The sequence below is a fragment of the Lathamus discolor genome, chromosome 3, assembly GCF_037157495.1.
Source record: "Lathamus discolor isolate bLatDis1 chromosome 3, bLatDis1.hap1, whole genome shotgun sequence".
In the NCBI taxonomy this organism is placed as follows: domain Eukaryota; kingdom Metazoa; phylum Chordata; class Aves; order Psittaciformes; family Psittacidae; genus Lathamus; species Lathamus discolor.
The window spans coordinates 78,052,438-78,196,616 of NC_088886.1; the positions used below are offsets into that span (position 1 = coordinate 78,052,438).

The following is a 144,179-nucleotide window of genomic DNA, read 5'->3' on the forward strand; positions in this document are numbered from 1 at the left end:
GATACCCTTCCCACAGTCTCTTGTCCTAAATAAATGGAGTATTATTACTATTATTACTGAGGAACTCCTAAAAATACTTAAAAAAAAAACCCCAACAACATATGCTTAAATCTGTAAAACATGTATATTGCACACTCCTGGTATCTTTATTTTTCATGAATGTTATATATCTTGTTAGTTATTCCTTTCTTTGAGTTAATTAGGTGACTAAATCTCTCCCTGCTTTGGTCGGACGATATAAAATAGTAAAGAACTGGAGCTACACAAAGGGAACTGGATTAATCACTAATGCAACCTTCCTAACTGCAATATAGATGAATTTTGGCCTTGCACATAAAAAAACAGAGAGAAGAAAACTTCAGCGATGGAAGTTTGCGATGAATATGTATTTTTTTCTTTCTTTTGACCACTTCTTGATTATTCTGTAAAAAATACTAAATATAATAAAGAAACAATGATCATTTATCATTTGATTTATTCACCAAGATTTAGCTTCTCTGTAACAGTAATTAAACAGTAAATAACGAGAAGAAAATTTTCTGATCACACTCCATCTAAGTCCAAGTTTCTCTGCATTCTGAGTGTGGTGTATAGCTCTGCACAGCAGGGAAACCTGGATCATAAGGAAGAACCCAAACCACAAATAGTATTAGACAATTTGCAGGAATTCAGTGAAGATACTGAATTTCCCAAAGTTTCAAAAGAGCATTTCAGAAAAAAGCACAAAACTTGTTACAGTTGTTGGCTATGCTACTTCCTTTGAATAATCTGAGATATCTGAGGTATTTCAATCCTCAGTGTTGTGGGTTGTTTTGTTTTCTAGTTACAGGGTAGACATCACGAAGAGAAAATCACAATGTACTGTGCCAGTTAATACTTCAATTTCAGTCACTATCGGAAACTTCAGAAAGTGTTTTCATGGTTTTCCACCATAAAACCCCATTGTAAGGGCTCCCAGGTCCCCCCCCCTGCTTTTAAAAAACCCTTGAGTGAAATCCTGGCAAATCTGCTATTGACTGCAACGTAAACACAATTCTACACCTTGGTTTATGGTGTCAATTTTATCTTTTCTTTTTCATCCATAGCTTGACAGAAAAATGTCAATATCCCCCAGTTCTGACGGCTTCTTACCGACACTTCTACTGAATATAAATCTTTGTGCATCCAAGTGCCTAAACTGCCCAATGGAGACAAAATAGGAAAAAAGCTTTTATCCAATTGGAGAAAATAGTTGGTTTTGATCAATAGCTTAAGACTACCATAGGTCAGAGCATTCTTCTTTGTTCTGCTTTATCTCATTTTACAATAATATGGTTTCAGATAAAACATATAGATTGCTTTGCCAGATGTGAAAAGAAAGTAAAGATATCAACTTTGAAGACAATAAGCTCATTGTATTATTTCAATAGAAATAAGAGAAGTACATCTTACCTAAGACTGAGAACTAGAACTGATACATTCTAAAGCTTATATGAAAGACTTCGGGACATATAAGTTCTCAGACTTAAAAGACCAATGGTGTAGTAATAAAGATAAAATTGAATCGGTACTAATCTTAACATTTCATCCAAGTTCACTCATACCAGTTGAACCTGTGGGTCTCTTTTGCTCTCTCATAAATCTCTCAGAAATAGGTGTTGAGTGTGACGTGTTTAGAACACATCCATCTGGAATGTTAAGCTGACATAGTATGGTCATATGGAAAAATAAATGGCGGGTGAAAAAGAATGATTTAACTTGACCAACTGACAACCTACCTTCCCAGAAAACACTCTTGGTGTTAAAGATCAGAGTCCGAGGGGAAGACCCCTGCTTCTTTTCAGCATTAGGGTAGGAGTGGGTTATCTTTGTTAAAATATGTCTTCTCATTACATTTGTGGAAAACGGGAGAACAAGAAAAGAGGTATTTCAGAAATAAGGTTGTTGACCTTGGACTTTCTCATTATTTATTAAGAGCTCAAGAAATATCTGAGACTTGAGGCTGACATCTTCATTTATTCTTCCTTCAGCAGAGACAGATAAAAGCGTGCACATTTATAAGTACTTGGAGAAGAGAATTTTATTTGTAACTTAGCTGCAGTTCTGTAAGAAGGCAAACATGTTGATTCCCTTCCTGTTCAAAACAGCTTAGACTGGCATGCAATTTTCAATAGTATAATTGGGTTTACAAAGTGGTCTTCCTGTGAAATAAAAAATCAGGGTGAGGCATTTCAGTTCATAAACAACTCGGCAATGACAGGCCTTCTTCCAGAGGAAGAAGTATGGAAAAGCCCTTTACTGGAAGAAGCAGAATTTATCAGCATTTGCAAGACAGTATGCAAGCTTCCATAATTCAAACTGCGTGAAAAAGACTACCATTTATGACGATGACAGTTTATTTTACAGGAATAGTAAAATGTGATCTGGTACCCAAACATATCAAATGTCAGCCATTTGTTTTAATTTCCAACAGCCAAGAAAGAAAATTCATCTTTCTCAAAGTGAAGCCATGAAAGATGATTAGACATAAAACTAAGAACCATTGTCTCAGAACCTGGATCAGCTTAGTCACTCTACTTCTATTTTTAGCCAGGAAAAAGAGAGGGTTTGGGTTTTAAAAAAAAATAAATCAATCCTGCCTAGAAATTCGTGGCCTAATAATAATACTACTTGATATTTTATACTAACAATTAACAGAGAGACGGAGATTAAACAATGTTTCTTCCAGGAACTAAATAAAAGATAGATCTGAGGATTTCATGACATATTTTCTCATGCACATCTCTGATACCCCCAATTTTCCTAAAAATCCTACTTTGTGAAATACCTTCTCAGAGAATGCCTATCCTTAGATAGTTCGCGTACTTAGATGACCTGCTCAAAATCAGAAGCAGAATGCAAGTGAGTCACAGACAGAGGTGATTTTGGAAGGGAGGAAAAGTTAATTATTGGAATAAAAAAAGAGAGTTGGGGGGCGAAGCGGGAATGAAGCATTGCGAACAGTATTACTGAAGGCAGGACACTGCTGATGTGGAGGCTCTTACATAAATTCCTTTCTTTTCTTGCTTGCACATGTGTATAACCCACATGGCTTCTCTGTCTGAATCTCCAAAATTAATGAAAAAAAATCCCTGCTTTTGTTCATGTTAACATTCTTACTTGTAGAAAAAGGTGGGTATTCAGCTGGTTTACACCCTGAAGCAGAAATGCTTTAAATTTTTCTGCCTTCCAGCACAGAGGATTTTAATTTAAATGTGTTGGTTTTGTGGTTTATTATTATTTTGTTTTTGTTGTTTCATTCAAGCAAATATATAACACAGTCTGTTAGTTTGGCAACTTTTCTATTATTTGATGTGAGTCCGGAAGGAACAAGCATGTTTGAGCTCACAAAAAAGTAGAGACTAGTAGGAATTGGAGTAGGAACTCTAATTCTTGTTAGCTTCACCTTGCTAGGACCGAGGATCTGAAAATGTGGTACAATGTCGCAACATGTGAGAAAAATGTTAAACCCTGAATCTAAAGCCAAATCCCATTTCCTGCAGCAGTTTGAACTGAAATTCCAATAAACGGCAACTGCTACAGGTGCTGACAATAACCATAGCTGCAGCAAGCTGGTTGTTAAAGATCCAGACTCAAATAAACAAACCCCATTGGGCTTCATGAAAATCACTGTCTCATCCCTCTATTTGTTCATTAGGCTCACACTGAACTCTTCCCATTACTATGCAAGATATCACTTCTTTCCATGATAGTGCAAAAGTGGTTGATCCTACTTCTGTACCAAACACGCTGCTTGTCTTCAAAGCAGATCTGGGAACTTGGAAAAACACGCTGAGAAGGGTGTGTTTGTCTAAATTCTTCATGTTCCCTCAGCTGGACCTGGTATTCCTGCAGAACAATCACTTCTGAGTGCAAGGACAGTGATTACCATTTACCTCTCCTTTGCTGATTCTTTTTGGCAAGGCTCACTGCAACAGCAAAATGATAGAAGTTCTGCCTCAAAGATAAGGTAACAGTACACGAAGCAAAATGTGAAGTGAGGCACTTTCCCCGTTTATTACTGAGGACATGAAATAACTGAAAGCAGTAATAAGTTTCCTTGATTTGCATGGCAGGAATGCTGCAAAATTTGGGCCCAAATTTCCTCTGCCTCTGCAAGGAAATGTGTTTGTGAGTATGTTGAAATTTGGACTGAGACCAATTCAACGAGCTTGATACAGAGCACGCCGAAATCAGTAGAAATTGAAACAATAATCCTGTTGGACTCACTAAACCTGGATTTTATGATCCGTAGTCTCTCTTCTCTGCTGTTCCTCCCCCTGCAAGACCAAAATGACTCTTGTTCGAGGACATACTTCATACCCCATTAAAGTCTGCAGATTTAACTTGATTGAACAATTCTGAGAGCATAAAAGCATCTGCCTTTGCCTGAACCATGCTCCTAACGTAGGTACCACATTTACTACCTCACAAAGCTCTTTGCAGAGCCACAACAGCTCTGATAATCCAGAAGGCCTGTACATCATTGAGATAAAACTGGTAGATAGCACATAAGTATTCATGTAGTCATTTATATGCTTGATGGATATCTCAATTTAGCTGTCAGATATGATAATTTAAGCTACAGTTCTAGGCAAAAGACTGTGTCCGTTCTTGTTTTCATTATTAAACCAGAGATATAGACACATATATAAATGAATATTGTAGTAGATAAACCCTATGGATACAGAAGTACTACTCCAGAAAGTAAACTCTTTCTATAGCTTGTATGATGAGTATTTGTAACCAACAAATGACTCCATATACTCTGTACTTACTATACTTTAAAAGTACAATTCATTTGCAGTAATGTGTTTAATTTGATGCACATGTTCATCGATCTGTTACTGAATGGTAAGTGAATAAAAAACAAATCAAGGCTTTTATTCTGTCAGCGTTCTCAGATACATTTCAATATGCTTTGCTATGACCTTCATGTGCTTAACAGATTTCATTTTATGATTGGACTTGATGATCTTAAATGTCTTTTCCAATCTAGTTAATTCTGTGATTCTATGATTCATATATGGGTGTTTACTTACATATAAAATCTAATTTAGAATTTTAAAATCGACTTTATCTTGCATATTAACATATCTATAAATAGATAATAAATAAATAAATAAATAAATAAGAGTCATGGATTATTTGTTCTACTTGTACTTTTAAGCCTGCATTGTCACTTCGTAAGGAATTTCATGGCTGTATTTATGCCTATGCACATGTAATCATACTTGTAGAGATATGTAGGCAAGCAGACATGGGAATTCACATCTCCCAGATGAGAAAAATAACAACAGTTTATTAACACCAAGCCCTATACCTACCATCTATCACCATGCAGATTTCTCTGCAGTCTTTAGGTGCAGCTACAGCAATCCAAAGATCCTGTCAGTTTGTGCTGACATTTTAGTGTTCGATATTAGCCAAGACTAATTACATTTTCATCTTTGTCTAGTCAGATTTTTTCTATTCCTTCCAGCCCAAACCATTCTATGATTCCTGTTTTGATGTCTAAACTTTTCTCTTTACTCCCCCACATACATTTCTGCTCACAAAGTTTGTTCTTACTTGAGCCTTTTGCAGGTAAATGAGTTACAAATGCATAGAATGTTTTGCATTGAAGAAAAAGGAGAGAAAAGAAACACCCCAGTGTTTTGTTCTTGCAAGCCACCTTAACAGATTTACTGAGAAGGGCAAGGCAGTCCATCTTTGAGGCTATAATGCTATTTCACTTTGACATCTGTTCTAAGGTAATGGTATCTATCATTAACAATGTCATTAGTGACCACTTTCAGTCCATTGTTCTCAGTGTCTAAGCCGGCTATAAAGATCTCATTTTAGACACTTAGCTCTGTGTGTATGCCCTTTCATGACATGGTACTCTGGGAAAAAATGCTTTATGACTGGTCATACTATAATCATTCATTTTCATTTAAAAATACAGCATGTGGGATTTCAAATGAGATGGCAAACTAAAAAATGATCAGGTTTTTGACCATTTGTTATTATAATACTCAGCATCTTCAGTAGCTATAGTACCAAATGTGAGATGAACAAAACATGAAATCAAAGGTAATGGCTGAAAAAGTGTAAGCTACTTTAAGTGAAACTGTATTTATCTTTCTGTGTTAACTGTTTTTAAAAACGTGGAAGTCATATTCACAAAAAAAAAAAAAAAAATAAAACAACAAAAAAAAGGCAACCCTTGGTTAAGCACAAAAATAGACCAAATGTGCAAAATCAGGGCTAAACTTTCACCCTGATTTTGCAGATGTCACCTTGTGTGAGATCATGAGCTTTACATTACTTAATAACCTACTTCTGTCACATTATCTATGAGAATATATCTAAATCAGCTCTCCCCAGTATTAGCAAAGCCACCTGCTCTCACAGAGATTTTAGCCAGAATTATGAAAGACAATGCTGCTCAGCATTTCACCTCCACCTGGAAACTTTTAGACTACTGTAATTGAAAATTCTGGATTTACATCAATCATAGAATAGTTAGGGTTAGAAAGGACATTAAGATCATCTAGTTCCAACCCCCTGCCATGGGCAGGGACACCTCACACTAAACCATGTCACCCAAAGCTGTCTCCAACCTGGCCTTGAACACTGCCAGGGATGGAGCATTCACAGCTTCCCTGGACAACCCATTCCAGTGCCTCACCATTCTTACAGTAAAGAGCTTCCTCCTTATATCCAATCTAAACTTCCCCTGTTTAAGTTTTAACCTGTTACCCCTTGTCCTATCACTACAGTCCCTAAGGAAGAGTCCCTCCCCAGCATCCTTATAGGCCTCCTTCAGATATTGGAAGTCTGCTATGAGGTCTCCACGCAGCCTTCTCTTCTCCAGGCTGAACAGCCCCAACTTTCTCAGCCTGTCTTCTTCTGGGAGCTGTTCCAGTCCCCTGATCATCCCCGTGGGCCTCTTCTGGACTTGTTCCAACAGTTTCATGTCTTTTTTTATGTTGAGGACACCAGAACTGCACACAATACTTCAAGTGAGGTCTCACAAGAGCAGAGTAGAGGGGAAGGATCACCTTCTTCGAGCTGCTGGTCATGCTCCTTTTCATGTAGCCCAGGATACCTCTTGATTCTTAGTGCTATGGTTACCCCTAGTCCCATACTTTCTCTCCTTAACACAGCAGAGCCAAATCCTACTATGTGTCTTCCCTTTGCATCCCCCTGAATGCAAGTAAAGTCTCCCTGTGCAGGAAGCCTTATGCTCGGGTGGCATTACTGAAGAGGTGTCTTTAGTTCACTGATTTCACCCAGATCATTCAAGCAGCAACCCAAATTCCACAGTTGCCAGAGGAAATTGTGCCCATCTTCTGGGTGCTGATGCTTTTGCGAGTATAACCCCCACCCTTCCCAGTCATTTCAGTTATTTTTTATCTCTCTTCTGCTGAAAGACTCTAAGGCGATCAGCTAAATTTGAAAGAGTAGGTGAACAAGACAGATGATATGAGATCACTACAAACGAATGAGGTATCCATCAGAACAGCTTACACTAAGATAACTGCAGATAACATAGAGCCAAAATGAACATAAATATACAAAATATTTATAATTTGACAGTGAAAGTTTGGAAGGACAGCAAAAGCTAATTGAAAAAATAAAAAGAATGGCATGTCAGCTTATTTTCCAGAGAGAGATAGAAATTTTGGAGCATACTTATTCAAGACAGGAACGGAACTATATATCTTTAAACTAATAAAAAAATGACAGCAAGTGTGATGATATTTGTATGCCTGCATAGAATAACATCCCTGATATTCTAGACTCAAGGTATTTCATTAAAACATAAAAGCTACGAGGATGAACTCCAGGCTACACCAGTATGAGTTTTCCTTGTAGATTCAATGGGAGTTGATTTTAGTCTGGCAATATGAATTTAAAATGATAAAACTACACAATTACTGAGACAAATCCATACATTTATGAAGGTAGTTACTTGGCCTATTAGACGTTGGTAGGCCAGTAAGGTTGTAATTTTGCTGTGTCTTTGGGCTCATAAGTATGTCCATTTTGCTATGGGCCTGAACTGGGGGTTATTAAAGCTTAATGGGATCTCTGCATTGGCTTCATTGCACTTTAGACAAGACACATTAAATAAGAAATCTGAATCAGCAACAGAATTTAAATAAAGATCAAAACACTTTTCACTGGAGATAAAAATTCTGCTAAACACTGCCTGTGTGCAGTCAAAACAGTTGGGCTGATCTTCAAGCAGTTAACCTCTCGTATCTTCAATTTCTGATGCCTGATGGCTGAAACTAGTTGTGTGTTTGTACATGAAAAAGGGGATCTTTTGTTTCCTTGCATTAATGTTATTGCCAAAATTTAAAGCACATAATTGATGGAAAAGGAAGCATTTCAGAAATTATCACTTAAAAATAATACAAACCATCCAACATTCTTTTTGCTATTTTTGTCATACTTTCTTCCAAATTTTAATTCATTCTGTACCATCAATTTGTTAATATTAGTTGCTCATATAGCAGCAGAGAAAAATCCTGCAGATAGGAGGCAAAGGAAGTGAAGAGGTAAAATTCATTATCTTCTGCAGTTTGCAGGTGCTCAGCTTATAACCACTGCTGAGTTAATTTTGATAAATAAATGGGCCAGACATCATTGACCAGATGGCTACCCAGAGGTTTTGGGTGCACCTACTGTACCTTTTCTTTACAGTAAACAGAGCAAAAATATAATAGGGACTTTAAGTTCTAAGTCAGTGCTTTACCAAAGCATAAATTACTATACAGAATTTTTAAACAGAGAAAACTAGAGTGAGATAAATAGAGATATAAGCCTGTGTTGAATAAATCTCTTTCTTCTGATGTGGCTTACAGGGCATGTCCTTGATATTTAATTTTTACTTGAGTATCTTATATTGACTTCCTGGCTTGCAACAAGCTCTACAAAATCCCCTCTGTGTTCGTAAGAGAGATTTCCTTTTTTCTGCCACCTCTGAGGCCTGTGCCTTGTTTTTCCCAATGGTCTCCACACCACTTTTCACCATCCTTTAGGCTCTCTCATCTTTCCTGGTTTTTTTCCTGCAAGTTTCATAGGCACCTGGAGAGGTACCTGGCACCATGAGCAAATGAGAGACGTACCCAACATCAAAGACTTCCAGGTGTTAATACGACTGTTTCAGTGTGCAACTCTATGCAAAGACTAAACTCTTAAAATTTTGAAATTGGAGGCTATCACATGTTTAATTCAACAGCAGTAGAATTGGAGAGGGAAAGATAAAAATTTCCATTGGACTGGAGTGGTTGTTCTTTGTTAACTCAAACTCACAGTAAATATAAAGGACTGGTAAAATTGGAAAGACAGAATGTATAGCTTGTCATTCCAGATCTTCTTTGGTCCCCAGCCTCATTTGGGCAGGACGTCTTCAAGAAGCAGGTACTACAACAGGCTCTGTGGCAGGCCTTTCATAAATGGTGGGTCATGGCAATTAAGATAATAAAGTTTATTCCATTCCATTTACCAACCTTGTAAATAGCTTATTTTTAAGAATTTCAGCAGAGAATATCCTGATCTTCTTCTGCACACTCACCGATTAATTAATTTCTGACAGCTGATGATTCATTAATTAGAAATTTAGGGCCTACATACCTGAAGAACCACAAAATAAGACTCACATTAATGAGCAAAGTCATGTACATGCGTGAGCTCTGTGCCCTCATACAGACACATCAGCCTAAACCTGATTGTATTTTTCTTGCTCTAGTTTTGGTCCATTTGGAAGTAAGAAATATCCAAAAAAAAAAAAAAGAATAAGAAATTTCCATTTCATGCTGAATAGTTTCAAAGTCTGGACAGACTAGATAATATTGTTGATATGTTCAGCTGCTTATTCAAACTTTTTGTTGGTTATCCAAGTTTTCCCTCTGAACCAGGGCTGATTGCATACTTCAAAATGGTGTTTGCAAACATTTTTCTGCATTCTGAGCAGCTGCTCCATTCATTCACGGGTTTGCTGCTATTTTATTTGCTATTCATGAACATCTGGACTATTAAGATTCTGTTCGCATAAATGGTTGAAGAACTACTGCTCCCTATCTTAATACCTGTATAGCCCTCATGAAGAATTAAGCATTCAAAATAAATTGTTATGCATTTGGTAGTGAGTTTTTCCCCCTGAATATTTTACTTGTCCAACTGTGAAGTAAAAATAACAACATCACATTATTTGAATGGTAAAACACACCTTATAAAAGGAAATAATTAATGGCTCATGGATGTCATATAGGCTAAAATTCATTAGCATAGATTTTCATCAAAGATTATCAACAAATTAGCCATTCTAAAAAGCAGCAGAAAAACAGTTAAATCTTTGGATTTTTTATTCACAGAAAATACATTTCATATTTCCATAATGATAAACTTTTGAGGTCTGCCTATTGCTAGCTAACTGTGAACCTACTTTGGTGTCTTTGAAGTATTGCTAACTTCAGTTTGGGATTTGTGTTTGTTGCCAGGGTTCATATCCTGATGGGTGCCAGATGACAGACTCCTCCGCATTTCGGTAGGTACTTTGAGAATAAGATGTCTTTCACTACTTCCTTTTCTACCCAACTCATCATTTTCCACCCTGACTCTAAGCAGCTGTCACATGTTCTTCCCAGCTTTGTAAGCAGTACAGATGAATGTGGGTGTTACAAGATTTGCACACTCACAACTTTCAGGTTCTTCTACCTAATGTCTTCTATTTTCGTGGGATTTTAAAATTGTCTTTCTGTACTTTTACTTCCATTTTTCCCTAGATCTTCTATATTTTTTTTTGACATTTGAGACAACTGAAGTGAGACTATGCTTAATCTATGGAGGAAACACCTGTTATAATTAGGCATGTCTTGCCTATGTCATGAAAAAAGGTGAATAATAAAACTGTTTAAGCATAACCTGGCCATAAATGCCAGAATTTAGCCACAGCTTGCTCCAGCTGAAGCAGCTATCAGTATCACTGAGCTACAGTCAATGTTGTTTTTTTTGATAAAATAGTATTAAAATCTTTAATATTACTATTTTAAAAAATATCATTAAAAAATCTTCTCCAGAATATTTAACTGAAAGACACAGAGAAACAAGGAGTGTCAGCTGCTTGCTAGAATACCAGACAAATTACTAGAATTGTAGTTAAGGCACTCTCAGAAATGTGATTGCCAGACTGAGGTTTGAGTCCTTAAACTGCATTCGTCAGAACCAGCATACTCATTTCTAATGTAATGAGACACCCTGGTAAGCATGATCCAGTAACTGGAAAGGACAGGAAATGTATTTTTTGGGATCCATGGCAAAATGTCTGCTCATACTAGCCATCAATGTTTACATACAGTTCATGTGAATCCATGGAAAATGAGGGTCATGATGTCTCTGTTGAGCTTTTCTTAAGTTAAATATTTAATAGTTATTCTGAGAGTACTTTCCAGCATAATGCTGAGCTGAGTTTTGTTGTGCTGCCCAGAGGCATGGTAACCAGGCACTTTCATGTGCAGCAGAACTTGCATATGAAATTAGACATATAAGCTTTTCTTGCATTATTGTGTGCAGTTTTTTGGCATCAAACGTTTCCATTACTCTTGGGAGGGTCACAGTGTCTGTCATAATAGGCCCTCTAGCACAGTTCTGTTTGGGAATTGAAGTTAAAATAATACGAAATTTGCAATTACTAAATTTACATTGTATGCAAAAATACATAGCTCTATCTAAACATGGCAGGGGGGGTTGGAACTAGATGATCTTAAGGTCCTTTCCAACCCTAACTATTCTATGATTCTATGCTGTTTATTTAGCTCCAGTTTGTTCAGCAATATGCAGCATAATTAAAAATAATTATTTTCTAACACTTTGAAACACATAATTGACATAGAAGCATGAAGCATCCAAGTCTTGTAGATAACAATAACAGTAATAACAAAACTATTAAGGAAATGCTTTGCATGTGAATATTTTTATACATTAATTTCAGTTTGGTAAACTGTAGGATTTTTATTTAGCAAACATTCAGATTCTCAAGATCTTTTAAAATCTTTATTTGACATTTCCTCTGATGGCACACTTCAACACATTTTATGCTAGGTTATTCTTCTAATATATTTGGTTATTGTATTTTAGAACCTACAGTGCCTTAATACATACAGTTAGAGCTACTGTAGACAAACTGCATTCACAAATTAAGATAAGCTTAAGTCCAAATGTCCTACACTTGTTATTTAGTTTTGGAAAAGAATGTGACTTAAAATGAGGTAAATACCACAAAAAAAAAAAAAAAAAAAAAAGTGGCTGGAAGTAGGTAAAAGTTTCTAATTCTTGCTTCACATTGACGGTGCTAACTAAAGACATCCTAATGTCAAAAAGTGAGCAATCTGGTGTTGAATAATAACTTGCATATCTTTCTATATGATTTCTCACATCATATTCACTATTTGATGGATGCATTGCACTTGATGCCCAGATGTGATGAAGACTACAAAAAATATGTTTTTTTTTAATGCTACTGGTAAAGCACTCACTTAAGATGACAAGGCTTTCTCATATTTTACTTGTAGCTTCCTTGCACTTACATATAGGAATTTTGAAATCAAACCAACTTTTTCAAATGCTTTCAGCAAGGCATTTTGTCTTGTTATCTTATTAATTTGTTACTATAAAATGTGAAATAGGCCAAAGAAATGGGAACAACAATACTTTTATTTTCAATTAATAAGCATTAGCTTTTTTTCTAATTATGATTTCTAAATGTTATTTTTAACTATCATACCTTGGGAGATAAATGTTGACATTTAGCTATCCTGCTGTAAACTCAAATCTAATGAAATTGCTAATCAAAGCTGCTTCTAAATATGCATCATTAATATTTATAATGCCAATGAATTTAGGGAGGAACTACTGTTTGGAAAAATCAGAATGCCTCTAATGGGCTATCATAACACAAGCAAGAGTAATAGACTTTGTGGTTCAGGGTATTATTTAGAAAGAAAAAAAAGAATCTGCTGTGTGCATTGAATGTGCTTAGTGTATTGCTACCTCCAATATGAGTCAATGATTTCATTACTCAGTGTTGTGGGGAAACAGAGCAATTTTGGAAAAGGAAGAGGTGCACAGAGAAGCCTCTGAGGACCAGGGGCTGCAGAGGGTGTGCAGTGGTTGAGTGAAGCAGCTTTGAACTGCCTGTGCAGAGTAAAAGTTGCACTGTACACAGCACTGAAGATTGTATAGAGTGGAATCAACCAGCTTCAACCAGCTGTGGTTGAAGCCAATGGCCAAACTCCTCTTGACCTGAACAGGAGAAGGAAAAAGTTCCTCAGTCTTTCTCTCTCATAAAGATGTTCCTCATCAAAGGGCTACATTCCTGGTCTTGTATTCTGGTTCTGTTCAGTCTGTACTCAGGCAAATGCCTATTGGGGCCAGTAAGGTCAGATGTCTGCAGATACATCTAGCTTCTATTTAGCTTAATTTCTGAAGCAGTGGTAAAAGGATGCTGCAGATATACCTAAGTGATTTATTTGGTCACTTGCACCTTTGCAACTACATTGCATTCAGTGTGAGTTTTTGCAGTACGGACTGCTGGGAAAAATTGTCTCTGAGATTTTCTTCATAAGTGTTTCATTTTAGTCCTTATTTTTTTATGATGTCTCATCTAAGCTAAACAATGACAATAAAACAATAACCAGTCTTATTTTAAGCCTGTTTTAACTATAACTGTATTTTTTTTCTCTTAAGACCTCTTAATTGCTTGATAATTAGTTTCTGGCAACTCATCGCTTTTTGTGTTCATGCAAAGTAAGCACAGAATTACAGACAGTAGAGATAAGGATAAATGCTAAATTGATCTAATCCAAACCTTCTCATTATTTAATGCACAATTATTTCTTGAATTTAAGTTTCTAAGTACTATTTTTATTAGAAATATACCAATAAGAGATTAAAATGTCTGTCTTCCATTAAGTCCTTTGGAGTATTTTTCCATGACCAAATAATTTACTGTCAGATTTATTTTTTTTCTGAAATAAGTCTAAATTATTAATTTCTTGATTCCATTCTATCATTCTTTACTTTTCAAATATGTGAATCTCGAAATAATTATTTTTTCTTTCTGAGACTTAAATGGTACTTTTCAAATATTGTAAAAAATTAACTTCAGTAAAAATGAAAACTGAAGAACATGTTAATTCTGAACATCTTTAAGAGAAAAATGTCATAATCTGCATCAATCTCTTTTCAGGCAATATTTTTTTGCAAAATCAAAAGTAGTTTTGCTGCTTGCTATTACCTGCAGGGTTATTAGAGTTGAGAATTCACATACGGGTGACCTGGGGATTCACATTACTTCTTTTATGAGGTGTAGGCAAGAAAACTGTGCTTAATAGAGTACATGTGAATAATGATGGTGGAAAAATGCGGTATTTTACTTGAATATCAACTATTGTATCCTCAAGCTTATTCATATTTTTAACATACGCAAAGATGAATGTACAGTATGAACGGGACACAGGAAGAAGAATATAAAGTTTGCAAATAATTATTCTTATGGGAAATTACGAAGTATTTTCTCACTGGGATTTCATTATATGAAGTTCAGCATACACCCGACATTCTTGTCTACCCTACAACAAATGCTTTTTCTTTAATAAAACATGACTTTGGCAAGGATCAGTTGGCTAATTTGTTCTTCAGCATCCCTGGCTTGAAATCAGAAGAAGACTAATGATGCAGTCAGTAGATACTTCTCAGTTTGTACAGGTTTACCCTAGGCATTGGACATCTGTTTATGAGAGATCATGCTGAGAAAATGCCTACATAAGTGTCATCTTTCATCTTAACAAGTAGTGGAAATAACAATTAGCATCCTTGATTTATGGCATTTTTTCTCACATTTTTGTGCAATTTGTCAGCTATTATTTTCTTAATTATCCAGAATGGATATTGTTCACTATTAATCATCTTTATTCTTGTGCTCTGAATTTGTATCTAACTCTGACTGGTATGACAGTGGTGTAATGCAACTAACATGACACATGGAGAGGCCTTGCAAGAGCTGAATGTAAATGTAACGAATGAATACACAGTTCTGCTAAAAAATAATTTGGAAAAAAAACCCTGTAAAATTTAATGCTCAAAATTGTTTTGTGAAACTGCCTTAAAAAATCCTTAGGTCAAAGCTTGTGTGGTTTTTTGGTTTGTACATTTGATATTTCTTTAACAAATGGAGTTGGCAGAGAACTGAGAAAGCAAAACACTGTAGAAAAACACATGGCTGGCTGTTGGAACAAGTCCAGAGGAGGGCCACGAGGATGATCAGGGGACTGGAGCAAATCCTGTGTGAAGACAGGCTGAGGAAGTTGGGGCTGTTCAGCCTGGAGAAGAGAAGGCTGCATGGGGACCTAATAGCAGCCTTCCAGTATCTGAAGGGGGCCTATAAGGATGCTGGGGAGGGACTCTTCGTCAGGGACTGTAGTGACAGGACAAGGGGTAACGGGTTAAAACTTAAACAGGGGAAGTATAGACTGGATATAAGCAGGAAGTTCTTTACCGTAAGGGTGGTGAGCCACTGGAATGGGTTGCCCAAGAAAGGTGTGAATGCTCCATTCCTGGCAGCTTTCAAGGCCAGGCTGGAGGGAGCCTTGGGTGACATGGTTTAGTGTAAGGTGTCCCTGCCCATGGCAGGGGGTTGGAACTAGATGATCTTGGGGTCCTTTCCAACCCTAACTATTCTATGACTCTATAAAATGCAGTTAAATAGGAAATGAGAGCTTTTACTACCCTTTCCTTTCAGCTCCTGAGAGTTTCTAAACCAACTTATTGTCTGTAAAATATATCTATATCCATGACAGTAATCATCTTTACTCTGATAATGATGAGTAGTATTGTATGCATTTATGAAGTATTAATTTTTTTCGGGAAGGGATGCTTCAGCCCATTTTCTGCAAAAATCCCTATGAATAATCACTTCCAGTGGTTTGTAAGAGTGGACATCAACACACTGTTATGGCTGTTGTTCATAATAATAATTTCTTTGGAAACTACCCATATCTTATGTAAATGTTGTTTTAATCACAAACCAAACTGTTTGTGATAATTAATCTATAGCTACAATCTGAATTCAGTTATGATCACTGATACAAAAAAACATTTGAGACTGAATCACCATGGCAGTAGATGTAAGAGTAAAGGGTTATTTTTTAAAAGCTTTCAAAATAAATCTCTATTTCTTCACTGTTATAAGATTATCCTAACCCTAAACCTAGATTTCTTGTGTCATCTGCCCTTCTTCATTTTTATTAGGTCTAAGAAAATCTTAACACTGCTTAAATGAGTCGTGGGAAAGAAAAGTACATATACTGTTATCCCCCAAATCTACCTGACCCATCATAGCGATCCCAGATAGACAAAATCCTAGCCGTAAAAACTTTACTGGGCATTGGAAGGAGAATTGACTTTTCAGTAAAATCTGAAAAGGCATAATTTGTTTTGATGAGCTTTAATAACATGAGCAGAAGTTTGTAGTGAAAGATGCTTTGTATGCAACAGTATATGCTAAGGATTAGAGTTTGTAGAAGTGATTCAGTTTAATGATTTCCACAGAAAACCCTCTAAGAAACTGTCAGTGCCATATATTAAATTTCAAGAGCTAATATTTATTATTATTGATCTTTGGTGTTCGGAAAAGAACGACTTTCTATTTTCTCTCAGGTATCTTTCTTTATTACCCTGTGGAGTTCCACAAAAAAAAAAAAAAAAAAAAAAATTGATATTGCAAACTGAAAACCTTGCATGCTTGCATGTGGAGGAGACTTCTTGGATTAGGTCTGTAAGTCCATGGTGAAAGTATGTTGGGAGAAAAAGTGGCCACACCAGAACAAAAACTCACACTGCTTGTACAAGGCCAGAATTTCCTGCTAAATTTTCCTATTTTCCTGTCACAAGTTACCTTTTTCATTTACCATTTTTTATATCAGGAGAATGGGGTAACTTAAAAACTCTTGTTAGAAGAAGAAGAAATATCCAAAGTGCAGTCCATCTTTGCATCCTACTTTCATTGATACAGATTTTACATTTCCCTCAGGAAAACACACCTTGGGTCTTTTTGGCTGATATGTATCATGATTTGCACATGGTTCTGATGTTTTATTCTTTTGAAATCCATGATTTTAAAATATCTCACAGTCCATCTGAACATATTTTTTTGTCGGTTGCTGGGTATTAAAACATGTATTAATGACAGTCTGGTAGATTACAAAAATTATTATACTTTGTTAAGCAATAATACTGATTATTTCACTGAAAGTAACAGGATATAATAGAATATGTTTAAAAATATTTTACTGAAAATTATGAGGAAGAATAATAAAATGACTGACTTTATATTCATGTAGATGAATTTTTATGATGTATTTCAAAGTAAAAAGAAATATAGATAGGTTATATTTAGTATTTAAATAATTAAGAAATGTTCTTTTTTGGTATTACATATATACATGCGTATGCACTCTATACGGGTATATATCCCTGTGTCTGTATGCATATATGATTGTATTTATGCACGTGTGTATAATTCTGTTGGTCATCACTTGCGGGGTGGGAGAGCTGGGCATGCTACTTATGAAGTTACATCCAGGATGGAGCAGAGCCCCATCTCAGCCGTGCCCTCCCAGCGAGTATCCTCACATTGCTCCCTCCCCAGCCAAGGGATTTCTGCAGGAGGCTGACAACTTCTCAGTACCAGTTAATTTACACAAAACCCCTCCAAGATTCTCTTGCTGCTACAAGCACATGTGTACTTCAGTGCTTGAGAATTATATAAACTCCTACGTCAATACTCCTTTTGCCTTTTCTCCTTGTGAAATAAATGCTGTTTGTCCTATGGCTTGACAGGTTAGGTTATGCTGTATTGATGCCTGCTTTGGAGAAGAACTGCGCATGTTAAGAGTTGTAGTGGGCTTGCCTGTGCTTCTTTCCTTTTATATGTAGTCTGACATGAAGTGGCTTCCTTCAGCTTCTAGGGCATCAGCGGGAGACTGTAACAGAACAAAACTCCCAAATCCTACTTCTCTAGGAAGCAGAAGTTACACAGGAAAAAAACAGATGATGTTTTGAGTTTTGCTTATGAAATTACAAAAGTCAAGTAGTGTATTCTTTTACTGCAGGTGATGCTATTTCCCTGAACTCTCTCTTCCCTGCTCAAAATTGTATATATTTCCTGTTTTCCTTAGTGGCGAAAAAGAATAAAGGAAACAAAAAGCTTTTTAAATACTTCAGTCACAAACACTTTGTACCTATCGAGGAACTCCTCTGCTTTCTACTTTCTCCCGTACAAAGCAATACATACAGCATGAAACTGAAGACCTGAATTTTGTGAGTGAACATGCAAACATAATAACAGGCTGCAGCCTATAACTCTGTTAGTCCTTACTTTCGTTATCTATACATAAATATTCCAGCAGTAGTGTCAACATCTTAGCTTTTCCTCCCTCCTAAAGAACATTAACCAAACTGTTCTAAATATGTTAAAACCAAAGATGATGGATTGTGAGTCATATAAAACATAGCACAGCACAAACGTCTCATTTTTCATGAGTTTTTGTTCTCATTGCACAGCTTACCTGTTTTACCTACAGAGCGTGCTGCATCAAACTAGTTCTTAGGTCTTGGAAACAGACCCCGTTGAATGTTTTTCTTTTACTTTTCCATAAGTTTAAAATTTAAACCCAATTGACTTCACCATGAATAACACTGGGTGTACTTGTTTGTTGGTTTTTCTGGAAAACTTTGTAAAAGACTAGATTTGTAAATGCAGGCTTCAATACAAAAATTGCTATTTATGACTCAATGCACACAGATATTACCAGTGATTTTATATTCATGCATGTATATTTGCAGAAGCAATAGGTGTTGTATAATAGGATAAATAAAATGGAGGAAACATTAAAGGTAAGGATGAAAAATAATGTATGTCATGGTTTAAGCCCAGTTGACAACCCAGAAAAAAACACGCAGCCCACTCTCTCACCCTCCTCCCTTTCCTCCCTCCCACTCCTGGAGGGATGGGGAAGAGAATCGAAGGAATGTAACTCCCATGGGTTGAGATAAGAACAGTCCAGTAACTAAGGTATAACACAAACCACTACTGCTACACCAATAATAATGATAAGGGAAATAACAAGGAAAGAGAATACAACCTCTCACCACCCACTGACCGATACCCAGCCCAACTGAGCAGTGATCTGGCCCTTCTGGGTAATTGACCCCAGTTTATATACTGGGCATGACGTGCTGTGGTATGGAATACCTCTTTGATTAGTTTGGGTCAGGTGTCCTGTCCCTGCTTCCTCCTGGCTTCCCCTCCTCCCTGTCAGAGCATGAGACTCAGAAAGCCCTTGGTCAGACTAAACATTACCGAGTAACAACTAAAAACACCAGTGTTATCCGTGCTGTTCCCAGGCAGAAAGTCAAAACCACAGCACTGCATCAGCTACTAAGAAGGAGAAAAATGACTGCTGCTGCTGAACCCAGGACAATGTATTAATATTTCAGCACCATAGCATTAAATAAAAAAAAAAAATACACAAATTCACCAGATGTTTTCTTTTTGTAACTGTATTCCCTGCATTCTAAGACAAAGTTACATTATGCAATGATAGGGATGGCAAATGGATTGTTTGCCAGTATCAGAAAAAAGATGACCTTATCTCTGAGAAACCAGATGATACAAAAATCCCACCAGTATCACAAGAATCTTACAGATTTAAATGGTGCTTTACCAAAAATTGTAAACTATCTGCAAAACATTAGATTAGCAAGCCTTTCAAGTATAAATCTTGCATACAAGTCAATGAAAGGGAGCACAAGATCTTGTTTCAGCAACCATGACTTTGAAAGTCACCCAAAGCTACTCAGACGAGGTAGCTGTAGCCTGGAATTGTGAAATGCCTCCAGTGAGTACATTATTACATATTTATTTGGGGATTTTAATTTCTCATTAAATGATAGGTTTTCACAAGTCTTTTAATGTCTTAGAAAAGAAAATAATCTCTGATTGCAAATCATGTTATTAGCTAGAATAATTTCTTAACCATGACTATATAGACTTCATTGATTTATATACTCGTTACATTTATGTGAAAGTGCTACTTTGGACTATTACTGCTGTCACTGGGATTTGGAAAGATTTAACCTTTCTGAGACTGGTTGTAGAATCAATGGGTCATTGATCATGAATGCAAAGGTTTTTCCATTCTCATTTAACCCCAAATGTTTCTTTTTCTTTTATTGTCTCTTTAGATCCCCTGACATTTTCCTTACAGTCTGTCTCATATTCAGACATAAGAGTTTTATGTTTTAGTACTAGGAGTCCCAGTTTTAGTATTAAACATTTACTATTTGCGGAAGCTGTTAAAATGACTTTTTCAGTGTCCTGTTCAATTTACAAGATTCCTCGACTTCACCAAATTTTGGCTGTAGAGGAATGTCACACTCAAGGGGTTCATGTTTCCTTTCTGCCCTCATATGTCCACAGACAGAATGGTTGCATTTTCAGACATGACCATAATGTGTGTAATATGTTCCCACTTCCTTTCCTACAGCCCCAGCAAGTCTTTTAATTGTCTGTTTCATGTTTCTTCACTTTGGCCAGTGTAGAACAAGCTCTAAAATGATCTTCTGATGTTAATATTTCAATCTTCAATCTTGCTTTGCTTTCTCTCTTATTTTTGTGCCTCTTTCAGTCAATATGATGTTCCTACAAGTTAATCCCCTGTTACAGCCCTCTTCAGATTGACATTATGCTGTAAGGTACCGAACGTTCCCTGGGACTTAAGTTAGAACATGACTGCAATTGACTTAAACTTGCTGAATAGAAGTCAATAGCATAGTACGGCATACACTTGCGCTAGAGATGCTGACTTTGTTTCTGTTAGAGCGCATGCAAGATCTAACAGCTAGAAGTCAGAAAAATAACTGTATTTACCCTGCCATGAGGAGCTCACAGGAAAGGGCATTTGGGGGTGGATCAATGACATGTAGCAAGATCTTGCTTGCTACAGTGATGGCTTTGACTTCCCTGTCTCCCCCGTTGACCCGTACAGGAGAGAAATAATTGATGACAGCCTGTTACTAAAGAGCAGGTTATAGTACTCCTGTTGTCCATCCACACAGGCAACCTAATTTTCTCTTGTGCCTAGAAACCAGCTCATATTAAGCACCTGCATTCACATATCAGCTTTACAAGTGAACTGTTTGGACATAGTGTTGTTCAAGATTCCTAATATGTCAATGTCAAGAATAAAGAGTATGGTTATTATTATTATTGCTATTATAGTATTGACTGTACAGATTTGGCAGTGCAGGAAGATTATGTTAATAGTCCCCATTCTGTAGTTTATTTCTAAGCAATTTCCCAATGATGTTGTAACTCTAATCCAGATACAAGCTTGGGATATGAACAATATATTAGCTTTTTTTCATATCATTATTCATGACTGAGAACCAGTTATACATTAACCAGCTGTTTTATGATTTAATTGGACCTTTTTTTCCCTCCATTTCTTTTAGGGATGCTAATATAATTATTGCTGCTTTTTAAAAATCTGTTCTATAGTTTTATTTCTTTCTCTCCCATTTTTCTTCTATTTAATTCACACGATCTTGCCACCTTCTTGAAGTTTCTCCTCGCAATTAATTTACTCTCCTGATGACTCATCATAATACTATCACATGTCTAGGGCTGGCTGAAGTATAGGTTGTAAAGAACTTGGCTTGAAAAATGAGTTTATATTTGAATGTTTGCTTGGTTTTGGCTAATCTGTCCAAAACACTCAGAAGGCATTCATTACTGTGAAATGTTTACAAAACAGATTAGCTCAATATATTTCTGTCTACAGCCTGCTTGAATTTCTTAAGATTTTACCAAAGGAAGAGGTCTTTGTTGAGGAAGAATTTTATAGAACATAGAAAGAAAGTTAGGAACTGATTCAGCTGAATTTGGAGATTTACGAGACAACAGTTTCACCATCTCTACAGCATCAATAAAAGCCTGCAAAATGCATTAATTCCATATTGTCTCAGCATGGCAAGGAGATGAACTAGTTAACAGAGGCTGACCTACACTACCTCGTTCATTTATCAAAACAGTTCACTAAATTGTGAAGTGCACTTTGCATAAGCCTGTGTAAATGTGAATGTGGCATTGAAAGCAGCTTAAAGACCAAAAAATAATAGCTAAGAAGAACTGAATGAATATCACCAGATGAAAGAATTCATTTGATAAATCTATTATAATCCAAGAATTATGCATTTTACTTAAGATAAATGTATACATGTTTATATTACAACATATATTTTATATTACAGCTTTACTGGAAAATTTCTGTCTCTTCTATTTGTCTCAGTTTCTCATTGGAACTAGAAACTACTCTTGATTCTCCTTTAGCAATGTAGTGTTTATATTAACTGTGAACTTTTCACTCATATAGAGACAGGGAAGAGAGGTTTTACATAAAATGCATTAAATAAGACAGTAACTAAACTAATAAACTAACACAATAGGATTACTAGTCGCAGGACCCTGTGTCTTTGTGCATTCATATTTAAATGTTAGAAAGTTCAAGAAGCAAATCTAAATTAAATCCTGGCTAGGAACAGAATATGGATTGGCTGTCTATTTATTTGCATGATAGACTTTTTTGTCCCCTCACAAGATCTTGATCTATTGGGGAGCTGGGGAAGGAGGGGTGGAAGAAGAGTCCATAGAGAAAAAGAGGTTTTACAATGAATTCCACTGTTTTAGAGAGCTAAACTATATAAACCCCAATTGCATGTATAACATTTTCTAAACATTTCCAGGTGCTGTCTGGAAATAGTTAGATCAGGCTGAATATATTTAGATAAGTGCAACAGCTTAATTTATTTGGATACATGGCAACTCCTAGCCATATCACCTTTGACAAACCAGACCATCCCTGTGCATTTAAAGCACATACACAAGCAAAGGGGACAGAGTAAAATATCCATCACTGATGCCTCCATCCAGCTCGCCTATAAGCTGACAGAAATACTGGGATAATTCTGGTATCATATGGACCTTTAGACAAAGCCTAGCAGATGTTTGTCTCAGGTTGCTGCCTTGAGCGTAACACACAGCACTTTCTATTCACATGCCCATGCAACTGAGAAAGACTACACAGAACCAGTCCATTGAAATGCAAGCAGGCGCATTTATGTTCTCCTTTTTTGGGTGCATTCACCCATCCAAAAGCCTTCAGAAAAGGATGAATGACAATAAGAAAAACTAACTGAACATGCTGACTAAAGGTTTCAGAGACTTATAGGAAACCCTAGCTTTGTTATTAATGGTAGTGTCAAGAAATCAATGAAGAATGCATGTTTCTCCTGATAATATCCCAGACAACATCCCTCACTGGCAGCTTTCATGTTACTTAACACAATTGGTGTGTACTTGGGTATCATGCCAGCGAAGAATAGTGAAACTCTGCAACACTACAGAAAGCATATTAACATATGCATTATGCCCTGCGTAGACTGTAGGGGTTCAAAAAGCAGTATTCGTCTTTATGTGGCTGCTCGCCAGCTCCCACATACACACATTGGCATGCCCCCAGGAAGCAATCCAAGCCTTCTTTTATTTTTTAATAGGCAGATGAGCTGCCAATATATTGGCAGGAAGGACTGAATTGGAGGAAGACAGTCTGACTTTCTCATTTTCACCCCACATGCACTTGCTACTTTAGATCTAAAAAGGAAACAAGAAATAACAAGATGTTTATCCACTGGATTTATGTAATTAATACAGAGAATTTCCCAGACAATGTAATTGCTATAGTGACAAATATCAGAAGTGAATTACATGTTGACACTGGTTCTTGAGTTCAGCAGTTTGTGATACTATTGCCCACCAACAAAACATCTGACATAAATGGCTAGCTTATAAACTCACCCTTGGAGGAAAGTGTCTTACAGTTCCCATCCTACTTGTCATGAGGCATTTGCAAGTCTCACAATGCATTTAATGAATTCTCTAGTTCTTGCACATTCAATTTCCATCCTTTCTTTTTAATCTTTAGTGATTTTAGCAGCAATGTCCTGGGAGCCATTTTGGTACAAAAACTCTAATAAGGAAAAAAGCAGGGTGACATTTAATTAACAAAATTAATTAGTACTAAATAGTGAAAGAGCATTCTCTAGCCATTTATGAGACAACAGCTGAAAACGGAAGAATGCTGAGGATGACAGCTGGAAACTGTGCTCAATTAAAAGTTAAAACACATTGTAAGAATATGAGGAAAAAAAATAGTTTCTACACTTAATTTTTTCATTACCTTAAACTTTTGTTATCAATGCGGATTTTTAACTTTTCTTGAGGTGTCACCCTGACAATTCTCCACTAGAGATATGATAGCCTATATAGAGAATTTAAGATTGTTAATAATAACCTTGATATTCTTCTGTGGCCCTTTAGAAAGTATCTGCAGGGCCTCCCCTCCCCCAAGGACTTTGTGGAACAGAGCTTGATATTCTCGTCATGTAATTGAATATGAAGTTTAATGAAAGTAAGAGCCGAAAAGAATCAGTTACATCCACCATTCCCACTAATTAGATATTGCATAGTTCTTGGATGGCTTTAGTTTTATGAAACAACCAAAATGATGTTCTTAAATGGTAAAAAAGCAGCAAGTGTGTTTTATGGTAGAGATTTCTTTATTATTATTTTTAACTCACTTCTGTTTACTGCTTTTAAATCTCTACAGCATAAAATTAGGGAATAAATCCTGCAGTTTAATCTTAGCCTATGGTTATTTTTTATCATTTCTTCTATTTCTGGTGTTTTGTACTAAACAATCTAAAGTCAACATATTGTAAATTAAGATAAAACCACAGTCAAACAATGACATGTCTCTATGAAGTAATGATAAATGATCGTAACACATACTGAGCTGTTCAAAGACAAAGAGCTATGTAGTCTCTACTCATGTCAAAGTGCTCATGTGTTCTAGAAACTAGGCAAAGCAGGTTACCCAATTGTCCTTGAGCATTTATACAGTCTTATCTCTTTCAAGAAGAACTCTCATTTTCTCTGTAAGTTTTTTCCTGTCAGGCCAGGTCTGTATCACTCTGACAGAGAGGTCTCCCAGGCCATTGTCCTGGTGAGATACAGCTGCACACCAGCCTGTACATACTCCTCATATAACCTATTAATGGCTCTGTAACTTAAACTCCAATATTTATCAGTTTGTTTTGCCCACTTCTGTTCACTACAATCCATGACAACACTGAGCTTCTTTTACTTAAAATATGCCTGGATCCAAAATTGCTGTGCAAATTCTCTTTCCTGAGCTTTGCCTTTTTTTTTTTTCTATAATCAAGATGGATTTTATTTTTTTTTCCCAAGATAATCTAATTATTTGCAATTTTCTGAAGCTCTGTTGTATAAATGGTGTTTTTAAAAAGTATTGATTTTAGTTGAAGGAAGAGTTGAAGCCAAAAAGAATATTGAAAATATTCTCTGTAGAAAGGACAGACAGTAGGTTGTCTAAACAAAAATCCAGTGTCTCAGTAGTATGCAACAACATTTACAGAAGGATTACCGAATTTATAAAACAAGGAAAAAACACAGTGAGCTTGGGCGTTGGGGATTTTAGATAGCCACATGAAATATACATGCAATATTCCCCTAGGGTGAGCTCTCACATGTTGAGAACATGCCTTCCACAAGACAAAAATAAAATCAGTTGAGAAGTACTCAAGTAAGTGGAGAATAACATTCAAAAAGGAAAAAATATATATCTTTTAATCCAGCTCCCATGGAAAAGTTATTTTCCAGAGTAAAAGAAAGGTAATCTGAAGAATCTGATCCAGACAGTTTAAATCGCATCATGCTTGCTGCCTTAAAATTTAGGTTAGTATTTTTTTTTCTCTTTTTTAATCTTTAATGAGAAGATAGAAGTGTCTTCAGGACTTACATTTATTTGTTGACTAAAAATTTGACCTTCTACACAGTTATGAACCTGTGAAACTTCATATTTTTAGTACAGTTAAATAGACAGAAGTAAGAATAATTTTACTGTTTCCAGGATAGGCTCTACATCTACATTTAGATACTTATGTAGCTAAAGGTTCCTATAACTTTCATTGTCTTCAGTGGGAAGTACTCTAAAATGTGAAAATATTGACACATCTTAAAAAAATTTAAAAGTTAATAAAATTATATTGTACATGTAGATATGCTTTATATTTATATTGTTTTTAGAGTTCTGAGTTGTTCAAATCTTCAAAGTGGACATAAAGTCAAAATCTAATGATTACTGAAATCAGCGGGGTTCTTTCCACTGCCCTCAGGAACAGTACTTCTCATTTGTCTACAAATCAATAACCTATTTTAATGTTAATACTATGCCACTTGGATTCCTTCAGAGAAGCTCTCACTTTTCAAATACATTCTGTTCTGATACTGAGGAATGATACAAAACGATTTTTCCCAGCATAAAGATGATAATATTGGTAGATACATTATTACTTTCTGAATCACAGTGCTATTCTTACATTTTCTCTTATGAACACTTTTTCAAAAAACAGAAGTGAAATTTTCTTAGTAAATGCCCATTTTTTATTAAATGCACACTGGAAGATTCATTAGTGAATATTGGAGAAATGTTAATAATTTATTTTCCATACCTCTTTTATCCTGAAAGAAGTGTTTCCTAATTAAGTTCAGTGAGCCACCATATATATCCTCCCAAGTGCTATCATAATAGTTTTCGTAATAATTTAAGTTTTACTGTGTTTTTCAAAGGACTAACAGTACTGTTTCTAGAAAAACAAAGGTAAGAAAACATAACCCAAGTAGCTCTCCATTAAGTCAAACATTGGGGTGATCAGACATGGGGAGATGAAGAGTTCGTTTGCACACTGAGACCTGTGTTAAGGCTAATATCATGACTGCCATGAACACTGTGCTACAGGGATGCATCTGTCAACCATCCAACAGCTATTTAGAAGTACAACTCAGGAGCCCCTCACTTAAGGGCCCATGAAATCACACAGGAAATGGAGCATTCCTGAGAATGCAGCAGCAGCAGGGTAAAAAAGATATCCATTCACCGAATTGCAGACCTCGTTACTACATGTTTAAGGCTGATGAGGAAGCTTATTATCAAACATATGATAATTAGCTTATGAAAATTCCTACTAATGAAATTACACATGGACAATGGGTATAAAGTTTAAACATTTGTGTTTAAATTTATAAATAACAGCTAATTTTCCATTTAATAAACTACTTTCATATAAAGGATAGAAATAAATAAATCCTTTCCCAACTTAAGACAAAAAATGTAAGCTCATAAAAATCATAATGGTTTTTGACTGAAAAATAATAAAATTTTAAGTTACGAAAATAATATGCAAGCTGCAGTCTTTGTCTGCCAGATGGTAAATCACTGTCCTGTCAAACGATGATTTAAAGTGACTTGTAATTCAGCTTGGTTTCCCTGCTTCCCACCAGTGACCTGAGATGGAAAAATGTGACCATTTTCCTGTTAATCTGACCAGTAGAGTATGGTCAGTTTTTATTTCTCCTGTTCCAGCAAGGAAACTAAGAAAAATCATTTATTGGCTTGCACCTCCCAAAGTTTCTCATGTTGGTGGTTGTATAACACATCTCAATGAAATCAAGGAGCTGAATGAAGCCCTAGATTTTCTGTGGCTTGGTTAGCAAGTCCAAAAGAAACCTGGAAATCCTCAGACGTCCACCTTAGAGGCCCATATCCTGGCTTAGCTGGCTGAGAGATTTGGAAGGCTATCCGATCAGTTTTTGTGAAGATGCTCCTCATAGCCCACTAGAATATTCTGAAATCGAACTAAGTCTCTCCAACAATGAGAGTTTCACAAACACAAAAATGGCTGGACAGACCTAGAATATAGAGAATATACTCCATGACAAAACTGGTTGATTTAATAGTGGCGTTCAAAAAAATTCTATTTATATCATGTTGCTCAAATTAATTAAATTATTGCTTACATTATTTTAAATTTATTGATATTTTAGAACTGTTTCAACAAAATGTCAACTGAAGCCTATTTTTCTTTTGTCCTGACTTACAGTCTAAAAATGGAGCAATGACTTTGATCATTATAAAACCAATTCAATCAAATCCCTCAGTAAATCATTCAAAATTAATCAAGTAACTCAAGGTTTTGCGTTTCATTTGCTTTGTGTTTTTTTTAAACATAAGAAACAGATGACTTTGTGGGATAACCTTTTTGAGTGTAAGATCCTGACACAGTTTTAGACTGGCACTTAATGGTAACAATGAATTGGTGACCATTGCTGGAAAGAAACCTGCACTGAGACCCGAATGTACCTTTTCTTCCCCTCCACAGGAACCAAAGTGCTCTAAAGTCTGACTCCAGCAGATTACTTTTTTAATGAATCCTAAGTCAGACACCTCTAATTTGGAGTTTTTAGAGCTGGAAGTATTAACCCAATTCTTCTGGATTACTGATCGGTAAGTAACTCAATATGCATTTAAAAAACTGTGTCTCTCAACACCCATCAAAGGGTTCAAAATCACTTTGATGGTGTCATCTCTGTAGCCCACACCTTATCAGACAGGTTTTCAGTGGGCATAGAGTCTGCCACCGAAAAGTAATAGCCCACTGCTACTTTCTTAACCAGTTAATTACATTGGCTTAAGGCTACCTCTGGGTTCTTTTGTCAAAGCTAAATTTAGCAAAATTTGGGACGTGAATATATTTTACTTTAGTTCTGTTTATCTGACTGACTGCTCCCTTAGAGACTTATCTGAGAAGCTTTCCATCCTTCTCTTTGCCTTTGATCAAAGGCTGTCAGAGTTTGCTTCATTTACATTTCAGACCCACTGATTAAAACCATGTCCTTTGGGTTATGAAGTATTGTTGGATGACAGAACTAAGACAAACTGTTCGAACTTCCTCACTGCGTTGTATTCCTTTAAGATTTTTATCACCCAGCTATTATGCCCTTCCTGTGTCTGCATGCCTGTTTGGGAGAGGAGCTTTCTTGCTGCAGAAGTACAGTCAGTCTCTGGGTTTTAGGACAATAAATGACTCTTGGTCCTAGGGATATCATTATTGTTAAAAGCATTCTTAGTGTAAAGGTAACCTGCTAACTGCTGGAAGCATAATACTTTTTCAAATATTCTTCTACATACACAGTAACACCTCTTTTTGTGGAAGCCTATGAACAGCACACAACAACTGTGGCACTTTAATTTAGAAGGGCTCAGCTCCTTGCAACAGATAGTTACAAAGCCATTCAGTCAAAGTAAAATCTGTAATGAGAATAGTTCTTTGGTTAGTCCTACAGCATGTTCTTTGCTTTATGTTGTTAGCAACAAACAAGGTTCATGACATGACATTTCATCAACTAAATCTGTGTCCCTTGATAACCTCTCAAAATCCTGGGCTTTCACCAGAATTCTCTTTCCCTGAGAAAGGTCCAGTTAAGCTCCTGTTAAACTCATATGATGTCACAGACCACTGACAGAATAAATCTCTGAAGCCTGATTTGGCTTTGTTCTTTGCCTTCCTCCATTTCCTGGAGCGTTTTCCATTAAGAGCCTTACACTTTTGCTGGCTTTGACAACTTATACCTTGGGTATAACAAGCACAAAGATGGGAAAAAGACATAAGTACAGTCTCTTCTACAGCATTGGCAGATGAATTGGACAGGCAAGCATTTGACTAAAAAAAGTATGAGATTTTGCTGCCATTACCTCCAGGACTATGCACTGTAACTTGAATTTTTAAGAATTACTTTTTCAGAGGTCACTTAGGCACTCGATTAGTTCTACCTCTGCATCAAATGTAATGTTACTGTAGCCAGAAATATTACATGATTCTTTAGTACGTATTGTGAAAATCTGCTCAAGGAGAAAAATTTACTACCAGGAATAAGACTAAGATCTCTCCGAATCTATTAAATTCTAAATATTCCGTTTTTTTTTTTAAATCATCATTATTTTTATTTTAACCCTTCAAGAATTTTTTATCTTCCTACAAGTAATCCTTCTTGATAGATATGATGAAATTTCAAATTGACTTACTTCAGGTATGGAGAGTGAATACTGAAAATGTCTTCTGCATTACAAAAATAATAGTCTTTTCACTCGCATGTCAGGAGACAGGGTGACTGCTTGCCAAATACCTGTTTTTAAGACTTTTAAATACTTTTACATATTAACCGACATCTATAAAATTTGTTGAAGTCCTCCATAGCCTACACTGCAGATGCAAGGAACTGAATATGAGTTTTGACTTTGCTTTTCTTGCTTCTTACATAAAAGAGAAAATGTTTCTACTGATACATTTTATTACCTCTTTTTTTAAGAGTTCCCTACTTTGGAGCCATTCAAGGACTACCTCCTTTCATTCCTTCTTTACTCTGATTTTTTGTTTCTATATTACAGACAAAATAACCATGTAAATAAAGAAATAATAATCATAATAACTACAGATAAACCATTACAGTGAAGAATTTTCATAATGTAAGAATTTACAAGAAGAACGATATATTCATATTGCAATATGTTGTTAAAGTGCATTTGCAATGCAGCATGCACAGTAATATACCTAACTGGTTACATCCTTGGCATCATCTTGTATTTAAAAAGACAGGGGTTTTGCTAGCAGTGAATGCAAATGAGAAATGTATAATTTTACACTACAGGTTCTAAACACATTAGTCTGCTCTAAATTTATTGAGAAGTAAAGAAAAATGCACTATTCTTGAATGTGTTCTAGCCATGTGATACTAACAATATGCGTGTATATATTTCAGCATTTTATAGCAAAAATAATTGTTCAGCTTTCAAAGATGAGGAAAAGCTGTCTCCCAAATCCAGAGACAAAGACTATGGCTCTACTTGGAGATTACCATATGTACCCTTTGGACTCTAAAACGCTATGGGCCTTTTTATTTGGGGGCATATTTTATATCTCATGCTCCTTTTGTTTCCCTCAAATACCTGGAGTATTTTACTCTCTTGCACAGAAATATTTATTTTATTCTAGTAACTGTAAGAAATGGAAAAAAGAGGACTGTTCATGAAACCGTAAGTACATGTATATGAATACTATTGATACCAATTCATTCTCTCTTCTCAGAGAAGGGAACAATGTGAAAAAATACCCAAGAATAAGCTATAACTGCTATTCACAAAATGGATATAACCTCATTTAACCAATACTAAGAACAGTTTAACCAGCAATATGTGCTGTCATACAATCTACCAGACTACAACACTTAAAAAGTGTCACATAAATGCATGCAGAGTGTAGATGGTCCTGTCAGGAGTGGTTCTGATCTGGTGAGAAAGTCTTGCTGCACCTATTTTCTTTTGAATGGGTCAGGTCTCTGTGTCAAGTATGAGCAAAAGTATACATAGATATATGATTCCCCATTTTTGATTATAGGCAGTCAGCTATTATTAATTTTTTCCATAATTTTAATCTAGTTTCACTAGAAAAATTACAAATGGAGTATGTTCGCAGTAAAAAACAGTATACAGAAGTTGACAATAACAGAGGGTTGAAAAGATACATTCAGTCTAATTTATAGGTTAGACTATTAATTGAAATAAATATTTACCAAATATAAACTTGCATTCTGTCTCAGTTTATGCAAGTATAAAGTAAAAGGATGCCATTACTGGAAGACAGCCAGCTAATTTCATTCAACATAATCTTGCAATTTCATTGACCAATCAAAATGAAAATTATGCTTAATAGCCAACAATGCATGGTGTCATTAACATGTAAAACTATGATTCTCGCTTTCACTTCAAACCCTTTTTCGTGTTTCTCACTATCATACTGAAAAGGAATTTAGTTAAAATTAAATCCTTGTAAAAGAAAAATGCTCTCAGGCTTATCAGGTGAAAAGGGTATGGGTCCTTTATGAGTAACTAAAGAAATTGCACTTCTTGCCTACTTCCCCCATCCTGAGAATAAATTCTTATTGTTTTTAAATATTACAGGTTTTGTTTGCCTTAATGTAGCTGTTCTAAGCAGATAATGTGTGCCAGTTCAAGAAGCAGCATGTGAACCAAAAATCCCTAGGCAGCACAGACATTCAAGAACCTGAGTAATAAGCTTCAGTCACATGAGCTTTGACAAACAGAAGGAAAGATTTCCTGAGCTTAAAGACACTTTCCAAAAAATATTTTTTGTTTCTATTTTTCATAAACTCATAATTTTTTAATATTGTAATTAAAAATGTAATTTCTTTTACATCGTTAAACTGTGCTTAAGTATCATTACAACTAAAGCAGATACTACAGCATTTGAAAGAGTTTCCAAGACTTCCAAGTGTCCCTTTTATGATTTTCTTCTAGTAAGTCATAATCTACAACATATAGCAGAGATAATTCAAGGAACGAACATCATTCCTGCTGTGCTGCAGAATCTCTATTGACCTGCATCTCTCTTGTATTTACTGAGCTCTTGATTAGACCGAGGCCTTTTGGAATCCCCAACAATAAATTGCGTGGCAAGAGTCTTGTACCCACACATGCAACACAATGTATGCCTCAGAAACTACATAGGAAAACAAAGTTGTAGCTTGCAAACCTGTCCCTGTTTCATGCATTGTTGGAATGAAATAAATTACTTCTCTTGGGGTTTCCTTAATATGCTATAAACTCCTTTCTGCAAAGAAGTTCACAAAATATTTTTAATGGCAACTTCAGAAAATTACTTTTAATGGCAACATTTGTAAAAGTAGGCCATCTTTTACTCTGCAAAATATAATCATGTACCCCAAGTGCAAGTATGCTTGGTTGCACGATTCATTTCCTAGCAATATTTTCTTCAGTCTGATTTGTTAAAGAAGAAACACCCTACTTACAATTGAGCTGTAATAATGAAGGGATGTGCCAACATAACTATACCTTCTGATGTACAAACAAATTACAAACATAACATTCCAATTGCAAGCAGGTAACAATAAGAATGAAAGCAACTGGCTTTGAATATTAAGAGCAAATAAAAATAATCCATAGAGTGTAGATACAAGAACCAGAAAGAATCATATTTGCCTGTGGTTATGTTATAGACTACTCTTTTTTCATAATGTTTAAAAAATGGTCTCCATTAAATCACTCAGTTATGGAATTTTCTTAGATTTACGTTTTGTTTCTAATGCACACGAGACGGGATGCTTGGTTTTTCCTTTCCACAGGAAGGAATCTGGAACATTGCCTTGGCTCTCAGTAAAATTTGCTCTAAGAATGAAATGGAGGACAATTCCATTTGCTAGCAAGCATTTGTGTGTACTGATTTTGGTCTGTGAGGTTTGAATTGAAATCAAAGAAAACTTGAAAGAATTGTTTTGTTCAGTCTTGAAAGGAAAAGATGAAGACAAAAGAGTACTGGTCACACACATAAAAGGTTGCTCTGACAAAGCTGGTAATAAATTGCTTTCCATATCCATTGCGAATAAGGTGAAAGAAGCAATGTGTATAAAATGCAGCAATGGAGGTTTATCTAGATGTTATGGAAAAAATCATCATTGAGATGGTAAAGGAATTACGTTGGCTAACAAAGTGGAGGAATCCAGATTTTCGAGAGCTGGTTAGGCTAGCATCAGCCAAGAATCCCTCACCTATAACTGCTTCTGTCCTGAGGCAAACTAATACACTAGGAGACAAGGTAAGGTCCTGTTTAGCTTAATTTTTGGTTTTACATTCTTCCTGAAATAAAAATTATTTTTATTTGCACATTTATAGGGTTCAACGTGTTAGAAAAATATGAAATATTAATTTTTTTTTTTAAATAGATTTCAAAATAATCAGTTAGATAATCACATAAAAGAACCCCAATCAAGGTTTCACTAAAGGTTTTTGGTGTGGATGAGCCCTCATTTTTCACACAAATAGTTTTGCTTAGCTAGTTCTGAAACCAAGTTAACTGCTCATTAATTCTTTCCCAGACAGTTTCTAAAATCTGTATCACAAGTTTCCTTGGTAACAACAGCCAGAATAATATTCTATGATACCTAGCCATTAAACTGCACAAAAGCATGAATCCTGAACCTCTATGTCCATCTAGGAGAACAAGGAGAGGCTAAAGGCAAGTGTATTCCCCCACATATAGATGATCCTGCACCAAGCACATGTCAAGTGAAGCTGATGCGGAAGGTGACTTCATCCTATGACACACTGGATACATGGATAGATTCAGCTAGGATTTATCACTGCCATTTCAGCTGTGAGAGTTGAAACTCCAGGCAAACACAGCTGCAACTTTTGAAGTAAACTGTTTGCCCCAACTGGCAAGGCTTTTGCTGCCCTGCATACACTTAATCCAGCCAATATTTATCAGAGAAAAAGAAAAATGCTTTCATTTTTTATTTTTATACTTTATAATCTCATCATTATTATCTTTTATTAAGGAACAGCCCAAAGATTTCAGTCATTTTGAGCTGTTTATGCTGAATAAATACCTGAAAAAGAGACAATCTAACCCTACTAACTTAAATCACAGATCTGGTTCTTTATTTATTTCAGTCACTCACAATGATAATTGACCTAGTTGCAGGTCAACTAAACCATTGTAACAGGTGGTTCATGACCTGATAATAGAGACAGCACCTTCAAGATGATGGAAATCTCTTTTCTGAAAGTAAAGGAGGTCAGTATCTATCATGCCAGGAATCTGAGAAAGACTATGCTGAATCAGAAAACCCATGCAATGGAAGATGGCTCTTAGCTACAGCGCAAGGGAAATGTCCCCATCCATTTTAGGTAAGAATATACAAAGTGACCAACCACATCTTGTACAAAGGAAGCTGAACTTCTCTTAACAATAAGAAATGGAGAGGGCAGTGTTTATTATTGATAAACAACTACATCAGCTAAGAGAATCAACCAGCTGTGTAACTGTTTTTCCTGAGTTAATCAAAGAAATGCAAATATATGTCTTCCTGAAAGAGCTAGACCAGTCTGGGGAAGTATATGTGGTTCAGCCCAGCATTATGAGTAAGAAAACTGAAAAAGGAACAAATAAATATATCTTGTACTATGCATTAAACCTTCAGTGTAGCTTATGTCTAATAGAACATGATCAGAGGGAACTGGATTCAGGACAGGAAAGGTTATTGTACCATGAAAGCAAGGTGATCTGAATAAATACATTCAGTTTGTTTTTCCTATCCTGCTTTTGGAGCTGTGGAAGTATTCAGTATGGGATATCAACTCCTCTACCATGCATTTCAAAAAGTCCATATTAAACATGGTGTAAAACTGAAGTTTTTTTCTACAGCAATGTCAAATCTCAGACAAATTTGCTTCTCCAAGAAAACAGCACATCCTGGGATATGAAGAGTGGTGACTCCTTAGTTTGATTCTTTCTGTGCTGTTGTTTTCAACAGAAATATGCATGCCATTCCACTGCTGAAACAGTGCACTTAGCAAAGAAGTTAAGAAAGATTAAATGGAATCTTCCAGATCTCCAATTAAATACATTTAAATGTACACTTGACGCAGTGTATTGACAGGCAAAAACCTGGAATTGTCAACAGCTGAGAAAACCGATCATCAAAAAAATACACTCCCAGTTTCTTTTATTCATTTTCCATGGATGCAATCAGACTTCAAAGAGCAAATACGAACTGATGCTGGATTTTGTCTTTTTTTTTTTTCCTCAGATATTGCTTCCTTCATATTCAAGTTTGCACAATGAATAGCAATTTTGACTCATTACTGTCTCAGTTGCTGTGGCCTATATTATTCTTTAACTTCAAAATTATGTTACCTTCTTTTCAATGCCATTCCTAACCATGGATACAGAATATGTCAAACTGATTTATGCCTGGACGTTTGCCTCATGACTAAGTTATTTTCCCGAGCATGTATGGCAGCATAACATGTAATCTCTTAAAATGTTGAAGAAAAAATGAAATTAATTCGATTTAATTTTTTTCTAGGATGTAAGTAACATTAAACTTCTTGTCTACATATATACCCTAAGCAGGTGATACTTCACCAATTTCATAGAAGACGAAAACGTACCAAAGAAATGCAGAAGATCATAGTCACTTTTTTTTGAGCATATACTGATCACATCTCAGTAAATTGCATCAGTTATTCAAACTTATAATTCATTCAAACTCTGCTAACAGAGAGAAAAACATTGCTCAAATTGCTGCAGTAATCCTGTATAAAAATGGGTTTGCTTAGTGTGCTTAACTGACATGAGGCACATAGAGAGGAGCTATTGATCAGAATGAACCCAACAATCTTAGGAGAATTAAGAAAAACTAGAGACAAAATATGTTCCCTGAAAAGGGAAATTAGGAGCAGACATAGCGAAATACAGGGACCTTTTCCTGAAAATACCTTCTGCATCACATCTTGGGGAGGTGGTGGTGGGAGAGTGTGTGTGATGTGCTAAGGTTGAAGGCAGAGAAGGATTATTGTGCTTTGATAAAATAGGGAAGCAAACTATACTTCAAATTTCTTGGTCAGCAGGAGCAGGTGGTTGGCTCCAAGAAGATACCAGACTCTGCTTTCTCTACTTCTCCTGGAATAAACCAGCTCTTCAGTCACACAAATCAGCCCTCTTGCCCTTGCTTTACATCTTCCAAGCTTCACCACTGGCTGACCAGAAAACAACAGGAAACTGAGTTGACGCAGGATATTCCACAATGTTTATTGCACTAGTCTTGCCAAGCTTATGGAGTTAAGACCTGAAAGGAACAGTAGCACAAATGCCACCCCTGGGGCAAGTGATATTTTTGGGTACTGCCTATCAGCTTCATTACCAACCTAACATTTTCTAAGATGCAAAATGTCTTTATGCTATCACTCTCATAAATAATTCCTGATAAAAGCAGTTTTAAAACGATGGTGAATAATAGGTGAGAGACTCAGGCAAGGTGGTGGTGGCTGTCAGATCTGACAGGGCAAAGAAGGTCTTCGGTTATATTTGCAGGTGTGGAAAATATGTACTTCAGTTTAAACAACCATTTCTGGTAGCCCTTTTGATGAGTTCTAAATTAATGAACTTGTACTGCAGCTGGCAGGAGACAGCTCCACACATATTCCGAAAATGGCAGATGTGCAGTTTTCAGAAGCAGCAATATCCTTGACAATGAAATACTTTGAAGTTGTTCAAACTGTGAGAAGGCCTAGGAGGAATGAAGAGAAAGCTCAGGTAGCTGACAAAACAGGCTAAATTTTTTTTTTTCTCATTGTCAAGAATCTCAAGGTGGCAACTGTTTAATCACATTGGGTTTATTTTTTAATTCAAAAGCAAAATGGTACTAACTTATCTACACCTTAAGCAAAGATTAATGTCCCATAGTGTCAAGGAGATCTTACACAAGAAGTGGAATTTATTGTCTGCTTATGTTCATCTCATCGTAAGGGTCCTAAAGAAGTCTATGAATGACAGAAAATGTGTACCTTTCTGGTTACAGATATATCGACTAATGTCTAGATTTGGTTTTGACAAACATTGAAAGAGATAGGTAACTAATTGAACAGGTAAATAAAGCACAGACTAAATGCTGTGGTCATAATTTTATGGAAGCAGCTTATATGATCTTCTGTGCTTAATGACTGGAAGTATGCAATGACTGGATGAAGCTGATGTGCAAAAAACCCCCGGAAAGTATACTTGTATAACTGTGAGAATTGCAACTCACTATGATATCGAGGGTTGGTAAATTCTGATCAGAAACAGCCTTACTTTGTTTTGAAATACTTAGGAGAGCACATGAAAGGGAACCCTTGAACCAGCTGGAAAAGGTGGGACTGAGGAGATTGGGAAGTACACGGCAGCATCATTCACTATGGAAGGAAGTTCCTGTTTTCCCAGTGCAGCTTGACAGAGCTTTTCAGGAAAGATGAAAAATGTTTTTTTCCAACACAATAATATCAGTTAAGGAACCATAAAGAATGAATTGGAAAGAAATTATGCAAGAAACTGATGGAATTTGTGGCACTGTAAGAAAGCCAGGTTCAGTACTATGTCCAACACAGGTAAAATGGTCTTGTATAAATTAATGGAATTATGGTGTTTATACAAGTTAGTAATTATTTTAGGGGAGATCTATAATTTAATCTATATAACATTTTATCTATTTAATATTTATGGGAAACAGGTAGGTATGCAACTCCATTATTCTGCCTTTATAAAACTGCCACTTACAGCTTAAGCTACATTTTAGTGTCTCTTAGGCTTATCTTTGTGCCTTGAAAATATGAGTGGACAGAGAACAGGGAGATTGGTAACATGTGTGTGAGTTTTTATGAATCTGAATATGTTAAGGTTGATGATATCCACACTTCTATCATTAGTAGCTGTGTTTTCTAGAGCTGAAATATGTTCCCAGCTATGCTGTTATCATAACTGTGTGACAACATACCTTTTCATATGATTTGTTCCCATCTGCTAATTCATTTTCCCTGGAACTTCCTAGAATCCCAAAGCTCAAATATTGTTCAGGTGGATTCTTCCCTCCTCTGGCTGGTAGTGTCGCTGTTACAGTTTATATTAAGTAAGCTGAGTAGATAAAGGTTCTGACCTGATATTTTCTTCTTCTTTTTATTCACATTTGCTGTCCCACTTACTTACTGTAGCAAATAAAATTGCAATGCTCTTGACCACTGAATTTCCAGCATGTTTAAACCAACTCCTCTTTCCCCCAATTAAGAACCTTCTAAATAAAAATCTATCCTTTGTAAGTTTTGTGTTTCTCATCTTCCTGGGGGCACAAATAAGTAATATCTGAACTAAATATTTTTATTAAAACCAGTAAACATGTCCCTGAAATCTCTTTTATGTTGTACTCTTCCAACCTGCATATAGTGAGAGGCAACTATAGACAATTTTGTACTAAGTGACTACAGACATAGTAGTTAATGACTGATATTCTTATTTATTACAGATATACCAGATGACTATTACCCTTCCTTTCACTCTGTTATTAATGGCCTGATTAGGAATGCAAATCAATGTCTACTATGTAAAATGGAAAACACAAAAATCAATGCATGTCTTGTTATGTGTGGTTTAGATACAGATTTTTTTTCAAAGTGTTTCAGGTTCAAACCAACCTTGAATACTAAATTAATTTTAGTTGTTTGATTTACTTACAATTTATAGGTCTTCTATAGATTTTTTTTTAGTTTAAATTTTAAAAACACAGACAAAAAGTAGTTTTGTAAAGTATGCTCATAAATACAATTTATAAATACAAAGTAAACCATCCAAAATTAAAGCCAAAGTAAATCAAGGGTCTGGCTGAAAAAAAATCCGATTATGACCCTGGTTTTAAATCTATTGCTTCAGTCAAACAAAACAAAAAAAAAAAAACAAAAAAAAAAAGAAAGAAAGTAAAAAAAAAAAAAAAGATAAGAAGTTAGAGCCCAGGTCCAAAAATTCTAAAGCTAAAATGTTTTCTCCATTTATACATCAGCATCAAAGCCAGTGTTCTGTCCAGGGATGTGTTTTTAGCCATTGAACAAGTATGCTTGTATTTCTCACACATGATCCGAGACCTTTGCAGCTCTAAAAGGTACAATGTATGTCCTTTTAATTTTCTGTGGTTCATTTTTTAGCACTAGAAGACACCTGGGATTTCACTCCTTTTTAAATGATCCACAATCAAAGGTGTAGTGATGTTAAAATATAATCTTTCAGGTCCTCAACTGAACTGATGGTCAAGTTACAGAGCTCAAATCCTTCTCCAGAATGCTTCAGATTATTTAGTCGTTGAAATGCAGCCTACCTCAAATCTTGTTCTAGTAGTTCTATCCCATTTAACAAGTAAAATGCTGAGGAATCATTTAAAACAATAGCTGATTTGAATATTTACGAAATAAAATACTTTAATTTCCAGCAAGTTTTGCATATTTTCCTTTTCATGTTCTGTGATTCTTGGTCACGGCTGGGACTAGGGAAAGAGATGCCAAAATACTGCACATTTTCTTATAAGGTCCACTTAAAATATGAAGAAGACAAAGCATTTCAGTATTCTTCTTATCAAGTACTAATTTGCCTGGAGAAGGGAAGGCTGCATGGAGACCTCATAGCAGCCTTCCAGTACCTGAAGGGGGCCTATAGGGATGCTGGGGAGGGACTCTTCGTCAGGGACTGTAGTGACAGGACAAGGGGTAACGGCTTAAAACTTAAATAGGGGAAGTTTAGATTGGGTATAAGGAGGAAATGCTTTCCTGTTAGGGTGGTGAGGCACTGGAATGGGTTGCCCAGGGAGGTTGTGAGTGCTCCATCCCTGGCAGTGTTCAAGGCCAGGTTGGATGAAGCTTTGGGTGACATGGTTTAGTGTGAGGTGTCCCTGCCCATGGCAGGGGGGTTGGAACTAGATGATCTTGAGGTCCTTTCCAACCCTAACTATTCTATGATTCTGCTAGAAGGATTGAGGTTCTTACATGAGAGCGATGAACACCCACAAAATGCAACAAATCAGAACTATCTAATTAGTTACTGTAAATCTTTTAAAAGGAATCCTGGAACAGATATTTCTCTATTGGGTGAGAACTTTCTCTAAGAATAACTTCTGGACTTCAACAGAAAAATGTATTTCATTTTCTCAGCACTGTAAGAGAGTTACACTTTTCATATTTTATCAGCTTTACGTTTCTTCCTTTTTTTCAAGTAAAAGTCCTTGGGTTTTTATATAACCACAAATGCTTAGCTGAAAATTGAATGCTATATAAATTACATATAAATCTATGAATACATGGAAATACAAGCACGTATTTTCCACGTATGTGTGTATTTTTCCTTTTAGCACTCTACAGAACTCTTAAGACTAAATAATGCCTAATCTGTGAATAAAACTTGTTGGCAACTGGAATAGGAAGTATAAGCATCATGTCATTGACCTTTTAATTTCATTTTCCTACTGCTAATGTGGAGGGAATGAAAGAGAGAAGAGAAACAAGGAACAGACCAAAAGAGAAAAAGGGAGGAAATTATGAAATCTCTGTGATTTACCCTAGGATACTATGCAATCATTTATGGCAGTAAAATCACAGAGGAAGTCTAAGCCAGAGCTATGTAATATATCCTATTTATCCAACACATCCATTGTTTTATCCATAGCAATATCATTTAATAACATAAAATATGGGGTTTCTGAATATAAATATTTCATTCTCTCTTTCACTTTGTTAGTAAAATCATCAGTATTACCAATCAAAAGAGCTAACTCACTGGTAGATCTTGGTGGATATTTTATGACAATCTGAATAAAGGATCAATCACCAAATCCAGTAGGAAAGAAATGTTTTAACTACTCTTTACTGAATAGTTAGACAGAAGTAGGCCTAATATTTAAACGCGACTAGGATAGAATGATAGCAGTCTTCACATGAACCTGTGAACAGTTTTCTCACACTTGAGAACTGACAGCAGCTCTTCCTTTGGAGATGACAGTTGGATTGAGTTTTCCTCCTTTCTTCATTCTTTCCTTCACATACCATTTTTCATTTCCCTTTTGCTTACTTTTCAGATAGCTGTGTATTGATACAATCGCTACATCATATATTAGTTTTTGAATTGTGGAAAAAGTGTTGTACATTACTGTTTATTTTGCTTGAATAGTCTCTGTCTAGATTTCTCATAGTCAACAAAATTGTATGAAGATATACCTATTTCCTTCTTAATTCCATGGAGATTTAAGGAAATTCCATTGGGAGCCATACTATATTTAGGAGCCAACAGAAGTTTGAAAGGCTTTTTATTAGCCTAGCTCCATTCACCTCAGTAGAGTCATTCCTGACTCCCAAATGCAAGAAGAAAATGATGCCACTTTATCTAAAATTTCAGTTCCTAAAAATTAGCATTCAGGTTATATATATAAGCTGCTGAACGTACTGCAACACAACCCCTTTATTTCATGGACTATAAAGCTTGAGAAATACAGACATCCACAAGCTATGAAGCAAAGGCTCATAAAAATGCCATGGAAAGTGTAATTATCCACTAGGATGAGTCTTCAGACTATGCCTGGAATGAACTGAACTGGGGGATTTAGTTGAAAAGTTAAAGCCTTCGCAGATCGCACTGACAGTAGACAAAAATAAAAAGATACATGAAATAACAGAATCAGCAGGGCTTTCTGAATTTAATAAAGTAACTAAACACACTCAAATAATTCCATGCAACTGCCTATGAGAAAAGTAGTTATCTTGAAACTTTCCACTAGCTGAGTGCCAATGACTCCATAAACAATGTATTTAATTAAGGAAAATTACCCCTACCAAACATCTGATAATGGATACTTGTCACTTCTAGCACTCTTCCCTAAAGCTAACCAGAAATATTGCTTGGAGGATGTGAATGTATTATACAATGAACTGTAAGATGATTTTCTTTTGTGTCAGAAAGTAAATTTATTATCATAGTGTTTTCAAAGAGTAGAAGTTACTCACTAAACTTTAATATTTTCATACCACTAAGGCATCTATTTTTAGTATTTTTTTATTACTATTCAATTATACATTTGACAAAACTAGTGAAATGTTCTTTTAATGATTTCAACCCCCTAAAACAGTTTCTGTCTCTCACATCTCCGTAACTTAAATGTTCTCCCTCTGTCCCGTTAACTGAATAGATCTCAAAGACATGATTGTCTATAAATTCATCTTTCTTTATCTATTCTTTATAGACTTGCTTTCCAGAATCTGTCTTCACACTATTACCCATTTCTAAATTTCTCTTGAAAATAAGGACTAGACAAACTTCTCTGACATTGCATTATTCTGCTGACATTTCCTTTTACATCTCACACCTAGAAAGACTTTGGTTCAACTAGAAGAAGAGTATTAATGCCTCATAGAATTTTTTACATAAACTTTTCATGTCCTCTTCATAGTTTCAAAGCTGTTCCTGAAGGTTCATCTAATTAGAGGCATATAAAGTACAATTGATAAAAGATCTATAATACAATTCTGATTGCATCCAGCTGATAAAAATGAACAGACTTTTCAGCCTTTAACAAATGATGAGATTTCTACAGCTGAGTAGCAGGTATCAGGTTTCTTTTATTATATCTGAGTAACTCAGGACACCTGTATAAAGCATGTAGTTCAGAGTTACTTTTGAGTGTAACATAATGAAATATACTCTAGGAAACACTAGTTGGCTAGATGTGGTAAACTTTACTCCTTCACTAAGGACTTACATGAGTTGTCACATCAAAAAATTTAATTCTACTAAAAGCAATGGTCCAAAGAGTGTACAGTCCAGTGTAAAATGACAGTTTTTCTATGCACATCTATATTTGAGCAATATAAGATGCCTTATAAATAGGCACAGAATTCTGTACCCTTCTAAGTCCTTGTACAGCTTGATCTCTAATTCATAAGATTCTCTATGTGCATAAATTAATTTTAATTGGACTATTCTTCTTATAAATATTCCTACCTGAATATTGTACTAGAGAGCCTCACAACTACAGAAATTATGTACCAATGTAACTGTTTAATGCAGCCAAGTGCCACACTTGTTGCCTTGCCTCCATATTTTTACCTTATTACCAGCAAGCAGTGCCAGCTGTTGAAGAAACACGATTTTGATAGTACAGAAGATAATAGGGAGAAAGGGACTGATCTAAAATCCACTCAAATCAGAAAACAAAAATTTACAGTTGTAATTGGTCTAAACCAGGTAAAACAGGAACTCCAAAGCAGAGCCAACAGTGCATTTAACTCACGCTACCAATGCCTGACATTGAATTTGATTCAATGAGACAGATAAAATTTGAACAGTACTGCTCTGGGGGGAGCACACACACATTGACCACATACATGCAGTCTCAGTTCAAGTACCTTCCTTCAAAAGAAAGTGCATGAACCTCCCAGATTAAAGGCAATCACAGATGCAAAATAAAATAACCCAGCACATCATGTCACTCCAATTCCTCTCCAATGGAGCATAATCTAATTTGCAGTATTTTAAACTACATCCTGATTGGATTACTAATGAAGGCTGGCAATTCTGAGGAGTTTACCAACTGCTGACAGTTTCTGCAAAGCAGCTGGGCAACTACTTTTAAATTGAGAAAGACTGTAAGATATATTTACAGCTTTCTACAAAGATGGGCCAGATGGACCCATAGAAATCAGAAAATTAAGGAAGTATTAATGAATCACCCAAGAAACCAGAAGTCTTTTAGTGGGTGGTTCAGTCCATTAAAAAGAAAAATCACTCCAAACCCAACACTACCCAACTCTTCATAAAGTGTTGTTTTGCTTACTGTAAGTGCACTTGTACGCATATTGTATTTCTAAATAATCTCAGTGAAGCATAATTGTGCAATACATGAAGTTTGCTTTTGTCATGTTAATAGCATATTCCATTACCGGATGAGATTTAAACTTGATTTTTTTTAAAGTATATTACAGAAAGTCTGAAGTAGAACCTCTTTAGGTTTAGTGCATGCATAGGAATCCTTAGTGACAACAGGGGAGTCTGAAAGGGACAGACATTCTCCAGGAGAGAAACATTTCTACAAAGAATTCTGGACTTCATGCAAAAAAGCACTTTCTGATGATAACACTTCTGAGTTGCCACTGGAATAAAAGCAAAAAAAAGACTCAAAAGTTCTTATAAGTTGAATCTCAGAGGGCGAAGACTCTCCCAGTTTCCTAGCCCATACAGCTCAATAACACATGCTTGCTTTCTCAAAGGGTCTTATTCTCCAGGACAGTTTTCAGGCACTAATCCTTCCAGTGGCAAAGTGAAATCCTTGTAACACTTCATTATTGCACAACTAATTGCAGCTTGTTATTAATTTCACCATTCCTAAATATTTTCCAACTTTTTGTTTTTTCTTTCTCTTGTGGGAAAAATGTATTTCTTCTGTCAATCTATTAAACTATTAATAAATTAGATTGAAAAAAGCAGTATCACTATTCTATTGAATAAGAATTGCACAAATTTGAGAAGAAGCTAAAGAAATGAGCAGTTAGCCTTGATAACACACTTACTATTACTGAAGCTCTTGATGTCTTCTGAGTTACGTGCTAATAATCAAGCTCTATGCTGTTATTTTATTTGGTAAAAATTAAACACAAACAATTTCTATACTTGCAGGCTACCGTACTAAATATTATCAGTTACAGAGGCATAATTGGAGCTTCTGTGTTATTTAAATGCTATCGTTTTTCATGCCTGTTTGAGACAGACTTGAACTTAAGCTATTTAAGGCACATTGATCTATTGCTCCATATGTAACGGAAAAGACGTTGGAGGGTTTTTATTTGTTTATTTTTTTCATTTCTGGGTTTTGATTATATGTCAAATGAGCTTTTGGGCTGAATTTAACGTTCAGGTAGCTGACTCTTTCCTGACGTACTGGTATGGCATCTTCTGGTGAAAATTGCTGCAACTGAGACAAGGATTACTTATCCCTGTTTAGCTCTGGTTATAGGACTTGTACCATTTTGAGCTGCAACTGCCATCTCCAGCAGTCTGGAAAACGCGTACTTTTTTCTAACTCTTATGACCCATCTAAAACCAAAAGAATTCAATTTTCATTTTATATAACCACGAACTCACTGTTTGGCAATGTTCCTTCCACCAGCAGCTGCGTGCTGCCAAATGGAAATACTCTTTTTTAAATGTGTGTTACATCAACCAGTTAATTGTAAGAACAAGTAAGATCTGAATACCACATTATCTTCATTATTTTTATTCTGATTATAGATATACATTTTGGAATGTGTACTGCATATTCTTAATAGAAGATACTTGTTTCACTCTTTAGGGTATTTATGTTTTGATATATAATTTTATATTTTCTTGCAGAGTCCACTATGGCCTTTTAATTTTATTCTCAATATAATGCTATTATTTATTTAATGATTTTTTTTCTTCAATAGTGTATACGAAACTGATATTAATCTCTCAAAAAAAAACTTATATAAATGAAGAAATGGAAAAAACACAGTAACTAAGATTCTTTAGGAACTGAGCTTATGAGAAACAGTTTTCAGACTCCGTTAGAGTGCAAAATGGAACCTTGTTAATGATGGAAATATTTTTTTCAGAATAAGCAGGAACCATATGATGGATCCCTCAGAAGGTGATTGCAAAAGTTTGGCTTCGTCGATAAGGTGAGCTTAATCTGTAGTCAATATTCTGCTTGCATTAATTCCATCTCTATTACGGAAAACCAACATTCACACTCCATATTTTGAACTAATTTCTGAATTGGTCTTGGAATATTTTCAAGATTATTTTTGTTATATTCTTTTTTTTTCCCTCCAAGTTGTTTGTGTTTTTCTTTCTTTTGAGTTGCCAGCCATCATCTCAAGAGTCTAGATTTGCTACTTGAAATATGCAGCATATGAAATGTGAAAACAGTATATGTCATACTGCATCCTAATTAGAACTGGTGACTACTGGAGAAAAACAACATGAGGCCTGATTTTGAAATTTGAATTTTTAAATTAACTTAGACTAGTTGTACCCTTTGTGCTCCTTTTCTATTAATATTCCAGAAAATAAATTTACAAGCAGGTATAAGTGCTTAAACAGCTAAGTTTAAGAGAACATTGCTGAGGCTTATGTAAGCAAAATTGAAACTTAAGATGACTGCCTCTGAATTCTTTTCCCTGTCATAGGTCTGGAGCATCATGGCACAGCCTTTCCGTCTGCAGGTGACATCTGAATTGCCAGTAAGTGAGATCTCACCCAAAGATCAGTCTAAGCATCTGCTAGGGCTGGGGCGGCAAAATTCATTTTGGTGTCTTTTGGGCTGTAATTCCTGTTGCCTCAAGGAACATTAGAAGGTACAAAACAGCTTTGCCTCAGTGTTCTAACTCAGGAAGCAAACTTTATCAGACTATAAATGGTGTCCTTGAAGCCGAACTAGGGACTCCCTCCTGTAGCCATTAAATGAGCTTATGTTTGTGCCAGGCAGGCAAAGGCAGCTTCCATCATACCAGGTTATCTGGGAGAAAGCCTGAAACCCAGCCCGCCACAGAGGCCAAACTTTTTCTGAGTTAGTGCTGCCCTGGGTTAGCATTTGTTTTTTATTTCCCTGCTTTCTCCCTGCCTTTTTAACTAGTACTTAATTTCTAGTGCTGTATATTCTGTTTTGCAAAAGCCTTAAGGAAGACAGACTATTTCTGCATTAAAATGTAGAATGAACATAGTTTCCATTTAGGTCTGGAGGAGCTTTACCTCCGTGACTTCAGGAAAATTGGGTTTGAATAAATTCTTACTTGGGTTCGGTTGGGATTTTTAGTTAATTAGGAATGGAACAAATATATAATTATTTTATACATATCAAGGTATATAATTCAAATAAGCATACCACACTTCTGAGAACTAATGACAACTGTAGTCATTCAGACTTCAATAAAAATATATTACCTGTAATTAGTCTATTTCATCATTGTTGGATGCTTTAAAAATGTCCTTTATTTTAAAGCAAGTTATTATTCATTAAAATTCAAAGGGAAGTGAGCAGCAAGCAGTATATAGTGTGATTTGTCTCATAATTAATACACTTACTCATTGTGAAATAAAGCTATATTACCCATTATTTTTAACTAAAGCATAATACACTGAATTTTAAAGGCATTGGGCTATAACACAGAACAAAGTATTTCTAGCAGATAGGAGCGACATTCAGCTTTGGCAGTATAAGCACATGCCCTGGGTAAAAAAAAAAAAAACAATTTTTGAACAAAATTGAACATTTATTTGAGAGCAGAAAATCATAAATACACTTCATACCCGACAAGCCCCAAAGTATTCTTACTGCACTTAGATAGAGCATATGGATGCATAAAGAAAATTTATCTCCACAAGATGCTTTCAGGCACAGTGAAATCTTGCCTCTTGCCCTCCTTCCCTGGTGGAAATTTTGTTTTGTACTACCAGTGCAAAACACTTCTGAGCTTATGCTTTATGTTGTTATTGCTTTGCTTCTAGTTTGCTTGCCCTCCTTTTCTTTTTCTCCCACCCCCCCTTTTTATTTTGTCTTTGCTTTTCTTTCCTGTTTCTGCTCCATATGTTTTTTTAGATCACATTCCCCTTTCTCTTTCCCTTCCAGTCAACTCTTCCTTAATTTTCAATTTACTTCCTATGCAGGACTTACTATCAGCTCTGCTTTCTACTCACAGTCTCTGTGCCAACACCTCATTTAGCACAGTGGCATGGGGATAGGGTCTGAGCAGCCAGGCAGTGACCGGCTCACAGGCACTGCCGGTGCCACCAGCATCACTGGTACTACTGCAAGCCCCTTTGCTCTTCTACCATTGCCTTTTCCTACCTGCAATTTCTTTGCCATTAATACCTTTGCTTCTCCCCAGTTGCTGTGCACCTCAGAACATTAGAGAAGGCTGAAATCCTGCAGGCAGGTACAGCCTGGCAGTGCTGGAGCTGGAGCTGTTACTGCCATGGGCTTGACTTTAGGAGACTACAGGCTCTCCAGGTTGGGAACTGGCCCCTGCAGATCCTTCTGTCTAGCACAATTATACCTGTGAGAAACAATTTGCCTGGGGAATATTCTGCAAGGAATCGGCTGTACAGAGAAGTACCTTTTCTTTCTTTTTTCTTCTTCTTCTTTTTTTTTTTTTTAACTGTAGTATCTTTCCCAGGGTTTTACATATCTAAAAAGTCTAGCAGCTTACACTCTCTGGCACAACAAATTCCTGTTACCCTTTTGCTTTTGTCTATGCACACAGGGTAATGTCATTTCAAGAACAGAACTCATCAGTAACTTTAGCTTGAAAACATGCATTTCAAAAGCATTTAGAATAAAGTAGGATACCATTCCCTATCACATTTTAAAGGTTGAGGAAGTGAAAATGTTGGACTAGGATTAAATTCTGCTGAATGCTGCGAGCTGCATTTAGCAGTGTTTCACAGAGACATTTGTGCTTTCCTTTACTCTGAATCACAGAGCAACCATGTCTTCTCTCTCTCACACACACTTGATCCTAAAGTTTTTTAAAAAATGACTAAAAAAAAAATAAATCAGGCTACAAAACTTGCACATAGCCTAAGCAGCAGTATATATATTGGTATTGCCAGTTACAACATCTACAAAAACAATAGTCTTGCATCCAGCACTGTAATGAGGTTTTCGAACTGGTTAAAAATGAATGTGTTTCTCATGTATTCTCTGGTCACTACAACTTTGTTCAAATAATTGACCTTACCTGACTTTGAGCTCAGATATAAGATGTAGGTCTCCAAGCAACTGAGTTTCTCAGCATCTATAAATGAAAAAAAAAAATAAAAATAATATTAAAATCATCAGGGCCAGGCAGTTTCCTGAATAAACAATGTTACATTAGGGCATTTGCGTTTACATAAGGCTGTAATTCCTATTTATGTAATTCACATTTATCCCAGGTCCATGGGACTGGAGCTTCTTGCAATTTGTTGGTGACTTATCAACCAAGGTGATGTCAGGGCAGTTCTCAACAGAGAGGTGACCCTAAAAATGACCTCTGACAGCACAACTCATCCCAGCATAAGAAGGTGAGGCTCTGTTGCACTGCCTTGTCACCTACGGATACAGATGAACTACAGAGGAAAGTTACTGCTGCCGACTGTACTGCAGCAGTGCTAAAAAGAGAGGACTGGAGATGTCAAAGTATTGATTCAGCTCTGTCAAGGAGGAAAATCTGCAAAATACATCTATAGGTCTGGGTGATTTTTTTGCTAAAATGAATAATAGAGTGCCAGCCACCTTCACCTGCGCATTACTACCTTGGCAAAGTAGCTCAGCCTGGCAAAACACTTCACCCCTCCAGACTGGCAGCAAACAACCATACTACTTTGCTCTACCCCCTGCCAACACAGGTGTTTTTAATCTGCATTTTATTTCTGTCTGTCAAAGGTGAAAAGCATTAAGCAATTAATTATTTGAAGTGATTTAAGAGACAGACGGAAGCCAGGGAGACTTCAAAAAGTAGCCGATTATTATTAATTCATGTGGTATTCGTTAGTGTGTCACTAATGATGCTGCTTTCATTTGATATTTGATGCAGAATGCAGTACTATTGGAATTTCTCTGTAGTTTAACAACTGCTTAAGAATATTGACTGAAGTCTGAGACTAGTACAGATGATTTTAAGCTAACATTTAACACTTTATGTGATACCAGGCATATTCTGAAAGAGAGTACTCTTCCTCAGTACACATAGACAAATCCCATCTGCCTCCATGACCTGATAAATTGTCTCCCTCTCCAGTCCAACAGGCCTATCAAATGCTACATCACTAAGCAAAGACTTAGCCTATACTTAGATCAGGAAACACCATTCTGTTACAGTCCATAAAACTTGCGGATGCTGACATCTAGCATGTCAACAAATCCCCTGCACCAAATTCCTTGGTGATCCCAAGAGCGTTCTTCAGCTCCAGATGTCTACAGTAAAGGTACTATTAGCTTACTGCAATATACACTGTCAGCATTAACTTTGCTTTTGTGAGATTTTTATGCATCCTTAACATGTTGGAGCTATTTTCACAATTTACTTCTTCACAGTCCCACAGGCATATGCTTATTGTATAAACTACATTCCCCTTCCCACCAATATATTCTGTTTAATAAAGTTAAAGTTCATATACTCACTAATGGAAACCAGATTTTTGAATCTAGAGAGAATATACAGTACGGTTCCTGGTAGAGTCTTAAAGATTAAAAGAAATACCTCTCTATTATAAAATTAAAGAGCTCCTGCTGTCAGGTCTGATGCTGTAAAATGCACCATACCCAAACACAAGTACCAACTCAGCTGCTCTCAGCACCCCTGGTATCAGGTTTTTATTAATTTGTCTAAACAAATAACTCTGCAAGTAACACCCAAGTGATGTGCATGGAGAGTAGCTGCTGTCCATAAAGCTTGCCTGCCCACCGGGCTTCTCAGACCACTGGACTCTCCAGCTGACCTTTTAGACATTTCTGTCTTTACACAAAAGCTCTGCGGCTGGGCTACACCAGGCATGCCTTTTTAAATGCTCGGTTGCTCAGCTTAGCTACATAGGAGAGTATTAGTCACTGATAAACATGCTGTTGTGGTTCCCCTGTCATTTACTAGGCTCAGCAGTACCCCTAAAGATAGGGTATAAGGCCAAAAGACGGATAAAGATCTCCTAGGTGACGAAAGGACACATTGTTACACATCACATGTGTAGTTCACAAACTGAAATACACACGTACTTTATTTTCCCTGGGAAGGTGATAAAAATTGAGTAAACCCTACCATTCAAGAGGCAAATGTTGCATTATGGCAGAGGAAGAACACTGGAAAATAATGAGATTTTAATTTTCCAGGACTCCAAATAAGCTCCCAAATGCTCCCGTAATGTAACTTGAACCTATCCTTGCCAAAGAAATCTCAAAGATACCTGCATATGTGTCATGGTTTAAGTCCAGTCAGTAATTCAGAACCACGTAGCCACTCTCTCACTCTCCCCACCTTCCTCCCTCCCACTCCCGGAGGGGTAGGGAGGAGAACTGAAAGAACATAACTCCCATGGGTTGAGATAAGAACAGTCCAGTAAATAAGGTATAGCACAAATCACTACTGCTACCACCAACGATAATAATGATAAAGGAAATAACAAGGGAAGAGAATACAACCGCTCACCACCCACTGATCGATACCCAGCCCAACTGAGCAGTGATCTGGCCCTTCTGGTGACTGCCCCCAGTTCTACATCCTGGGCATGACGTGCTGTGGTATGGAATACCTCTTTGATTAGTTTGGGTCAGGTGTCCTGTCCCTGCTTCCTCCCAGCTTCCCCTCCTCTCTGGCAGAGCATGAGACTCAGAAAGTCCTTGGCCAGACTAGACATTACCGAGCAGCAACTAAAAACATCGGTGTTATCAGCGCTGTTCCCAGGCTGAAAGTCAAAACCACAGCACTGCACCAGCTACTAAGAAGGAGAAAAATGACTGCTACTGCTGAACCCAGGGCAATATGTCTCCCAGATGTCCATGCTGAAGTGGAAAAGAATCTTTCCACATTTTCCAATAAATCATGGAGAATTATCCAAGTTCAGAGAGAGAACCCATTCCTTGTTGTATTTCTAGCTTATAAAATACTGAATTTCCTGGTAATTGCACAAGTCCATTACCTGCCAATTTAAAATATTTAGGCAAACCTAAAAGCTTCCATTAAATATCTGCCTTTAACTCATCCTCATACTGAAGATGAGCTGGGTTACTACTAAGACACACCATTCTGAAGAGCACCATATTTTTTCTGGAATACAGTAATACTGTCAGCAGTTGATCTGTGTGAATAGTTTCAGATATCTTTGTGGGTTTTGCTGATTAGTGAAATGACAAGATCAACAAAAGCTTTGACAAAAAACACTTCAGGTCTGAAGCAGAGTTATTAGAAGGAGACTTACCAAGCAGACACGTAAGTCTGTGCACTTGGGTAAAGCTCATATTCAGATCAGGATGAGCAAAAATGATTTATGGAACTAAAATAAGCCATCTCTTTTTTAAATCTGTTGTATCTTTCAGGAACAACTGTCTCCCAGATGAAAACCTGCTGGATGAACTTGAAAATCTGAAGATCAAACATTTTACTTCTACATGTTCCAAGCAGATTTAGAAAGAAAATATTTTTTCCAATCGTTAAGTGAAATATTTAACAGGAATATGCTATATGTACAAAATCATCAGTACTTTTCTTATTCAAACTTATTTCGACTGCCTTTCTCACAGATCACAGAATTGTATCAATGGAGGACCTGATACTTCCCCCACAGGTCTTGCTATTGAATTTTAATAAGGACACAACTAAGCAGTGGGGAAAAAAAAGAAGTGAAATGGGAGCAGAAATAGAAGATAGGCAGCAGCTGTAATAGAGATAAGAATAGATGGTCATAGGCTAACATTGTGCATAATTTAATGGCTTTCTTGAAATGCTGAATTCCTTTCGGGGTAGATCAAGTATCTGCATAATAACTTTCTGTGATGTTGGAAGCGACAAGCACCTTAAAATATGTGTGGAATATTAGAAAAATGAAGAAAAACTGCAAAAAATTCAAGCCTGCTTACTATGCCCCAGTAGTCTTTTCTTTTATTTCAAGCAGACTGTATCTGACTGAATTCTTACTGTCTGAAGGCAAAAGGAATGGTCCCACCTTGACCACATTTCACTTTTAGTATCACTAGATCTAGGTATCTTAAATCTTAAGGCTTCACAAACATTTCAGATTGCACATAGTACCTGTGGTACAGTTCATAAAGCACAGAAATCACTGGCAGTGTAATAAAGTATTTCAAATTTTTGCCATGACACAAGTATGTTGCACTACTTAATCAAGATTAAGGAGCATGTAGTTGAGTATTCACTCATCAGGCTTGCTTTTCCAAATGTTTGCCCTACTTACATAGCTTTTTTTTCCTTGAAATGGTGAACATTTGATAGCTTCCTCCTATGAATAAATCACTAGACTGTAGATATAAAGCAACACAATACAAAATGTAATGCTCAAAGCAGATGAGCACCTACAATATTCTGCCCAGCAGATTATAAGGCTTTGCAAGATAAGGCATCAGTCAAATCTGGATCAGCCTTTCAAACATAGTTCAAGTCATGTCTGTTCCCCTTATACTCCCTCTTAAATTGCACCGCATGGACTGCACAACACAAGGGCAAGTGTTTAAAAAAATGGCATGGTGCGTGCTCTGGGAACAGGCAAAGGAAATATTTTAGTGTTTAGCCAAAATTGTAAAGTGAGACTTCAGTCTAATGAAAAACCCAAGAGCATGTCTAGATGAAGTTTTATATTTGTTTTTTTGGATAAGAGGGAGTCACATGCTTCAAAATAGGCACATGCTTCATCACTGCAGAATATAGGCCTCCAATAGTTTCCTTTTTGTTCTCTTTCCATACAAATGGGCACCGCTTTTGAATTTACCTCTTACTCCTCTGTATTGCACACTACCATGCAGGGTCATGGTTTGGTCTTTCATCCTCATTACTATTCTTATTTTCTCTGAGATACCTTTTTGAGATCCTTATATAGCCCCAAAGTATATTAATGTGGCATAAAGCTGCCTGTAATATCTACAGACCACCTAGCCACTCTTTTCATTTCCAGCATGGTAAAACGGAAAGAAACCCAACTTGTACCACAGGTTAACAGATTGGAAATTAAGAGAAAATAAAATGCTTGTATAGTTTTATCCGCTAGAAGTATCTTTACAGCAGTACTTTTTTCACTTTAAGTACTCTAATCTCATTATTAGCTAGTGTTTTATCACAAATTAGCATAGGGAAGGGGGTGCTGAACAGGTACCTGCACAGAGAGATGCTTAGGATTTCCTATCATTAAATGAAGTCTACTTAACAGGAATTAAAATATGACCTCATGTACCATACTGAGTACTAAAATAGTCTTTACTGCTATTGTATCTGTGGTGAGCTGACCCTGGCTGGATGCTTGATGGCCACCAAAGCTCCTTTATCTCTCCCTCTCCTCAACTGGTTGTGGGAGAGAAAACAGAATGAAGGGGTCATGGGCTGGGATAAGGACAAGGAGAGATCACTCACCAGTTACCATCATGGACAAGACAGACCTGACCTTGGGAAATGAGTGTATTTTATCACCAATCAAATCAGAGCTGGATAATGAGAAATAAAACCGAATCTTAAAAACACCTTCCCTCCACCCCTTCCTTCTTCCTGGCATCAGCTCCACTCCCTAACTGCCTGCCTTCTCCCCCCAGATAGCACAGCTGGACAGGAAATGGGGGTTGTGGTCAGTTCATAACGTTGTCTCTGCTGCTCCTTCCTCCTCAGGGAAGGACTTCTCTCACTCTTTTCCTGCCCCAGTATGAGGTCCCTCCTACAGGAAACAGTCCTCCATGAACTTCTCCAACATGTGTCCCTCCCATGGGCTGAAGTTCATCAGGAACTGCTGCACTATGTGTGCCTTCCACGGGTCCTGCAACAAACCTATTCCATGGGGGCTCTTCTCTCCATGGGGTCACAGGTCCTGCCAGAAGCCTGCTCCAGTGTGGGCTTCCCACGAGGTCACAGCCTCCTTCAGGCATTGCCTTGCTCCAGCATGGGGTCCTCCATGGGCTACAGGTGGAGATCGCTGCTCCACATGGACCTCCATGGGCTGCAGGGTACAGCTTGCCTAACCATGGTCTGCTTAACAGACTATAAGAAAATCTCTGCTCCAGCACCCTGAGCACCTTCTCCCACCTTCACTGATTTTGCTGTCTGCAGGGCTGTTTCTTTCAAATATTCTTCCTTCTCTTTTCTGCTGCAGTTGAGCAGGTTTCCCACTCTCCCTTGCCTCTTCTTTAACACACTCAGCCAGCAGTGGGTCCATCTTGGCACTGGTTGGCACTGGCTCTATCAGATACAGGGGCAGCTTCTACCAGGTTCCTAAAGAAGTCACCCCTGTAGCCCCACTTCTACAAAAACCTTGTCAAGCAAACACGATACAACATCTGGCTACCTTCAGTTTTAACACTGCATTAACAAGACATGCTGTGATCTAAAGTCCAATTAGATACCAAGTTATTCAACTCATTAAGTCTAAATGAAGTAGCACACAGTTCTCCTACAAAGCGACTGCAGCAGAGTTCTTATAAAGTTGGTGAATAGCTCTTCAGTGTTGGCAGAAATGCCTAAAAATTCAAAATCATAACTTAAAGCTTTTGAAAACATCTGAAGGATCAAAATAAGCAGAAGTGTGCTGCGCAAGTAAGTAAGCAAATTCCACCTAAAGCTTTTCTGCTTTCCAAGTATGTGAAATGCCTAACAGGAGAAACAATTAAGAGACAAATCTTTCCCTTACCCTCAGAAGTGGATTCTCTCTTCTGCAACCTGGTAAGTAATACTTTAATATGAAAACACATTGGGGATTATTTTGTGAACTGCATGCACTAAGTGTTCTTTCTCTTTAACCCCCACAGTGCCCCTGCTTTCCCCTTATGGTGAAATATATTTGTTTGTTCAAATTCAGGATTAAGAATGTGATTTCACACCAGTAAAATAACAAATAAGTCCATAGGATCAGTGGACTTACACTGGAGTGTAGAGGTAGTACCAAAATCCGTGCTCTTTTTTGAGCTCATATAATATTAGCCTTTATCCTGTCTTTGCATAGAGCAATCAGGTTGTCAACGGGTACATTACTGTAGAGCAGATGGGTAATAAAATCGCTCACAATATCTCTCTGACAACTTCATATTTGCTTTTGGGAAAGGAAATTCTTTTAACGTGCCACTTCAAGCCTGGAAAGAAAGCTCTTTCTCAGTTTCAAGTTTACAGGATCATATTTACCACCTGGTTTTTTTTCAGTTCCCAGTGTTCCCAGAGAATTATGGGTAAGGTGAATGCTAGCAGTGGAGTTTCATCTAGAAAAAAATGGACCTTACTGTGTTGATGGATGAAATTTAAACTTTCCACTTTCAGTTCTGGTTTTATATTGCTTAAGAGGGAACACTGTTCTGGACATAATACAAATCTTCCTGCCCTTAGTCTTTTAGGATCACATCATTCATGCAGACAGTCCTCCTGCATGCTGTAGCATTTCAGCTGTATGGAAGAAAACTAAAGGAAAATGCTCTCCCCTCTTTTTTCATTATTTTAACAAAGATCTTAATATGTTAAAAAAAAACCAAACCATCATGTACCAAGAGATAGGTAAAGAGGAAATGGCTTCAAGTTGCATCAAGAGAGGTTTAGACCGGGTATTATGAAAAACTTTTACACCAAAAGGATTGTCAAGGATTAGAACAGGCTGCCCAGGGCAGTGGTTGAGTTGTTACTCCTGGAGGTATTTAAAAGATGTGGAGTAGATGTGGTGGCGTTTAGGGACAGGGCTTAGAGGTGGCATCAAAATTTACCAAGACCTGCCTTTTTTTTCTCTGATATCACACCCCTCTCCATCCCAGCCCCTCCCAGCACCTCCCCCCCCCCCCCCCCCCCGCACATTATTGAGACTCTGTTCTGTTTTGCAAAGCAGGCTTCAAACTTCTTGCCTCAGCTTGTGGGCAACAGTGAGGCCAGGAGCTGAGTAAGTAAGTGCTAAGGAGAGGGTGGCGTTAGCCTTCAGGTATAGGAAAGGGAACAACTCTCTGGACCTAGCAAACCAAACACCCACAGTTAGAAAGGGCTCTTGACAAAATCATCTACGCTCTTAAGGAGAGAAATATCTGTTCACTTTTGAGCTTGGGAGAGAAAAAAGGAAACACATCTAGAGAGACACTAAAGAGCAAATGGCCCTGGGGAGCTGCTCAGCCCATAAGGAAGATGATAATAGCATCAAAATGACTGTTTGCTGTTGCATTTATAAAGTCTCATGAAAAATGTCACTGGACTGCTGACTTTGCTCTAATGCCCTTGGCTGCCTGGTCTCACAGTCTGAATGTTTTGAGGTTTATTACAAGACACATATTTATTAAGCAAGCAGGAAAACTGATGTGTGTTTTCCATCATTAAAATTTCTAGGAATTTCATGAAAATATTTCTGCTTTAGTGTATGCCTAATGTTTAACAGTTTGTACAACACTAAAAATATATACTCAAAATAGGCCTGCAGAGCATAGGAGAAATTTCACAAGTTCTGGAACATCCTTTCAGCACTTTCTGAAATTGTGTATTTTCAGTATATTTTCTATATGTTCTAAAAAAAAAAAAATAAATATCCACTGCTTATCTGAATAGTATCCAGTGTTTAATATATTCTGTTCAAATCTTTAGCTGTTACAACTGACACATTCTCATCCACAAAAATGGACTAATGATCATTTAGAACCGCTTCAGATGTGACAATGAATTTTAGGTCTGTGCCTAAATTTTAGGTGTAGATAGTATTAGTAGTTTTACGCTAGATTTTGAATACCTTCTCTATCTAGGACTCTCAAAAATATAGGAAGCTTTCAAATGGGAGGGACAATTAAAGAACAGTTTTCTTTGAGACTGACTGATTGAGAAACTGGTAGTTATTTGCCTGGCTATTTATATAGAACTTGAAGGAGAAGTGAGTTTGCTTTTGTAGAGCTGAAATATCTCTGGAAATACTTCCCCTTAAAAGGACTGGTTTAATTCTGAAACAAAAGTAATTTCACCTTTTTCATTACCCACACCTCTATACATGGGTTAGGGGTCCTCATTCAGTAATAAGTCACCATTCTGACCTTCCCTAGACAAGGAATATTAGAAAAGATTGGTGTCACCCACTTGAACAGATGTTTGCAGTAACTCGCTGTCATGTGAGCCTTGAGATGAAGACAGACCTGATCTACTTGGAGATTTTGTAAGGAAGTCAGTCACTGCTGTTACTTTGAGATCTCTGCAGTTCTTCCATAATCTAAGCTGCTTCAGCAATCATTCTTCATAAAATCAAGTAATTCCTTGTTTTCAAAGCCCTCCTTGCTAACTTGGAGTAAACTTTTCCAATTTTAACCCTGTTCTTTGCTATCAGATGCAGCTTATTTGCTGAAAGCATGCTTCAGACAGCTGGCAGGCCTGCTGGCTAGGATTCTTGGGAATATGATAATTTTCATTGACTTGTACCAAGAATTCACAAGTTCAAAAAGGCAATATAATTTCCTCTGCTAACACTGTATCTGCATATACTAATGGGATATTTTATAGGACACAAACAGATGAACAGGTCAGGCAGGTTTAGGCTGATAAAAAACAAATTGTTCTTGTAAGTGACCTATCTTTGCCTGAAGGGCTTATTTCTCTGATAATCAATTCATATTTTCAATGTTTCTCATAATTTTGTGCAAGAGATTTTTTTGTCTTTTATAATAAATTTGTCTCTTTTTTTTTTTTAAGTTTGATTACTTTGCTCAAAAGTTAATCCTTTACTAACTACTGTCTGGAAAAATTGAATATTTCTTAAATGCATCTCTGCTTATCTCAAGTCTGTCAGTATGAAAACTATTTCGTTTCCCTTTAACACTTTTAAAGGCAGAAAACCTCATAAGCCCAGACAATCCGTCATTGACAAACAGCAAATGTTAAATAAATACTTACATGGTTGCCTTATCACAGTAATTCTTTAATAGTGATGATATGTCATTTTGCTTTAGTGGATCATCTAATTGTTTAATTACATGTGATTTATCCCTAATTCATTATCCGTTATTTATGTATTAAAAACTTTGTAGTACTCTAGAAAATGCTTTCACTGAAAACTGATGGGACTGTCTGGGACAGAAACGACCTAAAGATATAATTTCCTGATTTCCAGGACAGTTAAATACAGCTGATGAAGTGGCTGGGGGATAAAGCTAAGAGAAAGCAGCAATACCCTTTGCAACAGGAAAACCTGGAGAAGGCTAAAGGTGAAGAACTAGATGAAGCAAATGAAGATGAGCTCAAAAGCACAAAACTAAGGTGTTTGAATGGCAGAAATATCGCTTGAAGAGGGGTCGGTAGTGGGGGTAGATGGCTTATGGTAATGAGAGAAAGGCCTGAGGCACAAATTAGAGGGGATAAGAGGTTTTACACCCATAAGGGTGGGAGATGGGAAAGATAGACCTGCCTGTGGGACTGATAACAGAGCAAAGCCATCAGTGGGCAAACAATCTAAAGAAAGTATTCTGTGGTAAAAGAGAGCGTGACCCTTGGGACAAATGATTAGACCAAATATAGCTATGAAAACTTAGCATTACCCTTCTGTTCTCCTGTCTGTTCCTTTCTCTCTAATTTAAAAAAAGGCCAAGAAGCACTGGAGTTGCCAAGAATTGGATGAAAATAAAAATTACTTTTTTTCCAACTAATTAGTTGTTTGGTTTGTGTGGATTTCTTTATATATTATTAATAATTAACTTCTTTGAGATAAAGCTATTTAAAACATAAGAAGTCAAGCAACCTCCAAGGGTTCAGAATTACACAAGAAAGGGAATACTTTTTTTTTTTTTTTTTTTTCAGATTGTGGAAAAGCCTGAAAAAGGTATTTCATATAGCTTGAAAGACGATGCGAAACAGATACATGGATACAGAAGTCACACAATTCAGGGGAATTTTGCTTCTTTCTGTCAACAGTGGTAAAAGGAGGGTTTCCAGTCCTGACAGGTGTGTTTTAAAATGGATTTCCATGAGGGGGGAGAGAGGAAGAGTTCCCTGGAGCTTATTGAGCAGACAAACTTCAAATGATGTGCGTATGTCTGAGCCTTAGAGTCACTGTAAACAGTTCGCATCCTTTGACTTTTCACAGCCTTAAATCCTTACTTTTAGCCTGCTGCCTGAGGGCTCTCCAGGTACACAGGTACACAGCTCCCAGACCTGGAAATCTGCGAGGGAACTGTAATCTGGTTGCACTATCCCTTTATGTCTTTTGTGGTCAGATATGACTATAAATTCAGAACACAAGGATCATGTGTGTCGTGAGGATTTCTCTATATTCAAACACAGTAAATCCTATTCCTGGTACCAGGCAAAGTATGTATAACAATAGAACAGAAACATCCAATATGGTTTCAACTTCCTGACTTCAAGTAGAAAAAAAACCCCATTTTTTCCCAAGTCTTTTTTATTCTCAGTTTATAGTAATTTGAAGCTTAGTTATTCATTATTTACATTTTCCCAAGAGTTTCTATTTCATTTTTCTAATATCTCATCTGAAATAATTAGAAAATAGGGAGGAAAACTGTAAAAACAGTATTTAAAATTAAATGTATTGAATTTATGCCTTGTTCTGTAATAGCATGTATTACTGTAATGTTCAATTATACTGGGGGAAAAAAAATCTAAACTCCCCCCAGGTTACAGAATGATTCCATAGTTGTTTTGTAAGCTATTGCTCTGCTTCCTGGGGTATCTCTCAGGCTCCATTCAGCACGGAGTCCATTATATACTACACACTCGGATAGATGACAGGTATTATAGCAAGCTTTATAATGATTTATAATTATTCCTTTTATGATGTTGAAGTTAGCTGGGCATATGCCTACCAACTCATTTCCTTTTGTTACTGAAGGTGTTGCTTTTTAACAGCAGTTGTTCTAGACATATCTCAAATGGAGGATTTAAATGAGAGCTGTGAACACACTGTTGCCAGTTACAGCTCTCATCTAGAGCTTTTCTTATGTGATTTATAGTCTGTAGTATCCTATTTATTGCCTGAGTTAGAGCAAAATCATCAACACAAAGAGTTGGTCACGAGTCGCTTTTGCTTACAGCATGTGATCTCTGTTCTTTACTGGGGAAGTCAAATTGGAACACAGCACAAAATAAAGGAAAGAAATGTAGAAGTGAGGGACGTTTAGAAGGAAACTACAAAGATGTAGCCATAAAAATTACACACTATCTGCATTTATTTTTAACACTCCTGAATCTCTTCACTGCTTCAGAGACAGATCCTCAGCAGAGGGAAGCAGCATAGCTTTTTATTATCCAAACATCACCTGGTTGATAGAAATAAAAGGTAAATGAGCACAAACAGATAAACAGATACAGGCAGAACTTTTCTGAGCATTATCAAAGACAAAGACTCTAGGCAAAGAATCCTCCCTGATCTTCGTTTCTCCTTATTTCACTTCTTCCCCACCTTCTGTGAACTACAGTCAGATACTCTAAATACTCTAAAGTATTTTAATCTCTCTATTGTCAGCAGAAACTTCTGCAATTGTCAAGAGCCTAGTTACTCCTCTCTCCCTTCTGTTCTTGTTGGTGTTCTTCAAAGTGTATATACATGTGTCTGATTTTTGCTGGATGTAAGCACTTTTTGGTCCCTGCAGCAGAAATATTTTGCCACACTACATATGACTTGGCTTTATTAAGAAATAAACTTTTCTCTCACTTTTCTCTCTTTCACTAACAAAACTGAGTAAAGAAAAATCAACAGAACAGTTATAGATGGGCAAGATTATATTTCCAGAAAAATGCTGATATGATTACATTGATATGTGTCACATATGAACAACTATTGAAAGCACCAACTTTGTGCAATTTTCTAGTACTACTACGAATACCAACCAAGCCAAAATTATTTATTTGGTGAATAAAGGTCACAAATTGACCAAGGAAAACCAGAGTTTGCCTGTAAAATCAGGATCACTAGTTCTTCTTCTGGAATCCTGGCTTCAGACTCAGTTCAGTTGTTTCTTATTGTTAAACCCTTTTAAAGATGAGAAGTTATCTAAAAATCCCACAGATCCCCTCATGAGAGGCAGAACTCCAAAAATTTGTTGAGATTTCAAGGTATTTGAGGACATACTCCACATTGTGGCATGAATGGAAAAACATAGCAATGAAAAGATAGGAAGAATATTCCGAAAAAAGCCTTTCATTCAAGGATTTCATAATATTCTATGCAACAGGAAAGCACCATTGCTTTATATATTTAATAAACAAGGCAAGAGAGGTGAGCAACACTCTCTCTTTATATGACCCAATCTTGCAAAAGGACTTTACAGTGTGAAAGGCAGAGCATGCTGCTGGAGCAATGACTGCATTTACATGCTGAAAGGAGCAAAGCCTCTGTAAGGCAATACAGGTGATAGAGTGTGAGAAGTAAAAACCCTGGTGACTTTGATTGTATGTGACTGCTCTTCTGTGTGCTCTGTTAAAATGCTAGTTGTTTGTTTTGACTGCGCTTTCTTATTTCAAACAAATGATATCAACAGCTTTAGATTCCAATGCTTTTGCCTTGGTCTGTGAACAAATAAATTGTACTACATTTAGCACATTGAAAATTCATAGAATTTGTGGAGGCACAGGCTTAAGGCATGCTTCCCATTACTCACTGCATATTTATACAAGCTCTGTCATCCTGGTCACAGCCATTGGCTGCACTCAGGTCAACAGCATCACATAATAATGTCGAACTGTATTAACTGCATAAATAGGAGATTTTAAGAGTGGACTCCATTTGAAGAATGGGTCAGCAGCGTCAAGCTAAGGGCAAAATTATCTTCAGATCTTCACACTACACCTACATTTCTATACTCCAACTTCCTAATATACTCAGAAAAAACAGAAGTGCTATGCTGGTATGAAGACAACTAGCAAACTACTCTGCCTTGAAAATAGGTTATCATCTTTTTCCTTCCCAAAGAAAGCATCAATGGTGTTTCTATTTTTTGTTGAAAAACTGAATTTCAACTCAAGTTTTTAGCTTTAAATCCATTTTTCTGTGCTGATAGTATTGTATTCACTATAGTGATATAACTATAATTATTAACATAGTATTATTAATTGTGAGTGAGGTACTCCAGGCAGCCTGGAATGACACAAAATCACAGCTGTGAAGCTGTAACTGAATTCTAGCTGTTCTAAGATAAATGTCCATCTATTTTTATTCATCAGTTCGTGCTGATTTGGAAGTGAGACCCTTTTAAAACCCTTGAGGGGCCTTTATGCGAGACCCTTTAAACCCACCTTTTTCACTACTGAGAAAACTCCAAAGCAGACCGTGGCACATTTGTTTTATTCATTGCTCACTGGCTTCAAGGAAGAAATCATAATTGATAATATTACCTCAAATTCTGTGTGCACAGTAAGTCTGAGAATTTCTATCCAAATATTTCATAATATAAAACACTATGGAGAGGGTGGAAAAGAAGTATTGCTCTTACAATCAAATACTGCAATTAACTGCATGGTCCTGACTGTGGTGAAATAAATTGACTCAATTCACTTTACCTCACAGCCTTCTTCAAAAGACAAGTTTTTTTTCTGCTTGGTGAAAAAATCTGTGGCACAACTAGAAATCTGAAGAGCTTTTTCAATTCAACGCTGACTTTAATTACAACTAGCACCTTGATTACAAAACCAAAAACTTCTTACTCTAAGGTAATCACAAGAATTGTAAGCAATACATTCATGATCCATATCCTGCTCATCCACCACTGTTTTAACATTAAAAGTAAGTTGGTTGTATATAAAATACAGGAAAAACAGCCCCAGTCCTCTCTCTCTCATTCTTCTTTTCAATGTTTAGCCTCCCTGAAACCAAATTTAGTGTGTCAGTGAACTGCATAGCAGAGATCCTTCCCTTGATTTTACTCTCTGGAGACTGAGCAACATGTTCCTACTTTTTTCCCAAAATACTTCTTTAACAGACAAACATGGGCTTAGAAATCACTCAGCTGACAGAGGCTGACTCACACGTCCCAGGAGATACCTCAGAAGAAATGAGAAAGACAGGTATGTTCCATCTTCAGTGACTTACAAAGTGTTAGCTTAACACTCTCCCATTCACAGGCTGCAAACTGCAGCCCTTCTGTACTTCATTGTGTTCTGGGTTGGAATTTCAGCAGGCAGATCTAGCAGCCTGTTAGTCTGCCTTCCTGTACTTCAGCTATTTGACCTGCCTCCACCCTGCAGCCACAAGCTTTCAGCTGTGCCAGATTCTTCGTGAGGGATGAACTGGGTGAGTAAGAAATATGCTGGGCTTTGCCAAAGCCACACACATCAGTTGCAGCTGTAAGACATGAAGTGGATATGAAGTTTCATTTAGTAATGTTTCTGAAACTGAGAAGTTGCAAGATCTTTTACTCTTGTGTTAAGGGATTGTGTGGAAAAAATGTACAAAGTATGCAAATAATTCCCTTTCCTTAGGGGGTGAACATCATTAACAGCTATTTATGAATTTGTAATAAAACTGTTTAAAGTTTACCCCTGGTTAGAACCGTTCTGGAGCTGTCCTCAAGTCCTTCATCATTAGACATAATCCAATGCTTTAATGAACAAGGATGCTGTCACACCTAAGAAGGTAAGTATCATGGGCAAGGAGGAGATTGATATAGTTCGTACCAAATTGAGTTAAAGGAGACCCCTGAAAACATATTTGTATCTTTATGGGTGGGTGCAATATGGTGAACCAAGGGATAGCCTTTTAACACATACTAATGCATTTATCTGCTATTAAAATAACAACTAACATTCAGAAATCATGACCTCTTCCTTATGTTAGAATCCATATCTGCTGAAGATATAAAACATGTTTAACAATGGGATGTAAAGGGCGTTTGATTTTCAAAGTGTATAAGCAGGACTCAAAATGGCTTGCGCTTTCACAAGCATAATTTTGTACTTGAATTGATAGCAGGTTAAAATGGCATTATTTAGCCACCTACTTCTCTAATTCACTCTCACAGACAAATACATAGCTAAATCTTCTAAATGTTACAGTGGTTAACATTAAATCTCAGCCCTTTGAAAAATCCTGTCCAAAACCACATTTTACTAACAGTAATTTAGTAGTTCACAGAGCTACACATGTTCTACCCACTAACTCATTTAACAGATCAAGCATAAATAACATCATTGCTTTGTCTTGAGCAGGACTTTCCATCTGAGACTTAAGACACACTTTAAAAGGTCAGAATATAACTCTCATGTTATGTGCTGGTCCTGTTTAAGAGGGAAGAATACTTCCCTTCTTCCCAAGTGAAAAGGTCCTTACAAGAAATGCAAAACATTTTTTTTTCTGTCCTGAAACCAGTGTTGTAGCACTATTTCCCACTGAAAAATGCATCTTCTTAGGATGCATCCCAGGTAGTTATTCAGTGACCAAGAAGTAGTTTACATAGACATTTATTTATATAGGGTTTCAGGAAGGTAGAGAATAAGGTGAACCCAAAGGAAAAAACAATACGTTTGTGCCCCACTGGTCATCATTTCCTTGAAGATGAGATACTGGGTAAAAGAAGACAGCTGAACATGTGGCAGCTGTTGAAAGGAGAAACAAAAGGAAAAACTTTGCAATCCTTTGCTGCACCTTGCTATGGCATTGTTTGACCTTGCAGGAATTCTATTTCTGTGAGTGCTAGAGGTAAGAAGACTAGGAAAAGTTTGCTAACAAAATACTTTAGGACTGAATTCTGTAAATACTTCCACATCTATGAATGATTTTTTAATTTTTTTTTGTTTTTACAATTAAAACAATACCCTCAAATTCAGATTTTTGTAGGTACTTTTGCAGAATTCACAGGATTAGTTGCCAAAGTAAATAGTGAATACAGAAAAAACTAATTTTGTTTACAGTTTCTTGAGAAGTCTAGACACATCAAGTTTTTTCAGGTCATAGCAGTTTATTTATAAAGCTGAACCATATTATGAAGCTTAACCAGGTTTTGTTATTGCATTATGGGCTTAGCTAGTAACTACTGTAAAGTTCCTCAATTCTGGAGAAGGAGAGAAAAACCCAGGCTGAGACTTCTATGTACACAACTCAGAATTACAGCTCACATTAACCAAAATAAGAAAAGTGTGTATGAAACAGCACACAAAATTCAGGCAGACTACTCAGAGGAAAATTAGAGAACAGTGAAATATACATTTGTATGTATCTGAAAAGGATAATAGAGACTTACAATGAAAGGGAAATAAGAAAATAATTTAGACAAGGTTTAACTAAAAGTGTGATTATCTACAAACAATCTTAAATTATCTTTTAATGTTTTTTATGTAGCGCATCTATGAGATTACTCAAATGCATGAGGGTTTTCAGATTTGGACCTTGATTTAGACTTAGAGGCAGCCAAGAGACATAGGAAAGTCTGCATGAAGGAAATAAATACGAATCTTCTCTGGAAGATGAAAAATTTCTGACTGCACTGAGCTTTGAAAACTGCTTTAGTTTCATGCAGTCTCTATTCCCTGCCAGTACCCCTTTGACAACTCCTCAAACATCCCACAAGAAATGAAACATGCAACAAAAGAATAACTGCTGAAGCCGCTATTTCCAGGGCTGGACTTGCGCTACTTGGGGATGCTGACACTATTTAGTAGTGACAGTTTTGGCCTGGAACATGGGTTTTGGACCTCCAATTTGCCTGACAGACATTGGTTTCTTGAGCTCAGCAAACTCTGAATCAAGCCGAGTTCCAGCTATGGCAATTTTAAAAATTGCCTCTTAATTACTGTAGCTGTGCTAAGAATAGAGAAGAGCAGCAAAACATCACTGCTAATGAGAAGTCATTGAACTAGCAAGACAGATAGATGTGTTTAATTCAACGACTTGAGATGCCAGAAGATTCTCTGATATAGGCATGTGGGAATTAAAATCTTCCCAAGCATAATTAAAATGTTTGTCTGCCCTAACCTATAAAAGGTTTATCCACAATACCAGTTATAATCTAATGAGAAAGGATATCTGCCAAAGAGAACACTAGTCTATTTTTCTCTTGTATCTTTGCAAAGATGATCATCGCAAGTACTTGGAACAAATACAAATAATCAACCTCCTATTATTATAATTGTTTGTATAATAGGGTTGCAGTTTAAGACTTGTGATATAAATCAAGTCTATTTATGCTGTTAGTTATTAGGTATACAATTACGCACATTTATTCCCTTGAGTAATTGACCTTAGCCTTAAGTGGATGCCCTCTCCATCATGTTTACTTTGCTATTCTTTCTCATCCTCTAAACAAAATAACATATCTATAAATCAGCAACATTAAAATAGCTTCCAAAAGATGCCAAGCTCTTTTTCAGCCTTCCTGCTCTTGAGGCTGCCCAGCTAGTGGGCTGCAGGGGCCATTTATTTTGTCATTGCTCTGTCACCCTCTTTAATTGTCAAGGATGGGTACTTTTCAGAATTACCTGGCCAAGCCCCGGACACAGTTTCTACAACAGGAGGTGTAACAGGCCTACTGTGCTTATTTAAACCATTAGAACCTCATGATAAACAGACGGGTTAGCTTTAATACAGCTGAGGTGGCAGGATACGCTTAAATATGACACTATGCAGATACATCAACGGTCATGTAGGTACACGGAGAAAGTAGGCAGGACTGACAAGGCTTATAGGTACCCAACGGCAGACAGATCAATCACAATTTTATATAGCAGTTAAGAGGTAGCATACCACGTAAAATTTAAGATAGCAGAACTTCTCCCTCAATTAAAAAAAAAAAAAAAAAGAAAAAGAAAATCCTTTGCAAAGTTTCATTATTCTAATACTTAGGCCAGTGACATATTTAGGACAACTTTTCACTCATTCAGGACAATCTTTCATTCGTGCAGCCTGACAGCTGATTTTGAACACAGCTATAGCTATTGGTTTGCCAGAATCAAGTTCTCAAAGTGCTAGATAACCACAATGAAAAACAAAACCTTCTGACATTTTCAGACAGAAGATACACTGTACTGAAGAAGATGTAGCCTCAAGAGGAAGGTTTTAGTTCTTTGCATTCTCAAAAGCTCCCTTTCTTCCTGAGTTTCAAGGAAGATCTCATTATGGGCAACAAACTGCAAGTTATTTTACCACTTATTTAAATGTGAAAGGAGCTTGAGCAAGTAGGAAAGAATTTAAACTGTTTCTTTAACGTAACTTTCATGTAAGAAATTGAAACTAGACATCTATTTGAACAACTTTATTTTTTTTCTTTTGTATAATATTTATATAAACCCTTATTTATTATGTCAAATTAGGAATCTTTTATCCTGGTATTCTATACCTACCTGCTAGTTTATTTTGCAAACTCCCTCTTTCTACCAGTGGCAAAACACAAATGTTTTTAAATCTGTTGAATGACTCTCTTCAGAAAAGCCATATAAGTAAGAATAAAGCAGAAGTATGCAGCATATTCAGAGATGAGCCTATCCAGGTTGCAAGGATTCACTTCAAAGCCTTTAACAAGATAAACCAAACCAAAACAAAAAATCCCCTGCCTATAAGCTGGTGAAACCTGACCTCAGAAAGCTGATCTGAGCTTAGGAAACATTAAAGAAGGGAAGGAGAGAAAAAGGAAGTCTATCAAAAGATACCCTTCACAAATCAAAGACTTATTTCGTGTTCTGAGTGGTTCTTCCTAAACACCTACACTACAAGAGCCAACTTAAATTCTACAGCTCACTTTCTTGGACATGGCTCTTTCAGCCTGTATAGCAATTAGGTACAACTCAGGCCGTCACTTGATTCATTCTCAGCTGGGGCTCACAATCCTATCTATCACGACTAGCCACCTGCACTTGAAAAGGAACCAGCCCTCACTTCGGCAGTGGCCTGGGTGTTCCTCGTCTTTCTATACTGTAACCAGGCAAAATGGCAATATCAGAAGAGCTGTCAAAAGCTTGTTTATAATAAATTCAATGTTATGTCCTTCCCACAGACAGTCCATATGCTTTTGATCTGCATGAGACCAAACAGCTCTGCGCTTTTCTTGCTGTTATTTTGCTGCTTTGATAATACTATGATTCTAAGAGCATCTATCAAATGAAGCCATGATGTAGGATTTTGTGTTGTGGGTAATTGTCTTCACAAATATGTTACAACTGTTACATATTGAAATTCAGTTCTAAAAACACAACCAAAGAAACAAAAACCCAAACAAACCTAACACAAAATCAAACACAACATTTGGGAGTCAAGTACAAAATTGTAAGTGTCCTGCTCGGCTGACTCTGAACGGAACCACACCTTGTCTTCAGTTTTCAGTATTAAAAATGGCTATCTGCATATTATTCTGCACTTGAGGAGCACCTCAGTCCTTAAAGGCTATTGAGAAGCTCAGCTCCAGCTCAGGTGTCACCCTGGCTAATTTGAAGATGCTTGTCTTCAAGGTTAAACCTTCCTACGGGTCAGAGCTCAGGGAGTATTCTTATATCAAGTTCCTGTGTGGAATTTTACCAAGCTTATCTTACAGAAAACAAACTTGCTTGGTTTTGATGTTTTTGCAGAGACAACTAGAAATTGCTGCTCTCATTTTATTCTGGTAGAGAATCTAGTAAGGTGCTTGTGGGATGTACGTGTAATTTTATGGCATCAAACCATGCAGGTTGTCTTTTAGTTGCCTTGCAAATCCTTCTGAATGTCTATTTTAATATGATAGCTTGTAGATATTATATCTGTCATTATTCATGTTCTATTCTTATTTTCTTTTTTATTAACCCATATAAAGATATGATAAGCAAGTAATTCATCAATAACTATAGTTACTTTACCTAGTACCTAATTTGCTGGCTGCTGACTCCAGAGCTGCCACATCTATCTTCCCATTAAATACTCAGGCTTAGCCTTAATTTCTATGTAATTTTCTTAGGATGAAGAAATTTTGTTAACTCCTTCATACAATTCTTCTAACTGTTTGATCTCAAGTCACTCTCTTTGGTTTGCATCACTTCTTAATTTAGTACATTCAAATGCTTTGATTATTATAAAAGTTTTGTCCTTCAGAAAGTCAGACGTGTTTGGTAATGTTTGTTGCACAAAGTATTGCCAAATCCCAAGGGTTAAAACTTGTCTTGTTCAGGGGACAAGGTAATGATGTTGAAAATGATTCTATTGTGCCAGCTAAGTATTACCCTTATTAATCAATCCTCAAAGCATGTTAGGAATGTTAAAATCTGCTAATACTTATTCTTTAATTAACATTACTGAATTCATACACTGCCTTCAAACTAAAATAAATGTACAGCTTCTCTAACACTGTGGAATTTTTGCTGCTTGCAAAGTCAGCTAAAAGTCGTATTTGCAAAATCATATCTTGCATCATCAATATAATATTATTAACATCTTTAAAACATCAGAGTTATACTCATTGCTGTATATACCCTGCTTGATCTAAGCAACTCCACTGACATCTGTGGGCACTAGTCAAGTCTCTAGCACAATTACTATGCTTCAAAGAGGAGAGAGTAATGTTGCCTAAACAAGGCAAAAGTTTAGCTGATGGCACAGGCTGAGCGTCCTTCCTCTCCTAGCAGTGCTGGCCCCAGCATCTCAGCAGAAACTCCTCTATGTGAAAATGCTGTACTTAATATCACCTCCCGCAGGGTCCTTCACCAATGGAGCACTTTGGGCTAACTTCCCATTTTCCTAAACTCACCGGTTCTGTAAGCCGGGAGCCCTGGCATGATAAAATATCAGATTTTTTGAGAAAAATTGAGTATGTGACTAAAAGCAGCATCTGACAAAAGAAACACCTAGAAAATGTAAATTGCTCCTATCCATTAAAGATTTTAAATTTACCAGCCAATCACTGCATTTTCATGACATCAAAAGTAAAGACCTTTTTGACCTCATTGTCAGAAATGAATAAACCATTTCAACTGAACTAAAAAATACAACAAAAAGTGTTCTCAAATAGACATCTGGAATATAAAATTCCAGTACAAGTGATTAATATTTGGCAAAATAATTAGCAAGTGAGTCATTGTCTTATCATTAGGTGTGTCAGGCAGCCTTAACAGTAACTTGTCAAAACAACGTTAGAAAATAAGTGAAAAATTAGATCATATTTAAGTTGTTCAAAGAAGGATACATTACAGTTATCCTAGAAGCAGGTGACAGCAACTCAGGGATTTCAGTATTCAGTTAAAGAATTACATATAGAAGAAATCATTCCCTGTGTTTAAGCTGATTAGTTTAAAATAACATTTTAAGCTAAATCTTAAAATTTCTCTCCACACTTTCAGTATCATACCTAGATAAACCTAATACTGAATTTTATTCATGCACCCCTCATCATTTCTGCTCTCTCCTGAGGCTTTAGAGTGACTGTTAATGCCTTGCAACACCAAGTAAACAACATAACAACATCCTGGTTACCAGGCTGGAAAGTTCACTAAAACTCCTGCTTCTGCAGATAATTCAGGGACCTGCAGAATCACAGGCTTAAATGTTTCCTGAAAAATCCTTTAGTCCTACAAATGCAATAATGCCGTTAAATCAAAGTTCATCACAGGTAATTTTTTTTTTTTGGTAGAATTTGGCTCTAGTAGAGGCAAGTTCAATATTGGAATAAAAGTGGAAGGCATTTTTTTAAAAAGGTTGGCCTGGAACTAACACTCTTCCTTCTGTACATGTGCACAGCTGTAATTAAGTTTACTTTACAATGTAGTTATATAATTGCACCCACATATAAGAGATCTCATCGTCTGAGAGATAATAATTGCACCCATAGGTATATGCAGCTGTAATTTTACAGTCAAATTGTGGCCTGCCTAAACTTCAGCCCTGGTGAAAATGCATCAGGAAGCTGCCTTCCCTGCTGTGCTATTATTCCTCACCAAAAATACTGTGTAAGAAAAGGAATTATTGTGATGTAAGAATTACAAAAATCTGGAGAGGCCATAAGACAGGGTGCTGTATTTGAAGTGATTCCTATGTAGATATGTTATCTATTATAACCAATAAGAAACCTGCCATCAGTCATACCAGCAGTGTACTCACTTCCATGGCTAATGGTTAATGGCTTTAAAGTATAGCAGCTTCTACAGATCCAGGGAGATTACTCTATACTGTATTGATACACTTCAAAAGGGACTAGTTTCTCTGAAAGACAGGTATATTGAACACAGCTCTGTGGTTTTATATATTTAGAGGCCTGGAAAACACAAAAGCCAGCTATGTGCTAATTCAAGCCCTTTGCAAACAAACTCTATTACCATGTTTCTTAAAAGGACAATTCTGCTAGCCAAAATAAATTATAAAAAAAAATACAATGCATATTTGGATATATGAATATACATTAATACCCAAAATATAAAACTGAAGTAGATTCAATGAGTTTCTGACTTTTTTTTTAACACTTACACACTGTTTTAAGCTGATTATCAAAAATATATATCTATGCACAGGGATGTTTATTGTCATTTCCAGGTCTTTCACCTCTTTGACAGGTGGATTTTCCAGGGAGAGCATAAAGTTTGTTAAGTCTGTACTGCCATTAAGGGCTTAATGATTTGAATGCAAAAACCCTTTTGATTCAAGACTGAGAATGATGTTACTTTTCTGTCTCAGGGTTTCTAAAATATAACTTTTATGAGAAGAAAGTCAGCCCACAGTGAAATATGGTATATAATCACTGATTTCGAAAACAGCCACTTGAAATGACTCTGCTGCTACCCACTGGTTGAGTCATTTGAGGTGGGCGATTCAGTGTAATTGTGAAAACATCTATTATGTTGCAGGCTTGCCATGAACATTTTTCATTTTCCCGATTTTATGGAATTAGGGCACAGTTCAGGGACAAGATGTGTCACCTAGAATGGGAATGAGGACAGCAAATGAGAGAAATCCATGAATCTTGTAAGAAAAATTTGTAACAAGCAGCAATTGGTACTTTCAAAAGAAAGTATCCTTTTAGAAAATAACATAATGATGGTTAATATAAGCCTATACAGATGAAGCAGTATTTCCTGAAACAAAAGGATGAGACATAATTCCATACCCATGCCCATACTGAGTAAAAAGAAACTATAAAACCTGATTGCAAAAGATATGGGAAAACTAGTAGCAGTACCTGTTCATTTACCTAATTCTGATGCAGTTTTTAAAAGGAATTTGAATGGAAGATATATCTGAGTGCTTATATGCTTATGCACTTTTAAAAGAGATAACCAGCATGTTTCAGTTTTGAAAGCAAAAGGAAAACTCTGACTGAAAGTGATTAATTGATACTGTTTTCAGTATAAAACTACTGAATTGAAAAAGCATCCAATTTCTGCAGGTAAGACAAAAATAAAAGTAATTTTGGCTGAATTTCTAATTTAGGTGATTATACTAAATTAATTTTTATCTTTATTCCAAAATTCTGCAGAGTTTTCTATTGATGTGGTTTGGGTAGCACTTCTTTTAGCCCCAAACCACATCAATAGATCAAACATCAACTATACAAGCACATATCAATGGTAATGTAAAACATTTTTGGACATATTCTTATTTCCTTTCTCTACACAGCTGATAACTTTGGTCAGAACATTGCCTCTGTGTTACCATTTCCTGTGTGCATTAAGTTTTAGAGGACAAACCCCTGCCTTGTCTTTTTGGTGCAGGAATTTTGGGTGAAATCCAGATGTAAGTCAGCAAATTTATATTACACTTTCAGAGCAGGGTGGTCAGGCACTGGAACAAGCTTCCTATACAGGTGGTTGATGTCCCAAGCCTGTCAGTGTGTAAGAGGTATTTGGACAGCACTCTTAATAACATGCTTTAACTTGGTTAGCCCTAAATTGGTCAAGCAGTTGGAATAGATGATCATTGCAGGTCCCTTCCAACTGAAGCATTCCTATCCTACCCTACCCTATCCTATCCTATCCTATCCTATCCTATCCTGTCCTGTCCTGTCCTGTCCTGTCCTGTCCTGTCCTGTCCTGTCCTGTCCTGTCTGATGCAAAACCAGCAGCAGCAACAATGACAGAAACTATGGAAAAACAAAAGAACAGGAACAATAATCATTCTTTCTTACATAAGACAAAATTTCTATTAGGAAGAAAATGATGATGGAGATTTCTAGAGCCCAAGTAGAACCAAGACACTCATTTTGGATTACTCAGCTAGACTGAGTACTCAGCAAAACCAGAGCACCAACTTGGCTGAGGTACTCAGTTACGTCTTTATAGATGGGACTACATTCCTTCCTTTTAGAAATGGTTGCAAAATAAATATAAAAAGTGCTATTTATTAGATTGAGCCTAACTTGTAGTATCATACATGAAATCTGAATTGAACTACATCAGATGAAAAATTTCTTCAAACTGGCTCTATTGTAGTTCTATTCGATTTGCCTTCCTCCAGCCTGCATTTGTGAAGCATATGTACCTAGCAGGTGATGATTTACCCAAGCTTCTGAAGAAATTAAGAAACAAATTTTGTTTCAGCAAAAATCTTTGATACACATGTAATGATGGAATTGATTCTTTACAGATTTAATTTTTCTCCTTGGCATTATGATCAGGTTAATTTAGCCCAGCCAAATGTAGGGAAAACCAAATTTATGACCCTTTAGTGAGATGCTGAGATAATTAGTCATACGATAGTATTTCATTCTTGTGAGACTTAAGATGCACCTCAATCTTTATGAATAGTAGATGCTAAAAATTCAGCCTCCTCCTCCTTTATTCTTAATAAATTATAGGATATATCACTTGCTTCTGAAAAAAATAATAATAAAAATATCTGAAAATTAAAACACTGCCTGAGATAGATGTTAGGTAGTATCCAAGGAGACTATATCAAGCTCTTTCTGTGAGTAAGGGAAAAAGAGTCATGCAGTAAAGGTCTTGTTTCTTTCATCATTCAGAACTATTACCCATATAACAGCAGATACGCATACAAGCACCTAGCTCACTGTAAAAAGACAATACAAATATGTTTCCCAAGCTTTTAAAATGGAGCTGGGAAAAATCAAACATAATGGTCATTAGTAGACGCAACAACTATGCAAAAAATACTGAGATGTTGCTTGTTACTTAGATTGTGCATTTCAGAGCAGGTTTATCAAGCATTTCAGAAAATAAAAATACTGAATTTTTCTACTACACTCTTTACAATTTGAGAATTTAAGGCAAGAGATCAAACAAATCACAGATATGTGAAAGGTGGGGGCTCTGACCATACAGACATTGGATGGTATAAATGTAGAAAAGATGTTTGTTTAAATTGAAGGGTGTTGTGGGGAATTTTTTAATGTGTTACGTTTGAGGCAGCCACATAACACCTGAGAAAATCATCTAAAGTTCTGAAGTCCAGCAGTTTTATACTAGTGCTGTATTTTATCACATTGCCAATATGCAAGTATATTGTAATTGTCAAAATCACATTGTTGAACCTGCTAGAACCTTGGCCTTTGCATATGCTGTTGTCAGTTTAGGAGTGAGGCAATTGAATTCATCTGGCTTTTATAAACTTCCTTAGTCCCCACAATTTACTGTTACTCAGCAGTCAGTCCTGTAGGAAGTAATATTCCGGTGACTGAACCCATTTATTTATAAACTTTCCCTTGACAGACCTCATAATTTATATCCATAAGATGTCCTTCAAACTGGATAAAGATTGATGGTTGAACAAGAACGATACTTTGATAGCCATTGCATTACAGGCTTTCTCTTTAGGCAAATCCAAGCCCTGATTTCAATTAGGCAAAGTGTATCTAAAACTCTCTTAGCACAAACACTGTATGGATGCATGAGCTGGTATAGTGAATCATGACTGCAGACTGACACCGGAGGCTGAAAGCAGACCATATACTGCATATCCTTATGTACAACCAAACAACACAGAGGCTGTTTTGTGGAATGATTCTTTGTTTTCTTGAATTTCTGTCTTGCTCAGGACTTTAAAACATGGGTTTAAAAACACTGACTTAACTTCGGTGAATGGCAAAATCTGTGCACTTTTTTCAGATGAGTGTAATTTGGAGCAAACATGCTCTTATGCCAATAGATGTTCAGAGTAGACTGTTTTAGAGGAGTTTATTTTCTATCATTAATTTTTAATTAAGGCTGTTTCCTGGTAGTTCAGAAACAGTAAGTGTGAACTGAATTTTCCTTTGGCTTCCCAAAAATTCTTTGCTATGTTTACAAACAGCATGTAAACCAACACATGCCCTCTAGCTAGATCTCCAAAATTATCAACAAGTAATCATTCTCAAGTCCTGAAAGACGTATCATAATTTACACTACAGGGCATTTCTGCGTAGTATCTAGTTGTTTCCAGGGCCTGAATCATTGAAATACTTCAACCTCCATTAATTTAGTCTGAAAATTCAACATACAGAGTGTGTTTCAGAGTGAATTGTTTGTAAAACAATTGATAGCCAGAGCAGCTGCTTTGTGCCTTGCTGTGATTAATGAGACAAATGATTATTTTACTAGCCGGGTGTTTCTCCCCAGTGAGAGATCAACTGCTCTACTGATCAGTGGGGTCTGGGAGACTAAAGTCTGCCCTCAGGGGTTGATTACCAAAAGGGTGGTCAGGCATTGGAACAGGCTTCCCAGGGAAGTGGTGGAATCACTGTCCTTGGAAGTGTTCACAAACCATGAAGACAAAGCCCTTAGTGACATGATTTAGTGGTGGCCTTAGCAGTGCTGGGGAATAGTTGGACTAGATGATCTTAAAGATCTTTTACAACCTAGTTGATTCTACAATTTTATGATAAAAAGACATTCTCTCCATTAAACACATGGGAAGGCTGTGGAGCTTCCTTTTTTATTTTGTAGCCTTGCAAGTTAAGGATTGCAGGTAATTATTATTTCCAATTTGCCAATAGGACAATGAACCATAAAGATGGAACAATTTGCTTAGTCACACAAAGACTGTATAACAGAATAATTAATTGATATGTGCATGAGGATGCTCCTTCTCCAAAGCCCTTATCTTTACCTTCAGTGGGAATATACGTCATGCTCAGAAACATCGGTAAAATGGATTGTCAAAGACCTGCCTCATAAACAGCTTGAAGTGGCTGGCAGCCCTAGTATGATTGTCAGGCCTTATGGTAGAGAAGATGACTGTCAGCTCTTGATTCCTCAGTATAAAAGCTTTGCTGCTCATCGAGATCTTGAGTTTGCAATGGTCCAGAGTGACTCAAGCCTCATTTTCTTTATGGGGTGCCTTCAAATGAATAAAAAGTACCATTAAGCAGGATTCACTGAAGCTGCTGTCTGTATGTACCCTCTGGTATTCTGGTACTGTAGCACTCCACCAGATAAGCAATTAAAAATAACCTAAAAATGTAATTTTATGTAGGCGCCCAAGAGGGCATTGAAAAAAAATCTACAGTGCATAATATCTTTTCTTTCTATTTGCTTCATCAGCTGACATTTGAACAGGTCTGGAAAAGTGAAAAATTGATGGCTTTACTGGTTTCAGGATGGAGTGTCCCACCTGAAGCACACCTTAACTGAGATGCACTCACTTTCATGGTCATCTGCAGGGAAGCAAATTGAAAGTTAATGCAACTGATTATAGTGTATGCTTCACTTAAAAAATGAGGACAGGTCTCAGTTGGGAGAATTTAATTAAAGCAGTCTTCCAGCAAGATAATTATATACCTTTTTTTTCCACTGGACCTTTCTAGTCCTTAAATTTCTGTTAATAATAGCACAATAATAAAATATTTCTACATTTTTCGTCAACTAGTAACATGGTGAACCTGAACAGTATCTGAAAGTATGGTTTTCCTGACTAATGATGCTCTCAAAACCTGAGATGAAGTTGACTGTTAAATTCATGCCTCATCTTCTTGAAAATGAGCTCTACTCTCAGTTTTTTTTTTTTTGGACAAAACATGTAAGTATCATTGCTGTGGATTACTGATAGAAAAACAATCACATGGAAGTAAAGGAACAAGGGAGACTGGCCTTTTATAGGGGCAGAAGGGGCAAATATGTTCGGTTTCTTCTATTCTCATTCAGTATCCCAGGCTATATATTACTTACCCATGCATTTTGGAACTGTAAACTTGAAAAGGTCTGACATAACAGTGGGACTTAAGGCTTGTGTGGTTTATTTACATGTGAAATATTAGGGTTGCTTACTTTCTTACTTAGTAAAGGATGACATTACCCACCTACTAAAATAGGTGTGCAATACTCCACTTATATTAAATTTCATTAGATTTTTTTCAACTAGAAAAAGAGAGGAAAATTATGTCTATATGTACATTAATACAATAATAAATAGCACTCTTTTATATGCATCAGATACCTTATGGAATCAATTCCTAATTCATGAAGATGGTTTTGGGAAGGCACAACTATTCCAGTTTCCACAGAGAAATATCTAATCTAATTTCACAGATGCGAAATCAGAAATATGTCTTAAGAGAATAAATTTCATAATGCCCTTGAGCACAAGACAGTTATTGTCAGAATTATCTTCTATGCCAGGGGAAGAGCAGTAACAACAGAGTGGTTTAAGACTTCCCTTTATCACACATGAAGATATACAAGTAGGATGGGCTGTATCTCTAATAAATAAACTTTTGCTAGAGGCGATCAACTTTCAATCATCCATGCCATCATAAGCACTTCATTTAAACTAAAAAACACCATCTAAGCTCCTCAGGGAAGAGATTCCTTTTCTCTATGACTGGGCTGTGGACTGTAATGATACTACAGATAAAAACTGCCTTTTTTTAGCATAGTCATTAATTACAATTTAAGGGGGAAAACCCCAAGGATGCATCAGTCCACTCATCTCTCCAGATTTCCTGGATTCCCATTTTTCTGTCACTTTCTTTTAATAGCATTCTCATCAACAACAACCATTGCCAATCTCACCCTGTGGAACTACAGCCTCCTTCAACTTTTTAGGATGTCAGTGGTCATAAATGACATTTGGGGAAAAGCAAGGGCCACTGCACATTCGAGAAGAGAAATAAAAAAAGACAGGTTTGATTACTTCACTAACATGAAACTGTTTGCAGAAGCACAGAAGTAACAGTAGGATGTGGACTCAACTTTGTGCAGCCTACATTCAACAGCCTGTCTTCGTTTTTTCAGTCAGATGTCATGTCTGTATCAGGAAATGGTGTTGAAATAATGTTCAGCTATTTTATGTGTCGCAATGCAATGTTTCTTTTGAAACACTCAATTTCCTCATCAAAAAGACTAAAAATCCTTACTACTTTCATGAAAGTATATTATAAAATCTATTTGGCATGCATTGTTCTATAAGCTAGCAATGACTGCTGTATAAATTACCTAAAATAATATCAAAAAGAAGCGTGCAATACCTGTTAGCCTTACATAAATAGTAGTTCTGTTCTTAGTGACACTTGAAGGCAATAAAGGAAAAAAAGTATATTTATTTTCTAGACATTCTCAGTTTTCTTTTCTTGCTGCCGTAATGAACCGCAGCACATAGTTTTACTAATACCTCGCACTAGGTGTTTCTTTACAAAGCTGTTAAGTTTAGAACCCATTATCCCTCTTTTTCTATGGTGTCACTGTTCAGGGAATATGCAGCAGAAGTGGCAACAAAGTTTAGCATGTTTCAAGTCACCCCAGGAGGCTCTGCAGGTTCTCTTACCACATATCATGGCAGGTGGAAGTATGGGAAATTGCTTTTTTTTTTTAATCTACATTTAAAACATATGTTTTCTTTTACAGTTATATGTTTTTCGTTTTTTATTATATATGTAAATGCCACATTCACATTATGGGATTCAGGACTTTTCAAGCACTAGGATGAGGCACGAGCAGATTCACTGCTACTTTGAACCATATCTTTTAACAATCTACACTGTCATCTGCAATTTAATGTCATAACCACTTAGGAAGGCAAAGGATAAATTTACATGTGTAACTCTGAGATTTGCAGGTAGATTTCTAAATTCTGTGCTTTGCATCTTTCACTGATTAAGTAAAATTTTCTTCCCCGTTAATTGTACCTCCAAATTATATGCAAAAATCAGAGATGAGTGTGACCTTGAAACAGGAGAATTCAATAGGGCTGTGTGTATTCTAAGTGGAACCTATTAGCAATTTTGTAGGGGCAAACAATCATAATCAGCATTTTGTCAGTGGATTGACAATAGATATGCTATTAACATTAAAACAGAAAAATGGTAAGGATATTGTAAAAACTATGTGGAGAAAATCTAAGCAGTACTCACAGATATATGCACCTCCTATAAAACTAGATCAATAATGAAAAGGAAAAAAAATAAGACAATTTTATAAACTATGCAGTAACAGTTAAAATAGCGTTTGCAAAATTAATTTTTACTGATGGTCAGCAAACCATAGCTGTCCATCAGGCAAATAACTTCTTCCATCCTTTATTCTGCAAAGAATATATTATTCCTGAAAAAATTTTCCTTTCAGGTCAAAATCAGAGGAATGAGAGTTTGGGATTCACTATTTTGGAATAGAGGCTCCAGAGCAGAGAGAGTTCCATGAAAAGCAAAAGAAATATTAAAATAATATAAAAGTATATTAGATTTGGATAACAAAATATCTTAAGAGTTGGTTAGGGCCATGAAGCTGCTGGAAGCTTGTAAAAACACTTTTTTCTTGTAAATGAAACAAGTGTATGTATATTCTTATTCCTTTGATATAATTACCACCAGTGTTTTTTACTGTGGTAATTTTTCCTACTCATTATTTGGAAAAATTACAAACTAAAGTAATTCTTTTTTTTTAACTTTAAATTTAAGTTTTTGGGTTTTTTTAAATAAATCCAACATTATTTGGCAAATGTAAGATCTCAGTACCTCATAAACACAAATGTATTTATCTTTACAGCATTAGTTGTACTGTAAATAATTTATTTAAACAATAAGCTACACTTTGATTAAGTGTGATGTGTTTGTACATTGTCCATGAGTCAGCCATTTTGATTTAGACGATTTTCCCAATGCTTTCATAGCTATCTCAGTTTTTTCTGCCTGGACATGCACTGCCCACAGCAATCTTACTTTCCAAGCTTGACAACAACTCAGCATATTTCTGCAACTTGTTCACACCTTCTTCACTCCAAAGAAAGTTGTTCCACGTTGTACCATCCTATCACAATCCAGCTAAAGAATTTAATAAAGCAACTCTCCTTCTGTATGTTTTGAAGCCTAAGCGACCACCAAATACTGTGAGGAATCACAGAATAATTTAGGTGGGAAGAGACCCCTACAGGACACCCAGCTCAGCCTAAATAGATCAAGATAAGTAGATAGCCAGATAGATCAGCCACTGCACCAAGGGCAGAAAAAGAACAAACAAAAATAACCCTGCTGGACATAAAAGGCAAGTTTGAAGCTATACAGAAAAGTCATATACTTCCTGAACTATTATGTATCAAATTAAATGTAAGTGTCCATGTATTGCTCTTTACCCCAAGAAATATGAAAGGAGATGCAATGATTTTTTTTTTTTTTTGCCCTTGCAATATGTTTTCTCTCTTAACAGAAGTTATTAGCTCAGTTTCTTACTATGCTATCTGCAGCCTCATGGCTTCTGGTCCCAGAGTGCCAGAGATACTATTCCTATTCCTTATTCTTTGCCCTAAACACTTTATGGAAGAAAAGCAGATGCAAAATGCAGTTAAAGATGTTTAACAGATGGTAACAAAGTATATCTTGACTCTCCCAAAGGCAAAGGGCTATTCTCATATCTTGAGTGATCTCTTACCATCCCACATTGGGAAAAGTCTCACAGAAATGCATCCGTGCAACACTTTGCAATTCCCATCTGAAATACAGCCTTGCTGCTCATGGGATTGTCTTGACATGGGCTAGCCTCCCTTTCCCTTGGAACGCACTCACTGTAGCCATCCCTCCCCCCTTGGATCTCCACAGCCTTCTTAAAAATCAGTCCGACTGTTTTTAAGTGTGTCCTAATAATAATAACTACAACAATAATTAGTAATTTAGAAACGAAATCCCCAATCCACAACATTTTGAAGGCTTTTCCTTAAAAAAAACTCCAACCTTTAGAGGTGACTAATACACTGTCTTCACTACCCACAGAGAAACTTGGCTTGAAAATTACGGCTGAATTAAGAATGTTCATTTAAGATGCAGTTAAAAAAACCTAAAATCAGAAATCACATCAGAAGTGCCTCATGTGCTGTATGTTGCAAGCTTTTTCTCCTCACAGAGTAGATTAGACTGAGACAACACCTACATAACTAGTAGTTTTTTTCCACCTTCCTGTTCCCTGCTTTTCCCTCTAAAATGCCCCTTGGGCACCATCAAGGCACTACCACTCTACACCATACAACTGCCCCTGATGTTCCTAGAAGTATCTTTAGCCCAGCTCTCCTCAGTCATCTGCTGACTGTTCCCTGTAACCTTCACCTTCACATGCCCACAGATGTGCTCACTCCATCATTTTCACAGGGAACAAAGGGAGACGGTCTGCTCTGTAATTTCCCAGATCGTCTTTCTGACCGTTTCTGAAGGTGAGTGCTGTAATTGCCTTCCTTCAGTCAACCCTGACCTAACCCTTGCCCACTGCTGCTCATCTCTTCCTTGAAGGCAGGCTGTAAGCCCAGCGGCCTCCCTGCTCCTTCCACAGGGTCAGTGAACATCATAACTGTGCCTACTGAGCTCAGCCTTCTCCACACTGCCTTCTAAACTCTACCAATAAGTAGGTATTTTTTTCTTAAGGCCTATCCTGTTATTGTTGCTTAAGAAAACAGAGAACAGATAATGGGATCCTTCAAATGAAAAATCATGTATTACTTAGGACTACCTGGATTTACCAGAGGTTTTGCCCTAACCCTACTTTTTTTTGCTACATCCTCCAACATTAAAACCCCTTTAAATTTTTTCTTATTATTACAATTATGGTAAGGTATTTCTTAGAGAAGCATAGGCTTTATTGTATTACTGCCATAAAAGTAGTAAGAACATTCATGTATTACCTGATCTTGACAACCACAACTGATATAAAATTGGCATTATTAGTTACATTATGAGGTAAATTATTTCCTTTTCCTTATTTGCTGATTTTCCCTTTTATGAATTACGTGTTATCTACAGGTTCAAGAGGTTTAAGAATGATAAATTCCTTGTAACCTACCAATAAAATAATCTCCAATGTAATCTATTTTAATTAAAAACTCTGTATAAAATCTAGACAGGGTGACAATCTGCTTGAATCCAGATAAGTTAGCATTACCTAAATCCTTTATTCAGATTTCTTATATTTCAAGAGTGAGAAGAAAATCTCTGTAATAGCAGAATGAGTTAAGCAGGCAGTCAGGAGAAAGCATTATTCTGTTTTCGTTGTTGACTTCAGTAGTTTATATTAAAGTTACAATTCTATTTCAAGATAGTATTTGCCTGTGTGAAAGAAAAAACCAAAACACAACCCACCTTTCTTTATTTCTGAAATACTATTTATCAAGAAATAGAGCTAGTCTCTTGGGAAAACAAAACTCTGTCCATTATACCTGAGCATTACTGCTGAACATTTGTCAATTCACTAAGTAACTGGATCTATCTGTATGTAAAGATTTTTATCTTATATATTTATGACTAGACTTACTTGCTAAATTATAAACATTGCAAATGTAATAAGAATATGAATGTACAATATTATTAAAAGCAGTACAAAGAAATACAATTTGATTATTACATTATTTATACTTATATCTAAGCATACCCTTCCCAATCTTAATCTAAAAGGTTATCTTCCAATCGAACACACTTTAAAGTAAAATGGGGGGAGAACCTCAGAAATTTGAAAATGCCATGTATAATATCCTCTAATTAAATCAATACAAATATATTATGAATGCCATGCAATATTTGTGACTTGGTTTTAGGATTGCATGACTAAAAGCAATAGTCAAAGCCAGTTCAGCAACTAATTATAGGGTCATATATATCATATTTGACCTTTCCATAATTCTAAATATGTTTTTTTTTCCTTTTTGCAGACCTCCTCTTGCAATCACCCTGCACTTCAAATTCCTGTTGAAGCCACAGGGATTTTTCTTGGAGCTGAAGCCACTGTAAGATGCTTAAGGTTTGTTTGCCATCTCCTTCCCTCCTGCTAATGGCTGCAATTGTGTTAAAAGTCTGGTCAACAGAGCTCTGCAAATGCCTCCATATTGCACAGGAGCCTGGGTATCCTAAACCAAGCATCTCCTGATCCCTGCAGTGGGCAGGTCACCATCCTGGTGCAGCTCAAAATAAAAGACAAGCCAAACCCTTACCTACTACACAGCAAAGAAACATGGTGTGGGAGGAAACAGGTCCTTCCTTGAAGCCATGTCTGTATACTGTAAAGTTAAAGCAGATAAACTAAACCTATTTTTGTGTTTCAATAAGTAACATTCCTGAAGTGTTGAGGATTGAGGGATTTCATTATAGGAGCACCTCAGTTTCTCTCTGAATTATCTGAGTATTAGCTGCTCTGGTACTGCCACATTTTTAACCCTTTTCCATGCACTGGAAGGGACAGCAGAGGTGATCTGTGGTGCTATTAAGGCCATATTATCATGGTTATCTAAATTTAGCTCCCATCCAAAAAAAAAAAAAAACAACAAAAAAAAAAACCTCATAAAAGGATTTTTAATTAAGCTGTAAATGTATCAGAAATTCCAAGTAAAGGCCTGATTAGACATTGTGTTCCTTTGTTTTTATTACTCACACAGACTACCTATATCCAATATTCTGTCCAGAGCACTTTACTCCCAAGAGAAATGTTCCCACAGCTCTTGCTTGTATCAGCACAGGACACATATTGGAAAGGTATTGCTGAGGATAAAATTAAATACTAGGGTTGTAAAAAGGTTTTAGCTCTTGCTAATGAGTACATTTATTTTTTTTTTTTTGCAATGACAGCAAATTAAGACTAGTGTGTTTAAATAACATTAAAACATCCATAATTTTTATAGACTTTGAATAGCAAAGGCATCAGCAGGCACAACAAAGTGACCATTTCAGAGAATGACTTGCAGGCAGTTCTTTTACAAGTCATCTGTCACAGGCTGTTTTCAAGGTTGTGCCATCAATCAAAACTTACAAGACTTGTTTGAATTAGTTATGGGCTACAGGTAGGTACAGGAATCTTGTGCCTCTATCCTGTTACAGGTGAACAGGAGCCTGTTGTTGACTTTGTAGAGCTGAGATTAAATTCTAATGTGCCTGTTAACAGTTATCTCAAACTTCCTTAATTCTTCATGAACATTTGCACCTGTTTCGAATATGTTATACCATAGTTACTGGGCTGTTCTTATCTCAACCCATGGGAGTTACATTTTCTCTATTCTCCTCCCCATCCCTGCGGGAGTGGGGAGGGTTGGGGCGGGGGGAGGGTGTGAGTAGACGAGCTGGATCGGTTTAAACCACGACACATCATCAGCACACAAACATTTTCCTAACAAACTGTTTCCTTTCTTTTCCACTCAGACACACCAAGTTCAAGAAAACTGATTTCTGAGGGAATGCAAGTACAGGAAATACAAATAAACGTTTTTTGTTTAAATCTCTGTGAGCAGATATATTTATTCTGAATACTTTATGTTGTAAGTATTCTCCCTTAACCACTGCATATACTTGCAGAAACCAAAGTGAATTACATGGAAAAAAACCTTGCTGTTTTGGAATCATGAAGAACTGAGGTATTTTCAAAGCCCAAAGTGAAATTTTTAATAGAACAAAACTTTCCATTTGCTAACAGTCCCACTAATGGGCCCAGTATATCTGAAAATAATTATTTTATTAGGGAGGGGGTAGATGTTGGGATTGGATGTACCTGAGATGCTGCTGCTAATGAGGTGAAAGGATTGAATTCTTAAATCAAGACTGCATAATACAAAGAAGTAAAAGCCTGGAAGCTGGTACTCTGATTTTTCCTGAGTCTGCCCTAAGGAATGAATTAAATTATTATCTCTTGCAAGAATAATGAGAAAAGATTAGAATCTCTGTTCTGAGAGTCCTCAAAGAAGATTTTTCCTTCACACAGGACATCTTCATAAATGAACAAAGCACACAGAGATGTGGATAAAGACAGCATGATACTCTCTTCTTCTCTACTTCTATCGGTCAGCAAAACTAATGAAGTTATAAACTATATTTCCAAGTGCTTTTTCTTCTCCTTTGTCCTTTTTCAGATGGGTATCTCCATTGATGGATCTACAAGGACTGCTCTTAGCTAAGAAACTCTTGATCGTTTGGGCCAAAGACAAGGTGTATGAGATAATAACAGTTCCAGCATATTAGAGAGGAAACTTGAGAAAGTATTTGGGGCTTTCTGATTAAAACATTGACTGGGGAATTTGGCTTCAGCCTTTGAGCATTGATGTGCCAGGGTAAATCTCTCACCTTTGTCTGAAAACATGTAAAGTAAATTCTCCCTGGTGGTGTTTCTTTCCCATGCAACCTTGATACATAAGCTTCCCCACGGAAGATAAATTATTAGGTCTAGGCACTTATAAAGAGCCAGTTTCTTCTTACAGGACTTAAACAGAAACAAAAGTTGAGCAGCCTTGTATTTTTTAAATGGTGTTGCCCTCTCTGGAAGCCACCAGAATTCAATTTGTTTGACATCTACTGGAATAGCTGAACACTTGAAGGCTATCTGGTAGCTAGGAAACTTGGGAAATAACATGTTTGAATTGGACAGTCACTGGCAAAGGCACAACGGCATCATTTTAACATGCGTTACTTTGGGCTGTGCCAGCTCTTGCAGTACCAGAAGACATCTGGCGAGTGAAAGAAATGCTGTACTGAAATATTCTAATGCTATGCAAATACCTGGCATGCCAGAAGAGACCAAAGTTGCAATTCTTATTTGGCCAGCTGTCATAAATAAGGTGTAAGTATATATACATTTCTCCCAGAGAGTCCAAGGAGCTCAAATGGCATCTAATATTCTGTGCTTACAAAATAAAATCCCTATATAACCGTAGCACAAAGTTACTTATTCCCTCAGATACATTTCAAAGAAACATATCTGTATCTTTTTAAGAAGAATTTTAAATGGAACCTCTCCAAAGACTCAAAACTTAAGAACAGTATTGCAGCAAAAGGGACAGCATTCAAATTTAGAGCAGATGTTTCACTGTTAATTAATGCTACTATGAAAAATATCCTAGAACAGCATAATGTGATACTTATTTACCCTTTCCTTTCAGGAAAAAAAAAAAAAAAGCATATACAGAAATAACTTCCAAGTTTTTGCGACATATGCAAAATTTAGGCTGCTAGGATTAGACTCTTTAATCAAAAAACCCCCCAAAAAACTCAATGGCACACAGATCATATTCAGTTTATGCAATCACCTCCTCTCCAGAAGACTACTTGTGTTCTGTCATGTAGATAATGCCTTGGTAAAAGATTTTTCGAACTTTGCTCCCCACAAAGGAAATTAGCAGCCAACTGGCAAAATCACAAAGGAAGAATGATTCTCCTACTATACCCTGCATGGCTGAGTGAGTCACACACTGGAGCATGACTACTTGCCCATAAACACTTCACCACTTCCCATAGACACTGCAGTGTTCCTAGCCAGCAAGTGGCTAAATGGTAAATAATCCTTGCTCTTTTGTATACATACAACACTAAAAGATATATAACTTCTATTTGTATAGAAATTTTTCTCCCTTTAAGGCCTCAAAATCACAAATCAGTCTTGTAAACTAAATAAATTACTATAATCTTGCTCTGAGCTAGAACTGTAAACCAGAGAAATCAAATTGAAATTTTGAAAACAAATTTCTAAAGGTATTTGCATTCATTTTCCATGAAATTTCGAGTGATGCTTTTTCCCATGGGGATTGAAACAAGCAAAACAAATCCGAAAAAATAACTTCCAAGTAATTGCCTCACAAGTGATATGTCTCAGATGGTATCCTGCTTGACAGGAATTGATTGCCCAAATTCTTGGTCGCAAATAAGAAGAAATTAAATAAGACAAGTCAGAATCTGATCACTTCTGGTAATAAAATCCAATATGCCACATAGACAAAGTTTCTCTTAACAAATGGGAAATACGCAGCCTTTCTCATCCTCACTATGAAATATAATTAAATTTTAGAGAACTGACTGATAACATACCATTTTTTTTCTTGGCTGCCCTATAGTATAGGGATCAAGGTGGTCCAGTTGCAGGTAAGAGCCCCTGTACATGCCTTCTGTGACATTATGACATTACTCTGCAGCTTTGGGACAGTGGCTAGATCATCTGATGAAAATTTACTCTGAGCATGTGCAGGCAAAGCCCTGCCTTCTCCAACACAGAATTCATGATCATCTCAGTCCAGGCTTTGGGATACCAAACCACTGGGGTCTTTCCATTTGCAGGAACATCTGCAAACATGGAAAGTTATTCAGTGAAAAATGGCAGAATGGATTTAGTTTTCTTACCTTTGGAGTAACAATAAACTAACAATTTCTAATATCTTGCTAGTGATTATTCACACTAGCTTGCTGTAGTGAAAGCCAGTTTTATGCCTACCTTTGTTATTCCACGTACTGATGTGAAAAGTCAGGTTTGAGGTAAAAAATAATAGCAAATATAAATGAAAAAATAAAATCAATGCAAGATAATTGCTATTGCTTTTTTGAATTTTAGTACAGTAAACACTATTTGTTTCAATTTTTTCTACTCAATTAAACAAACTAACAAAATACATATCTATAACACATATAAAATAGTTGGAAATGGAGAGAAAAAAACATGTAAATGCTTTGTGACTGTTCATAAACTTCATTTTGTTTTAGCAGTGTAAATATTATTTTAAAATTTCATTTAAATACTGGTTGATTAGGAAAACTTGAGAACCAGAAAATGCTTTGGTTTTGAATGACTATGGGAGACTAAGAGTGTCAGCTTAACCCACTCAGTGGTACTGTTTCTGCTCTGTTTCATTAAAATATATATTTTCAAATATTTTTCCTTTTTTTAAGACAGAAAGAAAAAGGGAATATTTTCAATGCATTGAAGTTGTTGTGCTAAGTGAAATAAATAAAACTATTCGCCCATCCTTCTGAAGATGAATGCATACACATATGCTGATAAGACAAATAAACACAGCTGGAGACAAATTCATAACATAGCTCCCTTCCTAATGGGTTGCGCTGCGACTTCAGGTTGTACATACCCACCATACCCATTAATATGTAGCAAATCTGTCATGCTGTTTCATTACTTGTGACAAATTCTTGCTCACAATAATATCTGCAAGGAAAACATCAGAGAACATGATCTCAGGCCTTGAGCATGGATGGAAATCTTTGGATTTCTAATGCATTCCAGGCATTTGGAAAGAAAGAAGTTGCTATGAAGGTATCTTTATAAGCAGAGTGACCAGATATTTGCTGACTATTTATGAAGAGTATACAGAAAAAGGACGGAAAATATGTAGATATTAAAAAAAAAATAAAAAAAAAATAACAAAACCCCAAACAAAACCACCCCCCCCAAAAAAAAAAAACCATAAAAAAGTATATAAACAAAAAAAGCCCAAACAAATATTTATGTACATCTTTTATATGAAATATGCCATATTTGGCATATTTGGAAAGCATGTTATTGTGATCAAAAGCAAGGACTATTTTTATTTCACTTTCTCCCTACTATTGAAGCTATCTGCACAACTGTTCTGGAACAGCTAGAGAGGATGATAACCTGGAACAACCTCCTGAAATAAGCTTTCAACCCAAGCCATCAGAAGTGACATGCTGCATCTGTTTTTAGGTTGTATTTTTTACTCTATGTGAAGATTCTCTGGTCTTTGCAGTGTTTGAAGAACTGCCAGTTATTTAAAACGCGATATGTTAAGATTCTTACTGTAACTGTAGATACAGTACCTCACAGAGTATAACATTAGATATGTGTTAATAATTAATAAAATGAGTCTGAGGAAATTATTTGAATATCGAAAGAGACTCTTGAGTAGTTCATGAATCATCAACAGCTGCTGTGAAAAGCCTGCAAGGGCCAGCACACTATGAAGTGCAAATCAACGTTTAACAATTGCTCTAACCTGACACCTGGAAAAGATAACCTTTGACTTGGCGGATATGAAGAATGAAATTCAAACCTATTTCTAAGCTACTGTTTGAAGGCAGAAATGGTGACTTGAATCTTGGGGTGTGGATTTGTGAGTTTTTCTTGATTGGCACTGCCTTCAGTCTAATGTTCACTGACAGACACTCTCCTACAGCAGGTTAACTTAGACTCTGGCACCAGTATCTCAACTTGCTAATTCTGAGGAATGTATTTCTTTAAAAAATTGCAAGCATTGCAACAAAACGTGCAATAAAATTACAGAGTCTATAAGGAACTGAGTAGCTGGCTATTATAATTAATTGTTGTATTTTACCAGGGTACCCCTGTTGTCATACATGTAGAAATATTCTTGGCAGATGCCAGTCAAAAATTTACATCACTGATCTTGGATTTTATTGAATCAATACAGTTTGTTGCATGCTGCAAGCAATTCTCCACGTCAAGCTATGTTTTTGGAGCTCTTAAAATTGGCAGAGAGCCTTGGGAAAAAGAAAGGGACAAATGGTAAAAATACACATACATATACATTTACACACAGAAGAGTAATTCACACTGCCTACATTTGTCAAGATCAAACATCTTGAAAACATGTCTGATTGAAAACAGCATCAATCCACATTTTCTAAACAACACTATACACTATAGTGAAGTTGATACCAATTTAAAATCCAAGAAGAAAACGACATTACCCAGTGTGTTTAACATTTACAGTTCATGGCTTTGGATACAGAAACAGTGCTCCATGTAAGTAAGGGGAAATGTCTTCTGTTATCCACAGAAAAGTTTGAAATGGTTAGCATGAATCATGAGATCCCTGTGCGCACTGAATAAACCCCAAATCAATCCTGAGCCACTAATTTTCAAAGCCTGAAAAAGAATGATTGACTTCTCTACAAAACAGTATTTTTCATGTGAGCGCTTTTAACCTCACGACCTTCCCAACAAGCATCTGGGGAAATCCTCATGTAGCAAGGTCCAGTACTTGTTCTCACAGCATTGCTAACCTTGCAGAAAATATTGTGCATCCTGCAACCACAGATAACTTCCAATTCTAATACAGCAAATTTTATACAAATGACCTGAAACTAGATTTGCATCTTTGGCCAGGATGAATTTAATTTGCATAAATGACAGAAGGTGACTCAATATTAGGACACCAGGATTTATTACACTGCACCCACTACTGAACATTTTAATTCTATTTATTTGTCTCCACCTCCAGGGTAGGAGATGTGTGATCTCTCTTTGCTAAGAGAGGCAGCATGAACCTGACTTGAATGTGCAGGAGGAGCAGGAAGGCAAAGCCTATGTCTCTATACCTTATTGCTTGAGATAACTTGCACGAGAACTGTGGCTCTACTCATGCCCACTTCTCATAGGCTCTTTAATGCTATCCTTTGCCATAGATACAGCTCTCTCTTGCACCCACCTGTGCTTTAAACCTACTTTTCTGAGAAACTGCTAAATTGCAAGAGTATGGACACTTAATACAGGTGTTTTCTCCCCTCCCAGTTTCCTTCACTTTTGCAGATTCAAATCATGCAAATTCAAGTAGATTGTGAATCTCTCATAGAAAGTAATTAAAAATATCTGCTTTAAAAATACATTTTTAATATATTAAATGTGCTGTCAGTTCATGGAAAGATGTTTTCCTAATGCTAAATCTGACTCACTCTTTCTTGATAAGTAAGCACCACAACTGAGTATTTGTGATAGGCATATGGTAGATACACACTCCCCACAAAGACTTCGGCCCGCATTCAATATGTTGAAAAGGACAGCTCATCCTTTCTTTTCCCCACCTCCCTCTATGTTAAATTTGCAGTTCCTTCACAAAATAAGAGAAAAATTTATAAGCTTTCGATTTTGGGCAAAGACCAAGCTGTCATGTAGTGCTAGAACTGAGCTCAAATTTAGAAAACAAAAAGTCCATGAGGTGGCATTCTTTTTTTGAATATCTTACTGTTCAGAATAGTTTACTGTTGCAGAGGAAAGACACTATCTTTTTTATTTATGTATATATTCCATTCAAAACCAAAGCAAAGCAGCAATAAATTCTTGGTCACCAGGTCAGTGATGCTTACAACCAGAGCATAAAATTGTCTTGTTTTCTGCTTGCTTTCACCTAATTTCATTTTTAAAATATTATATACCTTCATATTGCAGATTTATTTACATTAATGTGTTAAACTTGTTTTGCCTCTTAAGCAATTTAATCCCAGCTTATCTAATGCTCTTACTTAGTCATTTGTGATTTATAAAGGTCTGTGACGGTAGATTCACACCTCTGGGTAACATGAGCAGGATGTGAATTTTGCTGCATATCCCAGTGATCAGTAAGAAGGCAGGTACACAAAACAAATGATTTACTACCAGAATATAGTCAGAAGTCTATTTTATTTCCTACTGCCTGTCAACTGCACATTGGAAAAAAAACGGTGACAGTAACTTTCTTTGATGTAACAGACTATAAGTTTGACATATCTTTCTTTAGTCTTCATTTTACCCAAGACTGTTACTCAGGTTGCATCTCATTTCTTGCTCTAGAAAACAATTTCTGATTTCAGGAAAGCCATTCTGTTTATAAAACATCCCTTAATAGAGAAAAAGGCTTTAATGAAGCTGTTGAAGGTGCTTAACAGTAATGTCTGCAAACAACTACAAAGAGTTATTTTCCTTTTTCAGTTCAATCACTTTAATTATTTGAATGGTTAGCAATATTAATGTAGTGGTGACTTAGAACATGATGATGCAATGTTAGAATACAAACCTAGCCTCTAGGATACTGCTAAGAAGTCAAATGAAAATGACCGTCACCAAAAACTACTACTATCCCTTCCTTGTTTAAGTAAATCAGAAATCTCGGCCCTCCTACCTGTACTTAAAATCATAGTTTTCACCCCCATTGACGGCTATGTACTGAAAAAGCTAGAGTTGGGAGACAGAAATCCTTCATATTATGGGAACTGAAGCAGCGGATCTGGCCTTGCCATTGGCTACACAGTGCGTGTCAGGTCAGCAAAGAATACCTCTGCTCCTCAAGGCAGCCAGCATCAGTTAACTGTAAGTAACATCTCCAGGAGACTTTGATTCAATTAACTTTACTGATGAGAAGTGCCAAGTGCGTCTTGTGGAAATAACTTAGAAGAATTTACGATTACAGCATGTGGTCCACCTACTAGGGCAGGTTTAGGATTACTGGGGTTTGGAGATGTGTACTGTTTGAGATGCTTAGCATAACTACTAGGAAAACTGAAAAGAAGGAGAAGCAATAGTTTCACAGAATGCTATTCTATTAAACTGGGCACATGGATAAAACACTGTCTGAGAAAGAGGTCCATGCTTAACAGAGCTGCTTGCAAAGATCAGACCAATGTGAAACATACTCCACACTACGCAAACACTAGAAGATGAACCCAGTGTAACCCTGTCTATTGCTTTATTGATCTATTGGTTTGGTATCTTATTTTCTTTTTTATATTAATTTCCCTGCCCTCTGCCCCTCTGCTTTCCCCTCCCAGTAGTAGCACCATGACCAATTATTAGCTTTATTAGCTGGGAACCTTATTAACCACCAGTTGCAAGTTCTGAAGCAGAAGACTCTCGATTAACAAGCTAGAGATATAAGCAAGGCCAATAAAAATAAAATGAAGTGTTTCCTTGGGCCTGGCCACACAATGGCAAATCTAGGGATAGGAATTTGCCTGAGGAAATCTAGGGGTGAAAAGGCAAAGGTACAATAAGATGACAACTAGTCACTAAACAGTGAAATCTGCTCTGTAATATAATTATTCAAATCATATTCTCCAGAACAGATATTAGGATTGAGATAGCTCTGAATGATACAATGAATGAAAAAATGATAAAACGTTTCTCACTTGTGGCAGTGATCTGAAATAATAACAAAAAGATAGCTACTTTAGTCCCATTTTTGCTTATGTCATTAACATTTAAACCTGATTAAACTCAGCCAGTCTGGTTTTATAACCTGTCAGAATGACAAAGGGACTTTGACACATTTGTCTTCCAACACATTATGGGGATTTACATTTTGCACCTTACAATTATATCTATATTAAAATGACTGAACACACTGAATGTAAAAAGACTGATTCATAATAATGGCATTAAAGGCAATAAAGAGTTAAGGACACTAGAAAGAAAATGAAGCAGAAAGTAAAAGGGTTTTTCTATAAAGCAGAATAGAAGAGAAAGAGATATCTCTTCACTCTTGCCTCTTTATTAATAGTCTAAATAAAAAAGATGTAAATGGAAGGGCTTTCTGCCTAAAGAATCAATACCAAAATAAAAAAGCCACCTAGAAATAGTTTTCAAGCCCTTCATCTCATTTTGTACTAAACACAGTTCATCCTGAGGTAGACACACATTAAACTTTGAGTTCCACATATATCTATAATTTTTTCTGTGAGTTTGGCTTTTTTATGGGACTTTGATCTAGAAGTCAATAGAGAAAATAGAGGTGAATAGGTAAATTGGTTTTCTTTCCTGTAAGTGTTTTTATGTTATTAAGCCACTTTTCCACTCCAAGATGGAGGGGGGGAAAAAAAAGATCTCTAGAATTAATATTTATTTTAAAATGTCAGTGGTTAAATTTTTTCAGACTTTGGAAATTTTGGCGTGAGTTTAAAAATATCTCCAAATTACATCTTTATTGGTTTGCATAATAATAATATTTTTCCCATTAAAATGTTTTGGCTGTGTGGAATTTATTATTTGTTTTATTTTGTTAATACTAACAAAACTCATTCTTTTTCAATGAAGAATGGTTTGGTTTGCAAAAGAGCAAGAATAGAGAAAAAGACTGTAACTGGAGCTGAGCCTGGCCCAGTACTTTTCTGCAGTCAAATAATATGAAAAGCATAGCTTTGATTCGTATTTGGGGAAATCAATCAAAACCAGTGGAGCTGCAGCAGCTTATACCTGTTGTGAATCTGCCCATTTAAACTTCAACCTCAGCAAACAACTAATTCTATCCCATTTTGCTTTTTAAAATGTCTAGTAGTATTAAATATTTAAACTTCAATTTTGTCACTTCCCTGCAAGATTCAACCTAAATGTTTGTATTTTTTTGTGTTCACCTCAAGCTTTCTTCTAAAACAATTGTATGTTTATTAAAAGCAAAGTCAACATAACTAGAAGTTAAATAAGATTCTAAGTATTTCTTAAGAATATTTGCATGGCATTTAAAATCTAAAGTCAAGGTTTTATGATTTTCCTTTTTATAAATTCAGTATTTGAAGATAACTAGCAGTACATAATCTGAAGATAAATCTGTTGGTCAAGAAAGCACAGGGCCAGGACACTCTCAAAGAAGATATATGTTTCATAAAAACATAACAAAAGGAAGAGAGCTATAAATAAGAAAATAAAGCTATAGTCTGCAGTTAAAATTCTTGCTGCTTGCAGTACATCATTCTGTTCCTAAGTGTCTGTTGCTGGGCTGGAGTTTCTAAAATTAACACTGCAATAGCCTACATAGACACCAAAACAAGGAAACATTGCTGAACTGGTTATTCTCAGTGCTAACCTATGTTTGTTATTTTCCCAGTGTGTTTCTGCCCCTCAAAAATATTTATCAGGATAAAATTTTGAATTGGCTCTTTGAACAATGTGCAAATGTTAAGATAGAAGTGTGCATTTTTTAGTGAAAACTGAAATACTGAGTAGTTTTAACAGTTTCCTGGTATTTACAGGTACCAAATTTACACTTGTTAGGGTCATCATCCCTTATAAAATGAAAACAATTTAATGCACATGCATCCAATAATAATATCAGGAAAGTAAGCATGACTGCTCTATAGCCTATGAATTTAGAAATTAAAAAAAAAAATCCCATTTCTTAATAGAGAAATTAAAAATATATGGCTGATATATGCCTCATATTGATAGATACATATATATATAAAGTGTTTGATGTGTTCATTCAGTGTATTTGGGTGCACTGATGTGTTTACAAGAACAGCTTTCCCCTAAACACTACCTTTCTGTGTTGCAATTCTATTCCCACATAGGAGTGTAAGAAGGGCAAGGTTTGATGCCTAGTTGATTAGGAAAGCATAGGTAGATTCCATTAAAAATAAACTGTGAAATAGAAGATTAATATGACCAAGAAATAGGGCAACTGCCGCTCAAAGCACAGCAAGTGGCAGCAAGATTCATGGCCCTCCATGGTAGCTGTTGTTAGAAGCCTTTCATGGAGCTTTCTCCATTAACACCTTGTCGCTCCATGCCCAACATCTGAGGAACACTGGGAATTTTAATGAGCATAGCTAAAAGTTCTTGGGAATGACAAAACCAGAACCCAACCTGATGTCTGCCAGTTCTGATCTGTACAGCAGGTTTTGGAAAACATACCATGCTCAGCTGTTACAATGGAAAAGATCAAACCGGAAGGGTACAAAGTAGCACGGAACTTTCATTTTGATGGTAGTCCACACAGGTATCTGGACTATTCTCCTTTTCTGTGAAGCCCACACGCACTCCTCTCAAATGACAACAAAACCAACAGATACAGAAATATTTGGTTGAGGCATTCCTGTGGCTTTAGGCTACTTTATTTGGTAACTTTTTGTACTGGCTTTTAAACAAGAGATTAGACATGCGGTATAGCATTTGAGAATGCGCACATTTGTGTTTCACAAACACAGCAAAAGAGCTAATTAAGCCAGATTTCTCTCTGCATTTCCATTCTGCATATGCACACAGAAATAAAAGAATACTTTTTGCCTGATTACTTGAGCATATTCAGACTCCTGTACATAACGAAGAATATAAAAAAGAGATTAAACAGCTAACACACTTGGTTTGGGGAAAAAAAACAACCCAAAACCAACACAAAAACATGCTTATGTATAGAAATGAATGAGTCTGCAATGAAAACAGATTTGCAATGAAAGGAGTTTATGTCCCTGGAAAGACACAATGTGTGAAAGAATCATTAATTATTAGTGTATCTTAAAAGCATTTGTCAGCTTACCATGGAACTGAAAACCCATAGGACAATGTAATTACCCACATTTCTTGTTTCTAGTAGAAATGGTAAAAACAGATTTATATCAAAAGTACCCAGTTATGACTAGGTCACTTTTTCACCTTCATGCTTTCATTTTTGTATTAAAGTGCTATCCTTAACTGGGATTTTTTTTTTTTTTTTTTTTTCCATGGACATGTCTGGGCTGACGATTGCTCTAACATTACAGGATAGATGTTACCCAGACTGCATAATGCAAGTCATTTCAGTTACACCTGCTAGAATCCAGCCATAAAATGGATATGGACACTAATGCAAAGAGCAGACCAGATGCAGAGTTTGGTTCACTTAAAGTCTTCATGCAGATGATTTAAAAGAGTAAGAACAGAAGTAAGAGCTACCTTAGGAAAACAGGCAAATGTGATAACTGAGTCTAAACCAGATTCTCTATATTTCACCTTACATACAAAATAAGAACAGGTAAGCAACAGTCTGTCAACAAAGATTTGCTTGGTTTGCTTGAAATTTATTAGGCAGTTCTCAATTTCTGAACACTGGGATGCATTAGAACATCTTTATTCAATACCTGAGACTCTGCTCTTTCAGAGATAATGTTTGAAATACTGTGACCTTCTCAAAGCATAATACCACTTTTGCTGTTGTTAAAGCGTTAGTTTCAACATTAGTTTGTGACTGTCCACCTCATGGCATCCCAGTAGCTATAAACCCCACGGTATTATTTCTGCACAGTATCTTCTATCACAATCACCTAGCTCTTCCTGTGTTATGACTGATCATAGTCTGTCTTTTAAGAATCTAGCTTCTTTATGTGATTTTCAGTTCAATATTTAGAAGCATCTTCAACCAGGAGATGTTACAGCCTCCAGGAAGAGAAGGTAGCTTCTTTGGACTTGTCTCTGGGTGCTCTTCAGAGCTCAGAGGCAGATACACTCCTACCCCCAACACTGCAGGGCTCTGTTCTGCTCATTCAGTTAGCAGAAGTAACATGTCCTCATCCCATTTAAAAAAACCATCCATACTTCAAATTCCATTCACTGCTGAAAAAAATCAAGCACTTATACCTCATAATCTGCTAGTTACTTCATGGTCCTACTTACAAACAAGATTCAATTAAAAAGCCACAGAGAACGTTAGCATATTAGCACTACTGAATTACGGCAGGTCTTCCCATTGCTCCAGAAACCTTACGTATTTAGTTGAGAAAGCATAAGCTGTTACCTAGTTAATAGAAAATGGTGTAGTTGCTGGGAGAAGAATTTTCTGGAACCCAGAAAATGCATTGTTATTATTATTAGGAAAACGGGCACTTATCCTCCCCACAGGAGTTCTAACTATGGCTATGGTCCAGTTTATAAGCATCATGCTGTGCATGATAAAAATGTGTAAATGAAAGCATGGAAAACAGCTCTCAGGTTTTATTACTGCAAAAATCAAGGATCATAAAGAGACCTCTCAAACTGGAAACTTCAAAATGGAAGGTTCTTTTTCCTCTATGGATCTCACTCATAAAGGAATTATTTAAAACATTCTTTCTTCCATGATATTTCTGCGTAACCTACATGGAGAAGTGCAAGACTACAGATCACTTCTGACCTTGTTGAATGCACAAGAAGTGAATAGTACTATGGCAACTTTGCAATTTCTTAGTATACAGATATTCACAAGTCTGAGAAGACTAAGCTTTTAGCTTTCTCATATTTATTTTCACACATAATACAGAAACACCCAGAGGCCCTCACTGGAACACAGAAATTGTATATGTACATAATAAAGCTCTGACCCTGAAAAACTCGCAGTCTAATATAAACTGTTTAAATAAACACTGTAAGAAGACAGATAATATCATGTTGCAGACAGGAGAAATGAAGGTTGGATCCAGAGGTAGCTGCGCTGCCCAGCAATCGGGTAATTTTCTTTCTGGCCTGCCTGTGTCTCCCCAGTTCTGGTTATGCCACTCCCTCAGAGAGCATCCCGGAACACTCAGGTATGTCACAGTGTGGAACTTGGGGTAATTCAGTTCAGCACTGCTGGCAGCAAGCTTCCTGTACTGTGACAAATTGAAACCCAGCACTTTTCTTGGTCAGCCACCAGCCAATGCTATGGCTGCTCCTGCGAGCCTGATGGACTTTGCTGGGAGAAACTAAAACTTACAAACACCTGGAGGAAGTGGTTACTTACAGCTGCTGCCCCACTCCCATTTTTAAGTAAGAGATGATGGATTATGATCCGCTCTCAGAATACAGTGCCTAGGAGCCAAAACCTCCTCTCTTCTGCCAAAAGGGATTCAAATACAGGTTTTCTGCACAAAAACCTGATCTAACTCACAGATAACTGACTCCAGCTGGGAAAAGGAGGGGACTGATTTCCATCAACCTGCTGAAGTGACTTCACTGTGCAGAAAACTTTTTGACCAGAAAGGGAGCATAAGGACAAGTAAAAATCCAAGGTTTAGTATCATGTCTGGGAGGATTTTGGGTTTTATTCAATGCCATTTGGTGACTGTTTCGTGTGAAAAGCATAGGCAGAAACTGGGCGTCTATGCTTCCCTTCCAGCTTTGTCCCAGCTGTTCAACACAGAGCTTGAACCACGCCAATGTAACACTGCTTTGAAAGTCATCAGAATAATCCCCTCAGGACCTGACTTATACATGAAATATTTGCCAGTATTCAGGCAGGGGAATAACTGAGCTCAAGCAGATATATACAGTACAAAAATATGTTAAATTCCCAAATCTGAGAAGCTGTATCAATACTCAGTTCCTGTAAAAGCCCTAACACTTCCCTTGTCAGGCAGTGGCTGAGTGGGAGTTTTCAGAGCTGCAGTTCAGTGTTTTCTCCTAAGTGACATGTCCAAGGTTCCCTTTCTGCCTAAATCCTTCCCTTCCACTATATCTGGAGCTACAGTATAAATGAGAATGAAAATAAGTCTAGTGATAAAAAGTCATGTGACATTTTACGTGCCTTGAATTATGAGTACTCCGTGCCAGAGTTTGCTGTCAATATCACGAGCTCAGTGCCCATAGGAAAACAGTAATAGGACCAGCCTGCCTTCCTTGTGAAGACCAAGGTAGCTAGTCTCAGCCAAACAGTATACAATACTACCTGTCTTCAGTGAATGAATACTCACAGAATGGATCTGGTTGGAAAGGACCTACTTCAGCTTAAGTCTTTCCCAATCTCATTCTTTAAAAAGCTGAACAACAGCTTAATGATTTAAAACAAACATAAAAAAGCCTTCATTGGGCATGTAAAATGATGGGTTAATTTACAAATAGCTGCAGTAACTGCATGGGTTTCTTGAGACCTGCTCAAACCCTTTTCTGGTTGATTTTGCTTATGAAGCTGTCAGTGTGACTAGAGCAGGCTTTGACCAAGGGTCACACCCTACGTGGTTGTTAACCTCTGTGCATGCACATACATAATCGCTTTCTCTAGAGAAAAGAACCCTAAGTGACAAATGAGGGGCAGTGGAAAGTGGTGGAAGGACAGGACGACCCTCACGCTGATGGGCAGTCACCTCCCCAAGAAGCTGCTGGTGTCAGGGCTTTCAGGTGCTCTGCCACAACACTGTCTTTGACCACCAGCACTGTGGGGACATTACAGGGGACTCACTGCAGGAGACACATGGCCGTGGCAGCTGGGGTGAGAGGTGCAGGGTGGCAGGGTGCAGGATGGGCTGCACGGCTGCAAAGAAAAGGTCATCCATCATGTGCGGGTGGCTGCATTTGTGGCATGGAGCTCCATAGGCTTGGGAAGAAAGATGAACCAAGATGAACAAAGTCTGATCCTGCTGTCTTGAGAATGTAGTGGAAAAATTGATTTCCTGTTTCTGTCACCCAAAGGATATGCTTAAAAAAAGTCACCTTCTACTAGATTACAGTTCTTCGAAACAGTGAATTAAACTTGTCCAAACAGGGATCCTGAATTTCACAGCCTATGATGTTTCTAAATGGCATATGCTGTTAAAAGAAAAAACCAAATGAGCAAGCACAAAATGCCTGACTGCAGAGACTTGGGATGAATTATGGATATTTTCTAGCATATGCTACTGTTGTGACACTATGCCATGTTGTGCCAGACAGCAACCAGGTCACAGCAGGGAAGAACAGAGTGTCAGAGAGCCTGTTCCCAGAGACCTTAGAGATGTAGTGAAGCCCAAACTTTCCAAGCAGCAGGGAATACTTCTCACCCTTGGGCTAAACAAGGCTGGAAAATGTTGTTTGGGGGGGGTGTTCCCAATTTTTTTGCTGTAGGTTGTGCTATACCATGTGTATCATGTGAATGTGACGCTGGAGAAGACAGCTTGTGGAACTTCATACCACTGATGAGGGTGACTAGCTATTTCCCACAGTAAAGAAACTTATTCCTACGTATGAAACATCTCTTACCTTTCCATTAAAATTTCTTTCTCTAAAAATAACTGCAAACATATCTACAAATCATCAGAGGGAAAAAAAGCATTTTTTTCTGAAACTTCCAAATATATTGTACTTACACGCATGGAAAATTAAGCTTTATATAATCTTCCCCCTTTTTTTTTTTTTTTGACAATTGGAAACATATTTCCCTATCTTTAAAGACCATTGTGTGCTCTGGTAAATATTTCGCTAGCAGACAGAAAATGAAGCCTAATTTTCTCCTCTATTAAATGTACTTACTACAAATGTATATTCAATGATTTTTTGTGTGTGCGGAAAATTTTCATTGTTGTAGTACTTACGCAAGGTCGAATTCAAATAGCACATGTTGAAAAATTTTATGGATTCATATGATAGCCTTTAACAACAGAGATGGAACCAATTAAACTTTTTTTATGCCACAGTCTCAGCTAGAGCAGCTAATTGTTCTGCAAGTAAATCAATTTGTCCTAATTCACCACTACCACAGATCAGCACCAATGAAGACTTGCTAAGGAACTGCTGCTGTGTACTTGCCAATTTTCAAGCTACGACAGCCTGTCTGTTATCAGTTCAGTATCAACGTTTCACACAGAGAGTAATAACACCTACAGCAGTCAAAGAATTATTTAGTAGATAAGGAGATATTATTTCTCTGTCACTGGCATTCCTAGAATGGTGTAAATTAGAGTAGCTAATACTTCTAATAAGCATGCCAAACATTAACGAGAGTTAAGGCAAAAAATCATGAGAGCAATGGCAGTAACCAGACCTTCAGCCATGAAGAAGAAGCATGTGGTAATATTTAGTAATTGCTTTCCAGCTTGCTTATGTGAGTGGCCATTTGCAAATCAGCTCATCCTTTTACATTACATACAAGGGAGCGTTGGTGCGGGTTCTTTTAAACAAATCAATAACTGTTTTATTAGCTTTTCAAGGCATAAGAATTGATACTCAGAGCCTTTCCTTGAATTTTTTAGAAAATTATGATTGTTAGACACCTTCTGATAGAAACCCCTGCCATTTACTTAAGTAATTCTAATCATAAGGATGAGATAACCAGCTTTTCTGAAAGAGTTACTTATTTCTGAGCCAGTCTCCTAAACAATTCAGTCAAACAGATTTCTATTTGAGGAAAACACAAACTAAAAGAGATAAATTAATATAAAAGCCTGAATTTTTGTTTCTCTTTTTGTTTCTCTTTCTAAAGGACAGATAATAAGCAACCAAAAAAAAAAAAAAAACCAAAACAAAACCCCAAAACCAAACCACAACAGCCCACAGGCCAGGCTTATTTATAAGTAGAAAGAGCTGCATTTTTAATGTTTGTACAGTTTGTGTGATGCATCTGTTTGTCAGGTTGCCTACTCTCCTGAAAGATGTCAAGGTGTGCTCATACTGTCTTGTTTCTTCACTGTAAATGACTATCTTCCATTGCCTCTTGATTTCTATAGCTTTCCACATACTAACATGAAGAATTCAGAGCAAAGAAGTGAGGTTTATCTTCCTTTCTCTCACCCTTCTCTAAGGCAAGAATAAAAGCAGGATATTTAAGATAAGAGGATTTTAGATGGTGAAGAAGTCATTGCTTACATCCTAAGGTGCTAGCTGAGAAGATGAAGTTGACAGCAAACACCATATGAAATGTACATGTGCCCACTCCAATAGTAAAAAAAAAAAAAATTACAACAGTTTATTTCTGTCATAACACACAAGCTGTTAGCAAATTCAGACAATTCTTCCTATACAGCATCTCCAAGTCCAACCGTCTTCCTCACCACCCCTACTGCTAAACCCTGTCATCTCACACACCAAATGTGGTACCCTGCTGGTCCCTTGGCTTCTCACAGTTACACCTTCCTCTCCTTCTGGTTTGCCGACAGATGAAATGTCTCGCTGTCAGAATAACTTTCCTCACTTGTTGTTGATTTTACTCCCTTTTCCAAAGCCTTTCACTTCATACCCCAGTGCCTTTCCTGAAAAATGTTTTAATTTTTGCAATCATATCATTAGACAGAATAGGCTATGTACATCTGAAATAGTAGCTCCACCACTAACTTGAAAAACATTGCCTTGTGAAGACCAATAGCAACTACTCATGATAAACAAGATCTGTACAGACTGTAGAGGCAGAAACACAGATTGCAGGAGCAGGGATTCCAAAGGAGGCACCTTGAAGACAATTGTATGCAAAAGGCTGCAAAAAGATATACACCTGCAGAACAGTTCTCTGAAATAAAAAGCTGGTATATTTGCCAAAACAGGGACTCTTCTTGTTACTTTCTATGTGAAACATGAAGGAAATATTTAAAGCCAGATAGCTTGAAACTGGATGTTTATATTTGGGAGGAAGAAATGTTTTCTTCTACAGCAGATTGTGTTAGGTTAGAATAGATTCACAAAGAACACAATAGGTACTTTCTCCCTTTTATAAATTCAGCTTGCTTAGAAACGTGTATATCTTTACTGAACAAAAATAAAAGTAACTACTTCAAATACATGACACAATCATCCATCTTCCCTAATGGACGTCCTACATACTGTAACAAATACTGGTGACACTGGTAAAAGAAGACTGAGTAGCTTAAATCCTGTTTCCCAAAGGCTAAAAGGTGAACTTATCTGAAATTTTTGTTCACAAAATGCATCTCCAGTGGAAAGAGACACTAGAATTTTCAGTGAACTTATGCCGGAAAAAGTAACTCTTCCAACAAATGCTATAAGCCTATTGTTATTTACCAGCATGATTGATGATCCTCTAAACATACTTTTGAATTATTCCAAAACAATGAGGGAATTGTACATGTATTTTTTAGTCATTACAACGACACACATGGGTATCAGGGTGTTGTAAGGAGGAGAAAAAGCAACAGAAAAAATGAGTTTTGCTGGCACCACAAGAAATGGAGAACACTTTGCATGCACAGTGGCTGTTGGCCTCATGGATGTCCAAGTACTTCCCCCCACATACATGTTGGTTACCTTCACTTGTAAGAAGAATGAATTTAGGTAGGGAACATTATTATTCTAAGAATTTTCAATTTGTCTTTGAAATACCACTGCTGATTTATACAGTTAAACAAAAAATACATCTGGTAGGTATAAAGAACCCTGGGGATGAATTATATAAGCTAGTTTGTAGAAAGGCCTCATGGACCTCCTTCCGCCTTTAAAGATCCAGGGTTGGACCTGGTCACCTGGAATTTTTAGAAAAGGCACTGGAAAGGTTCTTTCTGTTATGTACATCTGAGTCCAGCTCTCACAACAGTACCTCTGTCTACTAGCTCAGTGGTGAGCAGAGCATTGGAAGGGCACATGTGATTCCCAACCAGCCAGAAAAGCCAGTTCTTTGCACACTGCATTCTTATGGCATAGGGTTATGCCTTTCTTTCTGAGGGAGTGTAGGAGTTGAATTTTTTCATTTCTTGAATACGAAATAAAAAAGGAAGAAGAAGTCAGAACAACTGATAATGTGTTGTGTGAGGCTGCAGTTTCAGACTTGGAACTTACTCTGCTCTCCCTTGCTGCCACCATCTGCTCTTCCACCCTCCCCATCTGCCTCTTCTGCCACTGCTAAATACTCTCTTGACTTTCTGCATACACTTAGCGTCCCTCCTGTATGTTTCTCCCTTGTGTCTTCTGAGCAAAATTTGCCAAGACTCTTTCCAACGGATCTTGGCTTTTGAAGCTGCTGAACTGGACCAAAGCATCACCGTCCTTCCAAACTCCTTCCATTGTCCCTGGGACCATCAGAGCTCCAGCTGTCCTATGAAAACTATTCAGCTCTTCCTTAGGGCTGCCCTAGCTCTGTAAACTCTCTGTATACCTGCCATCATTATTCTTCCAGAGTAATTTTCAGCCTCCTTTTTTGGGTTATTTCTTATCTACAGGTCTTCTGGTCCTTGTCGATGTTTCTAACTCTCCCTTTAATTTTCACCGTTGATATTCTTGTTCCTCCTCCACAGGTCCTTGCCCCTTGTCACCTGCTAGCTAGAACAGGGTTGCCTATCCAGTGGGGCATAGGCAACACCATAAGATTTTGCTTTTACTTTTATTCTTCAATTCATGTAAAGCTACCCTTTGTCTTCCCACAGACATTTGTTTTCCTTCCATTTTGTAAACAGGTTTGACTTAATTTTTAAACAAAGAGAGGTACCTTACGTATTCTATCTCTTGGAAAACAGAATCATTTAGGTTGGAAAAGCCCTTTAACATCATTGGGTCCAACCATAATATGCTTGGTAACATTATAATACTGCCGGTATTTTCTATTAGTTGCAAACCATGAATACTGCAGCATCACAAGTGCAAACAGGGCTTTTTGATATCACAACAATAGATATTAAATTACAATCTTTCAATATTTTTACTCTCCTGATATCAGTATATTGTTCACAAGCCTTTCATTGGACACAATGAACACATACTGAAAGCTGTCTCTGTCAACCATTTATCTTTAAGCCTTTTATTTTTCTCCCCCAAATGCCTTATTTTCCTAAGAATAAGCTGCTGATTTACATTTCTGTGAATAGGTTATTCCAAGGTCTCCTTAAGCTCTGTTTGTGTTACTGGGATGTAACTGGCCTCAATTTTACTATAAATTTATAGACAGAACAATATGGGGGCCTAAGAAGAAAGGGCACTTAGAGAATACAGAAAGGGAGAAATAGCAAATATTGGCTTCTTCTAGCACAATTCGTGTTGGCCACTATCCATTTAGGGACAGAATTATCTTGAAAACTACAGAGCAGCTTCAGTGAGATGTTCTAAGTACAATTGGGATAGGCAGCCTGTAGTGCCTTCTGTTTTTACACTAATGACAGAGCTAAAATCTCTACAGCTCAGAGAAAATGAGAAGCCATGGTATTTTTTTAACTTTTAGTTTGGTATTTCAACTGTCCCAGAAACCCAGAGCCGAGAAATTTGGAACTTTAAACAATGATTGCAACTAAAGTAGTCAAAGAGGTGAGGAGATACTTGCTAGGCTTCTCCAGTCCTGTGATAGATGAAATTATGATTCTATGAGTCTATGGAGCCATATAGCAGCAGTATTAACTAGTGCTTTGGTTGCATACACTTAGTGAAAAATTATATGTGAAACAATAAAAAGAAGAAAGAAAGTTTATTTCTTATTGATTAAATTTAGATTATTTTTGTACAGCTAGAATGCTTTAAGCTTCCTGGAAACCAGAGGAAGTGGTTTAAGCACTGTAAGTATCAACAAATTGTTTATTCCCTTGCAAGTCAGACTGCTGGAGAGCATATTTAACTTACGTCATTCCCACAGTTATCCTTTGCATCAAAGAGATGATTATTTATGCAACAAGACGTAACTGGGGAAACAGTTTTTCCAAGATAATCACACCCCTGGGACATTGCAAGGCTCAGGGTTCATTGCTGTTGAGAGGAAAAGTGTATTTTGTTCTAGAATTTTAAATTCCAAACTGCAGTTTCAGCCAAGCAGCATATTTCATGTGGATTAATATATCCCTTCAGGTAGCTCACCTTACCTGTCAATCAGAATATTTCACCTAACCAAATAAAATTCTTAACCCCTTATTTACCACGCTGCAAAAAGGTCTTACTTTTTTGAGAACTGAGTTTGCTATTTTAATTTTAATGACAACAGATAAGCAGAAGATACCCTAAGGGTATGCTACTATTAGTACAGAAGGCAATAACCTACAGGAAGTGCCAAAGCAATAGCAAAATAAAAATATGGCAGGTTTGCCTATATAATTCAGTTGTTTAATAAAATGAACACAGATAAAGTACATGTACTTATTTTTCAATTGCCAGAATTATCAAAAGAAATACACATATTTTCTTTTGAAAAAAGCACTCTTATAATTTGATGGTACCCCAGGAACATCCAGGATGTAACAGCCATTTCCAGCACACAGTCTCATACAAGTTGCAAGGACAACATGACATTCAACTCTCAAAGAAAGTGAAATGCAATAAGGAGCTCACAAAGGCAACTTTTTATGCATTACTGCGTGGTTTTACAAGTAAATGCACAGAGGCCTGTTTAAATACTTTTCCTGGGAAAAATACAATCCAGTTGATCACTTTGGTAAGCAGGGACTCAAACAGAAACATTTGCAGCCTCTTGCAATTTGAAACATGCATCAACCTCAAGAAACATTAAGAAAGTAATGCAATACTTTGGGCATTAAAACCCAATGTTACTGTCTCTCCTATTTGTTGAAATGGAAAATGAAATAAATATTATCAGTTGTCTACATGGATGCTCATTCTACCCAGAGGTAATGGATGAGAGATCTCTATGGAAGTGCTACATAATGACTATGCAGACACTTATCTTTCTCCCAGTGGGACAATTGTTTCTGCTCCAGACCCTCCATACTTTCTCCTTTTTATATTTTACAGACACAGCTTCCATATGTTCCATAAGCTAAACCTCATTTTGAGCATACAGAGTGATTTAAAATATTACTTCTACCCCCTCCAAAAGAAACAGTCTAAAGCTGTCATCTCTCTGGTCTGTTTGCTTATGCATCATATTTTTCCTTAACCTAAGGCAGCAGTTCGTTTTCATAGATTTTCTCATGCTTTAGCTTTACATAACTTCTTTTAATTCTAATTTTTTAAGTTTAGCTGCTCATTCATTAACTTTGTGCTTTCATTTCCTCCCTCTGATCTGTTTCCAGCTCTAATTTGGCTGTAGTAGAGGGTTTCTCTCTTTTTTACTTTTTATTTTACCTGTGCCACAAGCAATTATTGTTTCTCAAACACAAGACTTGAAGGCTTCCTGTAACACCCCCCATGATGAATTTTATTAAAAATTAAGTTATTAAAGAGGAGATATAATTTCTGAATGTTACATCTACCGATCAGTCAATTTTAAGCCTCTATAATTTTTTGCTGCCATCATTAGCATACCACTTCAAAGACACACAAAGGACAAAATATCCATGGAGGGTAACACTAGTGGTGAGAATTCCAGTAAAAGATTTCATCTCTTGGAGTCAAAGTATATTAAGTCTGGTACTAAAGAAACTATCAGTCCTTAAAATAATTGTCAGAGATAGAATAACAGAATGAAAACAAACATGCTGTGCTCTCAATACCTCTAGAAGCATATTTATTGCACCCACTGATGTATTTGCTTTTGAAATATGTTTACATCTATGGGACAATACAACTTTGCATTTAGTACACTATCAAACTACCTCTCCAGATTATTAAAATACTAACTAGACTTTAAACAAACAGTTTTTTTAAAAAAAGAGTTTCCTGCAACTTATCAACACCATAGGAACAGGATTCTCAGCTGGTAGAAATAAGGACAAATGTTGGCTGCCTGGCCCACAAAAAATGTCACTTTGCCCACTTCTGTAATAAATAGTCAAAAAAATAGTTGTTCTACAATCTTACCTGGAGTTAAACTAAGAATACTCAGCTTCTAAATACCAGCTCCTGATATGACAGGTAGTTGGACTTTACAGTTAATTCAAATGGAATTGATGTTTTGAATTGCCTTATACAGCTATGATTTTCCATAATACAAGGAAATATAAAGACAGAGGAAGTGTTTCAAATTAATTATTTATCGACATAGTTTCAGAGGAGTTACAGGCTTCAAAATAGCTGCCCCTTTTCACTGAAAAGAAACCCAAAACAAAACAAAACCCAGCACATACATAATATGTCCAATGGGAAGACAATCTTACTGCTATTAACATTAGACTTTAATATCTTCTTGAACAGGAAGAGCTTATTTTCTTTAATTGTTCTGTAAAGAAGAGCACAGAGGGGTCCAGTTCAGTGATTTTGCCCCTCTGTCTCTTTCCAATAATAGTAGTACTAGACTAGTGTGTTGATTATGCCTCTTTTTATTGAGTATAAAAACCAAGGTGTTTATAATTAAGATACTACTGACAGTTTATGAGAAGACATGAAAACATGGAAAAAACCCATCAATAAATAATTAGGTGAATTCTTCAAGGTAGAAATAAAATCAGGAGAATAAACATTGAGTGCATCTCTCTAGGCCTTTGAATAAGTGCTATAAAAATACGTCTGGTTTAGCAGTCTGTACTGCTTCTTGTAATCTGATTTTAAAAATATTCTCCCTGCTGCACTAGTGAGTAATCAATAAATTAATTTTCTTCATCAGTAGTTTGTTTCCTCTTTTCCCCAGCTGTCATAACACAAGAACTCTTATAAGCAGGGCTACTTTTTCCCTTAGATTTCACCTGAGTCCCATAATGCTTCTTCATGGAAAGGCAACCATGGGGATTTTATTTATATGTAAATAATTTCAGACAGATAAAGCTGATATAGGTCAGGTCTCAATGTACTTCTAATTTTTTCCTCTCATCTTGAAAAGAAGTAATACATATTAAGGGTTCTGAAATTTAGTTTGCTCTGATGGTATTATTAGCAGCAGCAGCAAGTACTGCAATTACTTCAGGCCCTTTCTCCAAATCTGGGTATTTCAAATAATTTTCCTGATTGATATAACTTCTAAAGGAATGAGCTTAAAACTATGGAAGCCACAGAAACAGAAGGTGTACTTCACTGCTCCTGTGAGCTTTATATAGGAGTTTATTGAAATGGTCACTACCTACAGGATGGGTAGATTTTATTATGAAGGAAGGGAGAAAGATCCAAGAACTTCCTCCTTTTAAGTAGCAAGGAAGTGTATCACCAAAGAGTTTTGAGGTTAACCAAACAACTGCACAGAGCTCCTGGTATTTGCAAGCAAGCAGAAATACCCTTAACAAAACGAATTCTATTGTAAAGTAGGAGAAAGTGCTTCACTACTTTCCTATTCCTTTTCTACGGTTTTGTGGACAAATGACATAATAGCATAAAACTGAACTCTAACAATTCTACCAAAAAAAAGAGCTTGGTCAGTCTTAGTGTCTCAGCCTCCTCCTGTGGACCATCTGTTCTGGCCATTTAAGATCACCAAAACCAGCCTTACACATTTGTTCTTCATGCTGACACGTTCCCATTGCTCCTGTTATCACTTTCATAGCATCTAATAGTGAAAAACACACCAGATCCACTGTCTGATTGCTGCTCTGGCCTTCACTTTTCATACACCTATATATCCCCTAATGCAGCTCCTTTCAGACATGAGTCCCATGTCTGATGACTTCATCTTCCATTTTAGTGTCTCACTGATTTACATATATTAACATTGTGATCACCACAGTAGTTGGGTCTGTGACAGGCTTAAAACTGTATAAAATCTCTCCAAATGAAAACACAAACATGAAAAAAATATATTCCTAGTTATACTTCCCTGAAGGAAAAATCTTTTATTCTAACTTCTAACACTGGGATATTAAGAATAAGAGTTCTTGGGGTAAAAATAATCATATCAAAATAAACCCTCTTTTCTGAGTGTACAAACCTATTGCTTAAATTCTTAAGGACATTCCTAACCTACCTTTGGGTTCTTGTTTTTTGGGGGGGGTTGGTTGGGTTTTTGAGTGATGCTTTTTATACACTGGTAATAAAAAGAAACATTAAATTCATTTTCAGAGAAAAGTAAAAGACTAGAGCAACTACATACTCTTATGGGATTTGTGGTTTTAAATAGGCTTATGATTTCTGCAATTAAATGCATGTTATTTCCTTTTTGAGGAATGCTTATCACAGAGAAACATAGATATTACACATAGATATGCTAGACATAGGTGACTTTTGTCATATAAAAGCACTCTCACTTCTCTAAGCTGTAGGCTGCTATAGTCACAACCATGGCCAACCCCTGAAACCACTGAAATCTTCTCTTCCTGTCTTTGTGCTGGCAACATTTGATTGGAATACATCTGAAAAGGTGCCTACATATTTACTAGAAAAATACTGCTTTTTTATATTTCACATTGCTTCTTTCTTTCACATGAAGAGGAAGAAAAGGATTTGAAATCTCTCCTGCCCAACTCTTTGCTAATAACTTGAAGTTACTCACTGGTTGTCTTGATGGTGCACAGGAATAAACAGAGTTTATAGCAGTTCAGCAGCATATTTTATCGATCATTTTCAATCAAGCAAGTAAAAAATACTCTAAAAATACAAGATCTAACTAGTAAAAATTTGTCATATTAACCTGAACTATTTTCAATGAATACGTATTCAGGAGCAAATCACATTCTGGTCAGATCTGCTTCTCAAGTGTCCTGGGTTCAGCAGTAACAGTTATTCTTCTCCTTCTTAGTGGCTGGTGCAACACTGTGTTTTTGATTTTTGGTCTGGGAACAGTGTTGATAACGCCAATGGTTTTAGTTGCTACTCAAATCTTTGGTCTGGCCAAGGACTTCCTGAGCCTCATGCTCAGCCAGGGAGGAGGGGAAGCTGGGAGGAAGCAGAGACAGAACACCTGACCCAAACTAGCCAAAGAGGTATTCCGTACCACAGCACGTCATGCCCAGGATGTAACGGAGTTACCTGGAAGGGCTGGGACTGCAGGGTTGGACGAGGTATTGGTCGGTGCTTGGCTGGGGGAGCTCGTCAGGTTATTGGTCAGCTGGCGTTGAGGTGTTGTATTCTTTCTTCTTGTTATTTCCTTTATCATTATTATTATTGGTGGTAGCAGCAGTGATTTGTGTTATACCTTAGTTACTAAACTGTTCTTATCTCAACCCGTGGGAGTTGCATTCTTTTCGATTCTCCTCTTCGTCCCCTCTGGGGTAGAGGGAGGGAAAGAAGGAGGGGAGTGAGTGGATGAGCTGTGTGGTTTATGGCTGACTTTGTTTAAACCACAACATCAAGTTATCATGAACAGATAACATGCACATTGTTTAATTGTTAAATGAAGAGTAAAGCCTGCAATGGGTAGGCTAATTGCCTGATCATCCGGGAGCTGTTGCTGTGTCTCATCTGGCTGCAACCTGACAGAAATGACACCTGTGGGCTGTACCTGATTGTTTTACAGCATTAAAAGTAAAACCCACATCCAAGGACAGAGATATAGAAGGAAGTGCTTCTTTGTCATTGTAAACATCTCCAGTTTTCTTAAGGCTGATATAAAGGCAAATAAAAGAAATTAGAAATACTCCAACAGGGTGATTTTTCTAAAAACAGAGTGTGCAATCAAAAAAAAAAAAAAAAAAAAACCCTACTACCTATAAAAGGTATGGTGTAGGGTTTTTTTTTCTCTTAGTGAAAAGAAGCGAGGTAAGGATCTGCAGCTGATCTAACACAGCAAGTCAATAAGAAGTCAAATGAATTTAGGATGTCTTGAGCATTCTAAACAACAGGACTCTACGGAACTGTTAGCCGCACACAGGACAGAATGCCATCCATGAATATGCCACTGATGTTTGCAGGAAGTAAATATCACTTTAAAGACTGAAATGAAAGAACTCATGGAAATGGAGCCAAATATGTTCTGGTACTCACTGGAAGAAAAGCGCATGAAATTTGGGTTAAATTAGTTATGAAGTGTATAAAAACAAAAACAGTTAAAGGTGTGCAGAAACCACTGTATCACTAGCAGAGAGAACTCAGTGAAACTGAAAAAGTCTCAGATTTCAAGGTCAATCCAAGCATCCCTTTAGCAGATTTTAGATTCAACATTTCTGTATCTATATTCTTCTGATACAAAGAACTGCATGTGGTTCAGCTTCTAGACTGCTGTGCCTCTGAGCAATGCTTTTCACTTTATTTCACAGTCTGTGATATATATTCCCTAATTTTAATAACTATTCGAGTTTAAACAGATACTATAGCTGTCAAATTACTATTCAAAAATGTCTAGGAAAGGAAGAAAAAAGCCATTTATATCCTTAGGTATGGCTCCTCCGATGTGTGCTTCTTCTGAGCATTCCATGGGTAGATTTGCAACTTTCTGTTTGGTTTTATTCTTACAAATCAAAGTACAGCAGAACTTGTTTCTGGCTAGGCACAAAGAGCAGAATCCAGACATTTTCTTTTTGCTTAATACTTAGATTTGCTCAAGCAACAAAAAGGAAGCAGAGCATAAAAAAAATAAAAATATCTGTAGATTGTGGAAACGATCGATGACAAGTGTGCTGAGCGCAGAAACACCTTTAATCAGCAAGGTGCCACACTCAGAAATTCCCCTTTTTGTTGAATAATAGCACATGGCTGCCACAGGAAAGCCCCTCCCTGCTGGGAAATTTTGAAGCCAGGTGTAAAAGTTCTGTGTCTTTCTACAGAGAAAATTTATATCTGAAATGACAGCTATGACTATACCTTTGAGACAGCTTTCAACGAAGGAAATAGAGTGCACCTGAGTGTCAGTGCGTGAAATAGCATGAGAAATGAATAGTTATTAATACAAGGTCCTAAATACTTTAATGGGAAGAAAAAATTACCGTCCATGGATGCATGTTTCACTTTAATAGAAGCTTTATTGCTTCAAGGACGGAGGGAAACTCCTGTTACAATATGCTTCAAAGGTGCTTCTTATTGTTGAGCAAAAACATACCCAAACAGAAAGGAAACTGCCTGCTGCTTAATTAGGTGGTTGCCATTTTCATCGTCTTCTAAATCCACAAATACATCCAGGGTAAGAATTACAGGAGCAGCTCTTTACATGCAGTATGGCTTTTTCACTTGTTTCACTCTAAAAAGACATTTCCCATATGAGTTTTTAACTGAGATGACAATTATTTTCCTAAAACAGATATGAGGACATTAATTCAACAAGGAATTATCACTTTAGCCTGTCTCAGGACTTCCACGGAAGGGGAAAAAAAACACGAGCCCTGGAGTGAGAGACCATTATAAAAGTACGCAGATAATAAAAGCCACAGCTAACTTAAATGAAAAGATAATTGAAGGAAGGGGGAGATGCTAAGCTGGATCATATGGAAGACTTCAGAAGGTTCACTCTAAGAAATGTGTTCTGTCACATAAGTCCGAGAATGCACAAAATTCATCAAACAGCTATAAAAATCTTCAGTGAATTATAAAAAGCTACCAGATGGAAAAAGGCTAGATGAGAAAGGTCTCAGTTACTTAAGAGCAAAATGACTTCAAAGGAAGGAATAGCAGGAACTCAGGTGGAACTTTAAAATAAGAATGAATTTCTGAAGACAAAATTATAAACTTTTGCTCAAAATCAGGAAAAATAAAATAATAAAGAAAAGATATTACCATGCTCAAAACATCAGAGACAAAACTAAAATAGATCACACTGTATGCAGACATGAAGGAAGGAAATTATTCTCCATGCCAGATGGCCAATAAAAGGTCTATATCTCTATATCCTAGATACAAGATATAAAAAGTGAGGAGGCCTTGTAACATCTATCACAAGTGAAGTCAGACAGCATAGGACCTGTTGCCTTGCAATGACTTAGAGTGCTGTGCCCCAGCTCTGTACAGAAGTGGGTTTTTAGCCTCCTGAACTGCTCCAAATGCTGACAAAGAGCAAAGGGTCATGAACTGCCATTGCTGCTCAAAGCTCTGAATGTGCTGGCATCACTCTCAGGCTTGTTGTTCATTAATGTTATTTTCTGTGGAATAATCCTCTGTAGATATATCAGTAACATTATTTTCACTACTATTTTTGGCATGGCAGGAGTTTCTATGGAGTTGGAGTGCTGTCAGGCCTGCTGGAGCTGTGCCGGTGATCTGCGAGGCAGTTGATTCAGCCTGTCAGTTTACTGAACGGATTCAGCAAAAATGAATGCATCAGAAGGTGTGCTCCAGCACCACTGGCTTCTCATCGCTTTATTTTTGACCCAGATGATTCATTTTGTCTTGCAATGACATCCACTGGAAAGCAGTGGGGAATGGATAGAGTTCAAGAGGAAGCTCGCACATTTCCCTTTGTGTATCTCTCGGGATCATGAGCTTCCCTACTTCACAGCAACATCAGAGATAGCTTTTTCCCAAATGTGTATTAGATGAAAGTAAAAAGGTCACTTTTTGATGTGACTTCACAACAGCAATAGAAAAGAAGATAACACTGAGGGCACCCACCTTCTAGTTATTTCCAGCTGCAGTCCTGTACCTTGTAATAAAAGCCCATTTTCCTTAACATATTAATGTCCTCAACATAAAAAGGACATGGAACTGCTGGAACAAGTCCAGAGGAGGGCCCACAAGGATGATCAGGGGACTGGAGCACCTCCTGATGAAGGCAGGCTGAGGAAGTTGGGGCTGTTCAGCCTGGAGAAGAGAAGGCTGCATGGAGACCTCATAGCAGCCTTCCAGTATCTGAAGGGGGCCTATAGGAATGCTGGGGATGGACTCTTCATCAGGGACTGTAGTGACAGAACAAGGGGTAAAGGCTTAAAACTTAAACAAGGGAAGTTTAGATTGGATATAAGGAGGAAATTCTTTCCTGTGAGGGTGGTGAGACACTGGAATGGGTTGCCCAGGGAGCTTGTGAGTGCTCCATCTCTGACAGTGTTCAAGTCCAGGTCGGATGAAGCCTTGGATGGGATGGTTTAGTGTGAGGTGTCCCTGCCTATGGCAAGGGGGTTGGAACTAGATGATCTTGAGGTCCTTTCCAGCCCTAACTATTCTATGATTCTATGATTCTATGATCCTATATCGGTCTTTTAGTTTTCCACTTTCCTTAGAAAACAAGCAAAAAAAACCCCACCTTCCAAGAACCATGTGGGTTTCAAGCTGCACAACGTACAGAAACTAAAAAATAACTTAAAGGTACACAGCCTGTGCTTAAAAATTTTAGACTCAAAAGTAAAACTTACAGAGTGTTCTATATGAAAAATGTGGATTAATCAGCCTCTTTACATCAAAATGACAGCCCATTTTGAACTCAGCCTATTAGGATTTTCAAATATTATAGACAACATCAAAAATGTTATTTACATAAATTTGTCACAGATTTTATTTTATATTGTAAACGTTGTGACATCTGGAGCTTATAGATGGGAAATATCTCTTAAATCACAGTTCAAAAATAATATGACAGTAACGTCTTGTGTGTTAAACCTATATTTTATGTAGGTCATTTGATATTTTCACACATAATGACAGTGATATTAAATGTCTGCACACTTTTGCAATCTCTTTCACCACTTCATTACCAATCTTCTTATCTCCTACAGTTGTTGAATGCAGTTGCTGTTACAACCCAATACTGACAATTGTGGAATCTGTCCAAGAGGGGCAATCAAATCTCTGCCTTACTCTGTGGTTTAGTTGTTTGTCTGCAGCCCTGAGTGCCCTGCAGGGTTATTCTTCTGCTCCAGTTACTGAGGAAAGCTTTGCAGAAAAGGTGAGTCTTGCACACCAAGCTGATCAGGACAGGGCTTTTAGTTTGGTTTTTGGGGATCCTGAACTTAAATGTTAATGGCATCACAGGATAGCTCTAGCAAAGCAGATTTATTGTAACACAATTTCTGCCATGTCCGCTATCTCCATTAAGAACTGAAAAACAATACTGTATTTATATTTCGGTTTTTACTATGAGCCAGTTCTTTAAGCTACATCATCAAATGTGAGCAAGGACATTCTAATGCAGTATTTCTAGCTATGAGAAATCTAAGTTTTCGTATGAGAAGTTTCGACATCACAATGTAGACTAAATTTATGCGAAGGCTACTATGTTCCAGTCAGAGGGAAATCACTGCATTGCACTGCGCTAGTGAAAAGAGAATGCTGGACAGAAATGTATTTCAACTTTAGGTATTTAGCCAAAAATCAAATTAAAAAAAAAAACCCAACCAATTATTTTCTTATAGATTTACTAAAGTCCTTTCTTTGAAGCATCAAGAGTAGAATCTTGAAGAAATGACAAGTCAAGGTAAATAAATTGTTCATATGGAAGCAGAAAGAACTGAGACAAGCCTCAAAGCAAACAAGTTTACTTTAGAAACAATTTCTACAGAAAAAGCTTATAGATAAGTTGGGGTGATTAAAACCAATGAGGAATTTTAAAGAGACAAAAATGAGAACAGTGAGTTTCCTCTGATTATTTTATCTTTCAGCCAAAACCACAAATCATGCACAGAAACCAGCAGCAGAATTCTCACAAAATTACCAGACCAGGGTTTCAGTTTGGGTAATCCACTGAAAGTCAATTAAAAACAATAAACAAGGTGAACATTATGAAATTCATAGGAAAAATAATTTAAGAAGCTCTGCTGAATATTTGAACCTCTATTCTAACATAAAATGGGAGTTTATTGATGGCCTTTTATAGTGTCAAATCCCAGTACTTACAGATTTACTTTTTTCTTCTATTTTAAGTTGAAGCCTGTCTAGATCTTGAGCCTTTCATCCAGCTTTCAGCAAGATTTTGGTGTCTTTCAAATGTAAATCTGATTCAAATTAATCACTAGCTAACATCATCTGTTTTGTCAATTGATGCCCACTACTTAATGTATTGCTGAAGGAAGAGAAAGGAAACAGCTGCAGAGCTGAGAATCAAAGACACTTTATCAATCCCTACATTGTTACCAAGTTAGAATCGTTCATGCAGTTTTTCTTAGAGATCTTTTTCATCTATGGGATTTATTTTTTTTTTCATTTAGGTATTTAAGGAGTTACACTGTATGTTAACAATATTTAATTACCATCAGCCATCTTGTGCTGCATGACAGAAAAAATATAAGCTATCATGTTTCAGTGTTTTTGTTTTTGTTTTTTTTTTTTTTTTTAATGTGTAAGATTAAATCAAAATATATGGTAGAGCACATACCCAAAAACACTATGTTGGTGCCTATACAAATGTTATGGCCACATGCGTAATGTAAGGAAGTTCTGCTTGACTTGCATCTTAAATGACATCATTAACACCAGTAAGATAGGTGGTTCAGGGCACAAATTCACAATAATGCTGCAATATTTCCAACTTACATACATTTCATTAAGAAGAAATATTTAGTAAACTGAAATATTGCAAATATTGCAAATAACTGAAGGTGGTGAGCAATGGCATAGGGTGCCCAGAGAAGATGTGGCTGCCCCATCCTTGGCGCATTCAAGGACAGGTTAGATGGGGCTTGAAGCAACCTGGTCTAGTGGAAGGTGTCCCTGCCCACGGCAGGCGGGTTGGAACTGGATGAACTTTAAGGTCCCTTCCAAGCCAAAACAGTCTGTGATTTTATGATTTTATACATACTCACATAGCTGTATGGGATTAGAGGAAAATTTGTTTGACACTGAAAAACATCAAACCCAACAAGAACTCTACAGCCTTATTCACACCATTTAAAGAGACAATGATTCCTGTAGGAACACTGACAAAAAAAATATCAAGCTGTGTCTGCTTGCTCTAGATCTTGCTCAGCCACCTCCCAGGGAAATCCCTCCTCCTGTCTATCTCAGATTCCTTTCTGAGGTGAGAGGAGGCTGGTCTCAGGGAGGCCTTTCTGATTTCACAGGCATCAGCTACGGCTCCCAAATGTACAATAGGCTTTACTTACACTTATTTAATTACCCCCTTCAAATACCCTGTTTCCACAGCTTTATACAAATTGCAGTAAAAGACATCTTTTTCTACAGTCTGAGCAGACTTGTTAGCAAACATACTCAGAAACTAAAGCAATCTCCCATTTTAATGAAAATTCAAGATACTTAACACTGATGGAAATGTTCCAGCCCACCTGGGAGAGTGGAGCCCCTGAGTCCCCCAAGAGCTGAACAGTTAATATAGGCAAGAACCGGTGAGGAAGCAACTGAGCACAGCCATATGAAGCAGCCAATATGCCAGATCAGGCATTTTCCTTATTGCAAAATATAACTGTGAGAGTGCTGTAAGCAGGGTTTCTGCAAATCAGATTGTTACAGCTGCAACAACTGCTAACACCTTTCCCAAATAGAAGCTTTAGATGAAGTGGCCCAGCAGGTAGCAAAGCACGCACCTCAACTGGAGCAAACTGCAGAAAAATGTCAAAGAGTGTCCTTCCAATTACCTACTTTCAACAGAGTGGCTGATGAGCTGTATATGTGAAAATAGACTCAACACTACTATACTAATTGGAGTTGGCCTGTGGAAAGAAAACTGCTTTTTTATTCAACTACATTATCATTCACAAAGTAATGAGTAAAATCAGATTCCACTCTGATTCATTTGGCATTCATTCCTGTCTGGGTCTGAATACTCTAAGTGGTCTCTGTGTTGTTCTGTTATCTCCATCGTTGCAATTTCAGACTTTTCAAGCAAGCTCTGAACTTTTGGTACTGTGAAGTTGCCTATCTTCAACAAAATACATAAAAGCCCTAAACGATTGGCCACCACTAGAAAGGCTTTAGAAAGCCCAAGATACTATTAAAATCACCATGGCCTCTCTTTGGAAACACAGGCTTGCTTTTAACAGTCTCCATTTTACATACCTCACCTGAATGTTGAGTGTAGGAGTAGGAATGATTATAATTTTAACTAATAGAAAGAACACATACAGATCTAAACTGCTGGTCGCCAAACCGCACTCTGAAGTATGCAGTCAAAAAGTTTTATTAGTTATAAATGGCTTTAATTTTTCTTTAATATACTGTCACAGATTTATATTACATTGCATACTCTGAGGTGTAGATCAGTGAGTAGACAGTGAAAAGTTCAGATATGGATAGGCAGGTCTGTAAGGAATGGTGAATTCCACATCAGTGTATAACTAAATAGGCAGACAAGTAGAAGTTCAATGAAGTCAATTTAAATCTTTCCTGTAAATTCAAAAGTTCTATATTACAGCTATTTTGTATGTGGTGCAATTTGCAGTTTTTAATAAAATGGGTGAAAAGTGAACTAATTTAAGAAACTACATAGGTAAAAAGCAGCTATTCATGTGGGGAAAATCATAATTGTAGTCCCCATGAAACTGACTGCAATGAATTACTGGTAAGGCTGGAGCTGTCTGTGAGGCAAGAGCTGCACCCTGACAAAATGGGTGCTATTCACAGTCATGCCATTTATCTGATTGTTTGTAAGAAAGCTCCACACTCAAGCCTAGTAGCGTAGGACTGAAAACTACAAAATCAAGTGCTTCAGAAAATTCAAAGCTTCAAAGATCGACCCTCTCCTGAAAATTCATACACATCAGTAAACTGCAGTTCTTCAGTGAAATGAAGAGCCAGACAACAGCTCTGTTACTTGCTGGTCCTTGTACATGCCCAGAGATTCAACCACCTGCAAGCTTGAAACAGCCTACCTTTATGAATAGAGTTGAGACATTTACAGTAAATACCTTTTTTATTTCTAAAGAACGGCTCAGAGATGACCTCTCACTGGTCTGTTCCTGTCCTGTCTAACTGTTACATCCCAAATCCTGGCTGTTAAGAGCCTTAAATTATCTCAGGATGAACAACTCCTAATCCCAAACCTTATGTACCACAAATGTGACTTTTTCCATCTGCGGAACTGTTGGGAAATAAAGGTTTCTGTAAAAACACACGTCAGCCAGTGAAACAGGGTAGAGAAGAAAACTAAATATTGAAGAAGGCTTTTCAAAATCAAAAGCTTTGTAAAATTCTGCACTACATTTAAAATCTAATCACTGTTATTTCACTTTTCTTCCTAAGTGTAAAGCCATCCTTCTAAAAAATGTCTCCTGTTCACAATGGGCATAGGATCAAGGGAATGTCAATGACACTGCAGTATACTCTGATTTACACATCTAGAAACAGAGATTCTTCTACTGAAACAGTTTTGCATTCATGCATCCATAAAAAGTCGCACACACTTTTGGTCAATATAAAACATAATAATCCCAACAGAAGAACAGTCTATAAAATAACATTAAGTAGTTGCTGAGACACTAGACTACGCAAAGTCTTCCCTATGTGAAAATTTTTAACAAAAGCCTTTTACAAAAGGTTTATACTGTATTGTTTAATAGGAGCCATAAATGTTAGGTGTCCTCTATCATGGGCAGTGCTGTCATGGTCACTGTGAAACAACTGATGGAGTACCCCCTGTGTCAGCACAGAGCTGTCCTGCTGGAAGGACACAACATAGCAAGAGTACTGAAACCATCTCATCTCCTGTTAACAATATGGCTGTTTCACTTGCTTGCTACAATCAAATACATAAGCAATTTTTCTACAATGAGACCTCCTCAGATTGAAAGAGTTGAGCATTTTCCTTTTGGTCCTCACGACTTTGCACTGAAAAGCCAAAACAGCATAAAATAAACCAGGTTATCATAAGCAGAGCCTTACAAATGTGACCCAGCAGGTTCTGAGAAAAACCTGAACAGCTTTAGAGAAACCAACAGTTTGTGACATGGATGCTCGCACAACACAGATTTCTTTCTTGCTGTGTATCTTTAATTTGCATTACAACAGCCAAAGAAAGCCTGATCTTTGTTCATTACTGCCCAGCATCAGTCATTTACACCAGTATCAAATTAATCTAAAACAGTTAAAAAAATGGTGTGTTTTTTGTTTTTTGGGTGTTTTTTTTTTTTTTGCAAGTACATTATATAGTATTACATTTTAATTGCAATTACCTTATTTAACCTCTTACATGTTAAAGCAGGAGGAAAACAACACCTTTATCAACATATTTTTATGTTGATAAAGGCATTGATATATAACATATAACATTTGTGAAGCATATGCAAATGCCTGTTAAAAAAAAGTCACAAAACAAAAATCTTACAATATAGTAACCGAATGACAGCTTGTTGCATTTAAGTTTTTTCAGGGTGGGGAAGCACAGTGAGGAAACAAGATGATATTTTAGATTAGGACTATTTTTTTTCACAAAAGCCTTATTTTTAAACTTAAATTGTATGTGACATTGCAGGGAGCTTGAAGTTCAATGAAGAAAAATGCAAGCACATAGGAGCATTTTCTTAATTGGACTCTTGAGCTGAAAACTCAGATGTATTTCTGGTAGATGAAATGCTTCATATTAAATGTCAAGATGTAGTAAAGAAGTGACACTTAAAATGAACTCGAGAAAGCAGCAAAAAGGAAGAAATTGAGGGATGTGTTTATTAGCTGAGGAAATTCTATGCATAAAGCAATTCACATTCTTAAACTAATTTTTGCTTATCTAGGATAATGATTGAATGTCAGGAGTCAGGAATACAGCTCAAAACCAGTATCTGAAGGGATAAGAAAATTCCTGTGGAAATATCTAGAAAACACATAACAGACAGAGGAAGACTACAGTCTTCAGCAAGTCTAATTAGCACCAATTGCACTCTATTTCCACTCTATAAATATACCCTGAGGAATATTTTTCCTCATCTGATTCATGTTTATAGACCGAGCAGACAACAACCTCCACAGCCACAGGCAATTTACCCTCCTCCCGATTGCGCCCTGGTGCCTCCACCCACTGCAGGACCTAGAAGGGCTTTAGTCCCCTTCCTTTCTTCTTGGCTTCTCTCCACAGGGCGCCTTCTTCCCTTACCACTTGATGGCTTCTAGCTCCTCTTACTCTTTGCAGACCTCTGCACTTCCAGACTTACTAGGAGCTTCATTTCTAAGTGACCCTGGAAGGTCAGTGATTCTGACCTCACTTTTACATCTTATTTAAAACTTCTTTAAATTTTCATCCTTTTGGTGTACCATTACTTTCTTGCTGCGGACACCTCCAAATCCCATTCAGGCTTTGTATTACTTCCTTTTATTCATCACCTATTTTAATTCAGCTACACCAGCTTTCTGTTTTCACCCTGTCAGACACTTTTCACATCCATCTTTCACAATCCTCTCTCCTTCTTAAAATGATGCAGTTTCTCCTATCACCTCTGACAACCCATCCATTCTCCTATTGACATCATGGCACCATCACATGCTGGGATCTGATTCTCCTCCTGCTCCTCCTCTCACGCTGCTAAAGCATGCATGAGAAAAGTGCTCTGATTTTGCTGACTTCCTGCATTTCACATTGATTCTTCTCTTTCTCATCTTTGTACTTTTTCTTTTGGAACACCCCAGATTGATCCTTCTGCTGTCAGCCCTTGTTACTACTACGGCTCCCTCTTATGAGCCACCACTCTCATGCTCTTCTGTTCAAACTCTCCTGACATTTAATCTAAAAAACTAGCAATCTTCTCTACATTTCTTTCTTGATCAGTGAACTCACTTGTGAATCTAGAACAGACTTTTAAAGTCTCACCTACCCTGACTTGAAAAAAAAAAATCTTCAAAGTTATGATTTACTCACATAGCCCAGATTTCTTTAACTTCTATGTTCTATTCATTATCTGCTCATCAGAATTGATGCAGCTGAATAGGTATAGCTCATTTTTGACAGTCCCCAGTTTATTTTTTTCTTCCCATTTTCAATATCTTCACTATCTGAGGAGTGCAATGTCTTTTTTCCTTCTTCTCAGTTGATCAGTCCTCAGGAAAATCAAGAAAAATCAAAAACTAGAGCGACTACTGTTATTAAAATAAGTCTTAGGTATTACTACAGATTGACACTCCTATTGCTGGGAATTACAAAGAACAGAAAAAGGAGTAAAGAAGAAACAAGCAAACAAACCAAGTTGTAGGCTACACTAAGATTTAGGGTGGGTTTGCAGCTAGGAAAATCAATTTTCATGTCTTTACCTACCACTGGGTTCTAGAGGCACCTTCTCCCTAATGTCCCTCCTCCATTTTCTTTCTCCATTACCTGTGTATCATGCTTTAAAGATGACGATGAAAACACAGAGTTTATTTATTTTAATAGATGTCCATCCCAACCAGCTGGAAGTAGAACAACTGGCACATGGGTGGTAGCAACATGAAGATCAACACTATGTGAGAATATTTGTCATTGTTTATAACTAACAGAGGTGTATATTAATTATATATTTGCAGGAAGGTAGTCAACAGTCAGGCTTCCAGGGAAGCACTTATATAATGATCTTATACACAAAGACTTAAAATGCTAAAAAAAGCCTACAATTCTCCTCCTTCTCTCCTGTTCATACTAATTCTCCAGCTCCATGCTAGAAGAGCAATTGGAAATCTGGATGCTCACAGGAACTCTTTGTAGGATTCATCAAATACTGAATACTTTGCCCTAGCACAGTAAGATACCTACTACAACAGAATTATCAGGCTCAATATTTTATCTTCAAGCCCAACTGAAATTCTTTTGCTAGATCTGAAACTGGCTTCTACACAGAAAGAAACTTCTAGTAAATGTCAGGAGTGACATAACACACATAATTGTAACAGGAATAATGAATCTGCTCGGCATTAACTTCATTAAGTCACTTACAGGTCAGTTTTGCTGCAGAATAGCAGAAAGAATCTGCATTTATTCACAAAACTCTCCAGTGAAAACAAGCTTTAAAAAGTTTAATTTTGGAGAAGACTAGGATAAAATGCTGGTTTTGTAAAACTGTCTGACACCGCCAAGAAAACAGAAGTGTTCTTGTATTTCAGAACAAAGGTATCAAAAAGTCAGTCTGAAAATGAGAAAATTGTATCACAAATACTAATCAGCTAGGAGCATGTACCATCTTAGTTAAATAATTTAGATTGAGCTAAACAGATTTTGACCAATGCTGTAGCATATTGTGATTACAAAACATCATTGCTCTTGGGAGATATTCCTGCAGCTGGCTACTCTCAGGCTGCGTGCACAGCCACAATGGAAGCTGGCCCAGAGGTACAGCTCTGAACTCAGCTGGGGTGGTAATTTAACTCTGCTATAAAATACACTTTTAAATTTCTCTCAGTTCATATAAATACCCTGGATTTAAAACTCTTTTAAAGCAAATATAATTTATATTTCTTTCCAAGCACAAATATATATATATTTTTTATAAACAGCACAAAATATTAGTCATTGTTATTTATTTTAAACTTAACAATGGTTGTGTTTAAAAAAAAACAAACCAAAAACCCCCTAGTATATCATAACTCAATTTATATTGTAATAATATTTAACTTCTAAGCAGATTACTTCCAGAAAGCCACACATGTAGGTATAAAATGTTTCGTATTTCATAACCTAAAATACAGACTTTAAAAAACTTAAAAAAGTTAAAAATAACCAGTCTAAATCCATGGCAAGCCACTGTGCTTTGCCCATGCATAAAGTTACATGCTCTACAAGAGGAAACAGCTCTTTTTTACAGCTCTGTCATCTGTTGTGCATCAGCAACCATGTTTATGACATTTGTATGTGTAGGTAGTAGGAGAGCTGTCATTATAATTGCAATTTAGAGAGATAGATGTAATGATATTTGCATTTTTGCTTGCAAGATCATACAGTTAGGGAAGTCTGCCTTTGAAAAGTGGATGGAGGGAGAGTCTGATTCTCCCTGTTAATGCAAGAGGAGAGGTGAGGGTGGATTTGCCTTCTACAAATGTCCCTGAAGAATACTGGCGTTCTGCGGATGCAACCTGAAACACTCTTCAGCCTGCCACAATCCTGAGGGAGACCAGCAACCGCTTCTAATCGTTGCTGCTGAGTGACTGAAGTTCAGAGCTGTGACATATATTGTGCCTTCAGCCAACAAAAGGCTGAAGATTCCTCCTATGCCATTGGCTTCAAACAGATTTCTGAACTTTCATGAACAGACCTTGTTTGGCTGCTTCTTCAAAAGTAAAGTGTTCACAGTCCTTTCCTCCTCTCTGGTATGACAGGCTTGACCATGGCTCAGCCTTTTGCAACAGAAAAATCTAATTAGCTCCTTCTGTGACACTTTATAATTGAGATCTTTTCTGAGCTGATCTTTGAGACTGTGCAATAATATTTCATTCCTATTTATCAGCAACATGTTCACTAATGCATTACATGGCACCATTAGCATCTATATACTCTGAGATTAATCAGTGTTTCCATTACAGAATTATAACTCATCCTTACAGTTTGACTCCAGACAGAATTGTAGCTTTCAGCACCAGAGCCCAGAGTGATTTAAATAATGGAATCAGGCTATAAAATCTGTTCCATTTCCAGTTAATATTTTATATTTCAAACAAAAAGCAAAAATATTGTAAGAGTTAAAATTGGGTTATTGTAAAGCACATTTAGGGTGCAGTTTCACTCATATCAAAGATTGCTGGTTTTGTGCATTTATCTTTTTTAAATAACATTATTTCTATGTTGAGTATTCTACAAATGTGTTTCTCAAAATGAAATTTCACAAGGATACTTACAATGCAGATTTGCACATCCATCTATCACTGTACAGATAACTAATAAATTACATGGGTAGTTGGTAAAAGAATATTTTGAACGTATAATGGCTATGAAATTCTGAGGAATGTGTAAAGAGCTCTGCTATTTTCTAGTCAACAGTCCTATGCCATCACATTGTATCAAAGACAGCATTTTACATTCAGGAAACAGCTTTCTGCAGAAGAAAGATGAGAGTGCCAGGAAACTCATTTAGAAAATGAACAGCAATCTTTGACTGAGGTTTTCAAAGTTGTATGCTTAAATACAGGTTTTAAGTGCCCATATATACATCATTCTTTATTAACCAGTCATTCTGGACATGATGGGTAAGACAAGATGTTGGAAGTCCAGGGGAGAATTCCAGATGTTTCTGCTACTCTTTTCAGTAATATGGATAAACTCTACTTTGATTTATAACTAATTTTGTTCCAGTGACCTACTTAAAACAATGTACCTAAACTAACATCTTTCCTGTTGGTTTTATTCCTTTTATTCTGTTTTCATTCAAGTTTTATAAAATTATTGGTGATGTATTCATCATTGAACTCCAAGAATTTCATTTTATATTTGATATTTATATATGTATCACAGAATCACAGCCTGGAAAGACCTCCAGAGGTCATTTGTTCCAACCTGGTGTTCAAAGCAGGGCCACATATACCAGGTTGCTCAGGGATGCATCCAGGCAAGTACTGAAATCGTTGAAGGCTGAAACTACCATCACCTCTGTGAAACCTCTTCCAGTACATGGTCCCTCTCATACTAAAAATATTTTTTCTTAAATCTAATCAGAATTTCTCATGCCCATGGACTTTTTTTTCCCCACCATTGAGCATTTCTGGGAAGATTCTGGCTCTGCCTTCTCTAGACTGTCCTGTTAGGTAGTTGAAGACAACAATATATACTTCTTTACCTTATAAGACTGAACAATGTTCTCCCTAAGCATCACATCTTTTGGATCCCTGACTACCTTGATTACCCTCATTCAGTTATCAATCAGTTCAGATCCCTGACTACTTTGATTATTCTTACTGAGTTACCCTCAAAGACCTCTTTGTACTGGGCAGCTGAACACAAGACACAACACTCTCAATGGGAGTCATGTCCTATATGCTAAAAAAATGCTACAGTGAGTTTACTTTTATTTTTACATGTATACTTTATTAATATTTATAATGTACTCTTTTAAATTTATACTTAGATTTACAATACTTATAGCCTAATAATGGCACTGTACATTTAAAAATAAAAAAGAGATTCTATTATGGATTCAATAAATACAGCATTTGATTAAAATAATTAAATCTCTGTGACATACCACCAAGAACACCAGCAAGCAAAACGATAATTGAGCTATTTTCCAAGGGGTGTCACGTGTGTCACTCTTAACTAAACAGTTTTAATGTAGCAGTAGAAACCATTATATTTAAACTTTGTTAAAAAGCACTAAAGAGCAAATGTCCAGTGAACTAGGCAATATAAAGAAAATAACATTAAGGGGGGGTGGGGGGAGGGGAAGGATGAGGAAAGTTGCTAATGTTACAATTGAGAAAGTCCCAACATCTAATTTGTTTGGCCTTCCAAAAATCCATTACACATTTGCCTTAGAAAGTTAATCTTGTTATAATATTTATGAAGTTTTATAAGGAAGGTAAAGTTGTAGGAGTGTCAGGTTCCAGTTTAGTAGCACAAGGCTTCAATGGTTGCCCGGCCCCTGGCCCTTGACAGCAACCCACAGTGAACACAATGCAGGCAGCCCCCACGTGAAGCCCGCATGTATTTATATTGGTGTGCTCTGCCCACCTGCGGATAGAGGGCACCCCTTTCTAAGAATCTTGACTGATATATAGGTTCAGGATCCCTGAGTTCAGATAAAGCGCAAACATGGCATAGTAATAGTAATCTAAACTTGTATTGTTTTACTAGTTACACTCCTGAGGGTAATTATCTGATATACGGAGAAGAAGAGGGAAGAAGAGAGAGAGAGGGGAAGATAAAAAGAGATTAAAAGTAAAAATAGTCACCACCCTGGATCTCGTGGCATCCCATGGATCTGTTGATGGTCCTCAGGTGGGTGCACACATGGGTTCTTCAGTGAAACTTTTTTATAAGTTTTAATTTAGCTGAGTCTTTCTGCATGAGCCATCTTATGCCAATCACTTTCATGGTGATGTCAGCATTGCTGGGCATGACCAGGAGCTTTGTGACCCCTGCTGTTGCTTGCTTCACTACTTCTCCCTTATTCCTAGCCTCCCATTCAACTTTAATACCACAATACCAAATTATTAGTTTATTCTCCTTCCTAAACTTCTACCCAGTGACAGTCCCCTTAACCCACCTTTGTCTTCTTGAATATCTAAATCTCTCTAGATCTGCTGTTAACTGTGCAATATATACACATTTATATAAATATATACACAAAACACCCACAGCATCTGTAACAAGCAATATATTTGATGCAGGGAAAATGAAAGGCTACAGAAATATTAATTTTAGCCCTTACTATTAAAAAGTTCTACTATGCTATAGCATTTTCAAACAGGAAACACATAAATTTTTCTCTCAGTTTATTCAAGGGCTTTAAATGTTCCCTGCCATACATTTCTAGATCGTGAAGTTGAAAATAAAGATAATTCTGTTACTATAAAACTACTTACTTTAAGTTTATAACTATAAAGATGAAAGTTGTTTTTTTTTTTTGTTTTTTTTTTTTTTAAAGGCACACTAACTTTAAACTGAGTATGAAAATAATCAGTTTCTATTTAAACTTCCATGTCATATTACAGAAGTTGGGTAGTAATATTTGTTCATCAAAACTTAGAGTCTGGTTCAAGGTAAAATTCTCCCCAGAGTGTTAGAAAATAAATAGCTGAGCAGCTCAGAGAAAGTCTCCTGTCAACCTACAAACAATTAAGAATATTGCAGTCAGCACACATGCAATGATCACGCATTTGATTACTCACTATTCAGCAATACATAGAAGGAAGCCCTGCAGACAACTTTTGCTGCAAGTAAGTACAAAAGCAGAGAAAAAAAGTTGCAATTAACAAAAGCAGCATGATAATACTTATTAGTGCATCTGCTATTCCGCTGCTGCATGTGCTGCAGAGCCAAGCTCAGACACAAAGACTTACAAAAATATTTAATGGGATTCCACTGGCTATGACTTTTACTCCTAATCGGAAATGTCTTTAAAACTAAAACTATTATTACCTCCAAACGGTCGGAGCATTATCATTTGGGCATTACAGTCAAATCACAAAATCAGCCTTCCCCTACTGTTCTTGTCACGGCCTTGGTACTACAGACGTGAATGCAAGTCTCATTCATTTCAATAGCAGCAGTGGTTGTTAAATACTGAAAGACATTGTGTAATTGATTTAAGCTAATTAAGGGGAGCATATAGCAAAACTTCATTCCCAGTTTTATCTTTTGTTTCTGTTTCCATTTTGCCAACGATTTGAAAATTAATGGGGAAAATATGGTATTTTCTATAGCCACAGTACTAAAATATTTCTGTTTATGGAAAAATGGGTATAATGTTTGCATTAGGAAAAATGCTATTTTTGTCTCATAAATGGATTTAATTTTACCAAGACTTAGTTAAATTTTAAGCCTGAAGGAAACTGTTTCCAGTCAAAAACTGTATCATACAAGACAACATGTTTTACTTCAGCTTGTTCAGCAACCTGAAACACTGTCATATTTAAATAAACTGATGTTGTGACAGGAACTGAAGCATCCGGTGGAACTGCAAATGTGTTGTGATGGTTAATGCTGATCAGGAGGCTAGGGAGAGAGAAAGAAGGCTGGCAAATGAAGACACCCTGATTTCCCCTCCTCTGCTACCCATCCACTGCTCTGCCTGTGCTTGGGGTTTGCAGATGCAGCCCACAAAACGCAGCTTCCATGGAGCTACTTGATGCCTGCTGCCATACCCTGGGAATGCGATGGGCCTCCTGAGGTTAGGTCACAGTGCAGTTATTGTGCATGTCAAGGGCTGTGCTGTAACCAAACACTATGTTAAACAGTTGTGGGACATCCTAAACATGTTCCATCCACTGGACTTCTGACAGTTTGTGCCTATTAGGGTGTACTCTCTTGTGTAATCATTTACCATAACCATACCCAAGAGCAGAGTTCAGTGATAGTAGAAGTGATGGCAGAACATGGCAAATAGAATATAAATAGCATGCAGACATATGAATTACCTTTTTTTCTCATTAATAATGTTATAAGTAAATTAGTAGCATCAATCTTCTTATTGAAGGAAATTATGTTGCCTCACCTTCAGCAGTGTTAAACAGCCATCTAAGCCTTTTTTTTCTATTATGATAGCACTTATCTAAAACATCCTCAGATGCAAACAAAATAAGAAGTTGGACAAGAACTACTGGCAATTAACAGACTAAGTAAAATACCTTCTAAAAATATTTTAAAACTGTGACTGTCTTATCAAAGATAGTTGCATATCTGTGTCTATGAGAGATGTTTAAAATAAATACATCACAGTAAACCATTAATAGATATTCTAATCATCAGGTAAAAATTATATTCACAGAAGTCTGAAGTATGTGTACATGATATATAGCAAGATATTGCTAATGCTGGAGGGAAAACAGGCTCTACAAAGGAGGCTCTGGAAAAGGGAAGTGTAGGTATATCAAAATTTGTGTTAGTTCCCCTTACTAGTGAAAATGAGACCTAACAACTTTCCAGCTAAATAATAGACAACTATAATAATGACCCAGAATGATTCTACTAGACAGCAGAGTTCTCCACGTTTCAAAGGCAGGCTGAACAAACTCCTAAACCCAAATTTGTTGGCTACAGTACCAAATTACTCACACCGAGATTCTTCCATGGGACCAAACATACATACATCAACAAAATTGCAAGATTCTCCAATTTTAAAATTTTCAGGGTTCAAGCGCCCTATATATATTCCAAGATGCAAAAATACCCTGAATTCAGACAATCAGAAATTGTATAAAGAAAACCCACAAACAAACAAAAAACAACACCACCACGCAAACTGAAAAGCTTTCCTTCCCCTTTTGCTGACTTAGCTCCACATGTAGCACATGACACCAACACCCCAGGGATCCACTATTGAATCCTAAAGTCCTTTTGGAGACACCTTCTTGTACTGGTCTTCCCCACTTTTTACCTCAGTTGCCCCCAAATAATTCCTACAGAAGGAGTGTGAATTAACTTCACACCAAGAATTCATTATGTACTAGCTGGATATTGCCCAGAACATGCAAATAAGTGTGATGCAAGATTAATTACATTAAAAAATACTAGTTATGCATCATGTAGCAGCATTAGGCTGCAGAGTACTAAATAGTATTGAAGCACAAGGCTATTTAACATGATGCCATGGAGTACCAAAAGGTTTTGCTCAAACAAGTATGTTATCTTCACTTTGGTAAAACTCTTTAGTGAACTGAACACTCAGTATGTATTGGGAATTTTGATCAAGAAGGGCTGGAACAATAGGCCTGTGCAGCACAGGGCAGTTAATTTATAACTTAGTATATCTAGCATAGAATTCAACAGACTAAGAACAACTGCAGTACTTCTAAATAGCTTTCTATGTATGGCTTGAGAGTTTTATAATGATGACAGAAGTGACAGAAGTGATTAGTTTTGTTTGCATTCAAGTTGATAAACAAAATTAGATGTGTATTTGAATAAATCATACATCATGAATTATGAAATTATACAACATTGGAATGATGAAAATAATTGATTTCTGTGTCTGCCTAAGGGCAGGCAGAAAGAACAAAAGAATGAGATTTATAGCATATTCACTCAGAATACTTCAAAAGTTACGTACATTTTTTCCTGGGAGAGCAGATCAATACAATAACATTATTTTTAAGCTAAGACATGGGTATGGCTAGGACAGCCTTATCTGTTATTCTGTCTAGCCTCACACATCTGCAGTGATGCTCACATAATACATATATACCAGCAAGATACAAGTTTTGAAAACACAACACTTTGCTCTGAGCTCCTGGCAGCAGAGATCACGTTTTCGCTCTACATCTTGCACTTAGCGCAAGCATGCTGGGCCTAAGTAACATTTGCCTTCTTCACTCAAAAAAGAAAATGCTACTTTACTTCAAGCAATTAACGACATGTGAAGGACTGACACAAAAGTATATGTTTCCAATTTTTTATGCAATATGGAATAAGACAGAAAAGTACTCATAAAAGAGTCTAAGTTCTTCCCTAGGAGGAAAATATGCACCAAAGTCAGTTATTTGGTGGGGCGTTTGTTTGGTTTGGCTTCCTGGGATTTTTTTTGTTTGGGTTTTTAATGGGTAATAGCTCACAAACAGGCCTGCATGAGAACTTGTCTGTAAGTCTGTCTATGCCCAGCCCCTTACTATCACACAGATACTGGACACCGCAGTCAGATGGGGCTCACACGTGCTCCTTAGGATGTGCAGTCCTTCGATTGCTCATCAGTCCAGTGGGCTCCAGTGGAAAAAAATACACCACTAAGGCTAAAAGCATGTGTATAAACTGCATGGTCAGTGCCTCTGGAGAGGCATTGCTAAGTTTCCAGCTAGGCAGAATGATATGTCTATTTTTATTGATAATGCTCTTGCAGCCATCACTGCCTCAGGAAAGGATTGAGTCAAATTTTGCAGGGGGAAGAAATCTCTTTTCTTAGATCAACTAATACAATGGAAGAATAGACAAGCTGTCAGACATACAACAATTTTTCAGCTTCTGTTGGATACCAAAATCAGAGACTCAGGAGCGAATCTGTTTTTATGGAAATATATAATCTCTGCTATCTTGGCCCTTTCCCCACAGTCCATGCCTTCAATTTTCCTTAGCAGATAATTTACCTGTTTCTCTCTCTCATACAAGTAATAGCTTGCCCCATAACCTCACCTTCCTTTCCCTTTACTTAATTATTCAGTTAGCAGCACTTTTTTTTCTCTCTGACTCATATACCTACTGAAACTCACATAATTTGTTCTCAACTTCTGTTTAGCTTTGGTTTCAGAGGGGTATGGTAGACCTGAAAACTCATCCACTTTGTCCCAGGCATCCCAGACTCCAGCAGAGAAAACAGCTGCAAAGTCTGGAGATGCTTTTCCTATCCACTCCTATCCACTCCGCGCTGCTCACTGAAGAAACTGTTATTGTGAGGCATAAATTTGGTATTGTTGCAGATGGTAAATCAAATTTTGTTGTCAGGAAGGTACAAAGTAAGAGCCACTTGTCATTGTTAATCATTAATTGGCCATTAAGGTATGTTTAGTAGTTGCTGTAAATTCTTCTTTATAAATGCTTTGAGGCTCCTTAAATAGAATAAATACCTAAAAGATGCAATTAAGCATATATACAGAGAGTATGCCTACAGTGTCTCGGCAGCGAAGGTTGTTTCGTGGAGATAGAGACTTTAATTGCTTGTATTTGGGGAAAATAAGGCAACATTTCTAAATAAGGACCGTGATTCAGCACTGTCCTTTGTACTTACAGACCCATATCCAATCCAAAAATATTAATGTCCTGGGTTCAGCAGTAGCAGTCATTTTTCTCCTTCTTAGTAGCTAGTGCAGTGCTGTGTTTTCATTTTTTGGCCTGGGAACAATGTTGATAAGGCTGATGCTTTTAGTTGCTGCTCAAATGTTTGGTCTGAACAAGGACTTTCTGAGCCTCATGCTCTGCCAGGGAGGAGGGAAAGCTGGTAGGAAGCAGAGACAGGACACCTGACCTAAACTAGCCAAAGAGGTATTACATACCACAGCACGTCATGTCCAGGATGTAATGGGGTGTTACCTGGAAGGGCTAGGATGGCAGGGTTGGACAAGGTATCAGTGGGTGCTCGGCTGGGGGGAGTGGGGCAAGTTATTGGTTGGCTGCTGTTGAGGTGTTGTATTCATTCCTCTTGTTATTTCCTTTATCATTATTATTATTGGTGGTAGCAGTAGTGATTTGTGTGATACCTTAGTTACTAAACTGTTCTTATCTCAACCCGTGGGAGTTGCATTCTTTTTGATTCCCCTCTCTGTCCCTCCAGGAGTAGAGGGAGGGAAAGAAGCAGGGGAGTGGACAAGCCGTGTGGATTGGTTTAAACCACGACAATTAACTGTAATTTACTATTGATGGACATAAAGACATAATCCCATTTTTTCAGATATTAGTGCATGTTTATTATTATCTGTACAAAACTGATAACATCTATGTTTTATCTTCATAAAAGGCACTAGAAAAATAACTAATTTAAACTTTTTTTTTTTCTGGAGCTGAATGTAAAAATAGACTGTTATCTTTTGGAAATTTTGATGAGAACAGTTGAAATCTTAAATATGTCACATTGTTCATTCTACAAAATAAAAATTTTGCTCAATGGAAGAAAAGTCATTAAGTTTTGACGCTTCACATGTAGAACTAAAGAAAAGATTTTGTGCACTTTCATGTTACTAAACCTATCAGATATTTGAGAAATTTTGAATTTCAGATTAACAGGATTCAGGTAATCACAGGGTGTACTCAGAATTATTACCACAATATGAAATTCTTTCTTTGAAGAGAAAATAATATTATGCATGCACCTACAAAAGTTCAAGTACCCTTGATATAATTTCAATTCACCATTATATTTTGTATACAATTATATTATTATATTATATATAAATAATTACACACAATATTGTAGTACCGGAACAGTTGGAGAGCTGAGGAACAAGCTAATTGAAAGGAAAAGAAATCTGAGTCTCAGACTAAACCACTAGAAACTCGCATCTTTGTCAAATCCTGCCCTCATACTCCCCAGGAAGCAGGACAGGATGAGACTTAATGGCAAGTCGCCTGTAGCTCACTGTATTTGGGAGAAGAGCTTTTACAGACACACAAGGGGGAGATACTTACATGGAAGAGGAGTTGAGGCCTGAACTTCATAATGATTTCTAATAAACCCCTGTCGTGGTTTAAGCCCAGCCAGCAATCAGAACCACTCAGTTACTTGCTCACTCCCCACCTTTTCTTCCCCCTACTCCTGGAGGGATAGGGGAGAGAATTGAAAGAATGTGCCTCCCACAGTTTGAGATAAGAGCAGTTCAGTAACTAAGGTATAACACAAAACCACTGCTGCTACGACAAATATTAATAACAACAAGGGAAAAAACAAGGGAAGAGAATACAACTGCTCACCATCTGCCAACAAATACCCAGCCCAACTTGAGCAGTGATCTATCCAAGCTAGGTAACTCCCCCCAGTTTATATACTGATCATGACGTGCTGTGGTATGGTGTCCTGGGTTTACCAGGAGCCGTTTTGCTCCTTCTTAGTAACTGGTGCAAGCTCTGTGTTTTAACTTCCAGCCTGGGCAGAAAGCTGATAACACCGATTGGTTTTAATTGTTGCTAAGTAATGTTTATTCTGGCCAAGGACTCTGTGACAAGGACAACCTCTTCAAGTAACTGCATGCTGCAGCATAAAGGCACTAGATATTGGGAGAACTCTGCTGGTGACACTAACCAGTGTACGCTTTTTAGAATACAGCAGAAACAGCTTTAGGGAAAAGGAAATGACTGGATCCATTGCCCACTGTATCTTTCACCCTCTGTGATCAAAGGTACCAGATAATCTAACAAAGTGCAGAAATGTGAAGTAAAAAGCAAATTTAATCTTTGATATAGCTATAGACATGACTGAAGTCAGCAGGACTATTCCAAAATGAACTAAGGTCTGCCTATTCCAGTAGAAGCATTTTGTAAATGTGGATGATAGATCATTATATATTATGGTGTCCAGAAGGTAATAATAGCAATAAGAAATAATTTACAACCAGTGCCCTGCTTATGGCCTCGTAATAGTATGACTTAAATGCTACACAGACCTTGGACTGGCCCTCAATGAAAAGTAAAAAGTTCTATTCTTTATGAACCTTGCATGATGGCTATTTTAGCTGAAGAAGAAAGCTGTTTAAAGTAGAAGAGCAGGACATTATTCCTTGGTGTCTCTCTTGCTATATGACTAACGTGCCCTTTTGATTTCTATTGTATGAAAATCCACTGGGAGGTTTAGGGTAGTTTTATTGCAGAAACCTATCAGTTCTTATTGGCCTTCTAGGTTGATTAGTGTTAGGTTGTTTCTCACAGCTCTTCTCTGCTCTCTGTCATTGTAGCTCTCCTTGAGCTGCTGTAATGAGGTTTACAATGCTAAATCTTGTTTTGCAGGAATGTGTAGAACAGTTTCTATAGCCTGATTTCTGTGTCAAGAAGAACTGCATAAGGTGTCCTTAAAAGTGCCAGAATTGGTTGCAGTGGATCTCTCTTTTTAGTTCATAAACTTTATTGAATTCCGACCCCCAAATACAAATATGCCATTAAATTCAGAGTCAAAAGCAGCTAGATATTACAAGCCTTCCATGGAAACAAATTATTAGATTTCTGGATGTCTTCCAGCCACTTTCTCATAATAGACTGGTTGAAAGCAGGCTTGAAACTGGTGATGCCTGCCAGGACCAGCGCTAGATTTTTCTCTTATATGGCTAGAATAAAATCTTTACAAAACTCTGAAAGAAATGTGTGTGAAAGATACAGGTTTAAGTGATGTATTCCTGTCCCATCCTTAGCTTCAGAGTGGCACATTGGTAGCAAACAAAATCCAGAGAATCCCTCAAGAGAATAATATTTTACATTGCAATGATACTGTGTGGGAGTCTGAAATTTTTTACATTGTTGCTTATCCCAAGAGAAATGGGGAAAACAAAAGTTGCTAATACTCTAGAGGTACACAGCCAGACAGGAACTTGTGTGAGATAATCCACAACAATCCGAATTCCAGTAAGCTTTGGAAAAATCTGGAACTACAACAAAATTTTGTTGCTAATCCACATAATCTGTCACAAAAAGAATTACTTCCTCATTCCTCTGAACTCAACGGATTGGGAGTAAAATTTCAGAATATTCAAGTTCTGAAGTTCCTTACTCTATAGTTAAAAGCATAATCAGAAATGTATCTCTTATAGAGAGAAGCTCGAACGCAAATGGTCTGTTATGGTCATTCGTATTATTAGTTGGATGAAAATCTTTAAAATGAATAATTCATTTGCTGATAAAATAAAGGATGTCTAGCACTCCGTGAAAGTAGCTTAAATTTGGCAGAGTTTTTAAGGGGAGAGAGGGGTGAGAGATAAGGAAACTCAAAATACTCACTTTTTATTTTAAATGCAGAATTCTGTTTTCTTGTTTTGAGACTACATTTAGTTAATTTTAGAAAAAATATCCAAGTAAAGAATACTTCATTCCAGATCAGGCCAATTTTTCACATTTTTAAATGGTCAAACACTGATACAAATTGCAGACCTTCTCCACATATTTCTAATTATTAAGACCTGGATCTCTGCAAATGCATTGTTGTATGTTCATTCACTGTTCATTTCTCACAGTGCTTCTTTCTAACAAGCCCTTGTTAACTCATAAAAAGAAAGTGAATGATTAGCCCAAGCAATAATGTTCAGTAACACCTGAAATGTCTTCTAGTACCCCACATTAATTTAAAAGAAAGAACAATGAGAATGTCAATGCATCTTAAAAGAAGTTATTGCTACTTTCTACATGCAGCAGTATATGATTCATTGGTTGGCAGAAAAAAACCCTTCTGCTGAAATACTAAGCAGGTTATAAAACATTTGTGTGTTACTTCCATAGTGGTTTTAATCCATCATTATAAATCCATCCAATTAGGACAACAAAAAACATGGCTGTATTTTTTAAAGTGCTGTTTCTGCCCAAATTAACCACTTCATTTTGACATAGCACATTTTTGCCTCATATTTTTTCCAAAGTGTTATATTTGATTTAATGTCACAGAATTATGCAACATAATTTATTTTTATTTTAAATGGGAGCCCTGATTTACTCAGAACTTAGAAACTCATTCTAGCTTAGCATAGAGTTTTTAAGTGACGGCAGCATTTTAACCTATTTACAGAACACTGAGACCAGCATGTGGTAGGTTTGTTCCCATTGCAATTCCAAGCACTTTGAATTCCTGCTTTTTATGAACTTGTGTTAGACCATTAATTATCTTCTTATATTTTACAAAGAACCACAAAAAGGGAAATCTTAGTTTATAACTTTGAGGCAAACATCTGCATTTATAGTAAAGTGTTATTTACTTGTGCACTTACAGCAGGCGGAACCTTGCTTTGTAATTGCAGAAATAGCAACAGCTCTCCAAACCTACATGCAGCTTCTGGTTTGAATGATAAATATATTCACTCACTGAGTCCAGGCTTTTTCTCATGCCATAGTAAAATGAAGAGGGCACCACAGAACCATGCTTTTTCACTCATGCACTTCTGAGATGGCAGTATGTATCGATGCATTATTTGCTCCTTTGCTCTAAACTGTACAAAAGCATGATTTTAGATATATACATATGCTTTCCTATCTGTGAAGAAAAAGGATTTAGGGGTTGTTTTTTTTTTTTTTTTTTTTTTTTAATAGTGCTTCAGGACTAGTTACAAATAAACCAAGATCTCTTTCCAAGATTCCTTGGGGACTGTCCCCTATAAAGTATTTCTCTGGGTACTGACAAAACACATACATATTTAAAATACACATCATGTCTGATGAGGTAACATGTATTTGTGTTGTAGCCCCATATTTTTGGTAGACTCCTACTCCTCATGTTGCAACAACATAGAGTTTTCCAGTTCTCTCATCACTTCATCTCCTTCCGATCTCATGTCTCTACATTAACAATCAGAGAAGAGAGGAAAAACTAAGATTAGGAAATAAGGTCCAGAATGAGAAATACATGCTCTTTTCACATGAGAAAAGTAGTAGAGAGTCTGTTTAAGCTAAGCTAGCAGCCAAGGTGCACCATAACAACAAAACACACAAGGATCAGATCGTTCTAAAAAGGCACAGGACATCCTTGTGCACATCACTGGACTTAGTGTATGAACATGCAACATGTTTTCTACTGTCTTTCTTTCTTAACATTAAGTTTTGTTCTTTTGCTGTTTCAAGTTTATAACTGTCCTAACCACCTGGTACATGATATAAAATTGTTTTCCCAGGGAAAACACAGCTTAATTAGCCTCTACATGGTATTTATCCTGCTTATTTCCTTGCCAGTTAGAGAAGTAAATCATCTGTCAAAAAATGTCCCAAACGTGTTTCAGTTTAAATTCAGATTTGCCTCTTGCACACACTTTGGGTTGAGTCTCTCACTCATATAAAGGTCTTTTGCTGTCAATCTTTTTCACAACAGAAGCAATGGTAAATTGGAGATTCATTAAAAGCTGTCTGAGATGGAGAATCACATCTACATATTTCTTGGTTCTCCTATTCTTCTATTCCTTACTTGGATTCATTGATTGTCCTACAACAATATTTGTGCCTCATGGTTACAGTTTTGTTGGCCACCTGCTTCACAATAACAGGTAAAACCAAGGTAACAGAGTAATGCTATAGAGCTCAGGAAGTTACGGACAAATGTTCAAAGGATTTATGTCTGTCTGATAATTACTGAATTAAAATAAAACCAGCAAATATTTGATATGAGAAAGAAGTTTTTTACTGTGAGAGTGGTGAGACTCTGGCACAGGTTGCCCAGTGAAGCTGTGGCTGCCCCATCCCTGGCAGTGTTCAGTGCCAGGCTGGACGGGGCTTGGAGCACCCTGCTCTAGTGGAAGGTGTCCCTGTCCATGGCAGGGGGTTGGAACTGGATAAGCTTTCATCCCAAGCTTCCAACCCAAACCATTCTATAATTCTGCGTGTCTTCACATAATTTCTGGCACTTTATTAATTAAAAAAATTTGCTACGAGTAGAAAATGTGAGGGTCAATGCAGAATCCTCTGGAGTTCAGGAACGGAAGTTGAGTTCCGTCACTAATATCACAGGATTTCTTTCAGGGAATGATTTTGCAGTGCTTCTGGACCAAGACGTTGACCTCCTGTCAGGGTATTACATTGATAACATGATAGCAGCTATCCTATTCCTTGCTTTGAAACTCTTTGAGCTGTGTTTTGTATATTAACTCACTGTATGATTTTCATTACTCTTTGGAAAATAAAACAACCTGAAGAATTTATAGTGTCACAGAAGGAGCCTTATGGAAATCTCAGTGTTACAGTCCAATGCCCAATACCCTCTCTATAATGTTCAGAAAAAATACACATAAAAGGTTTGAGGCAGTGGAATAATTTCAGAACACTTTTTATAGTCAAAAGCAATTTAAAATGTTTATTGCAACTTTATATTTTTGCTGTGATTGTTCCAATTTGAGTATTAGTCAAGCTGAATGCTCACAGCACAGTTCAGGACAAACTGAACTTATTTAGAAATACAACTATCAAACAGAAAATAAATAGGTAGGTCAGGAAGGAAAGCTGCGGAAAAGTAACACCCCAAAAATAAAAAATCAGTTGTGGTTGAATAAAAAGCAGCAATCATAATTGCTTGTGGTCAGCTATGGATATTGAGCTGAGATGAGAGACAGGAAAGTGAGTCTCTCACCATGGTAATAAACTGAAAGAAGTGAAGTTATAAAATCTCATCAATAACCAGGTATTTCTTTCCAGCTGGTAACATTTTCTTTCCAGAATGTTTTCTCATGTGCAGGTGTCTGCATACACATATTTATTTTTCTCATATGACAACACAGCACTGGTCAGGCTTCTTGTAGGGGCTATTTTTCCAGACTGCTAAGGAGAAAGATGATATGTGTTGCACCTCCTCCAAATTCCCTTTCTTCTGCAGTCAGCGGGGACCAGGTCGGTGCAGCAGCTAGAGATTATACAAAGCCAGGCAGGACAAAAAGGGTAAACCAAGCTGTTACATCCAAGTCTTTAACCCAGTTACATTCTCTACTGACTTACCACTGCCTACCTCCAACTGAAGTACCCTATTCTTCAATATCCATAGACACTTAGTAACTCTCAGGGCCCCTGACACTCGTAGATGCTGTCAATTTTACCCCTGTCCAAACACAGCTTCTCAGACTCCTACAGCAATATCCAGTCAATTTTATTCAATCTCCAGATGTGGCCACCCAGTCCACCTTTTTGGTTGATCTCTACTTGCTAAAATGCCCCGGTACATTAGAACAGTTAGTAGTGTGCTTCACCACTCATTAATTTGTGTGTTCCCTTAGGAGAATAACTAATTGGTTTAAACAGTAGAATTGCTTGTCTGTAGTTTAGCAAAATGACAGTTGCCTTTCTGGCCAGCAGCAAAAGCTTGCTTGTGCTGGTTGACCACCAGAACAGCATCTTGAAAAATACATCTCTATTTTGTTTGTAGGCAGTATATTAAAACCCTGAAGCAACATCATCAGACTAAAACCTCAAATTATAAATCATCTACTCTATAAAGAAAGTTACAGAAGAATTAGATGCACTAACTAGCAACAGCAGTGAGACATAGCACTGATGACATTCTCACTCATGCTGACTTAGCATGAAGATAACAATTTATCTTTCACTTCTGATTTCAAAGGTGATCACAAACGTGGAAAGTTCTAGCAAAAGAAGGTCTTCTCCCGAGGAAAGTCTGTTGTATCAGCCACAACCTCCCTCAGGGTGGAGGGGTGAGGGGGGGTGGAGAGGTTGTGAAATATAGAAATTACAAATGCCACTATGCCTAGATTTTTATTTTTTTTTAATAAAGTCTTTAAATAGAGTCTATTCACTGTGTTCAGCAACATCTCACTTCTCCTCACCTCCTAGAAATTTCCTTCAAATAGATTTATTACTTAGGAAAACATTTTAGAAGGTAAGTGGGAAGGAGCAATAAAACCAACAAGGCTTTAGAAGGGATGCATTCCTTCTGGCCTTCTCTTTTCAGTAGTCAAATTTGCTCTGCTACAAAGCTTTAACACAGGGCTTATGCATCACCTACACCTCAAATGATGGAATCCTATTTTAGGGACTTGCATCAGACCTTCTGTTGGTACTATGTTGAACTGCACTCCCACCAGGAGCAGTACATTCACAATCTGTGTACCAGACATGCTTCACCTTTGCGCTGCTCCATCATAACATTTTCAGACTTCACTGAAAAATAGTGGAAGTGCCACACGTCAGTTTGGGTTTTATTTCTGTACTGTGCAATTCATTTCCGTAACTGTGTTTGGTTACCTAAGAAACAGTCACTGCGTAAAATTTGACTGATGATGCTGTCAGGTTGATTGTCAGTACTGTGGGTAGACTTTCATGGGATGAAGAAAAGAAAAAAATACTTGACAATGTTAGCTCTTTTTAGCAGCCTTATGGAAAAAAAGTATATGAAAATTGTGAGAAATTGCACTTTAAAGAAGTTTATTAGGAGCTGAATTACATTTTGAGGTTAATTTAGCCAAAGAAAAAAAAAAACAGAATAGATCTTCAATAAGAAAAGAAGGATATTTTTAGAAAAGTAATCTGTATTGGAAAGTTAGTAAGACAATAACTTGATAAACTGTGAGATTTTTATAAGTATTGAACTGATTTTTGAATAACAGCAGTGCTCAACGCTTGCACTTGCTGTTACTTTACACAAAATACGGAAGCAGAACAGCCTTATTTAGTAGCATTTATGTCAGAATCTCTACATGTATGATTACTTGGACAATGAGAATATATGCAATTTTACTTGCAGCCCACGTTATTTAGGTTGAAAGAACTTGCTAAACCAAAAAACACCCCATATCTAGCTGGTTGAGAGATGAGCACCCTCTTATAGCTAACCACATGCAGTATGGATTTTCTATGACCACTACACTCTGTCTCATGTGAAGTAAGAAGCAGCCACATCAAATAGAGCTAATTATGCAATGGTGGTAATGAGGAATATAAAAAGAGGAAGGAAAGAAAGAACATCACTTTAATCATCACAGACCTAATGAAAGAGAACTTTATCAAGATTCTGATAAAGAATAATTTCTGATAAGAAACTTTTTTTCTTACAGGTTTTTAAGTAAGCTGGGATGTGTGCATCAGAGAACAGATTTTTGTGAACAATCTAAATGTGTTTTCCTTTATTATAACCTCTCCAGTATTTTTTATAGATGATGATGTTGCACTCCCCTTGGCATAGTTCTAACTATAATGGGGGATTTGCTGAGCAAACTTGCCCTCACATTGTGTAAGACCGCTAGCACTGCATGTGCAATGTCAGAAAATATGCTGACAGAAATACACACTTCTGTGATAAGTAACATTTATAAAATACAGTTTGCGGAGGAGAAGAGGGATTGTTTTCATGTATTTCAGCATCAGTTCTCCTACCGTGGGTGCAGAATGTTTCAGCCAAGGACAGAACTGTACATAGGGGAAACAGAAATGTCTGGGGACCAAGCGGTCACTGATGACTAAGAGTGGAGAAGAAAAATCTGTCTTGTTCACTTGTCCTAAGCATGGCACACTTGCTCCTAAAGTGATCTTCTGGCTGGCAAGTAGCCAGAGGTTTCTGGGTGCAAGTCCCTACAAGGTCAGTTATATTTTTCCCCTCATTAAAAACTACTGTTAGAATCATTGTACCATGGCTCGACAGCCTAATGTATCCTGGTTAGTGCTCTGGCCTTCTGCTCTCAAACACCAGCTGGGGATCA

The 144,179-nt window shown here is 36.9% G+C and overlaps 1 long non-coding RNA gene across 1 annotated transcript; it reads right to left on the reverse strand.

Annotated features, from left to right (window-relative positions):
- Positions 1-24,000: 24,000 nt before the first annotated feature.
- LOC136011067 (uncharacterized) lies at positions 24,001-112,114 on the reverse strand. The gene is made up of 3 exons (XR_010611178.1): positions 112,017-112,114; positions 49,236-49,292; positions 24,001-24,158 (listed from the first exon to the last, which is right to left on the reverse strand). It is a non-coding gene; the product is annotated as an uncharacterized LOC136011067 (long non-coding RNA).
- Between the last annotated feature and the right edge of the window lie 32,065 nt (positions 112,115-144,179).